Source organism: Ptychodera flava, chromosome 16 (genome assembly GCF_041260155.1).
Source record: "Ptychodera flava strain L36383 chromosome 16, AS_Pfla_20210202, whole genome shotgun sequence".
NCBI lineage: Eukaryota > Metazoa > Hemichordata > Enteropneusta > Ptychoderidae > Ptychodera > Ptychodera flava.
Genome location: NC_091943.1, coordinates 19,724,383 through 19,868,561, shown reverse-complemented (window position 1 = coordinate 19,868,561; position 144,179 = coordinate 19,724,383). Strand labels below are relative to the sequence as shown.

Genomic DNA, 144,179 nt, shown 5'->3' with positions numbered 1-144,179 from the left:
GCTTAAGCTTTGTAACTTTAAAATATGCAACTTTTCCCAATAAAACTATACATGTTTGGAAAGGCCAATTTCAGAGCTTTCAAACAGTATAACATTTATATGGTTTCATAATTCATGGTTCAAGGCAGAACGGGAAACATTACCCCTACCCCTTATATTATAATTTTGTTTAAAAAAATCACTTAAAATTGACACAAACTGAAAGGCATAAGCTTTGTAACTTTAAAATATGGACTTTTCCCAATAAAACTATACATGTTTGGAAAGGCCTATTTCAGAGCTTTCAAACAGTATAACATTTATATGGTTTCATAATTCATGGTTCAAGGCAGAACGGGAAACATTACCCCTACCCCTTATATTATAATTTTGTTTAAAAAAATCACTTAAAATTGACACAAACCGAAAGGTTTAAGCTTTGTAACAAATCACTTAAAATTGACACAAACTGAAAGGTTAAGCTTTGTAACTTTAAAATATGGACTTTTCCAATAAAACTATACATGTTTGGAAAGGCCAATTTCAGAGCTTTTAAACAGTATAACATTTATATGGTTTCATAATTCATGGTTCGAGGCAGAAAGGGAAACATTACCCCTACCCCATATGTTGTAATTTCGTTCTTAAAAAATCACTTAAATTTGACACAAACTGAAAGGCATAAGCTTTGTAACTTTAAAATATGGACTTTTCCCAATAAAACTATACATGTTTGGAAAGGCCAATTTCAGAGCTTTCAAACAGTATAACATTTATATGGTTTCGTAATTCATGGTTCGAGGCAGAAAGGGAAACATTACCCCTACACCATATGTTGTAATTTCGTTCTTAAAAAATCACTTAAAATCGACACAAACCGAAAGGTTTAAGCTTTGTAACTTTTTAATATGCAATTTTTCCCCATAAATCTATATATTTTTAGAAAGGTCTGATGCAGCACTTTCAAAAAATGTAACATTTTTATGGTTTCATCATTCATGATTCGAAACAGAAAGGGAAACATTACCCCTACCCCTTATGTTACACACGGATATATGGCATACCGCGTAATAAGAAAACAAGCTCATGCACCCACTAAATCTCAAGACACATACTTTTAATGTTGTTTTCTTGTTTATTGCACTGAGTTCTTCCAAAAAATATTTAAATACCTTATGAAAAATTGTTTGGAGGAACGGGAACTTAATTATTGCGTGTGAAATTTCGCAAATTTTACGATTTATCGGCCAATGACCGATATAAAGTCTAATTGACGTTCGAATATTAATTAATCCCTATTAAGTTATATATCAATGAAAAGGCCATGATCTTGGCTTTCTAAAAATGTAACGTTTATAGTATTTTATTGTTTCTGTTTCCGTCGAGCGGTAGATACGTGACCCCTACCCCATCGTTGAAATCCAAGATGGCGGCCAAGATGGCGGCAAAGATGGCGCCAAATGAACCCCATGGGACACGATTTGATTTTGGGAACATCAAAATTCATTAAATATAGACCCTAAGGATTACAAAAATGTAGGTTAAAAAATACATCCATGGGGTGCATGGGAACCCTACCTTCCGACCCGACTAATATATTTAATTCGGACGCTTATTTGTGTTCCTACTTTCAGTGTTCGTTATTTATTATTATATTATTATTATTATATTATTATTATTATTATTATTATTATTATTATTTAATTGTATGTAGATATTTTTATATTTATTATATTTCTCAGTTATTCCCTTTCATTTTTCTCTCGTTTAATTCGGAATCTGTTTGCGTTTTTGATATATATTTTCATTTCTGTACAACTTTCTATAGAGCAATAGTGAATAAACAATGGTTTGAAAACTACTACTACTACTACTACTACTACTACTACCAACCTTCATTTATTAATGTCGATAAATCAGTAGGTTTTGAAATCCTCTTTTAATGAAGGTCAAAAAATATAACATCTATCATGACACTCCAGTGAAATAAACAACAGACATAAAAGACATAAAAGCAAGTGGTTGATTTACAACTATGCGATGGGCAAGACTTGTCTGCAGTTTGCTGTGAGTTCGTGTCGTTGCCTTCATTTAAGTTACTCCACTGATATCGTCTCCATGGTGATTTGCCAAAATCTGATCAGGACCGTCACGATCAGCAAGGGGGTAAAGAAAACGGCCTGACGGTATAGGCTCGTTTTGTTATGTGGCAGGGACGCTGGATCTGTTTTTGAAACACTTTGACGACATATTTCATCCATTCCCCAGAGGGAGGCGGTGAGCAGTAATAAACGCCAGTCATGTGTACTTGGAAACTCTTTGACTGTTCACCCTATCGTAAAATACAGTATTATTCAATATCCTGCTCAATGTCGGGGTTTATTCAGTCCATCGTTTGTGTAACATGACCAACGTTTTCACACATAATAGAGGTACAAGGCTCTATACATGTTCACATTTCTTTTACGCTGATGGAATATTAAATCTTTTAATGGGTCGCACTCTGTGTTATTGCTAGTGGAATATTTCCTGCGATAAATTCTCATCTTATATAAGATTGATCTTGTGCATATTGATTACGCTCAAGTACATAGTCGGCCGGCACATGGGAAGGGAAAACCCACTCCCCTAGTGAGAAAAAGTTGAAGATTTAACACGTTTACTGCAAATTCATTCCTTTTTACACAAAAAGTGACAACTGGGGAAGAGAACTTTGTTTGCATGAGATGGTGATAATGTCACAGTAATACAGGCCATGATGATAAACTGAATACGAAACAAGAGCTGAATGATTGATAAACGTACCGTGTGCACTTTTGTCTGGCCGTAACGACGAGGTTTGCAGAATTGCACAATTTTCAAACAAGTTATCATGACTGGAAATAGCTGACAATTTCTTTGTGATTATAGCGGGTCAATTTAGCCAGCGGCAGGCTATAAACGGAACGACATGCAAAACACACTATTCAAAAGTTATATTTGGAACCAAACTTCCCCTTCAAAGTGAACGACCTGTGGATTTTCAGTCTGCGAAATATAACTTCAAGTTGGTTATTATCGTAATTTAATTGAAATGCACCACACAATGTGTCATTTTGTGAAAAGTAAAGCCTTGGGAATGAATAAAATATTTATCTACTGATTGACGCCAGTGGTATTTTACTGCAATACATGACAACACTCAAGCCGACATGTAACGGTCAGCGATGGAATGTCTCACAGTCGCTGGGGAATCTCAGTCGGGTCTCTTCTCAAATCACGGGAACATATAAATTGTGTTCACATCTGAGTTGCATTTCCTTCATGCCCATGTGTTCGTGAATGTTTGACGGCGATTTTGTTCTGCCCCAATCATTGTAGCTTCACCTCCCACAACAGATCACATGTCACAGTGACGACAATGTAAGAAAGCGATATAACGTCCCATGCTAGATGACCGCGCCATACCATACTATGCAGTGCAAAATGAATCACGTTGGACTGCAATTCTATAACTTGTCTTATCCCGTAATTTTATCATGTATACACCTATACACCGTTTTTTATACACACACAGACCCACCGTTCATATATATATATATATATATATATATATATATATATATATATATATATATATATATATATATATATATATATATATATATATAACACAAAATTACTTCAAGTACAAAGTAATGATATATGTTACTTAAGTTTCATGCATCCTGCAATCATCAGACAGAAGAAGAAGTGAAAGGATTCTTAGCTCAACAGTCATATATATGTCAAACAACGACTACTTACCAACATTTGGTTTTACTGTTATTTACATTATTTAAATGCATAATTCATTTGTTGTCAAGATACCAACGATCCTACTGTTATTTAATACAATACTATGGAAAAATTTACTTGAAATTACTGATAGTAAACTAAAAAGTTGGAATTTAGTAATAATTTGTAATGTTGCGAATTTTAATCAAAAACTTCCATTAAAATTCACTTCCTTGGTTTTTTCCACAATTTATTTCAAAGTAAATGCCATGGACTTATTTTTAGTAATTCTTAGGAAGGAATAGTGATAAAAATAGTGAGTCATGCACTATGTTGCATCTATTAACCGATGCGTTTGATTGCCTAATGCGCCAAAGCAAGCAAGGCTATAAGTTACAAATCCGTTGACTTTGTCACCGGATTATCACCGGATAAACTTTGACAAAATCGACAACGAACGCACCAGCAAGGATACACTCGATGGGGTGAGGAGTATTAAACACGCTGGAACATTTAACACATTAAACAAAATATGAGATCAAGACAGCATAAAAAGGTGACTCAAAGTTAGTCAAGTTTGAAGATTTCCTGGTTAGTGGGTGCTGGAACAATTGAAATCATGCGCCTCTAAAAGTCAAACCATCAAAAGTTTTAGTAAACCTTTAAATATCTTTTTTCCTCTTCTCGGTAACTTCGTCTTTTAACGATTTAGAGTCGCGCCAATTTTCCATTTCTCCGTCATGTCACACTATGTGAAAAAGCCAGAATCCATCAAGCATTGTTGTGGATTCCTCCGTGGATTCAATCAGAATCCAAGGGAATCCAGAGATATCCATTGTGGGTACTCAGGGAATCCTAAGGTATCCAATTATGGATTCTTCTATATACGGAACACTTTTAGAATCCACATCAGATCCATTACAGCATTTAATGGATTCCATAAGACAGTCTCCTGAATAATCCTGTGCAGGATTTCAATGGATTCTGCGTGAAATTAGTGATCATGGGAATCCACCCTCTTGCCTTAAATTTTCCCATGGTACCTTGCGTGAAATCGAATAAAATATCACTGCTCTGCTGTCATTCCTTTTAATTTTTTGAATTTCTCATGAATCGATATTTACTTGAAACAGTAACCTGTACCTTTTGCACATTTTGTACTGTTTCATCATTTTATTTTCATAATTGTATACCAAAATAACCTTGTATTCTGCTTCTAAACATGCGCTCTGTATCCTTTATGTTATTTTTGACAGATCCATTTCAAAAGGCCTTACTTCAGTGCAATTATCAACAATTACACTGGTAATGATGCATAGACATGCTTAGAAATAGATATGGGGCAGTTAGTTCTATTATGGGGAAACAAACAGGACCAAGTTGATATATATGTACAGCGCGGATATTTAATATCTTTTCTGCATTCTTCCATTTTGTGTTTACAGAATTATGTGCAGGCATATTGCCATAGGATGGTATGCACAATATCTACCATTATTGATTAAAATGTATTACCGGTATTCTCATGATATACTAGTATTCTTTCATTTTACTCATACTCACATGTTACACTACACACATCAACAATTTAAGTTCATACAACTGTTATGCAATTAAAAAATAATGTCCTTTTTATTCACTGAATAATACTAATCCAATGAAATATTTACAATAATTGACACATGTGTTAAACAAAAGCTGCGGTTTCTGAAAAAAAATCACAAACAATAATATAACCAGACTTTTTGAAACCAATATTTCAAGTCATTTATTGAACGTCTGTACAATTGTAGCAGCGATTTAAAAAAAAAAGACTTGGCAAAAGACAATGGTAAAAATTTTGCCAAATATACAATTATGCAAACTTCACCACAATTTGAAACAGTCTTACTGAGCTGTACCCTAAAAACCTCCACACCAACTTTCAAATCAATTGGAGTTGTGGTCTCAGAGAAGCTTTCTTGACCAAGAATAGAAAAAATTCCCAAAAAATACAATTATACAAATAATCACTGTTTATGACTCGTCGGTGTAATAACATGAGTACAGCCTGTATCTAGTAAATAAAATTCAAAAGTTGAGTGGTCTTTGTTCAAAACTAAAAATGCATCATTGAGCTTTTAGCAGAATCAAGAAAATGCAAAAACATATGCTTATACATTAACATTGTCCTGTATTGAGTTGTCAGCGCTGTTGATATTGTCATTTGTCTGTATAACGGCTCATGGCCCACAGTACAATCAATTACCCACAATGCTGTTCGATTTGTACCAACGACGTTAGTTTTCTTGTAACTTTTTCAGTTCTGCATAAAAGCAATAATGTGAAGTCTCACGATAATTGATTAATTATATTTATTAAAAGTACGTTGAAATATTGCAGTATAAATTTCAAAGAAACCATTAAATAACCACAAAAGTCACATTCTTCAGGTACTACAAATGTCACAGTTTTGGGAAGCAAGTTATTACCAACTGAAGGGGTCATTCTCTGAAAATAGTTAGCATGTAAATTTCTTTTGTCTTTTCTATTTGGAAAAAATCAATATCCTTTCGTTTCATAAAACAGGTGCAACAATTCTCCCTACTTTCCATCACTTTATTCTGTATGGCTGAGGACACAATCAGTGGAAAATTTACAAAAATCCTTTCTCTTCTCTCAATCAAGCACAATTTTCTTAATCCTTTACAATGGGAATTGAGAAGAAAGGTGTTTTATAAAGTACGTTCTCAGAATTTCTACACGTGGTCCAGGAATTTGTCTACACATGGGAGACATGGTAGACTTCACAGGGGAATCTACATTGGTACAAATCATGATGTATTGTGGGAAATCTCTAGTACTGTGTGGCCCACCATCCTCATCTTCAGGCTCTGGTCTGATTGGGGCCACGCCCTCAATGCAAGGTAGCCTCAATATGCATTTCCTTTGATGCAAGTGTTTTTCCATAATGTACGTAGTTTCACTTCTCTCTCTATCCCATGGCAAGTGTCTCCGAATAAAGGCACCACCCTTGCAACTTCTGTCCTGCTCGCTGTCCTCAGAAGAAACACACACAACTACCAAATGTCTTCAGCTTCATGCTAGTCCTTGGATAGCCCCGTTTGCGTCCTTCAATTTCTGTAAATAACGATACACAGAATAAATCATCAGAATTGTACATTATCCATTTAGTTTGTTTTGTTTAAATCTTTGTATTTATAGACCTTTGATAATTCATTTGAAAGTACTTCATTAGACTAGAATGGTTAAAAGTTGATATGTATGCAAGAAATTTGATTTCTGAATCTCACTGAAATGTTGATTCACTATACACTGGAGTCTATGAGAAAACTATGAATAATTTTTTTACAATGCTTAACAAACACATTCTGTGCTTTCTGAGGTGTTTGACAATTGATACAAATGTACTTGATTCAAATAGGGTGTTTGAAGGTTCAGATGTGGACAACAGTAATGATATTGGAATTTCAACTAAACATTTCTATTTTCATGGTACTAGTGGTCAACAGGTCACTGTTAAATATTTCCCTGACAAAACTTGCTATATCTTTAATATGTAAGTAATAGAAATTGTTCATTGCTCTCAGTGAGCTCGATTTACAATAAGACAAGCCTCAGAGTTGCCAAGGCAAGATGTTTAGTGGCAGATAATTATACTTTTGTTCAGATTTACAGTTAAATGACTACCGAGAGTGAAATAATGCAGCGAATCATTTTATCTCCCAAAAAATGTTTTGACACTTAAACTACTTTTTAACAATTTAAAGTGAACCCCAACCCATTCAAATTGTGCTGGCTGTAATAACTGAATGCTCCCTTGATGAATAAACTGGTCATCTATGTACTGTTGCACAACTGACAAGTTTATGCATAATATACAAATATGAAGATAAAAATGTTTTTTCACTGATTCATTGCCTATTTTATTATTTACTAAATATTCCTGTTTTTGTTAGGAGAGACTAACATCAATGTATCTCCAAGACACATGGTGTATGGTCGTGCTTCCACTATTAATTTTGCAAAACATATCATCAATTAATGCTTCAGCAAATGGACCAAGTCTTTGTACGTTGGTCGAGAACTAATACAGTAAGACATATACGTTAGAATATTAAATCTGTCAAATTAGGATGGAATATTGAGGTAGAAATATTTTTGTACCATGCAGCTTGACCTACAGTGCCTTGTAACATTTACATATATTGAACTAAAAAGAGGGCATGTCATGCTGGGGAATCACCCAAATCAAAGACTGAACTGACTGCGTATGGGTGCCAGTATGGATTAAAGGCAGGGGGACTCGGAGCCTATAAATACCCCCTATCTCCCTGGGCATTCATAATCCAACATGAGTGGCACATGGTAACAGCATCAACGAATGCTCCCGAAAATCTGGAGTTTTCAACAACCAAAGAGTAAATTAAAGCATGTTCCAACATATTACTTTTGTGAATACTTGTGGCATCACCTTGTTGGTGAAATTCTCTCATTATATCCATTTTAAGTTGATTTTTGATGCGAAAACTGCTGCGATGCTGTGGACGTGTTCGAAGCATTCAAAGAACAATAGGGGAAAGCTTTCAAACAGCTGCCAATCACGAGGGGATGCACGATCAAACATTTGTTGTGTCAATCAGATCGATACGATGTCAACAATGAATAAACATTTTTACCACTGAGCCTTTTATACCGTCCAGAAATTTCAAAGCTACAATTTTTTTACCCTGACATATAATACAACGACCTTGCACAATAATGATCATTCCACTGCTTCTGTTGGGTTTTGTTGGTTTTTTAAATTCGCTCCGTGGCCCCAGTAGATTTTTTTCAATATGATACACAATTTGAATTTTTTTCAAGGTAAATTTAGTATATTCTCTTGTCCAGTTAGAGTAGACGTCGAGCCCGGCACTGTTGACTGAGATCGGGCTTGGGGTCATTTAATCCTGCAACCTGAAGAGTTCTGTATGATCATCGTTCAGCATTTGGGTGATTTTTGTTTGGTCAAAGTAATCAGTAACAATGTACGCAAGATTCCTTATGTTGTTTTTGTCACCATCATACACGTATACGAACGGTTTTCGATTAAAAATGGTAAAATATCCAGTGCTTGTAAATGCATGCACAGATTCTTCAGTGACTGTTTATGCAGCAGTCGTCGATTCGACAAGGATTTGCCACCATGTAAACTGTAAACACCGCGTCAACAGTCCCAGGTATGTAGGAGTATCTCAAACTATACACTCCGAGTTCCAAAACCCTGTCGGACTTGCAAGTCCGAGTACCCGGACTTGCATACTCCGAGTAAACCTGCTTACTCGGATTTGTATACTCCGAGTACATGGCCTACTCGGACTTGAATACGCCGAGTAATACGTGTTCCTATAAATGCATATTTTGCCATGCCGGACAAGAAACGATCTGTCGAAAAAAGTATTTATTACTCACAGAGTTTACGGCTAGCGCGGATCGATATGTCGAAAATCTGCTCTTTTGAAAAAAAAAATCATTTTCACGATGTCTTGTAATCTGTTGCGCAATGTATATTTAACCACGGTCCCTCCACAAGGAGGGACCGGGACCGTGATTTTACCCTCAGAAGAAAGCTACTGCCACGGCCGGCGGCAAAGTTTTTGAAAGATGACTTAGACGTAACATTTGCATTAAAAACCAATAAATTTCAGGCAAGTCCAGTCAGTTACTCAGTTCGATATCACAATCGGTCCAGCGAACTTAAATCAATGCATGACATCACAGGTCAAGTCAGGTCATTATTTACGACCAAGTGGTCACTCGCACTCGGTTCATACCATAGACGAGCGCACTGTGCTCATTTTATTTTGAAAAATTACTAGTTTAATTATTTTATCAAGATATAATATGCCTAAAATGCTTGGGCAAGTTTATCATGGCCTCGCTACGCCAGCAAACCACGGCCATGACGTCACAGGTCGACAGGTCATTCAATTATGGCGTCCGTGTTCTAATAACTTGCCGCGCTGCATCGCGGTGATCTTGAAACGTTTTTGTGCCCAATTCAAGTCATGTATCAATCAGGATCTGATCCGGTAATGAAACGAAAAGACAAGACAAACTCATAATTTGCGTGACGGTAGCTACACTCGACGATGACTTGAGCGTGTTGTACAAGATACACAGATCGGATCAGAGGTCAGACAGATTGCGTTAACAACTCTTTTCTCTGAGCGACTGGAAATGCACTGCAGTGTATACGCTGTTCCTGTGTTTTTTCCAGCATTGTTTTTTTCTATAAGCAAGTGTAACTCGACGTATTCAAGTCCGAGTAGGTCATGTACTCGGAGTATACAAGTCCGAGTAAGCAGTTTTACTCGGAGTATGCAAGTCCAAGTACTCGGACTTGTAAGTCCGACTCGGTTTTGGAACTCGGAGTATGCTGTTGAAGGCACTCTTACTACATACCTCACAGTCCATAAAAAAATTTCATGCTAAATCGAGTTAGATAACAATTGCCTTGCAGTAGGAAAGGTAAGTCCACCATCCGTAAAAGTTGTTGATCTGAAAAATCTTCACTGTGCACCAACTACATGAGTGGCTGTTATAGTTGTACACGTAGTTCCATGGGCTTTCCATTGTCCTTTGTTACGAGCTATGTTCAAAGTGCGTCAAGGTATGAATATTTTCATTTTGAAGTACCGGGTACATTGATTTTGTTCAAAACCACTGCCTGTTTGTTCCTTGTGTTTTTTTTTGTGTCCCTAACGTTGACTGGCTCTATGTGTGTACGGTACAAACATAGCAGTCGAGATTAAGATTTCCTGGATAAATAGATACACTCATAGTTTATTCCGCCTCTGATGCAAAGATACACACTGTTTTAGATGTGCCACTCCTAGGCCCTGGGATCAAATTCAATACCTTTAAGAGTTAATCTGTTGGTGCTTGAACTAGAAGTCATCGCTGATGACATAGTCTCCACTGGATTGTAGTTTAGGTTTAAGTTTATAGGAAAATAGTTTCATACTATTTTAGTAAAAGATAAAATTATGGTTTTTGAGCATGTCATGAAATCTGGAACATGTTATCAGAACAGAAGCTTGTTTCATCTTTCATTACACAATTTGCAACAAACTCTCTAACGACAGTTTGTCTTGTGATATTGTTTAGATGTTTTGTTTCTCGTACAAAGTTCATAAAGTACACTTCAAGGATTCCTTCAGTAATATTTTGGCAAGTGTTGGGAGACAGAGTTAAAAAGAACATTTCTTAGGTTTGACTATGCAATTATTGTATGTCATGTACATTTGTGTTTGGAACTCATGTACGAGCCCCCTTAAGTTGTTTCAACACTCTGCTTCTTTATATAAAATTGCAGACTTTACACATTTCATTGTGATTTCAAAGTTTGACATGGGCTAAGCTACATCACTATCAATTACATTTGTATCTTCAAAAGAAGATTATAAACGCAGATTTTGTTGCTTATTGCTGTTAGCTAGGTGCTCTGCAAATATAACCAAACATCAACGGTCAACTTATAGTAAAATTGTCTTACTTTGTGTTGTAATGGTTCTGCTTAACCATGTTCATGTACCATAATTCACCAACACTGGTGCTTTGGTTAGCATGTCCTTCAAAGTTCACAACTTTAAACAAAACATAGGGCCAAAGTCCCTGAAGCTACTATAGACATGGATACAAAATTAAGTATCAGTATTTTCATCCTATTAACCAAGCACATTTTAACTTTCAAATTAACATTGTAAGTAAGTTCTGTTGAATAAGTTGAGACTGTACATACTCAGAGAAAGCACACTGAAGAGACAACTGTTTGAAACTTAAGAAGTTCAAGGTCATCAAAAGCATTATAAGGAATCATGTAACTTTCATTGCACTGTTTACACAGATTGCATAATTGCTATAAATAGCACATGAGGAATCTTACAGCCTAGCTTTACCAGAAAAACCCTATCACTTTGACCACTCTTTTAATTGACCACTCTATTTTTTTCCTCAAAAAGTAATTTTATTTTATCCTTACCAAGTCAACCATAAATGGAAATTAGAACTTTCTCTATCTCTATTGACTATTTTGAGCAATTTCTTTTAGATATTAAACATACAGGACACAATATATGACAGTTCAGAATATGTCAAAGTTGGGATTCAGGAAAGTTGCCTTTACATGTTTTAATCCTCCAAGATGGTAAGCATTTCACTATGAACTGTCAAAAAAAGTTGAACTTTCTGATAATTCTACAATAAAATTATTTTGGCTTTGATGATTTCCTAATTATTCAATTATTTAAAATCATATTAATTATTTTTTTCTGGGTGAATTGATAGGGTTTATACAGTACAAGAATTACACACAATGTAAGTCAAATTTTGACCAAAAATGACAAAAAAATTCCTTAAAAATACAGATTTGCATATTTCATCACAACTTGAACAATCTAAGTTGGGTTACCCCTAGGGACCTGTATACCAAATAACAAAGCTGTCTGACCAGTGGTTATGAAGAAGAAGATTTTTTACCAAAAACGCCTTTTTTGGCATTAATTTGCCTATTTTCAAGTATATAAAAAAATTAAAAAAAATAGTTTCTCAAAATCATATTTTTCATCTACACAACAAATATCAAATCAGTAAGTACTGTGGTTCTCAAGATATTTGAGTGGACGGACGCCTCACAAACGGACATACATACATACATACATACATACATACATACATACATACATACATACAGACTGACGACGGACGCCGGACGGATACCCATCCCAATAGCTTCTATAGACTATAGTCTATAGTAGCTAAAAACTTATCAGTGCAGACTTTGTACATGTGTATGAAGTACATACCTCTCATATTCTTCTCAGTTGTTGGCATGCCTTTTCGTGTGACTCTGTCATTCCTTGGGGCACTACACTTTTCTTATTTGTTCAACGCCTAATAAATATCTCCACGGGACCTGCAACTTGCAAGGAAATAAATAAAAAGAGTTAAAAATCCTACTGTGAAAAATTAAATTATCTTAAAACACAGATGATGAATCATCAGATTTCACGTGACAATAATGACGATGAATCACCATATTAATCTGACAGTCCATCAACACATATTTGAATCAGAAATATATCAAGCGTTTTCATTGCCTGAAAAGGCTCAACTTCATTGGATTCACACTGCACTATGCATTCCTGCAGTATCTCAGAGCTGGTAGACTGTCAGACCATTGATGAAAAATTGACTCTTTTTACATCAATGGTCATATCAATATCTAAAATGTGCATGTTGAAAGTAACACCACATTTCATTTTCAGCAGAAACAGAAATAAAATGACATATCATGTTTAGGTAAGATTAAATTAATCTCATGTTAACTTAAGCCCCCACTAGCTGTATCTTCTAGCATTGTTTTTATGATTTTAACGTCAAGCCAAAATAAGTTTGTGAGAATGTTCTAATTTTGGTGATGTATACACTTATTATTAACTAACACTGGGACTGTACATGCAATTTTGGACAAGATAAAGATTGCAATGTGATTAAATATTTGCCAAAACATTAAATCCCATCACAGTGCATACAAGCAAAAACCCTGTATACTGTGCATATCTGCACTGAAATCTTCACACAAACTGCACAAAGCAGTCCAATGTAATGCACAGAGCATTGTGCAATTCATGCGATAAAATGTTGAATGGCCCTTACTTCATCATTTGATGGGCCACTCAGGGCGCAACATTCTCTGAATTGTTTGGTCACACAGAGTTCATGCTAATGCATGTAGTTCATACATTCCCGCAGTGAAGTTGGGCTCACCTCAGTCATACCGGTAGTGTGAAATGTTAAACAAGTTCAATACCCAACACTGTAGCTAACAGAGGTGGAGGTCTGAAGTTTAGTGGAAAGAGATGATTGATTATGTTAACTAAGATTTCTGCTAAAATATCAAGCGACCAGGATGACATTTGACCCAGCCAATATGGCTATAGGTCTGATTTTTGCTGGACGGCCATCATGGGAGGAAAGTGTACAGCAAAAAACATCAAGTAACCAGGATGACCTCTGACCTGAATTTAACTTATTTGCCAGTATTAGTGCAATAGCCTTCATATTTGGTGGGATGAGGCGTCACATCATGAATTACTTAAGATCTGTCAAATAAAATATTATTGACGTTGACTATAGCACGTACAGGGACAGCATAACGATTGGGGAGAGTCACTTTTCTCAGCATCGTTTTGAAAAATTCGCCCTCCCTCCCTATAAATTTTTTTCCAGTCCCTTACCGGCCAGCACAGTTTGAATTCGTGAACACACATATCACAGGTCACCACTTTATGCACATACAAGGCCTCATTAAATGTGATTTAACAGTGAAGATTAATCGATAAAGTGAATTAGAGTGAAAATGCACCTATTTCTACTAGCTTAAAATGCTAATCATGCAAAACTGAACTTTGGCTCGCGGCACGTGAATTAGCCTTATCCGTGGTCGTACAGGTAACTCTCTTGTGCTGCAGTGTATGAGTAATTGTCTATGTTTGCAAAGCAGGGGCACTCTCGGAGAAATCCTACCGGTGCGCACAGTAAAAATCACAGTCCTTAGCAATTTGTAGAGTTGTGCAAGTCCAACATATCAATAATTTGTCACACAAGTTACATAAACGATACTATAGGGCAGAATTCAGAAAACCAGGACAAAATGGGGAGATACATGTATTTTGAGGTAAACAAATTTCAAGACTTACAGCTAGTGGTTCTTTAACCCTTTGAACCCGGCTCAGACATAAATGTCTGATGACGTCATAGAGTACCAGGGGGTCAGGGTGCAATGGGTTAAACATGCTAGTCGTCATGTACATGTAACTTTGCATTATTTATAACCTTCTAAATTAATACTATTATTGTGACAAAGGAAATAAATTGACAACATAAATCATTAAATGTAATGTCTCCTATGACTATAGAAAAAAAAGGTCAAAAAATATCAATGGGCCCTATTCTGTCCTTGAGCCATTGTGCATACATAAATTTGAGCTTGAATAAGTGGACTTGTGGGATTGAATTAAAAAATCGGCCAACATTCAACTGATTACAGTTTCAAAAGAAAATAAAGGATAGCAAATCTTCATTATCTTATTATTAACCTTCATGCACAGCCATTTTGAGTAGAGGTTCAACAAACAATAGAGCGTATAAATCATGTGTTCCTTGGATTACTTTTCATGGAGACTGAACAGAAATTACAGGGGGTAAGGCCTTTTTTGGGGTCCATTTTTTAAAAAAGTATTTTGAATTGTCATGCATGCCTTTGGGGCAGGGTTACCATTTTTTGCGCAACTATTGAAACTATTTGAAAACAGGATGTGGCCAATACAGTGCTTTACTAAAAAAATATCAAATTTAATACATTGGAATCTGTTAGGCAAAATATTGACAGTTTTCCCCTATGCAACATGCATTTTATGTACATTTATCCATGTTTGATAATTTATGTAATTCTAGTAGTTGGAATTTGGATGCAAAATACATCTGTGTACAAAAAATTTGATTTTTGGATTATTCAATATACATTGTAGTCCATGAGGAAACCATGATTTTTTTGCAATAAATCAATAGCTATATCTGTGTGTTTATAGATGCTTAATTATTGATATTAATGCCAGTGTTCGAAATTTGTGGAAAAAATCAACCAGTCACCAGGACTGGTAACTTCAAAAAGTTGCCTGTCCTGCCAAAAACTTACCAGTCCTGATACTGCGATTGCTTTTTGTGCCTAAGTATTTTTGTTATGCGCTGTTGAGTAGGATGAATTTACGGGAAAGAAAACTGTCTTGCCATAAAATTTGAATGGGAGCCCAGAGAAAAAATAGCAGACATATTTTTAAAGAAGACTCCCCACGCTAAAGTCAACCTGTCCGCAAGACTGGTAACCTTTTTATTTTACAAGTCCTGCAGAAAAACAACCAGTCTCGAACTGCCGGACAGGTGTTATTTTGAACACTGTTAATACACTTGATTAGATTGAGCTGGTTACTAGTGAATGTGTGTTCAAGAAATTTGATTTTGGAATTTCACCGGAATGTTGATTCACTAAACATGTACATTCTGGTCTCTGAAGAAAATATGAAAAGGTATTTTGAAATACAACACAAGCTAAATCTGTGCTTATATATATGTTTGGCAATTGAAAATGTGCACAATGAGAATATTGGTTGAAAGAACAGATGTGAACAAAAAATGTGATATTTGTCTTTCACCCTAGTGATTTTTTGTAAAGGTTAAAAGTATTCTTTAACAGTTCAAAGTTAAATGAGAACTTATATGTCAATTATTAAGATATCATTTATACAGACTGTGACTCACAGGGCACATGAAAATTTTGGAGGGACAATCTTTTCCTTGCTAACACTTTTTGAAGGGTCATTATTTTCCATTTTATAAGGCACTTTTGCTGATCCCTGGGATTGCTTTTGTTTAAGTATGTAGGAGGACTACCTTTTGTTTTCCATTGAAACTGTAATCTGGTTGGTAAATTTTCTGGTGAGACAATCTGGTGCCAACACAGGCCTCTAAAAACACCAATCAATCCCCCCACCCGTAATTTTTGTCCAGTCCCTGACAGGTATCAACACTCATTAGCATAAAGTGACCCGGAAATTCGATGTTCATTATTCGTTTGAAATTATCAGGAATATCGATGATTTAAAACAAACAAACGTTCGATACTGTGCCAGATACAGATTTTGCTGGACACGTTTATACCAGAAGGAGTAGACGTATCCCATCCCAGACACTTGGCTGGTCAAGAATAAGTGAATAGCTATACAATACTGTACATACATACCTGGTAAATTGTAAGCTTACACGAGAACCGTTCAGCTCACAGGCTCTAGAGTCAATGCAGGCGAACCGCTAGCCGCCACTGATACAATAAAAATCAAAAGGTGTGTAACAGCGGCAGCCATGCACGGAGCCCGAGTAAATTTCAACAGACGGTTTCGCCCTCTTTTATCTCAAATACAACTTGCTTATTGGGGTTGATCGATGCTCCAGTTCATCAACTTCATGAAAAATCACACCAATATCCAAAATCTCTCTGTTAAGTCCATGAAAAAGCTGTGTTTTCGGAGCAGTGTCAGCTAGGAAACGCTGTTATCATACATGACCCACATTGACCTATCACGAAATGTTCTGATTGGTTGTTACTTTTAAGGGATACGTCATCCGTTTCAGGGGGTGCTACACTCGAGAGATTTAGTTACACGTAATTACGTTCGATCAGTATCCGAAACGTCTTTGTCATGCAGTGTGCGAAACTCATGCAAAATCTCTACTGGCCCAGCGGGCCAGTAACTTTAAAAAATCACTGGCCCTGAAGGAAATCAACTGGTCCGATCATCAGGTCAAATCCAAATATAGTGGAGATATATACCTGCGCTCAGTCTAGGGGCCAAGAATATGATGGGATTGAAAAATAAATAAAGACACCACTTCAAAATCCTAACATCAAACTGTTTTTTTATGCCTTTTAATTCTTTTATTCTTTTTTAATTGTTCAAATGAAGATGACTATCAAAACCGAAAGTTGGGGCAACTGATCTCAGTGTTGAAAAACATGAAATCAGTAAAAGGTTAAGCACTACACATAAACGTTTCCATTTCCTAAAATAGCTTTCACAACAAATATTTCTAACATTGAGAAATAGAGCACAAGCGTGGGCTTGAAACACGTCCCAACACAGAAATGCTAAGCATCCAGAACTCCGATCAGGGATGGGTAAGTTTTGGCAGCACAAACGCCGGATCACACACAAATGGAGTCAATACAACACTTGACTCACGATTCTGACTTCTCCCTTTTGAGGGACTCATCATTAAAGTCAATGAAGGGAATACAAAAATTAGGTCAACTGATAAAGAGAAATAATACTGAAATGTCCAAACCCACGTTAAACATGCCGGAAAATGCCGAGAGAGTTTGACCGGTTAAGAAGGGCTTGACTACGCAGTTTCTGCGTAGTGAAGCTTCATTACGTATTCATGGTGACCCCTGGCCAGCTGTCAATAACTTTGGGGGCTTTTGTCTTTTGGCCTGCTTTGCATATGCGTCGTTGGACACGACCTGCCAATCACCCAGGTAGTCAATTAAACTATTAATTGACTGTTTACCGACCCAATTAACACTATCCAGCAGTATCAGTCATATTTTAATCGCGTGGCCCGGGTGGGCACAACGTAGGAACGCGTGTATTTCTGTGTGTACGTTTCACTTGTGGTGTTGTTTGTACCATCGTGTGTCCTTGTTTCACCTACAGCATTACCTTCAAGGTGACAGGCTTACTATTAATGTTCAGTATCATTGCACCGAGTTCTGCCCACGGTGAAAAACCACCTGTTTTGCCTACTAATTACTGCCCGTCGCTGCCCGTCCTGAGTGTAGCCTATCTATAGCTACAGTAATCACATAAATCATTTATCAGTTTTGATATATACTCCTAAATTGTAAGTTTGATCAAATCGAGACCACATTCAAGGGCTATGCAGACTGTCCATGTAAGCACACACGGTGACAAGAAGGCGGCAAACACCTACTCACCAAGCACATCGAATCGGCGAAAAGAAGCATAAAAAGCTAGGCTTATCGGCAAAACAAACGCGCCAAGCTCTAACAAAAACCCATACCAAGCGGCCCTTTTCAGGGCCACCAAATACTCCAAAAAGGGAACTACCAAAAATACGATAAGATGACATAGAACACACAAACACTTAAAAGAAATAACAAAAATCGTACACATAACAAACAACTGAAACACAACATTAAATACAAAATAAACAATCACAGTAACAGAAAACATGGCCGTGGAAATAAATCAGCTATTTCCAAAGAAAAGCCGACAACAACATGAAATTCAACAACAACCTATCATCGCTCAAACTATGAAACTCCGAAAAATAGTACTAGGCAAAAGCCTTAAAATTCATTCGGACACCAACAAAACCAAACAGAATAAAACCACCTCAGGATTTCAACAAATAAAGTCGTATAATGTGACTACGCTACATCGTGAGACACAAACAATCGCAACAACACCATTCAAAGAAAAGTCAAATTGGACTCACGAACAACAAAAAAACAAAAACTTGAAAGCTATCTGAAGCTGCTAAACTCGCACTTCTAGAGATACCCTTTCAAACAAGGAAACAAAACATGTCGCGTGCCAAAAGAATCGCGATAAACCAGCTTGCAAACATTGGACAAATTTTGGGAAAATAACCCTTCGACAAGGGTCAGTTTTTCGTTATTGTCAACACAAACGATTACGTACTCGAATGCGAAAGGCAATTACGTAACACTCAGTATTATACACAACAAGCCAGAACAAACAGTAAACAAAGTAATGAACTATTAATTAAAATGTACGAGAACAAGCACATCAACCAGGATACTTGTAAGTATCTTGATCCAATAAACATAAAATCCGTACCCGCAGTGGTACTTATTGCCTAAAAATTCACAAACCTCCGCAAAAATCTAAAAGACACATCAGTCAAAACAAATTTACCGAAGTAAAGAAATATAGAAAAACAAACCGAACCACCAAACGGACTCACAACGTGACCAAAATTAATATACTTGCCTCGCTAATCGGAAAGCAAGACCACTAAAATGCATTAAAATAAATTTTCACAAACACAAACTAAGGAAAGAATCTACACTGCGACTGATGAGAAACCACACTCGGGTTTCGAAACGCAAGCGTCAAAGGGCGACTCTATCAACTTTTGTAACAACATAGGTCAGGCTGCGTCTCGCCATAAGCTTTCCCCACACAAACAAAAACATTACCGTACACACTAATCCAAACCTTCTACAAATATCCAAGCGAAACAAACATTTCATTAACACAAACAATCGGATAAGAATGTAGGAACACATTTTCGAAACGAATCAAACACAAACTCGACACAAAAACATTTAGGATAGTTAGGTGGGGAGCTGTTTCACATTTTTTACATCTCGCTATACTGTCTATGATTCTAAAAATAAAGTCATCTGCCACTTTTTCTGTATACGCGGTTTGGCAAAACTCATCTCTTCAATCGAAAGTCGGGCGATTTCATGGTTCTTAAGCGTACGTCGAGCTTAAGGAATGTAGTTACATTCGCGATGTTTTATTCGAAAATTGTTATTCCTTCAAGGGCAAATGCACACAATTTATGCTGTTGGAAATACTGGCCGCTCATAAACAAGACAATAAACTCAATATATGTGCATTTTTACTTATATTGTCAAAGTACCACCGACACCCACAAAAAACCAAATGGTTCAGTCCAGGTATTTGCAACTCTGCCATCCGACTGGTCAACAGGAAATCAACCATAGGTGTCTTTTGGCACGCGTATACGCCAGTCACCTAGGCGACGGTAATCTGCACCACTTATCACCATCGGGAAGGTACTCCTCCCCATATACCACTGGTGATCCCACCCTCAAGGCACTGCGTCATTCGACCAAGCATTGTTATTGTAATTTCCTGCATAAAATTAACAGCGAGGTCAACCGGTCAAACTCTCTCGGCATTTTCTCTCATGAAGACAAATCACAAATTTAAAATGTAAGCGTAATCTTTACAGTGACCAACTTGAGGCAAATGGCCATCAAGGTCAATGAAGACGGTACCATGCACAATGTTTAAATATCGGACATTTACTTTTTACTATCGGCGTTTGACGTCCGACATGTATCCGTCATCGTAACGATCTATATATCTGGTCTAAAATCGATACTAGACAATACAAGAATGACTTGCCTCTTGTCGCTGCACGACGGGTTTGAGAAATTGCCTATATTTTACCCCAGGCTGATACATATCGGCGATTTTAGGACTCTTTATAGCTAGGCAATTCTGGAATGACTGTGAAATCAAAGATGTTTACTCGATATTTATCGGCGATTGGGACCCCAATATCGTCACCAGAATGACTCATCTCGTGTCTCGGGCACGTGTGGTCTATTTAAAATCACCGATGTTTATCGGCGATTTCGGGACAAACGTCCGATATATATGTTGGAGATTTGCATTGCCATCTCACAGATCTTGCCAAGCCCGACTTCATCATTGCGGCATCAACTTCGATACTATACTTGTCAAATCGGGGTAAATAATCGATGTATATCTGGGAGATCAAAACCTTACAGATTTGGCCCAGCGGTCTAGCCAGGCCCGACTTCGATAGTCCGACTTTAATTATACGATATTAGACTGTCTAAAAGGTGGGTAAATATCCAATATATATGGAGGTTTCACCATCTTATAAATCTGACCTTAGTTTTAGTCAAGGGTCTATGATCTGACCAAACAATTCTAATTTCGATATTGTGTTGCCCAGTAGCTGCAAATATCCAATATCATATAAGTTGAAGTGTCATCGAAATCCAGTTTACCTCGACACATGCAACTCGATCGATACGCTAATTATTCTTTTATGATCACGACGAGATCTCCACCCTAACACATGTAACGTCTTTCGCTTTGATGCAGTACCGTATCTTTGAATAATTTTGTCAGGTATTTAGCTTAGCAAAACATTCTGGTAAACTTCTGTACAATAGGAAAAGCTACTGGCCCGTCTTTAGGAACAGCAGGACATATTTCAAGAGTTACTGGTACGTCCGGCATGGAAACTGCTGGTCTCCGACCATCGGGTTAGCGTGAATTCCGCACGCTGTTGTCATGTGATAACCAGACGTTGCGTGCGTGTGGAGCAATAGTTTGTAACGTCGAATGACACTTTTACACGTGGTCATAATTACTAATAGTATTTTTTTTATAGATTTTCTAATGATTTCCGCGAATTTTGACAAGCAACCTCGTAGAGTATCACTGTAAATTGGCAATTATCTTTGAGGCCAAAAAAAGAAAATAAATTGTGCTGTTCTGTTCAGATAACATGGTTTTCAAAAATAAGGTAGGTACGTCGGCAGGATTTTTTTTTTCTTTTTACAAAATATTTTATTTTTAAATATGCATTGTTCAGGGGTTCAGGGCGCTCAAACACTGGCCATAACATTTCCAGATCACAATGTACCATATAGGTATATAAAGGAAAAACATAAGACACCCTCTTTCAAGCAAAAATCAAATGCCAAGTATCGAACGTGTGATTTTACGGATTTTCTTTGTTTTTTTTTAGTTCCTTGTTTACGTAGCTCCAAAAAAATTAGGGTCGGCAGATAAAAAATAGAGTAGGTCGGGTTATCGGAACAGCACAATATTTTTTGTTTGACCTAAGAATACTTCGTATTTGCAACAGTACAAGAAGTTCTTGCTATGAGTTTCCTGATACGAACGAAATGTAGTATTCCACATTATATCTGACGCCGTCACAAAGATTTCTGTAAACCATGTAAATAATTTTATCTAATAAGAGAATCGGCAAGTTTAATTCGAGGGTACGACGAACTAAAGTAGTCCTCGCGTAGAGAAAATAATGTTTCTTAGAGCTTGCACGAATTTCGCTTGTTTCACATTGTACTACACATGATCAAAACGAAAACAAAATACTATAGCAGTAGCCTGTACAATATATGCTTCCACTCCGACTTGCACTAGGTGCAAACCCCCTGTTAGGTATGGCAACAAGTCAGGAATGTTAAAGAAAATTTCATTCAAAGTAAGATAAGAAGTGAAAACATTAATGAGGAAAACTGTAAATCTTACTTACCAGTATGAATACGCTGCCATAGCGAAGCTTGTGGTGCGGACAAGTGAAAGTTAACCGATATTTTGAAATTACGTTCGTAAAACCGTCATCCAATCACAAGCTTCCCCTTGTGGGTCATGACCATTGACCCCAGTCAATGTGGGTCATGTATGATAACAGCGTTTCCTAGCTGACACTGCTCCGAAAACACAGCTTTTTCATGGACTTAACAGAGAGATTTTGGATATTGGTGTGATTTTTCATGAAGTTGATGAACTGGAGCATCGATCGACCCCAATAAGCAAGTTGTATTTGAGATAAAAGAGGGCGAAACCGTCTGTTGAAATTTACTCGGGCTCCGTGCATGGCTGCCGCTGTTACACACCTTTTGATTTTTATTGTATCAGTGGCGGCTAGCGGTTCGCCTGCATTGACTCAAGAGCCTGTGGTTCAGCTGATGCAGGACTCTTTGGCGATCACCACACTGGCACTAGATTCAAACGTACCGCATAGTCGTCGAGACGGTCCAGGATTTCAAGATTAGAGTCTTTAGTGGACATTCCTAGACACCGGCGGGACGTGTCAGTACTAAAATATAGACGAACGCAACGTTGAGAAGGCGACGCGACGCTATCCATAACAATGGCGTCTTCTGAGTATGGCTCCCCAAGTGCTCAAATATTCACGAAACGAACTTTGCAAAGAATTTGATAACTATCACTTTTCACTCAATCTTGAAGAAAATGTTATTTTTTTTGCTCTCGTTGAATAAAAATATTGCTAACTGAACCATATATTCGTTTTCGCCAGCTAAAGCATGGAGGTAGAAAGAAAGAGAGCAGCAGGCTACGAGCTAGCTAGGGGGTCAATTTTCATCAACAGGCTGCCAGCTGTGCAGTTTACCTCTCAGCATGTACACAATGGGATTTCGATTTACGCATTTTTTACCTTCATGAATATTCCGGTGGCGAGATCTTTATCAAGATGGTCAAAATATAGCAGCTATTAGGCCTAATTAAAACTTTGGGAAATATGAACACGGTTTGAAATCAGTCTGATATAATAACTACCAACCTGTACATGTAGGCCTACTGACGGGAAAAGCGAAATTCTAGCACTTTTTTATGAAATCCATCATCGTATATCACGGTCGCAATGTACATGCGGGACTGAGCTCAGAGTTCACTATGACTTGACGTTGGATTTAATGGACCACGAAGGTAAATGCAGAAAGTGGAAAAGACATTTTCTTGAGCAATAGTCGCTACAGTCGCGGTATCTTTTCCCATACACCCGCTTTTCCGGAAAAGTGTTTTTAATATAAAAATGTGTACAATGTAAAACCACGGTCCCTCCACAGGGAGGGACCGTGGTAAAACTTCGAAGTTCATCGTCTAAAAGTTGATTTGATATGCAGCAGTACGGTCTATTTTTTATATCAATGGGTATACTGATATTATAAGTTCTCGAAACTAGTACAAATAATTCCCCTAACTCTGAAATTAATGCGCGTTAGTTCAGAATTCATCACGATAGATCGATGCATCAGAATTTACGGATTCATGTGACTGAACTATCTTGTGATTTGTTTGCTAATTGACGTTTCGGCGGCGAAAGTCCAAGGCCCAAAGAAGAAGTATGCAGTCCAATCACATAATTTCGAAGAAATAACCACAGCTTTCCATATAATGTGCGAAATCCGGCCCTGACCAATGCTGCCGTCCTGTTTCCGAGAATAACTTTCGAGCGGTGAAGCTAACAATAACATTGCCACTGAACAGCCTCGACTCGCCTCCGAGTCGATTTTTGATGTGGTTGAAGCACGGTCCTTTGGTTGAATTAAACCACTGGCGAAGAGTATATTGGCAATATTCAAAAACATACCAGTGTGAAATGTAATGCAGATCTCCTGGTTATGTGTCAAATAAGCAATTTTTGTCGCAAGTCATATCTTGTTTTTCAGAAAGTCGAACTCACAAGAGGGCAGATCGTCTGTGCAGCCGACACGAACACAAACTGTCATGATACCGGCTACCAAATACTATCACAAGATAGGCTGTCGTCTACTGACTCCACACATTTGTCATTTGAATGAACGATGTGTGACGAAAAGGGAAGTATCCCATGTTTAACTGCTGTGGCGATATCGATGACAACCCTAACAAATCGTTATGAGACTGCATGAAGAACGAGCGCATTTTGCGAAAGATTATGATCTTAGTCGTTGTTATAAAACGTGCCTGCCTTTGAGAGTCATAATTGCTAAAGTCAACTAAAGGGACTGGTCAGTTTATTCGGCGGGGGGGGGGGGCAGTGGATTCATAGGGGTCACCCCGTTTTAGACTATGATGATTGGGGGGTCACCATGTTTTTTGAAATCTCCAATTGGGGAGGGGTTCAGTCTGTTTTAGAATTTTGACACGGACTCATACTTGCCTACAATGCATCGTGCAAGCGACAAATTTCATCATTCAGTTGCATTCATGGCGCGCCCTTTAGGCGCTTAACTTTAATATTAATAATACTTTTTCAGAGCCCCCTTCAAGCTAGCACGAAACTTTAATATATCAGACATATATGTCAGAGATATCTGTATGTTTAAAATGTTGTCGGTGCGCCCTTCGAGCGCATTACTTTAAAATATCGAACTTATTTTTCAGCATTCCCTTCAGCCGCATGACTTTCATATATCAGACATATATATCAGTGATATCCAGATGTTAATATTTTTCAGCGGGCGCTCCGGGCGCTGTACTTTAATATATCAGAAATATATAAAAATATTTTGATGTCTGTAAATTGAACGTCTGTTTTGCAAAGTGTGCTAATCATAATGAAACCTGCAGCGCATATGAAAAGCATGACAAGTTCCTGATACTTTTCTGTTTTCTCAATGAGAATTCAGCATTAGAAAGCAACATGCACTAATATTTTACAATCAAGCGTCAAACTTCATGATATCTGATAGGCACATTAGATGCTGTTTTATACTATTAGGAAATTAAATTTTAGCCCAGGATTTATTAACGGAACACAGTCCCAGGTGTAGACTGGCCCCCAGTCGCGCTTTCTCTTCAGTTGAGTTACTTGCTGACCAGGCGGCGTTCACTCCACGATCTGCGCAATAGCCTACCATTAACACAACGGTTTGCCGATGTTTAGTCCTTCAATTTATTATTTTTGATACTTATATGCCCACAGACTTGGAGAAGTCTATCCCTGATACTCTTACACTTACATACCCAATAGACAAACCTGGCGGTCATACCGTTATATGAGATACAACGTTTGCAACTCTAAAATCTGACCAGAAAATACTTGGTACACTAGGAAGCACAAGGAAAAATTTAAAAAAAGGACACATCTTACCTACAAGAGCAAAATAATTTGACCTTACAGCATTGATGTATCTTTTCACATTCATTCTTACGATGCTGGCTGTACCGATTTACTCATACGGAAACTATGACTATAGTAGGTTCCTTTGGGCGTATTTCAAATTACTGATGCCATCAGCTACAGCAAAGTATTTTCAGTATTGTCGATTCTGTGTTCAGCATTTAATTTTACTCATTATTTTAAAACATTCGTTGTTCGATTTTGAAAGGTAGTCGATTCGCCGGATAATTGCTATGCACTCGCCAGGGCACAGGCGATTTGATAGTAACTATGCGAAACCCGCACGATGCAAATGACAAGTTGTATCATAGGGTTTTCGTCAAGCTACAGACCCTCTGCACACAAACGACGATTGAAGCATTCGTGCACCAGAGTGTTCATAACATTATGCCATACACGTAATGTGGGATGACATCAGGCAACCTCTCCACATTCCGACATTAACCACGGTACGGTTTTGTGGAGGGACCGTGACCACGGTAATTAGGGAAGTCCCTGCCCTGACAATGCTTGTTGCACACTCAAACAAATAATTCCCTTTGTCTGTGTTGCACACTTCACCCTGACTGTACTGCTTATGCATTGTGACCACAGAGTGCGTACCGGGGGCCTTGGTTCGATCACTTAATATCGAAAAGGACACTAAATCATCTGGATAAAACGACCGATACATTCACAATTTTCAAATTTGATAATGGCCTTCCCGTCTCAGCAGTCTCCGACTTTTGCCATGGTAGTCAGCTGAGGTCGAGTAAGACAGCAAACAAAGGCTGTCTTAATCACGGCTATATCACGGTCATCTTTATTTCACGCAAAACTACTCAAGTTACTTTTTTTCTGTAGACGTTCTTAAAAGTTGTAGAACGCACTAGAAGTGGAGTCTGTGCAGTCATGAATGTAAGGGTACAGGAGGGCCTGATAATCCCTTTCACACCTATTATTTTATCTTTGTCGACGCTGGCCTTTTCAGCTGTGGCATGATCAGGACGGCCAAGACACTCCATGGACGTATCTGTGGTACGTCCAGGGACACACACACACACACACACACACACACACACACACACACTTCACTCATAATTTTCTATGCATCACAAAAATCTTTCAAATTTATAACATTCCTTTTTTCATCCATAGTGCAGTAGGGCTGACAGCGATCCTGCAAATGTGATTCGGGTGCAACTCAATGACAATGCGTTCAATCAACTTTTAACAAGTTAAGGAAAAGAAAACAAGTTTACAAGAATTTGATGCAAATTTCAGACTTGAACAAAGTCTATTTTCAGTTAAACTTTCTAGCAACAGTGACTGAAGCAAGAAAACCGCTTTTGTTTATACATTCAAGGGGTTCCTCCTGATTGTTGTTAATGACATATGGCTATTTACACCTTGAGACAATGGAGCAATGAATCAGAGCCCTGCATGACTTGCCATTGCCTGACCTATCACTATTTTCTTCATGACATACCGGTGCAAAATGTAATGCAGGTCTCCTGGTTATGTGTCAAATAAGCAATTTTGGTCGCAGGTCATATCTTTTTTTCACAAAGTCGAACTCGCAAGAGGGCAGATCGTCTGTGTAGCCGACACGAACACAAACTGTCATGATACCGGCTACCAAATACTATCACAAGATAGGCTGTCGTCTACTGACTCCACACATTTGTCATTTGAATGAATGATGTGTGACGAAAAGGGAAGTATCCCATGTGTAACTGCTGTGGCGATATCAATGGCAACCTTCCTGATATGTTAATGACATATGGCTATTTACACCTTGAGACAATGGAGCAATGAATCAGAGCCCTGCATGACTTGCCATTGCCTGACCTATCACTATTTTCGTCATGACTGCAGCAACATATACTGTGGTATACAAAACGCAAGCTTTATTTCAGTCGAAAGATAAAAAGACAGTTGCAAAATGATAAGAATTGAAGGAGGGATATGTGTCTACTACAGTGCGGGGACTCCAAAGTGCAAACACTAAGCCCTTCAAGATGGTTTCCAGATGGGTATATAGAGTGAACGTTAGAAATGTGAGCCCAGGGAAGTGATTATATGTTTCTCACTATACATCCAGCTATTCTTTAACACATATAGTCCTTTTCAATTTGTAGAGACTGTAAGTTGTCATCCTCAGTGTTGTTTTACAATCTTTACCTCACACGTAAAATTATGCAACTTTATTGGATTGCATAAAGGTACATAATTTTAGTGAGCCATTAAACCCTTTTATACAAGTGCATAAAGATGCATATAGGCACCACCACTGACACCATGTTTACACACCTTTATGCACTGCATAAAGGTGCGTAAAGGAGCTGACCAACTTTATGCAAATTTATGCAATTGCATAAAGAATGTTAAATTTGGATTTTCATCCAGTGAGCTAGTAAAGGTCACTTCTACATTTCTGCGATTTTCTTAGTTTTTTCGGCAATGTGACGCAAGTTCTTGAGAGTATAGCTCGTCGTCACGATGACATATTTGCTTGGTTTTATTACACAGATGGTAATGAACGATTCCGTCCACTATATACCGTCTCAAATTGTAACGAGCTCGAACAAAACCTGGTATCGATAAACGTAAACTTGCAGCAGGAGAGGGGTCAATTTGATCGGGGAGGGGGTTTCAAGCTGATAAGTATAAACGCAATCCATGTCTTGACTCAAATGATTGATCATGAAAGGCCATAGTCCTCTATCGTTAACGTTGTAGTTCTTGACGTACATTAAGTTTTGGAATTTTGTTTTATTGTATGTGTATAGGATCTTTAGGAAAAAGCGTTTTTGACACTGCCAATGTTGATTGCAAAACGAATTTACAAGTGGTAATATTTTTAGTGTTTCAACTTTTGCAACGCTTTCACTCAGCATAAAAAAGTGTCTGCAGTAGTCATACTTTCCGTTACACTGGCTAGGCTAGTACCATCATAAATACTTTTATGGATTCTCAAAATCTAGCCAGGTCTGTGTTTTTTAGACCCACAATGCATTGTGATACTAGAATCCATTAGTATCCAAAATGGATTTTGGCATGTATTCCCCGCAGCCTTAGTTTTGCTGGATACTGGGGGAATCCATTATGTATTCCGGTGCTGGATTCTCAGTACTGGATAATGATGGATACTCTAATGGATTCTGCTGTATACTGTAAGAATCCATCAAAATGGATATTGCTATAGGTCTGTGGATACGGAACACTTCACATGGTGTCAGTGTAATCTATCGGTCACATTGTTTATCGCTTTGTCTGTCTGCCTCTCCTGTATCCCTACTATTGCCTCGTATCATCTCTTCCCACCTATCTCTAGAAATCTCGACTAAAAGGTTATAGCTGCTTTCACACGGTGTCACATTAATATAATAATTATGGCTAAATTTTACGATAGACATAATTTTCTATTTTATCATATACCTATACCCTGTATTGTGTCTGTACTGAGTTCAGTGACATGATTTATCATGTTGATTTGCATGTCGATAAAGTGATACGCCTTGTTGATTTGCATATGAAAGGAATGATCAGCGCGTCTTTCTTTCATTCAATTGAATATTTGCATATGAAAAAGTGATACGACCTGTTGATTTACATAACAAAGCCTGATACGGCCTGTTGATTTGCATACCGGACTACTTACATGGTGGCGCCCTAATCAAAACAAACCATGGTGCCCGTCTATGATTTTGACTTTGACTACGATATCATGTCCGATCTCCAAAAGTGGCAGGGTTTTGAAGCATAGGGAAATGCGGGGTAACTAAATAAAACACATGTGTCGATATCGGATTAACCTGCTAGTAGTGCTACCAATTTGAACAAATTAAAGAGCAGAGCATCACACCGTACGGGCACTGACAGATCGATGACAGACCAGCTGTTCCGTCCGTGCATAAGCACAGACGCGCAGACGACAAGCAAAAGTGCTATCGGACATGTCGGAGGACCGGCAAATTCAAAAGCACAACTTTCAAAAATATCATGTATTCATGGTAAATGCGTTCTGGAAAATAATACCAAACACAACACTTGCATGTACCGTACCGATTCGGTAGATATCCTACATGTTTGATGACAGAGTTCAAGCATTTCTCTGCTCAACCGTAAAATAATTGTCAATGAGCCAGCTGATAGATTACGTCAGACGCTAGTATATCAATCCGCCTTAGCAAGATGACGCAAACAAATGTAGTCCATCAAGAAAAACCACAGTGAAACGTATCATATTTTAATATACGAGATTTATTCATTCAATAACGTGGGCATAGGTATATGATAAAGAGGTTATCCCTCGATATCACCTCTTGGTAGGGTCGTATTGCTGCTCGTGCGGTTGTGGGCTGCATCACACTCGTCTTCGACTCGTGTGATGCGGCCCACAACCGCACTCGCAGCAATATGACCCCACCAAGAGGTGATATCGAGGGATAACCTCATAGTATCTAACGTATCATATGCGAACACGCATTCAGATCCCTAGAGAGGCGACTGCACAAGAGATCGAAAATTTTTAATAGGCTATAGGAAATTGGCTGCAACCAAACGGTAGGTACTGATATATAGACTCGCTGAGATCAGTATCACAAATTTCTCTCTTGTTAACTGAAGTTGCGTAGAGGGGATGACAATTTCCACCATAAACTTAAGTTCGGTATTACTATTGGTTGTACAACCACTAAGTCATTGGGTACAAGTCTTTGTTATTAATATTGTTTTCAAGCATTTATGTGAATAGTGTTCATTACATGCGTAAGTTTACAGTCGGTCGCCACATTTTCATCTTATTTCCCGCACCCCTGGGATCTTTGAAGCACGGTCCCTCCACAAAAGCCGTGACGCTTGCAAGGAGGGTGAAGACAAACGTACTGTAATTTTTCTTTCAGATTTTTGCGTGATTGTTTCACAAGTCACTATAAATTCTACACGTTCATGCTATTACTGTTTCTATTTCGAACGGCATTGAAATCATAGTACTCAGCCGCCCTCTCTACTGTCGATGTTCAACAGTATTTCCTTAAAACTCGCTTTGTCATTTTATCTTCATCTCATGTCATATTAAATCGCTACTTCACAGATTTTATGTGAGTAGCTGGTTTTTTTTTGCCGTTGAAATATCACAATTTCTGGAGAGGGTCTGGAGGGTCGTTCAGCAGGAGACTGACATACAGGAGAAGTGACAGCGATGCAACCCATATACCCGAGTAGTCCTCTAAAGTTAGCGAGTGTACCTCGTTTCAAAGGATCCATCGATGCCATAATATGACATAGAACGACAATCGAAAGCGGCGTGAAATGATAAAATTGCTGACTTCCGTTCACATGGCAATGGTTTAACCGTATGTCTGCGTATATGTCTGTGTGTGATTGATGTTTACAGTGCATATTTTAGAATTGTTTACTTTTTTCGATTTGACAGTAAGACATTAAGACAAATGCCAAAGCACGATAAAAATGACCATACTTATTCATTAAATTATTTACTTTATTGATGCACTGTAAGATTTGGAAGGAAATATTTTCACACATTGTCAACGCTTCTAGGGGAAAATCTGACTGACTCGTCGCTTGTTATTTACCGTATTGGCAGCAAGCTGGAGTTCCTGGATAGGATCGGTCCAGGCTTGTCTGTAGCCTGCCAGCACTTATCGCTGCCTTTATTACGCTAACATCGTCTTTAGAACGATTTCCTCGAATCCCGGCAAGGCAACGACCAACCTGGTTGTTGTACAGATCCATCAGTCTCTCGTTCAACGGGTTAACATGGGACACTTCGTGAGCGTCTCCGAATTGTTTGGCAATCGATGAACCGTATTTTTTTGTCACTCGATACGAAAACAAGGCGTGTCGAAAGGCATCCCCAACACCATTGTGTAGACCTAGTCAGTGAAAACAAAACAACTCCCGTTATTTGTGGAGAAAACCTTCAAATTATTGAGTAAGTAAAGAAGAATCGCGACACAGTATCAACATTTTCCGCTGTCGAATGTTTTAAATGTAATCATGACACACAAATCTTGCCTACATGGCGTTAGGATTCGCCTCGCTTGAGAGATTGCTCGTTTCAGAGAGTGATCATTTCATTCATTCATTCATTCATTCATTCATTCATTCATTCATTCATTCATTCATTCATTCATTCATTCATTCATTCATTCATTCATTTATTCATTCATTCATTCATTCATTCATTCGTTCTATCATTCGATCACCCATTCATTCATTTTTCCACTTATTCATTCATTCGTCCGTTCGTTCATTCGTGAACATATTAATTGCTTCATTCGTTCGGTTTGTTGGTTCGTCGAGTCAAGTCCGCTAGTTAACAAGTCGTATTGTAAAGTGCAAGACATTTAGTAGGTCTGAGCTGCCAGTGTCCCTACTTAAGAGTCATGAACGAGTTGAGCATTTGTACGCACCATTCTCGATACACGTATGATACATCATTACATATGATTGCTTGCAAACACTCGTTTGAGTCCTGAGAACAGGTGGCCATTATGTGGGTTTGTAATGTGTTGCCAAATTTTAACAGAATGAGCTCAATTCATTCGAGGAAAATGACAGCTAGCTGTGAAGGTAAAAAAATTAAATCATAAAAGTTTTACGTATAACTCACTAAAACACTGAAAGGCACGTGCCAGTTTTCTATCATACTTACTATTGCTGTAATACTTCCTAGCGTCTCTTTTGCTTCTCTCTGCATATAACAGTATGGTTGGCGCCTTGAACAGATGTTTTAAGGCAAGGGCCTTTTCACCAATGCCCCTCTTGTTAAAACTGAGCCACCTATAGGCCGAATCTTCCCTCATTCCTGGTGGTAGCTTCGTACTGCCTGCAATACGATGGATAGATCACAGTCATAGAAACGTGGTAGTGATTTTCTTTAAAACTATCAAAGAAACTAGTCGCTGCTGGTCACATTAGGAATTGACCATCAGATCTGGGATTGGTGGTCATAAGAAAAAATTCAAAGTCAAAAAGTTAGAGAACAAATATCTTCAGACTGGTTTGCAAAAAAAAATCAGTTAAAACTTAGAAAAAAGATAAGCACCTCACAATTCACTGGGAAAAACATTCAAAAATTTACAATTGTAAAAAAATATTCACAATCTGCTTGTGACCACCCCACCTCCCAAGATTTAATTGCCCTTCCCTTAGATAGCTACGTAAGATTTATCCGTTTTGATTTATCATTTCCGATAGAATAGTCCAAAAGATCGCCAACCCATCAAGACATATTCAAATTTGATATGCCCAAATTTGCATGAAAGCGATCATTGCGTACTTACCACAACTCCCATACTGAATCGTCCGTCGCTCGATGTGCTCAATTCCATCATGATCATCATCAAGCGCCCTTTCTTCAACATCGGTAATCTCCTCCGGAACGTCGCCGTCAATGTCTTCATCGACGTCGTCAAGAGCCTATAGTAAGATAGTAAGACATGTTTTGTGTGCGATTAATGTCTGTCTTTAAGAAATTACAGTATACTTAAGGACATAAGCTGTAACATGTGGCAAGTTTTTCAGTATTCTGCTTTTGTATATCAACTACCGTGTGTGACCCTAATCCATTTGTCATGCTGAAATTTCGAGTATTATTTTTGTCAACACAGCTTGTACGTGTGTATTGATCATTGTTTATTGTTTACAAATGAATTCTAGTCCGGACTTAAATACAATTTTCAACAATAACAATGGAGTTTGTACTCAAATAGGTTGTGTTGTTATGCTAAATACTTGGCATTAAATTACAGTTTAGGGATTCAATGCAGAAAGTGTAGGGAAACCACATAACAACAGTTCTAAAAAAATAGCCGAAAGATACAGCTTATGGAGCTTTAATTAAATTAAAAAATATATTATTACCATACATTCTAGTCAGGACTTGTCAATTTGAAACTTCAAGTATTCCGAAGCAGTCAAGTATATTCAACAGACAATCAGTTCCCAGGTCGCACAGTCAAGTCCTCTGAGAGATAACCGCCTTTGTGATCGGAAAATTTATTTTGCCATAGCTAAAACATCTACGCAAGACATTTGGCGTGCTTGCTCTCTCTTGCAAACCCAATTGCAAAATTTTGCTGTACGTTGTCTGATTAATCTAAGAACATGGGGATTTGCTCGATCTTGGGATTTGCTCGATCTTAACCTTACCTGTTACGGGAACGGTGGAATAATTTCGCTGTGTCCTGTCAGTCCTCGTCTAGTAACTGGATTCAAAACGATATCCAAACTGCAGAACGGATGGGGCAAATTTCAAAGGAGCAGCACACATCCCCGACAGATTCGGGCTTGACATATTTTACATGTACACTCACCATCGACAGTCGCTTCAAACCAGCCTGCATGTCGGGCAAAACGTCTTCATATTTCGATAAGAGTTGAAGATATTCCTTCTCAAATTCAGCTTCTCTTTCCTCGCCAGGCAGCGGAGTGGATGAAACACCAACTGCCCACAGTATACCTAATAGGCATAGAGAGATGAGATCTCGTCGACACATGGTGTGAAAACAGCAGTCCTCTTGAAAAGAATGGAGATTTGTCCCAGGAGAAGAGATTTTTAATACCAGTCACCGAACTATGAATGATCGTTGCTGAATTAACGGACTTTTATATAGAATGTATGGCATTGCATCATCTAATGCAATAGTTTATTAGTTTGTTAGATAGAATAGTATACAACCCATGATACCCATAGGTAGGAACCGAACAAACACGTAACCCGTCGACATTATAAGCAAACTGCTTATGATAAATGTTCCGTATTAATTCCCTTTTGATGAAAATTGACAAGCTTTTTAGAATATTGTGAAAACTGAATAAACATTCAGTTGTTGCCAGTAAGCTTGAGAAAATTGACTAGAAATCAAACTTAAAATTTGACGGATACAAATGTTATATTAACGTTGTCTTTGAAATCCATACTGTATTATTTTGTAAATGCATCAGGTGCAATCTCCTTTAATTTTCAGTAGTAATACACTCACAATCCCTGGACACAAAACATATGCAAAGATTTATGTGCATCTACGTACATACACATTGATGTACACTGATGTATGTGACGTTCGGTCCACCGAAAAAATCATGAAAATGACTCTCTAAGAACAATATGATAAGTCTTTATTCGGGTCATAATGCCATTTAAAGCACGATGTAAAATTTGTGAAAAGCTCTCATCAAACAGATCCTCCTGCGCTCTATCTTCGCATTTAATTTCTGCGGGCTATGTAATCATGTAAAGACTATGAGGTCGTCCAGTCCTGCTTATCCCGAATCCGTATGTTTGCACCCAACGACCATGCATCTCCATTTCGTATCACAGAAGGCAACGTTTTTCTCGTCGCTGTTTTGAAGTTCTCGAAAACGTGCCATTTTGTCCGATAAAGTTTCTATCTGCCTACCTCACAGTGTAAAACTGCCTGGCAAGGCACTGAGTGTTTACCATTTAGTAACTAAAGCATGCAGTGCAACCATCGTAGCATGGGACAACTAAAAACTGACAACCTTTCACAAAGTGTCGCTCGAAATAATTTTCACGCCGACCTCCCGCATTCAATTTTAATTAGACTTGCGGAAAATCTATTGCTTTGTTGACTCTTGAAATGTTAATAGTCTTACAGTGTTTGGTCTTACGCATTGAAAATGTTATCATTAGGTGAAATTTATTACTTTTTGATGGAAAATGACAGGTGTCGTGCCAACGCAGTGTAACGAATGGGTCAGGAGTCGGTGCTGCAACTGGTTAACCGGATCCATGAGAAATATTAGAACTGCAAGGTCGAGTACCGGCTTAATCGTCTCAATTCTGTCTTCCTGATATCGTCAATTACGGAGACACTTTGAAAAACGTTATTCAGGAGAACGTAAAATGATTTTAAGAAAAGTGAGGTGTCTGATGTTAAACATGACTGTATGTATGTGTTAAGTCACCCTCTTAAGGATGGACCATTAGATCTTGGGAGGGGTGGTCAAAAACAGAAAAAAAATTCAAAGCAAAAAAATTTGAAAAAATATCTTCAGACTAGTTTGCAAAAAGTAAAAAGATCAGAAATCAGAACGCAACAAAATGATAAATCTCACAGTTTCTTAGAAAAAAATACACTATGACTCACTTTGAATTGTTTTCAAAATTTACAGTTGTAAAAAAAGATTCACAATCTGCTTGTGACCACCTCTACCTCCGAAGATCTAATGATCCATCCCTTAACAGTATTATTCCGAGCTATTAAAATCAATGGCGCTAAACACGATAGAGTACTTTAACAGCTCAGTTGTATAAACTAAAGAGCTATAGAGATCAATGATAATACCTATGGTGGACATAAATTTTTCACCTGTATTCGATATCTTTCTATATATCCTTAATGTAGTACGCACCTTGAAGGTGACAAGACTTAAGACTTCAACATTTGTTCAAACTCTCCTCAAGGAAACTTTCAATGATTCCCTCACCAAATCAAGAATAAAAGTAAGGGATCAAAATGTAAAGTTTAGTACTAGAGGAGCAAATACCTAACATTTACCAATATATGAAATTCAAAATGGCCGCCATCCCTGTGTTAACTCTATTGGGAAAAATAAAATTTTCGATTTTTCGAAAAACTGAGAAGGTGAAAATGTTTCTTACTCCATGAGCTTTAAAATACATCACCAAACGTAGTAGATCTGAAAAGAACTGTGAAAGTTTGAGAGTTCTAATATCCCCGAGGCGTATTCTACCTTAAAATCTACAGACACGCGCTTTGTCTACAATTACACAACATATATTATATGTTTACAAAGACCGTATAGACTAACATCTTTAATTCTCTCCAACTGAAACATGAAGAATTTACGGTAAATTTTGACGATGAATTTATAAACACATTACGTATTTGGTTATCCTTTGTCCGATCAGTGTGACAAGTGTGACAGTAATTCATTTAGGTAGAATGCACTTCTTGGACAGATATTAGAATTCTCATTTTTATTTTTATAATACTTTGCTGATACGCAGATTGTGAGGATTAATTTTAAATTTTGTCCAATATTGAAGTTTTTCGCCGGCATTTTATTATTGTGAAAATTAAAAATTTAACTTTCCCACAGAACTAACATAGGAACGACGGCCATTTTGAACTTTAAAAAATCATAAAATTTGTATTAACTTGTATTTGCGATGAAAGCATCTGCTCGGTGACCGTGATATTTATTCTCGATTTTGTAAGATAACGGCTCAACTTTTCCTAGAGGAAAGCTTATGCAAATTTTAAGTCTTCAGTTTTAAGGCGTGCAATACTAGTTTAATGAGAAATGACTCACAAGGCAAGATAAGAGAACAGTGTGAGAATTTACAAAGGAAGATTAATGGTTCGTGCTCCTTTTGACCTGGTATTGCAGGAGTAGAGCTTGGTCTCCGACTACACAGTTCATAGCCTGCAGAGTGACTTTTCGCTCAGAACTACTGTATCAAGCCATCTCGTCGAGGCGATCTACGAGTAATCTGTAATATCTTACAATGTAATTCCCTTTCTCAAATGAATTTATGCTGTGGCCTGTCGTGGCAGGTCACACAGATAGTGACCTGCTATGGCATGTAGTATTGTTGGGTTTGCAAGGCCGTTGTGGTCTAGTACGGGAGGTGATTAGTTCAGGGTGACGGCATGTGTTACGTTGTATCATATGTAACCAAATGATCACGTTCCAATGCACAAGGATTAATTTTCATAATTGTTTTTGTTTCACCAAGCCAATTCTACTTACATTGGTACAAGTCTGCCTGGAAACGATATAGCCTATTTTTGAATCATGAACAGAAATTTGGCAGTGAGGAGCCGTAGGCGCCGATGTTCAGGGAGCCTTCAGTAATACAGAGGAGGGTTGAGCCGGGGAAATCGGAAGGAGGGTCACTTAGAAAACTGTCCAAGGGGAGGGTCATTTTTTATAACCTATCGGGGGCACTTTTAACAGAAGCAATTTTTTAGCATCTACAGGTTTATGCTCATTCCGATGATGCCATATATGATGCCATATATCTTATGCAGCAGATTAATTAGCTCATTATTATCAACCAAATTATGACAGCTTGGCCATAATTGGCCGCCTTGGGCGGCAGCTTCAGAGAATACTAAAGACAGTCCACTGTTTCAGGTAACCGGAAGCAAATCGTTTTGTACAGCTTTAAAGCAATTTTCCCCATTTCCGCTGGGTAGACAATTCCCCTATAAATGGCCAGCAACAATTTTTTTGGAAAATTCTTGTGCCCCCACCCCTCAGAAATCAAATTGTCCACTCATTATTGAGTCGCTAGCCTGTAGTGGCAGGACGCTATGTTGAATTTTGAACGATGTCCTGTTAGGTTTCAAAACAATCTTGTCGATAAATATGTTTGTTTTTGAAGCAACATGTCAATAACAATGGTGGGTGTGACGTGGTTCTAAAAAGGGTATCCAGGGCAAAGTTGACGGACTTTGGAACAGTGATGAAAGCTGACATACCAAACTATGTAAAGATACTTTAATATCACAGATCAGCTATTATTATATTGCAAATTAAATATATATGTTACATTTTTGTCAATGTGATGATTTTGTAAATACACGTTCTAATGATTAAGTAATGCTTTTCTGGTAGAAAATGTTTTCTCAACTTTCTCATTAGTTGAAAATGAGCAGCCATGATTAACTACGAGGCCATTTCTTCAAGTATGTCATCTGAAATAATGTTCAATCTCTATGGAAAGCCGTTGGGGACCCCTCGGCGAAAACTCTTTCCCCATTGAAAATGCATAGGTAGAAAACAAAAAAGTTTTCCGTCGAAATATACAAAAAAATACCACCCGGCTACAACATAACTTTTAGCGGCGCCGTCAACTTCAAATGCGACAACAACAACTCAAACCACATTATGTTGCGACCACAAAATATCAGTCAGCGTCAACATTGCTAACACTATGTAACTTGACCTTGGATGAACACTGGCCGCAGCGGTAACAATCTATGAGGCACTTAGTGAGATGTCAAATGATAACGTTGGCGGCGAATGCCTAACTGCGATTGCGGAAAAAAACAAAGCTCGTGCGGACGCGAAATCTCTTGCTGCTCATAATCAACATACGGACACAGAAACTCTATGATAACGATTCCGCACTGAACTGCCATCGCGAAATCTTATCGTCTTTTGAGGCCGCAAAATCTCTACTCGCTCATTACCAAACGTAGACGCTGTTAATATGAAACCTATAGAAACCGATACAGAAACTTCATATACTCGCATTGCGGTGTGACAAAACTTACAACGTACAGACGTTGCGGAAAAAACTACAAGTTGAAGCTACGACAAACTCTACTCTGGTTGCACACAGTCTGTTGCAAACACGGATGATGCGGAAAAATATCATATGCAGTGAGCATTGTTATGGTGCGGAAAAAACAATTACTGAGTATACCTGCGGTGCGTCAAACTAGTTCGTTCTGGTGCGACAAAACAGTAAGCTTGCCAGCGATCGTTGTGCGGAAAAAAAGTAGTATGCAAATGAGGAGTCAGTTCTGGAGCGGAAAAAAAAAACGATATGCAAATAATAAGGAGTCAGTTCTGGTGCGGAAAAAAAACTATATGCAAATGAGGAGTATGTGCAGTGCGGAAAAAACTAGTTTGTTCTGGTGCGACAAAGAGTAAGCTTGCCAGCGATCGTTGTGCGGAAAAAAAGTAGTATGCAAATGAGGAGTCAGTTCTGGTTCGGAAAAAAAACTAAGATGCAAATGAGGAGTATGTTCTGGTGCGGAAAAAAAAGAATATGCAAATGAGGAGTCAGTTCTGGTTCGGAAAAAAACTAAGATGCAATGAGGAGTATGTTCTGTGCGGAAAAAAAGTAGTATGCAAATGAGGAGTCAGTTCTGGTTCGGAAAAAAACTAAGATGCAAATGAGGAGTATGTTCTGGTGCGAAAAAAAAAGAATATGCAAATGGGGAGTACGTTCGGTGCGACGACAAACTAAGTTAGTACGTTCTTCTTTATAAATAGTAGTGTAGGACCTATAAACCCGGCCTTTTCTATGGTCACAGTTGCTTGCAGTTGCTATAGATTTTGTGCAAGAAAAGATAGACTGGCCACCGTCGCTTGGCTTTTCAGTTACCTTTCGCCCTTGAATGTACTGTTGTTTTTATATAAATGCCCACAAATTTGGAGCATTTGAGCCCATTAAAAAGAGTATTTATATTACTTTACACTGAACACGTACTTCATGCACTTGTGTCCTCTGTTACGGTGTATGCTATGTTAAGTGTGACCGAGGAGAGTCACTACACTGATGGAAGCTGTCAAGTTTGTCAAACTCAAATAATTTTATGAAGCCTCTGCAGTTTAGCATCAAACAGCTAGGGCAGGGTGACATGACAGATTTTTTCAGCAGCACACCGACGCCCACAGACATTCGTGAATGATTATAATCTGTGAACACTGTCTGACAATTATGTAATATAGGGATCACTTGAACCATGGAGGTAGCTACCTCCATGCTTGAACGCATATCCACTATTACAAATGTATATGTGAAAACCATATGAGTGATTACATGAAATGTTTTTGGTTATACGAAACATCAGGTACTGTGAACTATACTCAAGGTAAAACAATTTCCAGAGCAGGCATAAATTTGAAGAAAAGCCCCAATTCAATTATTTGGGCTATTCTCAGTGATTTATGGTTGACTCCGTGAACTTTGACTATGTGACATGCGAATTGGAGAAGGGACCATGATATCGCGGCCCTTGCTGTTCAAAGGTCAGACTATGATGGAGACGCAACCTTTCTGAATGGATTACGCAATATATTGATCTTAAGGTAGTATGCACTTCGAAAGTGATAGACTGAAACTTTCGCTCAAACTTCCTCAATGAATCTTTCCACCATACTCTTTCAAAATCAAGAATAAAAATCGGGGGTTCCAGTGCTAATTTTGGTTGCAGAGAAACCAATTACCAAAAATTTACCGATATTCGAAATGCAAAATGGCCGCCATCCCTGTGTTAACTCTATGGAGTAAAAAAATATTTTCGATTTTCGAAAAAACTAAGCCTGTGAAAAGTTTTCCTACTCTAACAGCCTTAAAATGAGCCCCCCACAAGTTGTAGTTCAGAAAAGAATTGCGAGTCTCACTCGCTGTCCTCGAGGCGCATTTTACCTTAACAGATTGTCATTGTATGCAGACGACTCAAAATTGTATAGGCAAATTTCTAACAACTCGGACTGCAGTTCTCTCCAACAAGACCTTAACCACATTGAGAGATGGTGCACGACATGGAAACTAAAACTGAATTTTAACAAATGTATGGTTATTTCCTTTACGAACAAGAAAACTCACATTATGTATGATTATAGTATTAATGGTGACAATTTATGCAGAGTAACATCAGTTAAAGACCTGGGTGTTCTTCTCACTCAAAATCTAACTACTCTGCGCACATTAATACAATTACTGTAAAAGCTTTCAAGCTGCTAGGTTTTATAAAACGTAACTCACGTAATTTTAGCAATGTCAACACTCTCAAAACCCTGTATATAACACTTGTCCGGAGCCAGCTTGAGTATGCCAGTCAAGTATGGTCTCCACACACCAGCTGTATCTCATTCACCGTCTCGAAAGAGTTCAGGGTAAATTTCTCAATACTTGTGCGGTAAAACTGGCATAACCTACTCATCTGGCTACTACAACCAACTCTGTACCTTCTTCAAAATCCCATCTCTACAAGAGCGTAGGAGTTTTATGGATGCCACCTTCTTTTACAAATGTATGTTCTCTTTTTATAACAGCTCCGAAATTCTAGAGCGTATCTGTCTGCATGTGCCTTCTCGCACTCTGCGCTCAAAACAACATTTTAAACCTAATGTATCAAGAGTCATTGCTCATTCCTCAGCATTTTTACAGAGAACTATGAAAAATTTGAATAGTATTTTAAACAATGAGACTTTTGATATTTTTAATTGTAACTATGGGCAATTTCGCAGATTTTTATTTAATAATGTTTATTCTTTTTAGATCTGTATTTTTTACCAATTATTGTTTTTTTAACTGTGTTGTTACTGTCTTTGTTTCATTGTTGTGCTCTTTGTTAGTTTCTTTTTCTTTTGCTGGAACTGTAATTGGGCGAAAGCCCGTTGTTCCCAGCCAGTAAATAAATAGATTTGAAATTGCTTGGTTCATCCACATTGAACTTAACCCACTCTCTATAAAACTATCTTTAACATTACCTCTCGTTAATAACTGCTATGGAATAAGTAAGATGACAGAGTTTCTTAATTCCGTGGAATTAATATTAATTTTGCAGAACATTAGTTCCATCTCTAAAGTTGACCTTTGAACGGCAAGTGCGATTATGGTATCAAAGTCCCTTCTCCAATTCGCGTGACGCACACTTGTTTACGGGGTCAACTAACCACTGAGAATAGCCCAAATGATTGAATTCGGGACTTTTCTTCAAATTTGGGCCGTGCTCTGGAAATTTTTATACCTTGGATATCGTTCACAGTATCTAAAATTTCATATTACCCAAAACCATTCATGTAATCACTCAGAATCCGTGATTTTTTTCACATACATATTTGTATTAATAGTGTACATGCGTTCGAGTGATCCTTATATTACATAATAGTGAGACAGTGTTTACAGATTCTCCTCATTCACGAATGTCAGTGGGCGTCGATGCGTTGAAAAAATATGTCATGTCACCCTGTACTAGATGTTTGAAGTTATTAGCAGAGGCTTCATAAAATTATTTCAGTTTGACAACTTGACCACTTCCATCAGTGTAGGGACTCTCCTCGGTCACACTTAACATAACATACACCGTAACAGAGGACACAAGTGCATGGAGTACGTGTTCAGTGTAAAGTAATATAAATACTCTTTTTACTGGGCTCAATGCTCCAAATTTGTGGGCATATAAATATAAAAACAACAGTACATTCAAGGGGGAAGGTAACTGAAAAGCCAAGCGACGGTGGCCAGTCTATCTTTTCTTGCACAAAATCTATAGCAACTGCAAGCAACTGTGACCGTAGAAAAGGCCGGGTTTATAGGTCGTACACTACTATTTATAAAAGAAGAACGTACTAACTTAGTTTGTCGTCGCACCGAACGTACTCCCCATTTGCATATTCTTTTTTTTCCGCACCAGAACATACTCCTCATTTGCATCTTAGTTTTTTTCCGCACCAGAACTGACTCCTCATTTGCATACTACTTTTTTTCCGCACAACGATCGCTGGCAAGCTTACTGTTTTGTCGCACCAGAACAAACTAGTTTTTTCCGCACTGCACATACTCCTCATTTGCATATAGTTTTTTTTCCGCACCAGAACTGACTCCTTATTTGCATATCGTTTTTTTTCCGCTCCAGAACTGACTCCTCATTTGCATACTACTTTTTTTCCGCACAACAATCGCTGGCAAGCTTACTGTTTTGTCGCACCAGAACGAACTAGTTTGACGCACCGCAGGTATACTCAGTAATTGTTTTTCCGCACCATAACAATGCTCATTGCATATGATATTTTTCCGCATCATCCGTGTTTGCAACAGACTGTGTGCAACCAGAGTAGAGTTTGTCGTAGCTTCAACTTGTACTAGTAGTTTTTTCCGCAACGTCTGTACGTTGTAAGTTTTGTCACACCGCAATGCGAGTATATGAAGTTTCCGTACCGGTTTCTATAGGTTTCATATTAACAGCGTCTACGTTTGGTAATGAGCGAGTAGAGATTTTGCGGCCTCAAAAGACGATAAGATTTCGCGATGGCAGTTCAGTGCGGAATCGTTATCATAGAGTTTCTGTGTCCGTATGTTGATTATGAGCAGCAAGAGATTTCGCGTCCGCACGAGCTTTTGTTTTTTCCGCAATCGCAGTTAGGCATTCGCCGCCAACGTTATCATTTGACATCTCACTAAGTGCCTCATAGATTGTTACCGCTGCGGCCAGTGTTCATCCAAGGTCAAGTTACATAGTGTTAGCAATGTTGACGCTGACTTATATTTTGTGGTCGCAACATAATGTGGTTTGAGTTGTTGTTGTCGCATTTGAAGTTGACGGCGCCGCTAAAAGTTATGTTGTAGCCGGGTGGTATTTTTTGTATATTTCGACGGAAAACTTTTTTGTTTTCTACCTATGCATTTTCAATGGGGAAAGAGTTTCCGCCGAGGGGTCCCCAACGGCTTTCCATATTTCAATGGGGAAAGAGTTTCCGCCGAGGGGTCCCCAACGGCTTTCCATAAATCTCACTTACAATACTTCCATGTATTATATCGACCATAGACAGTCACATTTATTCTTCAGCATCTGAAAATTGTTACTGACCCCTAACTATACAGAGTCTAACCTCCACAGGAAAATTTCGAACGCTTTATTTTGTTTTGTCACTCACTGATGCAATATGGATGCTAACCTGTAGGCCCTGTCCAAGGCATAATGATCGACCTTTAACAAAGACATCATATGTAAATCGAAAGTGCTGTTTTCCATATGCACCAATACATAACCAATTTAAAATATATCAATATTTGTTTACACTGATTGCTTAATTTAGACGGGTATTATTCAGAACGGGTTTTTACAGGTAGGATTTTTGTAAAGGCAGGTTAACTTGATATATTTATCTGGAATAGCCGATTACTGTGCCGGCGCTCCTGTTTTGCCCATCCTCAACCAAAATTTCCACCGCTTTCGATGTGTCTTTCGCTCCTGATAAACATGCTGTTGATGTGAAGAAATGGTCAAAGATACAGGCTACTTAATTTTCTTGCTCGCATAGTCACATTGCGTGGTTTTTATTCAAGCAGCCGAGTACTAACCTCATCAGTCAGTATATCATATGTCATTGATAATACAAGAGCACAGATTTATCATTATGGGGGCTTGCATCAAGATGGAATGCTTGTAATAGAAGGTTTCATATTGTCAGTGTTTGTACTCTTATAATCATTAGTGTGCCTCATATTATAACTGTATCATTGCATCATATAAGTATGTCACAATAAAAATGAAGCAGAGAGAATTCCCAATTCAATCATATCATTACCGCACTACAGCATTGCATAGGCGAACTGCAGTATTGCATAGGCGGATTTTGGCAGGCATCTTTTCTGGTATACAATGTTATACCAACTTTCCCATTAGTTTAAAGTGTTCAAGCATGATTACGACATGGCCGTTCTCCAGGAACGTAATCAGAGATGGTCTTCACATTTGTGAACGAAATCATCCATAGGTATTATTAGGTAAGGACCTGTTTCAGGACGGTAGGTTTTACGTAATGAAATGTAAATTTACAATTGACTGTCATCCTTGCCGCCGCCCTTCCCTTGTCGTAAAGATGTTAATGCTTGTCGCAGAGGGCTTTCTCATGGTGCATATACTATTCGCAGAGTAAGATCGATCGATTTTTGTCTTCTGTGTCAGCGTTCATCACTCCGTCTGGTGCTTGTGCGAACGTAAAAGGACAAACACAGCGCATGCGCGTTGCAATTGAAATTAAGGTTCCGCATTGTAGGTGAGGAGATTACAAAAACCTACCCCTATCCGATGACAGAAACGCTCGATATAGTGTGAAACACTGAATGTTCAAGAAAAACAACCGTAGCTGTGCACCTTATCTCCATCATGTGGATTGTAGCTCGGTATCCTAATTCAAGGTTCAGAGCATGTATTATATTTCATTGTGTATTAACAGCCTCAGCGATAGCTGTGGAAACGCAGCTATCTGTTGGCGGGGTTGCGTGCGTCTTTATGTGGGTCAAAGGTCAACCCCGCCACGGATAGCTGCGGGCCAACTGCGAGCGAAAGTGGGTCTATTACGACGACACAACATGTATCGGAACTTTGAACGGGGAAAATAAACCAAAGTGAGCGTAATTCAATAAAATGACCTATACCTGCCTGAACTCTGATTATTGCTCATTCCCTAACTCCTTTTGTGAACAAAATTCTGGTTCGTTTACGTAATTCGGCTGATTTTCCAAGGAGTACTCAAGATTTTCACTCCAGCAGCGAACTTTGACTTCTATTGATATGCTAATAGAGACGTCGCTCGTTCGGTCAGATCCTTATTAGCATATCAATAGAAGTCAAAGTTCGCTGCTGGAGTGAAAATCTTGAGTACTCCTTGGAAAATCAGCCGAATTACGTAAACGAACCAGAAATTTTGTTCACAAAAGGAGTTAGGGAATGAGCAATAATCAGAGTTCAGGCAGGTATAGGTCATTTTATTGAATTACGCTCACTTTGGTTTATTTTCCCCGTTCAAAGTTCCGATACATGTTGTGTCGTCGTAATAGACCCACTTTCGCTCGCAGTTGGCCCGCAGCTATCCGTGGCGGGGTTGACCTTTGACCCACATAAAGACGCACGCAACCCCGCCAACAGATAGCTGCGTTTCCACAGCTACCTCAGCGACATCGACATTTCACTCAAAAATGCTGTATCAAGGTAACATTAGTACAAGTCGTAGCCACGTCATTGCGGCGATCTACATGTTCACTGCAATCTCAGTTTCCTTGGTGAGTTTTGTACTATTTCATTCTAAGTATCCTTGGATGTCAGTGAAAATTCGTACTCTAACCCTAAGCCTGAAATGATCACCTCCCATGCAAGACCACAATGGCCTCGCACATCCATAATACATGCCAAATCAGGTCACTATGCCATGTGAGACCTGCCATCACAGGCTACAACATTTGTTATGTTGTATCATATGTAACGATAATCACGTACCCACAAAGATCCAGTTTCACAATTCGTTTTGTTTGAAGAATGCCAATTTTACTTACAATGGTACTAGTTTGTCTGCAAATGATAGAACCTTTTGTTAATTGACAACATTTCCGGAGGGAAATTAATTCAAACTGACACAAGTATACCACCTATGCCTCAACAGAATGCACATCCTGGAGTCATTGAACGCTGTGTGACTTTCGTAGTTACCATATGACCAAGAAATGCAAACAATGCCGTGGTTAGATAGGCAGGACTCAATCCTTAATTTTCGCAATATTGAGTTCCCCTCCCATTCAAACATTAGCTCGGTCTCAATGCTTGATTTACCGTACCGCTAGCAATACACATCAATCGCAACCGCTTGATGCTATAATCACAGCTGTTATAGATAACCGGTAGCACACCCCACAGTCGCCCGACCCAGTTACAGAAGGGAATTGTGTTCAATGATATGTTACCATGATATGCCAGAGTATGTCATCTGAACTGCAAGGCCTCTCAAATTGATCATAGTAACCATTGGCAAGCTTTTGAGTAGAATTGTTTTCAAATGGGGAAATGTACACAGTAAGCGGAGAAAACTGCGAACCAATGGCCTGCCGGGAGCGTATAAGTAAGAGTGATCCCGAGTCGTATGAAAATTTTGAACAATACATCAAAGTTTTATGCCGTTCAGTGGAATTTAGGAAAGGCAATTGCTGAAATGTTCTCTTTTCAAAGACAAGTATACGTGTACTTAGTAAGAGGAGAGTATATACAAGAGGGATACACCTCTTGTGTGACGATATTGAGTACTGTTGCAATTTGACGCTACCTGAGAAAGACATGTGCTGTGTTCTGTTTTCAGACACAAAAACAAAAACAAGGGTACAAAAAGGGGAGTATGAGAGGGTCGGAGGTGTTACTCTCACTCGTAAGGCAATTTTGTAAAAATTCAACCAATTTTATGTTCTTGGGCGCAATCTGAGAAAGGACAACTGCTGACAAATATGTTCTGTGTTCAAGGCTAAAGACAAAACAACCCTTTTCAAAGAGTTATACTGATACTTGCTCGTAAAATGAATCATGATGCAAACAGGTAAAGCAATATGGTGACTATTTATTTAAAAGTACATGTTTAGTGAGAGCCGATACAGGATAACGGAAACAACGATGTTGACAGGTTTACAAAAACAAATTACAGTTTTGGCTGTATGTCTTGGTGACTCTATGTCGAACAAGAAATTACTATTGACTCCGACACATGTAAATATCGATTTGTAAATATCACAAAGCAGGAAACCCAGCCCTACCGCCTTTACTTCATTGAACCAATGTTTGGGTAACGTCAAAATTAAAACTTAAAATCAGCATACCTGTGAAGTGCATAAATTACTTTGAGTTTCTTGTAAAAAATGCTCTGATTACAATACATACAAGTAAATACACCTTTTCAACTTTGCTGTACACAGTCGATAAGAACTTAATAGTCCTGACTTTTTCTCGAAGTCCTACTGATTTACGTAAAAGTGATATTTAGTCAAATAAGTCGACTGTACTCGGTGCATCCTACCATCAAAACATAAAAAAATAATCCTTAACCACTTGTCTTTCATGTCTCCGTACTATATTATGAAATATACCGACTGATATCGTAACTTACATAATACTAATTATCTCCAAAATAATTGAAAATCATGTGCATATTCAGTTCTACAAGCATACCAAGCCGATGTTGAACAATTCTCCATCAGTATTTAGAGAGCATCATTCGTGCGAAACAGCCCTGGTTAAACTTAGCAGTATGTGGCCACGTGGCTCAAATATATGGATAATTGAGATATTAACGGAGTAGTGTGTCTGGATCTTAACAGGGCTTTTTGATTTGGTTGATCATCGTGCATTGATAGAAAAAAAATACCAATTTATAGGTACTTCTTCAGTGGTTTAAATCTTTCCTCCAATATCGCATGCAGCTGGTTCAATTTACAAGTTTTTACTCTCAAAAGCAATTTATTTTGACTGGTGTTACCCAAGGTTGCAATACTTGGACCTTTATTGATCATTATATACACACACGATTTACCACTTCATGTTGATAATAACGTAGTATACTGTTGTCACATGGAGCTACGCTTTCTACTATAACTCAATAACGGATTGCCGTGTTATTCGAGTATACGAACATCCGCCTTGTGAGTTTACTGTTTGATTGTCTTGAATAATCGCTTTTCTATTCAGGGTTTCGCTTATTTAATCTTTGCAGAGTCATTTACTGTAAAAACGACGAGAAGAAAAGAAATGTTGAATAATAATTTAGTGGTACTTTTTATTTATTCTGTGATCAATGAAGTGCTTTAAACAAACTTCAACCTTGGTGACTTTGCAAAAATTAAGTGAGAGAAATCGAAAATAGATGAGGCCTTGTTGCTGTGAGAAGATTTCATCAACACTTATGTCATTCAATATATTTTTCTCAAATTACGGCATGCGATAATGCTATTAAAGCTGTCCAATTTCGCCGAATATCCATTCCATTATGGAAACAATGAATTTACATCGTGTATAATACCTTTGACCATAAAGTCGACAAGTGTCTATTCTGACCCAGAAACGAGAGACGACAAAGAATTGCAACAGACCGATGATAACACCTCCGACTACATCCGCCACGTGGTGGCGCCCAAGCATTAATCTCGACAGGATGATGGTAGCGAAGACCAAAGTCAGCGCAACTGACGCGTATGCATTCATCTCCAACTTCGTCACCAGGATGCATCCAACAAGCGTCGATCTGGTGCTGTGTCCAGACGGAAATGAGAGTCCAACAGAGTTCGCAGCGATGGTTCCAAACATTTTGTCGCCACCGTTTTGCTTGGGACGGGGTCGTCTTACAAGAAACTTGAGGATGATAACAATGACGATATCCATAATAATTGCTGTGCAGTCAAAAAATAAAAAATAAAAACAAAACAAGAGATTGATCATAACGGTAATTCTTTTTTTTCTTTTCGATTGAAAATTTTACTATGTCCGATGTATGTATGTATGTATGTATGTATGTATGTATGTATGTATGTATGTATGTGTATGTATGTATGTATGTATGTCTGTATGTCTGTCTGTCTGTATGTTTTCGTGTGTGTATGTATGCAGGCAGGCAGGCAGGCAGACAGGCAGGCAGGTAGGTAGGTAGGTAGGTAGGCAGGTAGGAAGCCCTTCATTTGTATCTTTGCTTGTTTCCGCTATTGTACTAATTAGTGCTGCCTTGTAAGCGGCATATTCCGCTGCATATTTTTATCCTGTGATCACAATACCAAATGGCAGAAAAATATTTGATGATGCCGACGCAAATGATGAATAGGTGTTTTGTGTGTATTATTTACAAGAGACATTGACAAATAAAAAGATGATCTTTGCCGAAGTCACTTTTATAATATATTGTTGAAGGTGATTATATTTTACAGTTTATAATTTTTCCAGTATTACTATATGGTTATGTGGTCTGTCGTGAAAGTGTTTAGAAGATTTGAAAACTTCTGAGACACAATTTGGAAGATCTTTAGGACAGCGTGCACTCACACAAATTTCAGCCTTATATATCAAAGCATTGAGACAAAACATAGGAAAAAACGATTTTTAAAGATTATGCATATTACCTGTCACGTGATTGTTGTGTAAACAATGGTGACACTATGGTAACCCAAGTGTTTCCCTATATCTAGGCTTTCCGAAAATATATAATTTATGGGGGTTATGAGCTTATTAACCACTAGAGCATTGATTTGTTAGCTTTAAAAAGGTCAATTTCTTGTCTTGGAACCTTAAGGTGTTATAGATTATGATAGAAATTGAACTTTTGATGATGATTTCTACTTTTAATCCAGATATTAGATATGTGAAATATGTCTAGAACTGACACAATCGAAGCTGGTAAAGCATGTCCTTAAGGTCATATGTTTAACTTAACCATCCCCTACATTCTATCACTTGATTGAACTATTTCTCATCACTATCGACACTCATTGATACTGTTGAGTAATTCGACAAATATTTGCAAAAGAGGGACATATAATAATTTACATAGACATGAGATCGCATTAAGAAAATTAAATTTTGTTATTTTTCCCTGGGTTTGGCAGAGCGTTTACTCTCTAATTAAATTTGAAATCATTTTGAAGAGACACCATTGGTTATTTGTTTATAGTCTGCAGCTAAAGCTGAATAAACTGTGCATCAACCAAATATTATTTAAATCAGATTAGGCAATTCGGTCGACGCAATAATGTTAGAGTTTTGTCATTGGTGCGTCAACAAGGTAGTACCCTTTTTGTCCTACACAAGTTTCAGAGACGTAAAACGTTCAGCTCGCCGCCACCATGGCGCCTACTGTACTGAAGCGGTGTTGTTTCTTTCAATAAAATGTGACGTCATTGCATTTCTCTTCCGACAAAGTTCTACGGAACGGCTGTCGATTCTCGGGGCGATGTACAACGCAAATATGTCGTTCATGAGTAAAGCTGCCTACTTCTTTAAGGCAGAATGCGCCTCATCGACAGATATTCTGGCCCTCAAACTTTTTTCAATAGTTTTCGGATCTTTCACTTAATGGAGGCCATTTTAAAGCTCTTGTAGTAAGAATACTAACTGACCTCTTAGTATTTCGAAATCGAAAATCTGATTTTCCCCAAAGAGTTAACACAGGGAAGGCAGCCATTTTGAATTTCAAATATCTTTAAAGACTGGGTAAGTTGTTTCTCTAGTACCAAACTTTGCATGATGACCCCTGGTTTTTATTCTTAATTTGGCGAGAGAGTGGTTAATAGTTCATTGAGGGGCATTTGATCAAAAGTTTCCGTCTTTCACTTTCGAGGCATATGCTACCTTAAAGCAAAAGAGTCAACCTGACGTATTTTACAGTTTGACATCAAACTCAGGCTTTAATTTAGGGAATCAATAATTATATAACAAGTTGATTTGTTCATGATAATACCGTGTATGATGACAAAGAAAAGGTTTCGAAGAGTATTAAAATGGCGGTAGCATGCATCTCGATTCGTACAATTTAGCTTTGTGATAGCATACAAAGACTTGATATATTCTTACCAATAAAACTAGCATTGTTGTGTTTCTTTCTGAATAAAATTTGTTCAACTAGTTGAGTGTCAAATTTCAAGTGACTGATGCTATTCAAATATTCATTTATCAGCGATTTTTTGTCAACAGTGACTCGCAATCAGAATGAAACTTGTGACAATATCATATTATGAATTGGTGATGTTTGGTGTAGTCTGTATGTATGGTGGGCCTATAAATGTTTTTGTAAAGTGAAAGTGTTCTTATGGGTGCATATAAAATAAATGCTGCATAAATAACGTTCGTTTTTAAATTTCAAGTTGTACCAAACCATTTCTTCGCAGAAAATCAGCCAATTAGTTTTCGTGTATGAAAATGTTTCTGCATTGATCCATGGATTTGCAACCTATGAATATATCTGAATGGCAATAATATAGACCATTTGCCCAATGCTGGGGCTCTGCACCACGCTCAGCAATCTGCTAGTCGTTGACCAAATTAGTCTGTGTCAAGGTGACAATGACAATACTTTTCGACAAAGGTAAAATTAGACGTAGGTCGAGTTGACCCGTGTGGCCAAGGTGATGTTGAGCCAAGCAGGTATAATGTTTGGCTGGATGTGCGTTTGACTTGGTTTGGTTTTGGCCGATTGATTTAGACCGAGCTGGACTTTTAGCCAAGTCGCGTCAGGCAGCATTAGTTTCGGTTTCGGCCAAGTTGACCAAGTTAAGAACCCTTTGACCACTAACGGTGTAGTTTTAACCTCAGGTGTAATTTTCTGATTAATTGACCTCAAAGGAACTGAATTGTCCCAGCGAAATCTTCCCACCGAACGGTTGGGTGTTACTTTTCAAATACGCTTTTAGTTCACGATAATTTCAACAGCAATAGCCCAGGCTTTGATTCTGGTATTTGAGTTGCTGGATCCAAAGTGTACACTGTATTTTCACGAAAACACGCAAGATCGTGACATAAGAGTTTATAGGTTTATTTTAGACAGTCCGTGGCAAAGTTCGGATGTTATTGTCTTGCGACAAGAATACACGATACGACTGTAGATATCAAATTGAAAGTACTCATTTGAAAATTCAGAGTACTCATTTGCTATCATTGGTCCAAAAGTATTTGTCATATAATCACAATCATGGCACACGAGAAAAAAATCATATAAATTATATGAGGTATATGATATTCCTTTGCATATATTTGGTGCTTTCATAATATTTATGCACGTGTGTGCTGTGGATCGGTCCATGCCATCCGGTTTACCTTTCGGGCATGTAGCATTTGATACATAGCGAACGTGGTATTTTTATGTACAATGTTCGTGCTTCCATTTAGCATGTGGAGGAAAAACTCGAGCAAAACTTCAAACGCATCCGTGTGCAAGTCTCTGTCCAGTATTGAATGATGCGTTTGTCATCTAACACTACGGTTAGCAACTGTACACCCTTTGTATAATTTATTCATAGCTGTAATACTTTCACATGCATGCGTTTGCGCAGCTGCAACTTACAGAGGGCGGTTTTGAATAGCGGTTTTTGTAGAAGTGACTGCCATGTTTGTGAAAATGACTGGACGATCACATTTCACAATTGACGTTTATTTACTAAGACTGCTTTTGTTTACATTTTCAGCAGCAGAGGCTCTGAGGTGAGCTGCGAACATATGTTGCAGACAATTTAGACAGAGAGAGAGAGAGAGAGAGAGAGAGAGAGAGAGAGAGAGAGAGAGAGAGAGAGAGAGAGAGAGAGAGCTGCGATCATTCATCAGTTTCTCAATTCCTTTCTCAGACTCCTTTTATGTTAGTATATATATATATATATATATATATATATATATATATATATATATATATATATATATATATATATATAAGCATACATACATAGTGATTCACACGGATGCACGAATGCAAAAACATGCATAGATACCTAAACAGATAGATAGATACATAGATAGATAGATAGATAGATAGATAGATAGATAGATAGATAGATAGATAGATAGATAGATAGATAGATATACATACGTACGTACGTATACGTACATACATACACATACATACATACATACATACATACATACATACATACATACATACATACATACATACATACATACATACATACATACATACATACATACATATACGCATTTTGAAATTGATGAGAATGTTGAAATAGCGTTTTCTCATTATTTCAACGATCCTGCTGCCAAAATACACTATTTGCGCGATCGTAATCTGTGTAATACTAATTTTACTCTTTTTTGAATCGATGTTTATGTAGACATTCGGTTTTCTACAAATTACGAAACATCAAAGCAGAGTCAGAACACGTTAGGTACCGTTCAGCTTTTACGGCCGGGGGGGGGGCCGGCAAAATCCAGGGGGGGGGGGTCATCATAATTTTGGAATCCACGAAGGGGGGGTCATCACTTTTTCACTGGTAGGAAAGGGGGGGGTCACCACATTTTCAAAAACTAATACCTACAATAAGTTCACTTTATGCCTTGGCCATGATCGACCCTCTTTACCGGCGGGCCGCCTTTGGCGGCCCACTACAATAAATATATACTTTATGTATTACCCATGACCCTCTTAACGGGCAGACGCCTTTGGCGGCCCACTCCAATTTGGTTTACTTCATGCAATGGCCATGATCGACCCTCTTTACCGGCGGGCCGCCTGCGGCGGCCCACTACAATAAATTGACTTTATTGTAATACCGCATGACCATCTTAACGGCCGGACGCCTTCAGCGGCCATGGTCAGTAAAGTTTACTTCGTGCAATGGCCATGATCGACCCTCTTTTTACCAGCGGGCCACCTTTGGTTGCCAACTAGAATAAAGTTGACTTTACGTAATGGCCCATGACCCTCTTAACCGGAGGGCTGCCTTTGGCGAACCACTCAAATAAAGTTTACTTTGTACAATGTCCATGGACATAAGTTGTCCATGGAAATGAAGTTCAAAATTGCCTTACAGTCGTCCTAATTAACAGACGTTTGCATGGATGTGGCTGAGAAGTTTGTGCACTTCATCTCTGCTACACGAATAAAGTGCGCCGCGTACCGGAGTTCAAATCCAAACCGTGCGGGTAAATTTGACATATAGGTTTTGGTTGTTTTTCCGGGGGGGGGGGGGTCATCAAATTTTTTCGTCTGACAAAGGTGGGGGGGGTCATCATTTTTTCGCGAAAAATTCAGGGGGGGGTCATCATTTTTTTGAACACCGGCGACAAGATTTTGCCGGCCCCCCCCCCCGGCCGTAAAAACTGAACGGTCCCTTAGAAGGGTATTAATACGTGATTAGTGCCAGACCTGCAAGTACAATGAACAAAAATGCTCAATGCTGACTTGCAATGGAACAAATGTCGAAAATTCACGATTTCTGATTGGAACATTTCCAAATCAATGACCATGATGTCAACATCAAAACATGTTTTATTGTTATTTTCGAATACCGAAGTACATGATACGACTAATGTTTTTACGCAGCTCTGAATGAAAATTTTGAACTCTTACTAAACATTTATTTGATTAGAGTAACGTTACGCTATTCTTATTAGTGATCAAAAAGCAAAGTTTACTTCTGCAGTGTTTGTGATTTTTTATAGAATTAAAGAAGAAAATTTACTGAATAGATATTTGAATTCAAGAACGACGCAATCGTTTGTTCAACATTAATGGGGAAGTTTGATTTTTGATTTAAAGATTAGCAAGGAATGTAAATTTAATGGTTCTATCAAGTATTAAAATGAGCTCATAGCATCTGTCGACCAGAAAGATGCTGTGAACGTTGCAATCTGGATGCATTTTACCAAATGACAACATCGCACAGATACTCACCTATTAGCATATTAACCATGACTTGTCTGAATTTGGCGTCATTTGCTAGCACAACTGAAATCGCTGTGAGAAACAACCAGAGCAAACCGTGACCGCACACTTCCATGGTCTTCATCAGTGGTCTCAAAGTTCCCAGCACCGAGTCACTGTTTGCGCACACGCTAAAACGTTCGGTCAGCCTGACATCCAAATCGACCAGCTTTTGCAAGACACTTCTCCTCCTCCCAGGGGCGTCGCTTTCCACCGGCACACCGACAGCGACGCTAGCGCTAACATCACTGTGGTCAGTTGACTGGAGAGCCGTTTGGTGATTCAGCATGCCCGCGTGCTCATGCGACTTATCTGCTCGACAGAGATTATCAGCGAATTGGCTATTGCCCTTACTTGCGACCCCCGTGTCTAGGGACGAAGTAAGATACGTGTGTGCTTTTGGCGAAGTAACATTTTCTACTGAACGAGTACCACGTCTACGACATTTGAAAGAATTCTCAAATCGCCCAACTGAACCATCCGAACGAGATAAGGACGCTTTTCGCCTCACGCCCATTTTGGTCGACTTATTGAGAGAAAGTTTTTTTTTCAAACCTAAGTACTATAGTATTATGCGATGGACTTACGTCATCAGGTATGTTGATCAGCTAGAGTTACAAATAACCTGCTGAATCATGGGAGTTACGCACACTGCGAATGAAGTGACAGTAGACAATAATAAAGATGTAGAGCTTATTACCCCGTACTGCCTGCTCTTGTGGTCGTAACAGCATGAGTGGCACTGGTCCTGCGTCAGACATGTGATGAAGTGGAGTGTCTGACGCAGCACAAGTGACGCGAATGCTGATACGACACAAGGAAAACACGATATCATCGAGACGTAACATAATTTGTAAGATCTTGTTATTCCCTCGGAGATACGACTCTTTGCACATTAAAAAAACGTGTTTCTCCAGTATCAATATCATTTCAGAGGCAAAGGTTTTGCTGTAATTTAAAACGTTTCAAAACAACGAGCAAAAGTATTATTAAGATGGAGGACTATCCAAATGATGAAAATATTTTCATCGTCTTTAACATTGGCAATCACAGGTAGGAAATGATACACAAGAATGGAAATAAGCCAATATATCTTACTCTTTGATTGGCAGCCAGTGTCAATTTTTGTCAGAGTCAGCCTTCGAAGAAGATGTAGGGAGTTGAATAAAGTGAATCTCGGTGTAGATCTCTGAAAAGTTCAAATACAAACGTATTTCAACTGTACGAAGATGCCACAAGATGGTTGAAAATCCTCCAACTGACTGCGACTTTCACTGAGAACGGCTAGAAATATAGAATTTGCGAACTCTGAGAACGGAAAGATCACTCGTACACAAAATGCATTATTTTGAACTGTAGTTATACCCATAGAAATCAAAAATGAAATTACAAACTAACATTATTTCAATAAATTTACCATACTTAGTCTATCACTACAACTGAACACATCAGCGGGTTGCTGGTGAGTAAAGACGATGCATATTGATATATTTATCTAAATCATCATAAAACTTATGAATCAGCATCTTTTGAGGGATCGTTTGTAAGTAAAGAGGTGATCTTCCATTTTATTTTAAAATCTAGCTAGATGCGCACACGCTGTCTGTCTGCCGCAATCTGATATTACTTTTTGCAAACTTAATTCGGGGTTCCTTCTTCATACCCCATATAGGGGTAGCCAACCCACCTGTTATACCAAGCGTATTCTCCCAATGACGTCCCTAGGTAACGACGCCATATTCAAATAGCGTGAAATGAACTTCGGAATTTCGACTTTCTAAGACCTATATAGACGTCTCGAAACTTCAGAACACATATTTGCCTAGCGACATAAATACGACACATTTTTAATATGCGCATAACCCGTGGTTAGTTACTACTCTTCTATCGAGACTGCCAAATGACAGACATCGTTGCGCATCGTTGCGAATGATGCGCACGCGCATGATGCGCAGAAGTGTATACCACCCTATGAGCACAACTTTTCCACTCGAAGGTGATGTAGGGCACTGTGCACTGATGTGATGTAGCTTCGATGCCAGAGATTTCATCGTGCATTAATGCTGACAAGTGCTGTCATCGGACAGTAGTTTTGGTTGAAACACAATCCCTCCACTCACTGTGCTTGAGATTTAAGCTTATTCGTGTTGGCGGACATCGATCCTTGCAAGCGCTCGTGACCGAAGCTACGACTTTCAAAATACTAAGATAATTTTATTAACTTTGCCTGCGCTGATCATGGCAGAGTCTTAATTAGACCTATTGAACAGCCTTCGTTAGCTTTCCAATGCGACCGATAGATATCGACTGTATATTTTTAAGCTGACGATTAGACAGGTAGTATTCATGACAAATACAAATCCCGTATATGTCTTTGATGCACCAGACTAATTTTACATCCAATGCAGACAACGCGTGTTCTTGCTGTCTCGCAGAGCAGTGCCGGCACCGAGACGACGATCGAACACCGGCACCATTTGACAAATACCCCGCGGGATGACAAGAGTCTCCTTTGTATTCAGCGAACGTCGTGACCCGGATTTCTTTCAAAGTGCGCACTGGGAGGCTATTCGGTAAACCACTTTAAAATCATTCATATGGCAACCGCTTGTAATTCCGTATATCGAATATGCATCCATGCAAATTGACGAGTTTGTCTACTTTGGACAAGCATGTTTTATTGTGAAGACACTGTCTCAGTGTATACTTAAAAATTTAGGGAACTCATCACAGCCGTTCGACGTTGGTTGGACGTATTTTTGCATGGCGAGGCTTTAAAAGCCTTTTACTTTTAATAATCTGATCAGAAGAAGAAACTGACAATGAAGGATGGGCCATTAGATCTGGAGAGGGGCGGTCAGGATGCCAAGATATTATTTCATAACACGCGACATGCTCATTCCGTGTCGCGATTCGCCAGAATACGTCACGTGGCTAGAAAATAGATACGTCTAGTCCCCACTGAATCGAAAAAAGTGGCGTCAGGGGATATTTTTGAAATACTTTTTTCCTGGGGAAATAGTTGTTGCATGAATTGGGGGAAATGCTTGGTCACGTGACCGTGAGCGTAATGTCGTCTGCAGCTTTGAAACAATAGCGGTGACAAGAACGTGATGACCGACAAGCCTCTCTCTACAACAGATAAATTTTCCATTCCAACAGCGTAGGAACTTGAACAGTTCATTAACGAAAAAGATTCAAGTGCAACCAAGGATGTTGCTAGGTATGCTTATTTTTGGAAGAAAGTGGTACCAAACCATAACCGCTGTGGAAATATCACGAAGTAAACTTGTCACAACTGATTGTTGCGGTGCAAAATACAAAAACACATTAAAAACTATAACATAATACAACATGAGCATGTGGCGTGTTATAAAACACCTATAACCTGGTCTGTATTCAGGTTATTAAGCCCTTTTAGTACCCCTAGGGGTTTTGGGCTCGCATACGAAATATAGAAATGTACGCAGTTCACCGGTAAGACAAGTGGAAAGTTTTAAAGTTTACTTGAAGCTCTCTTACAATCGCAACAATTATTTGGTAAGTTCCAGCTTGGCAGAGACTTACATCCGCCATGAAAACACGTGCACCCTGTACAGCAGGGCTTACATGCAGACTATTCAATGTGACTGTGCGCCAGGATCAGAGGAAAGCAAAATTATTGTTCGTCGTAGCTTGTTACTTTCATACAATATTGTTTGTTTGTACATTTGCATTTTTTGTATCTTATTTATCCATATGCCATCACTTTTAAAGGAGACTGTGAGTGAAACTCCTTTTTCCCGCAGGTTACACTAAATCAATCAATCAATCAATCAGTTAATCAATCAATTAATGCTTGAGCAGTATGCAATGAATAGATAAGTTATTAATATGATATCTCACTTCTTCGTTGCAAATGATGGGCACATATTTGCTTCATTTATTCAGTATCTGTGATGATACGCCGCACGCCGCAGGTGAATTTGAAGTAGCCATCAACTATTCCAAGTTCTCGGAGAAGTCAAAATACCAACAAATTATCATCCTGACAACCTGTTTTAATTATAATTGTCACTTTTATCTAACCCTTTTCATAAAAGATTCTCATGAAAGTATATCTGAATAGGGTATAGCCTTGATCAGAGTTGCCATGGTTGTGTGGCGTTGGAATGAGTCACTTTTAGACACTGATTCAGTTATTACTGCAATCTGATGGACGTGAAGTGAGGCTACCATATGCCTGTGCACTTGCTAACATTTTGTGGATTGTGTGCGAAACTTAACTTTGGCATCGTGTTACGTGTCTGTACCTCAGGGTATCATAGATTTCTGTTCTGTGAAAGCCTTCAAAAACAACTAAATTCTCTCTGATTGGCGCTATCCTATGTAAACACAACTGGAACTAATTTGGGATAATTGGATAGTTAAGTCATCTTGATTTAATCATACCCCCCTCTACTGTCTATGATTTCATCTGCAAATATCAGCTCCTCTGCTTTTCTTTTTTCGCTATACATTTGTCTTTATGAGTAATTTGAAATGTCGCAATTTTCAGCTATAGGGCACCTAATAGGCTTGAGAAATTTGAATTATATAAAGATCCAATTCTCCCAAATTAGTTCCAATCGTGTTTACAGTAATAGTTGGTGAGATAACCGTTTCAAAAATATCACCATGGTGAGACCTCACCTTATGTTTTGTATAGCCCCTATAGGCCTACAGCCATGATAAAAGGTCTGAGGATCAACCAAATTGCCATCGCCGTGTGCTTGTGGTAAACATCGGCGTTTTATACCTTTATACGCTTTCAAATATATCAAATGAAAAGCTTGATTTTGTTCTTCTGCCGCCACAGAGGGATATTTTCCAGTAATTGACTGACACTTACTGCTATTTTTTTAATTTTGTAACGTCCTACCGTAGAATTACCGGTAAAGGTTTACTCAAGCTCTAACCACCTACCATAAAGATCTTGCTCTTTCAAGATCTGTGGAGTACTGACAATTATCTGTTTCTGTTTTGCATTTCAGATGTTTCTATGGTACCTGTCCCTTTCCTCTTTTGGATCTTTCTTATGGCCTTTTACTACTGCTACTTCTACTACTGCCGTTACCACAATGCGTACGATATTACTGGTGCTGATGATGATGATGATGGTGATGGGCAAACACCATTAAGGTAAATTGTGCCTAGGGGACAGATATTCGGACACACAGAACTTTCACAAAATTATTCCGGCCTACCACTTGTGGGGGCTCATTTTGAAGCTTATGGGGTGAATAACGTTTTCACCGGCTTAGTTTTGTGAAAATCTCCAATTTTATTTCCCAACCAAAGAGACGACACAGGGATGGCGGCCATTTTGAATTTAAAATATCGGTAATTATTTGGTATTTTGTCTCTACGATATCAAAATTTGCACTGTGACCCCGATTTTTATTCTTGATTTTGAAAGAGAATGGTTGAAAGTTCGAGTTTGAGCAGCAGTTTAAATCTTTCATAATTGAGACACAAACGTTCGACACAAACTAATTTAAACACTTCATCGGAATACACCTCAATGCGATTAACATATTGCAATGCGCCGATCCACAGCAACTTTTTGATGAACATGACGATGGCAAACTTGAAATCAAGCAAAAACTGCAGCATGATATAGATTAAACAAACTGGGCCCTGTGAATTGGCCTAGCCATACCACTGTGGATCTACCTCGGTTGACAAATACCGCGAGGCCAAACTGACAGACAAAAATCATAAGATGTCTCACCTCTTAAGCCATAATCACGTTACAAGTCACTGTTGAGCTCTCTATGAGCTCCTATCTTACAAGAAGTCACACGGAACAAATGATCATATACATGTTCAAGGAGATTTTATTGTTAATTCTTTATCAGAAATTTCGCACAGACTAAAATTAACACAAGACGTGTGTCGAGGAATTGTTGAGAATTCCATCGGGCCAATAATACACAGCTTTCCCGCAAAAGATTGGTGAGTTTTCACATAAAAGAAGATGAACAAGTCAGTGTGATTCCAACCTGATAAAGAGCATTCGTTTCCTTTAACGTTTTGCTCCGGCAGAATAAGGCAGCAGCATTATATATGATGCTCTTTGTATGATGTTAACAAAGCTCTCCAATCGATTGAAAAACTGTGTATTTGGACACATCAATGTACAAACAACATGATCAAAAAGACTATACTTTTCTAAAATATCTCTCATAAAACACAAACTCGGGTTCATTGCAATCTGACCCCACAGTCCGTGTACCTGTCATAGAAATTATCAAAAAGGATGGGTTGAACGTGGATGTAACTTCAGCTGTTGATTAGACTTGATCCATACAAGACTTCATGTAAACATTGTTTTTGTGTCAAATTAAAACTGACATCCTTGGTGAGCACATTGGGTTTTACAAGCATATCATTGGCTCAAAGGCTGACAAGGAAAAGCTTTACATTCGACATGGGAGTTTTTGGGCGCAGTTTATAATCTAGGTTTCAATGCCCGACTTTCTCAGAGGGCATAATAAAATACCGAGTGTGTGAACTATAAAAGCGTAACATTTCAAAAGCAACACCAAGGGACCACACAGATTTGCAGGAAACCCAGTATGGTGTTACCACAAATTCAGTGACTAGAGTTCAAAGGTGTTACACTAACTGCATGCAGTTTTTGTGAAATTTTAAAGTTTACAGAGCTTACAAGGGCACAACTCAGAACGGTTTGTGCCTTTGTTACCATGCAAGGGAATGAACTTTTGCCACCAGATGACCAGTTGGACCGATGGATGACGCATGTGGGAAAAGGATGCAGAAACACAGCTATTTAATTCCAGTACAGATTTACTATTTCTACTATACACTAAAGGTTTGTTTTTTAAACACAAAAGATGAAAGGTTTAGGGATGAAATTACATGGCCCTCTCTAAAAAATAGGATTGCTCCGCTTGCACCGCTATCCAATATCCAACAAAATTGGCAAAAACACAAACGGTGTTTAGTTTACTTTGACTTTCTCTTGTTAATGTTATGTAGCAAGACAAATATTTAATGTCAGGTTCCTGAAGTTGAGACCCTGTTCTTTACCAGCATGTTTTTTCCATCAAACAGATGAATTAACACTTTGAAATTCCCTTCCATTTGATAAAAATTGACGTCAATGACACTGTAGCTCCCATCCTGGACTATTTAGTGTTTGTTCTCTGGTCAGATATTTCAACATGTGTGAAAGGGATAAAGTGCATGAAGTGAAAATACTTAAATGAAATGTACTGAGACAGTGAAATATGTTTAATGTAATTATTCAGAATATAAAAAGGGAAAAAATACAGAATTAGATATATCGAATACTGTGATACAACCATTATCTCAACAAGTCATTTACAATGACATAGTCCCCACTTGTAATAGGAGTATTAGTCTTGATGGGGCAGGAAAATGTGGTCATTAAGAAGTATCACTGGAGTGTATATGTTGAGATCTATGGGCACATAGGTCTATGTCGTTGTTCCCAATTTGAAACACATGAGGCATGTCTAAGTTATGGTTCTAAATCGGGAAAAAAGATCAGACCTCCAGCAGTAATGGCCAGCCAAGAAATACATATGCGCATTATAAATGAGGTACAAGATGTGACATCTTAAGGTCTAATATCCTATCAAAATTGGAGGGTATAGAACTTGTGGTTACTGAAATATGCAAATATGTATAATCAAGGTCAAAGGTCATCGAGGTCACATGACATTTTGAATAAAAAATTATATTGCTAATTAATCCCTATATGCCAAAAAATCAGATCTCTAGCTCTATTCGCTTGCCCAGAATTAGATGTGTACATAATTAATGAGGTAAAGCGTGTGTTGTCATAAGGTCTCCCATCCTACTAAATACAAAGGACATAGAACTTGTGGTTACTTATTTATTGACATAAACATATATTTTAGGTAAAAGGTCATCGAGGTCACATGACATTTGGTCAAAAAATTCTCTCGTATAGTTATCCCTATATACCAAAAATCAGACATCCAGCTCTATTGGCTCGCTCAGAATGAGATATGCGCATAATTATTGAGGTACAGTATGTGGCGTCATAAGGTGTCCAATCATACCAAACATGAAGGCTGTAGCACTTGTGGTTACCTAGTTATGGACAAATATGTATATTTGAGGTCAAAGGTCACCGAGGTCACTTGACATTTTGTCAAAAAAATTGTTTTGCTAAGTTATCCCTATATACCAAAAATCAGACCTCTAGCTCTATTGGCTCGCTCAAAATTAGATATGCGCATAATTAATGAGATACAATATGTGGTGTCATAAGGTGTCCATCATACCACACATGAAGGCTGTAGCACTTGTGGTTACTGAGTTATGGACAAATATGTATATTTGAGGTCAAAGGTCACCGAGGTCACGTGACATTTTGTCAAAAAAATTGTTTTGTTAAGTTATCCCTATATACCAAAAATCAGACCTCTAGCTCTATTGGCTCGCTCAAAATTAGATATGTGCATAATTAATGAGGTACAATATGTGGCGTCATAAGCTGTCCCATCATACCATATATGAAGGGTGGTAGCACTTGTGGTTACTGAGTTATGGACAAATATGTATATTTGAGATCAAAGGTCATCAAGGTCACATGACATTTTGTCAAAATATCCGAGATATCTGCGTGAACGGATGGACTCACGGATGGACGAACAGTATACACATATTGACTGGCCATGAGGGCAACAGCATACGTCTGTACCCCGAGGGACTGTGAGTCACCCCCAAAAACAGACTGTTTCCCGAGGCCGTAGGCCGAGGGAAACAGTCTGTTTTTGGGGTGACTCACAGGCCCGAGGGGTTAAAGACGTATGCTGTTGCCCTAATGGCCAGTCAATATGTGTTTTGTAACACACCTCATCCGTAGTCATACATAAGAACGTACCATACACAAAAGTTGTCGCATGTAAGCTATATGATGTAATATGTTGGAGTGGTTCAGCAAGAAAAAGTTTTTGCCGACAGGGTCGCAATACTTCTGCAAAACGTTCAATGCACCTTTGATTATCGTCTTCGTTCGTCTCGAGTCCTTGTTTGAAACCAGAGCATTCAGTTCTTCTCAGAAAGTAGGATAAACCGAGAAATTTCTCGACTATCGTTTCGCTCGTCCGCAGACAGCATCTTTGTTTACATTCCAGTTCGCGCATGCGCCAATGTTTTTTTGACGTCAGCGGGCATCATTTTTCGGAACTGATGCCTGGCAGGCAACAGTTCCGGCAAATGATGCCTGATGACGTCGTTTACGTGGATCAGCACAAAAAGAACGCATCCCACGTGACTGTCAATTGGCGAATTAGAACACAGACTGCGGATGAGGTGTGTTACAAAAGGACATGTCTAATCTATAAGCTCACTGGACTTCATCCGTGGGGACTAAAATTGTGTCACTGCATCGTTTTTGCAATATGAATATGATGAGAAACTAAATTTTTATTTTTCGTGGCCTTATACATGGGAGTCTATGGAGATCTGCCTTATACATGGGAGTCTATGGACGTGTAAACTAAAAATATGCAAATTTCACCACGATTTGCCCAAATTTGGGAAAGGTCACTCCTATGCACTTCCATACCAAGTTTCAAATCAATCGGACTTGTGGTTTCAGAGCAGGAGATTTTTGACCAAAATGGGAGAAAATTACAAAAACATAGGGCCAAAGTCCCTGAAGCTACTATAGACATGGATACAAAATTAAGTATTTCCTGACTGTATGAAACTATCTCACTAAGGTCATCCTAGGGACTTGTAAACCAGTAAGTTCTGTTGAATAAGTTGAGACTGTACGTACTCAGAGAAAGCACACTGAAGACAAATGTTTGAAACTTAAGAAGTTCAAGTCATCAAACGCATTATAAGGAATCATGTTACACTTTCATTGCACTGTTTACACAGATTGCATAATTGCTATAAATAGCACATGAGGAATCTTACAGCCAAGCTTTACCATAAAAACCCTATCACTTTGACCACTCTTTTAATTGACCACTCTATTTTTTCCTCAAAAAGTAATCTTTTTTATCCTTACCAAGTCAACCATAAATGGAAATTAGAACTTTCTCATCTCTATTTATTTGACCACCCTATCATGACAAACTATTATGAGCAATTTCTTTTAGATAACATAAATGGTGGTTCAGAATATCAAAGTTGGGATTCAGGAAAGTTGCCTTTACATGTTTTAATCCTCCAAGATGGTAAGCATTCACTATGAACTGTCAAAAAAAGTTGAACTTTCTGATAATTCCACACTAAAATTATTTTGGCTTTGATGATTTCCTAATTAATTCAATTATTTAAAATCTTATTAATTATTTTTTTCTGGGTGAATTGATAGGGTTTATACAGTACAAGAATTACATACAATGTAAGTCAAATTTTGACCAAAAATGACAAAAAAATTCCTTAAAAATACACATTTGCATATTTCATCACAATTTGAACAAATCTAAGTTGGGTTATCCCTAGGGACCTGTATACCAAATAACAAAGCTGTCTGACCAGCGGTTATGAAGAAGAAGATTTTTTACCCAAAACACCTTTTTTGGCATTAATTTGCCTATTTTCACCAATATCAAAAATTAAACAAAATAGTTTCTCAAAATCATATTTTTCATCTACACAACAAATATCAAATCAGTAAGTACTGCGGTTCTCAAGATATTTGAGTGGACGGACGCCTCACAAACGGACATACATACATACATACATACATACAGACTGACGACGGACGCCGGACGGATACCCATCCCAATAGCTTCTATAGACTATAGTCTATAGTAGCTAAAAATTCATGAAAATAACAAGTCCAAGATACTGACCCAAGATGTGCACAATCATTTCATGTCAGCCCAAAGTACTTACATGCTAATTTTTCATGTAATCTGCTCAGTGGTTATTGAGTTTTTTCAATTTTGACTGTTTTTACATTTTTTCACTTAATTTGCATATTTTTGGCAATGACAACTTCATTTGAACAAAATCTCATCTACAGCCCATCATCCATGTACACACCAAATATCAAGATGAAATGTACAGCGGTTTTGGAGTTTTTGATGTTGACGGACAGACATACAGACATACAGACATACAGACATACAGACATACATACATACAGACATTTCCCTAGCCTATAAGAATAGCTTCCATTGCCATATATACATATGGCTATGGGAGCTAAAAATTGACCTACAGTACTGTCAACAAAGGTTTCACTGAAAATTTTTTTCCTGGATAAATTGTATATGATTACTGACAGCACAATCGATATTTCGCCTTGAAAGTGAAAGACTTTAACTTTCTCTCAGATTTTCCTCAAGAAAAATTTCAACCATCCACTTTCAAAATCAAGAATAAAAATCAGGGGAAGTTGCTGCTGGAGAAACAAATTACCTGACATTTATTGATATTTGAAATAAAAAATGGCCGCCATCACTGGGTTAACTCTACACAGAAAAAGAAAATTTTAAATTTTCAAAAAGCTAAGACGGTGAAAGTTTTTCTTTCTGAAAGAGCTTCAAAATGAGCCCCCACAAGTGATAGACCAGAAAAGAACCAAAGAATTTGAAAAAGTTTGAGAGACTGAATATCTATCCCAGAGGAACATTCAACCTTAAGCTGTTTTTGTCTCCAACAGCAAAACTTTTCAACAAAAAACTAAACATACGGGAACAATTGCAGAGAGCCATTCCTGGTATGTCAACAGGTGACATCGGCCGAACTACTGTATGACTTCTGCTGTCTTGCGACTGAAAAAATCACCTTTCATACGAAATCTGCCAGTGAAGTGACATCTTTGGACTTGCCATGAAAATCTTGACAGAAGACTTCAAGCATTAAATTTTATACCCAGGCAAGACTTTAAGGCCTAAGTGGCAAAACTTTCAGCATTTCCACATTTCAAAAGGCATCGTCTAGTTTTCCTGTCGCTTTATTTAAATTACATCATTGAATGATATAAGACACCCGCTGTTGACATTTCTGGGACTCAGTGACCTTGGCCAAACTACATTTACAGTAAATGATCTCTGGCTGCCTTGTGATTTTATACCCTGTCTACAAGGTACACATGAGGTACAATTACATTTAACCCTTTGACTGCTGTAATTTTTCTCACCAAAATTTTAGTGCAAAATTTTACCAATTTTCATGTATTTTTAGGTGAGTCTTTTAATAATTTTGGACCAAATGGACATCATATTTCATTGGCTACAGTTTCAGTAAAAATTTGAAAAAAATTGACTGGGATAAATGTTATAAAGGCGACAAAAATTGACAGTGGCACTCAAAGTGTAAAACACCAGTTTTCCAAAAGCTGTCTCTACAGCTACCATGTGATAACATAATTGTGTAAGACCAGAATTTTGATTACACCTACAAATGTCTTTTTATCACACAGCTTTTGTAACATTTTCAATGACAGTGTGGAAACCCTGAAGCGGTCTTATTTTGGGGTTAAATTTATCCAGACCTCACTTTCACAATTTGCTCAGAGATAAAGTTGATAAAAAACCTACCCCTCTAAGTGAGCGTTCATGTTGTTCTGCTCGCAGCAACATGCTAAATTGCCAGTTGTCAGATCTCTACTCCCACCGAGCTTGTGGATATCACAATGCATGCTTTGGTGATATAATTTATGGTACAATACCAGAAATTTTGTCATCAGCATATCTACATGGTATATGTAAACATAAGGTGTGAGCAGAGCTCTGATAATTGATAACTGAACACGTTTCAGTGGGCAGAACATAAATAATTACTCACATGAAACAAAAATAACCAAATTAATCCTCTGTCTACCAGGCTCCATTGACAAACCACAGAAATAACTACAACTTGGGACAAAGAGGATTAATTTGAAAAGATAGCAACTTCGTTCCTTTTAAGGATGCAATATATCAATGATTTGCTAACGCCTTACATGGTTAGAGAAAAGAAATTATGTGCAATCGAACAACCAAGAATAGTCGACAGTTTTTGTTACTTGACCCTGCAGGAAATAGGCAGCAAATTTCAATCCTTTTTGTAACTATTTTTTTGTTTCGTGTTCCCTTTGTTACAGGTGCTATCATAGGCCTCTGTAAAGCATGCAGAGAAAAACTTCACAATGTTCTAGTTTGTGAAATCACAGTTCCTTCATCAAATTGAGGGAATGCTATACAATGAATGACTGTAAATACAAGGGATGGCTGTAAACACGGTGGATTGGACATAAGTTGAGCATGGAACTGATCAATCTGAATTCCAATTTCTGATGCTGTGGAACTTACGGGATTTGACAATAAACACTTCAGAAGGAATGGTCAGAATTTCTCCCATAAAAGTTTTTTTGGGCATTCCACAAATTGGCAAAGTCATTTTTTGACAATTTTACATGGCATGCATATTTTTGTCCAGTATTGCATTTTTTCCCCGACAGATGTTGAGATGGATACTTTTAGCAAGGCCGGACGAATACAAAACTCCATAAAACACTTTCTGATTCGCAGACTTCTCATTTGTGTTCACCCTGTGTTATGAGCTTCGTCCCCTGGTCTCCCATGTCCCAACTACATTTACGTGTAAGCTCGGAAATAATGACTGCAGTGCAACAGACTTTTCAACCAATCCTGGACCCCTTTCACCACAATGGTTTGGCCCAAACCCATTGTTATAAACCTTGGTGGTGGATCCATTTACAAGCGATGGGGGTTAAACAGAGTACTGGCATGGTAAAGTCACATTGACTACATTCATAATATGCACACACCTTTTTCAATTTAAAAAAATGGCCGCCTTTCCTGTTCGGCTGGCAGCTTCAGATCTTTGCTCTGATGAAAAATAACATGCCGGGCAAAATGGTATGACACATTGAAAACAAATTAAGAAATACCCAAACTTTAAGAAACATGATAACAAGATATTAAAAACAAGACTGAATAATTAAAAGTTCAAAAAGACAGCTGATACAATGATGTATGTAAAACACGAACAATTAAAAAGTTTTTTTTTCTCAAATATCAAAACCTTCATGTTATCCTATAAGTTTTCCAAAAATGGAAGAAACAGTATGAAACATCCATCCATCAATCTAAAAAAAGAAAGGCTCACCAACATAATGAATTTCATACAGGTTAAAATAAATACAACAGTGAACATGACCAAATAATCTTGACAATTCTAGACGAGAAAAAGAAAGAAACATTTACTATTTTACAGATTTTTTTTTCGCTGAAAAATTACTATGATAAGCGGACTGCCGTATCCGCAACAAAACTGGTACATCACATGCCGTACATACAAACATGTGGATTTGCAATCTCTAGGTTACTACAAACGTTCACAGAACATGTAAAGTTTATTTCAGTATTTTTTTCTCCCCAACATCTGGACTTCATATTACTTTGCTACCTATTCTCTCGTGAGATTGTTAACAGAAAGTTTCCTTTCAGTCTCATCGACGCAACGTCAGCACTGACTATGAAAACTCATGGAATGCACAAATGCACAATGGAATCCATATTAGTAACTATGACACATACATGTATATACTCTGATGATACAATTAACATTTCAAAAGAAAAACAAAACTTCATCCGCTACACTCTGAATTTCAGGACTGATTTTTAGGATTTTTGAAAAAAATTTACTCACAGATGGAATGAGTATTTTGATGATAACCTGAGAAAAAACAACCTTGCATAATTCCAGTGCTACTCGGTTCTTGCTATGCAATCAAGTACGTTATCAAATATTTGTCTGAAACATATATCAAAATGTATTTATTTTCTCTGTCAGTAAATTTGATGTCATAACAAGTTTTCTTTGTCAGGTTTTAAAATGCAATAAAGTTAAGACCAATCTGTTGCCAGATTCGCTGCCATGAGCTGGATTTCCCTCCAAGTTCTTTCTCCTGACGTTGACATTTCCTTCCCAACAGCATTATCAACTGTTTCCGCCTCTGCCGGAATGTTTGCAGGATTCCGATCCACACTGGCATGAGAAGTACTTGCGCTTAACTCCCCAGAATTTATCTCCATAATCAAATCTGCAACGGTAAATAGTAACGTTGTGTCAGTCTATAAATTTTCTCATAGATCAGGAAGTGTTTTAGCAATGTCCATTCTACATTATTCATTCTGTATCGCGAATATGAATATCCGTTTTTTTTTTCGTTTACCCTTATTTTCATGCATATCTGGGCAGAGAAAAAAAAATAAGCCAAAGCGACAAAAAAAGCTGCAATATACCTTTCTATGTTGTTCTTGGTGATAGGGGCATACAAGGGAATGCAATGGGTGCTTGGTCATCACCAATCAGAAGAGCGCCCTCTATACTATAAACTGTGACAGGGATGCTGCTCTGACATTAACCCCAATTGAATACCTTGGCTCCCACCGAGTGAATCAGTTTCTCAACTACCATCAGATGATTTTTCCAAACAAAGTAACAAGACATAAAGTCTATCGGTATGTATGAAGTAATGAAGTATCTATTAGGGTATCTGTAACTCAAGACATATAGTCCGTGGGCTGGAGGGGCCCACCGATTGAATGAGTGTTACTTGCATGTTTTGAAGGGTACCGTGAAGTCAGAGTATTACCGACTCGCATATGTTTTTGTTAAATGTGTCGTCTTGTAAGTCATCTGCTGACCTTACTTTTTACCATAGCATAGCTTATGGGCTGCCATTAGAAAGACAATTTATTTGGCTTTAAAATGACATATTGTAATATACAATATCTTCTATAGTTTTCATGAAATAGGACCAAACCTTACCCCATACCCAAGTTTTTATGTCGTAAATTACTGTCAAAACTAGCATTTATTTTCGATAAATTCTTATAAAACATAGGGCCAAAGTCCCTGAAGCTACTATAGACATGGATACAAAATTAAGTATTTCCTGACTGTATGAAATTATCTCACTAAGGTCATCCTAGGGACCTGTAAACCAAATATTAAAGCTGTCTGACCAGCGGTTTTGAAAAAACAAGCGACTAAACAGTTGACAGAGCTCTGCTGTGTTATGTAGAGAATAACCTTTTGTGACACATGTATTGATGAAGAAGGTGGATATCTTTGATAGCTCATTTCAGGATGACCTGACCAAAAATGGAAAAAAAAATTCTGTAAAAATACAGATTTGCATATTTCATCACAATTTTAACAAATCTAAGTTGGGTTATCCCTAGGGACCTGTATACCAAATAACAAAGCTGTCTGACCAGTGGTTATGAAGAAGATTTTTTACCAAAAACGCCTTTTTTGGTGCTAATTTGCATATTTTCAACAATATCAAAAATTAATAAAAAGAGTTTCTCAAAATCATATATTTTATTCACACAACAAATATCAAATCAGTAAGTACTGCAGTTCTCAAGATATTTGAGTGGACGGATGCCTCACAAACGGACATACATACATACATACATACATACATACATACATACATACTGACAGTGCACGCCGGACAGATACCCATCCCAATAGCTTCTATAGACTATATTAGTCTATAGTAGCTAATAAACGAGAGTTAATTACATTCTAATTAAAGTAAACAAGACTTGCTTAAATCAAGATTTACGTCATAAAAAACAGCATATCTGTCAGGTTATAAAGAATCTTAAGCTGGTTACCTTTATTAGTATTTTCATCCTATTAACAAAGCACATTTTAACTTTCAAATTAACATTGTAAGTAAGTTCTGTTGAATAAGTTGAGACTGTACGTACTCAGAGAAAGCACACTGAAGAGACAAATGTTTGAAACTCAAGAAGTTCAAGGTCATCAAAAGCATCATGTAACACTTTCATTGCACTGTTTACACAGATTGCATAATTGCTATAAATAGCACATGAGGAATCTTACAGCCCAGCTTTACCATAAAAACCCTATCACTTTGACCACTCTTTTAATTGACCACTCTATTTTTTTCCTCAAAAAGTAATTTTATTTTATCCTTACCAAGTCAACCATAAATGGAAATTAGAACTTTCTCTATCTCTATTTATTTGACCACCCTATCATGACAAACTATTTTGAGCAATTTCTTTTAGATAACATACAGGGCACAATAAATGATGGTTCAGAATATGTCAAAGTTGCATGCCGGAAAATGCCGAGAGAGTTTGACCGGTTAAGAAGGGCTTGACTACGCAGTTTCTGCGTAGTGAAGCTTCATTACGTATTCATGGTGACCCCTGGCCAGCTGTCAATAACTTTGGGGGCTTTTGTCTTTTGGCCTGCTTTGCATATGCGTCGTTGGACACGACCTGCCAATCACCCAGGTAGTCAATTAAACTATTAGTTGACTGTTTACCGACCCAATTAACACTATCCAGCAGTATCAGTCATATTTTAATCGCGTGGCCCGGGTGGGCACAACGTAGGAACGCGTGTATTTCTATGTGTACGTTTCACTTGTGGTGTTGCTTGTACCATGGAGGTAGGAATGTTTGTACCATCGTGCGTTTGAAGTAAGCTTACTTGTTTCACCTACAGCATTACCTTCAAGGTGACAGGCTAACTATTAATGTTCAGTATCATTGCACCGAGTTCTGCCCACAGTGAAAACCACCTGTTTTACCACGGTCCCTCTGTGGAGGGACCGTGGTTTTGCCTACTAATTACTGCCCGTCGCTGCCCGTCCTGAATGTAGCCTATCTATAGCTACAGTAATCAGTCAATACATAATACCCCGCGCCTTATAATTTTTATATAAACCACAGTCTCTCTATCCACGAGGGACTGTGTATAAACTTATAAAATCATAGTCCGTGCCATAAAATTGTTGACTTTCGATGCGATATAGAGGTTGATCGTTGAATCGCACCGGCGCATCCATATTTACTTGCCCCATAAGCTTACTACTCTGTAAAGGGTGGGTAGATGGAATTCCTGGGCCAAAAATGAACACCGGGGCGAAACTTTTTGTGAACCCATGTGAAAACATAAATCATTTATCAGTTTTGATATATACTCCTAAATTGTAAGTTTGATCATGGAGGTACCTCCATGGTTTGATCAAAATCGAGACCACATTCAAGGGCTATGCAGACTGTCCATGTACGCACACACAGTGACAAGAAGGCGGCAAACACCTACTTACCAAGCACATCGAATCGGCGAAAAGAAGCATAAAAAAGCTATAGGCTCATCGCCAAAACAAACGCGCCAAGCGCTAACAAAAACCCATACCAAGTGGTGCCTTTTCAGGGCCACCAAACACTCCAAAAAGAGAACTACCCAAAAAAAAACAAACCATAAAATGACATAGAACACACAAACACTTAAAAGAAATAACAAAAATCGTACACATAAAAATAACGTGACAGAAAAATGGCCGTGGAAACTATTTCCAAAGAAAAGCCGACAACAACATGAAATTCAACAACAACCTATCATCGCTCAAACTATGAAACTCTGAAAAATAGTACTAGGCAAAGGCCTTAAAATTAATTCGGACGCCAACAAAACCAAACAGAATAAAACCACCTCAGGATTGCAACAAATAAAGTCGTAAAATGTGACTACGCTACATCGCGAGACACAAACAATCGCAACAACACAAATTCAAAGAAAAGTCAAATTGGGCTCCACAAACAACAAACACCAAAAACTTGAAAGCTATCTGAAGCTGCTAAACTCGCACTTCTAGAGATACCCTTTCAAACAAGGAAACAAAACATGTCTCGTGCTAAAAGAATCGCGATAAACCAGCTTGCAAACAATAGACAAATTTCGGGAAAAAAAACCCTCGACAAGGGTCGGGTTTTCGTCATTGTCAACACAAACGATTACGTACTCGAATGCGAAAGGCAATTACGCAACACTCAGTATTATACACAACAAGCCAGAACAAACAGTAAACAAAGTAAACGAACTATGAATCAAAATGTACGAGAACAAGCACATCAACCAGGATACTTGTGAGTATCTTGATCCAATAAACATAAAATCCGTACCCCCAGTGGTACTTATTGCCTAAAAATTCACAAACCTCTGCAAAAATCTAAAAGACACACCAGTCAAAACAAAATTTACCGAAGTAAAGAAACATAGAACAAACAAACCGAACCACCAAACGGACTCACAACGTGACCAAAAATTAATATACTTGCCTCGCTAATCGAAAAGCAAGACCACTAAAATGCATTAAAATAAATTTTCACAAACACAAACTAAGGAAAGAATCTACACCGCGACTGATGAGAAACCACAACCGGGTTTCGAAACGCAAGCGTCAAAGGGCGACTCTATCAACTTTTGTAACAACATAGGTCCGGCTGCGTCTCGCCATAAGCTTTCCCCACACAAACAAAACATTACCATACACACTAATCCAAACTTCTCTACAAATATCCAAAGCGAAACAAACATTTTTATTAACACACACAATCGGATAAGAATGTAGGAACACATTTTCGAAACGAATCAAACACAAACTCGACACAAAAACATTTAGGATAGTTAGATGGGGAGCCTCTTTCACATTTTTTACATCTCGCTATACTGTCTATGATTCTAAAAATAAAGTCATCTGCCACTTTTTCTGTATACGCGGTTTGGCAAAACCCATCTCTTCAATCGAAAGTCGGGCGATTTCATGGTTCTTTGGGGTACGTCGAGCTTAAGGAATGTGGTTATATTCGCGATGTTTTATTCGAAATTATTTATTTCTTCTAGGGCAAATGCACGTAATTCATGCTGTTGGAAATACTGGCCACTCATAAACAAGACAATAAACTCGATATCTGTGCATCTTTACTTTTATTGTCAAAGTACCATCGACACCCAAAAAAAACCAAATGGTTCAGTCCACGCCTGGGTTCAGTCCAGGTATTTGCAACGCCAGTCACCTAGGCGACGGTAATCCGCACCACTTATCACCATCGGGAAGGTACTCCTCCCCCTATACCACTGGCGATCCCACCCTCAAGGCACTGCGTCATTCGACCAAGCATTGTTATTGTAATTTCCTGCATAAAATTAACAGCGAGGTCAACCGGTCAAACTCTCTCGGCATTTTCTCTCATGTGGGATTCAGGAAAGTTGCCTTTACATATTTTAATCCTCCCAGCTGGTAAGCATTTCACTATGAACTGTCAAAAAAAGTTGAACTTTCTGATAACTCTACACTAAAATTATTTTGGCTTTGATGATTTCCTAATTAATTCAATTATTTAAAATCATATCAATTATTTTTTTCTGGGTGAATTGATAGGGTTTATACAGTACAAGAATTACATACAATGTAAGTCAAATTTTGATCAAAAATGACAAAAAAATTCCTTAAAAATACACATTTGCATATTTCATCACAATTTGAACAAATCTAAGTTGGGTTGTCCCTAGGGACCTGTATACCAATTAACAAAGCTGTCTGACCAGCGGTTATGAAGAAGAAGATTTTTTACCAAAAACGCCTTTTTTGGCACTAATTTGCATATTTTCAACAATATCAAAAAATTAATAAAAACAGTTTCTCAAAATCATGTATTTTATCCACACAACAAATATCAAATCAGTAAGTACTGCAGTTTTCAAGATATTTGAGTGGACGGACGCCTCACAAACGGACATACATACATACATACATACATACCGTACTCGTCCGAGTATAAGCCCCTGCTCGTGTATAAGCCCCCCTACTGATTTCAGAGGATTTTAGAAAATACATTACATCCGTGTATAAGCCCCTACCCTAGTGTAACTCAAATACAGAAAGGTTAGGAGAGTATATTTGGTCATTTAACTTGGTAAAATTACTTTTAGATAATAAAGAAACTATTAACAGATGTTAAAACAATGGGAAACTGGAGTTCCCTTGACAGCATCGTAAGGAAAATGACACGTTTTCCCAGTACTATCTTGATTCTTTGACCCTGCTCACCCCCGTCGCCTAAATAGAAAAGTCCCACTCACGTCTGCCATTGTTTATTTTCATTCACGGCTACGATGTTTTCATGCTTGAAACATGCAGTTTCTTTTGTTTGAAGCAATTATCCTTTCATTTGTGAAGACTTTTCCTGGTGACTATAACAATTTTCACTGCTATGTTGTTGTTTTCACAAGATGTAGACAGTTTGATACTGGAATATTGAGGTGCCTTTCCGTGTAGGCAATGCATGCCTGTTCACATTACTGTTGATCAGCTGCATACACAACGTCTTTGTTTCAAGTTTGGGTTTTTTTCCGACGCTGAAATTTCATCAAAATGTCTCTTCTGTATTCAGAGATTGTACAATCAATTTCTTTGGATGTGTAAGTCGATTTTGAAAGCGATAGAAAGATCGAGTGGTGTTGAAAAAAATCGTGCATAAAATTAGCATAAATTAAGCGTCCATGCCAGATAACATGGGGTTGCTCGAGTATAAGCCCCTCCCCTAGTTTTGCCGTCGTTTTGTGTTGCCGAACCGGGGGCTTATACTCGGACGAGTACGGTATACACAGACTGACGCCGGACGCCGGACGGATACCCATCCCAATAGCTTCTATAGACTATAGTCTATAGTAGCTAAAAAACAAACTTTGTATGAAACCTATTTTATTTGTTACAGAGACATTTCCAACTATGAAAGATACCATTAACAGGATAATTATTGGGATTTAATAGCTGTTAGCATCATGGTTTGAAGGATAGCAGGATATGTTGCTGAAACCCATGAAATGTTATTAAACAGGTTTCCATGAAATTTATCGGCCAACCTTTATTTTATCCGTAACCCAGATTGTAGGGTATCATACAAAGATTTTATCACTCTTATTTTTAGCATATCATAAAGTGCATTTTCATCTTAAGTTGTAATGAAGTAGCAAAAAACTCATCACCCCAGCCCTTAGTTTGATTTGCAAACTACATCTGTTCTAAAACTTTGCAGTTTGCGAATTTGGGATATGGGGTAAGTTTTGGTCCTATTTCATGTAAACTATTGAAGATATTGCATATTACAATATGTCGGTCGCTTTTAGGCAAAATTTTCTTTCCAATGATAGCCCATAAGATAGGTCAGAGTAAACAATAAGCTCAGCAGATGACTTACAATAAGACAGTTTAACAAAAACGTATGCAAGTTGGCAATACCGTGATTTTGTGGTACCCTTCAAAATATTACTGTTACAGCTACAGCATCACAATATTTTTTCTGTTAAAAGTTCGTTTCAAGATTCTAACATGCACCTGTAGCAAATAAACTAAATCTAATACAAATCATTGCCCTTTGTATTATGTCCCGGTAAATAGTTGGCAGAATTTGAGATTAGTTTTGACTGTAATTTCGAACATAAAACTTTGGGGTATGGGGTAAGTTTTGGTCCTATTTCATGAAAACTATAGAAGATATTGCATATTGCAATATAGTATTTTAAAGAAGAGTAAATTAACTTTCTAATGATACCCAACTTGCCACGTTATGTTAAAAAGTAAGCTCAGTAGGCGACTTACAAGAAGACAGGTCTAACGAAAATGTGTGCGAGTTGGCAATACTGTGATTTTGCAGTACCATTCAAAATATGACTGTTACAGCTACAGCATCCGGATATTTTTGTGTTAAAAATTTATTTCAAGTTTCTAACATGTACCTGTATCAAATAAAATAAATTTGATACAAAGCATTGCCTTTTGTATAATGTCTAGGTAAATAATTGGTAGAATTTAAGATTAGTTGTGACAGTAATTTACGACATAAAACTTTGGGGTATGGGGTAAGGTTTGGTCCTATTTCATGAAAACTATAGAAGATATTGTATATTACAATATGTCATTTTAAAGCCAAATAAATTGTCTTTCCAATGGCAGCCCATAAGCTAGGCTATGGTAAAAAGTAAGGTCAGCAGATGACTTACAAGACGACACATTTAACAAAAACATATGCGAGTCGGTAATACTCTGACTTCACGGTACCCTTCAAAACATGCAAGTAACAGTCATTCAATCCCAATATTTTGTCTGTTAAAAGTCTAACTCATATTTTTGACATGTCCCTGTACCAAATCAAATATATTTTATACAAAGCATCCCTTTTGTAAAGTGTCTAGGAAAATAATTGGTAGAATTTGAGATTAGTTTTGACTGTAACTTGCGACATAAAATTTTGGGGTATAGGGTAAGTTTTGGTCTCATTTCATGAAAAGTATAGAAGATATTGCATATTGCAATATATCATTTTAAAGAAAAGTAAATTAACTTTCTAATGATACCGCATATGCCTCGTTATGTTCAAAATAAGCTCAGCAGAAGACTTACAAGAAGACAGGTTTAACAAAAACGAATGTGATTCAGTAATACTGTGATTTTGCGGGACCCTTCAAAATATGACTGTTACAGCTAAAGGATCCCAATATTTTTTCTGTCAAAAGTTTATTTCAGGTTTCTAACATGTACCTGTAGCAAATAACACAAAGTTAATACACAGCATTGCCCTTTTTATTATGTCTAGGTAAATAATTGGTAGAATTTAGATTAGTTTTGACAGTAATTTGCGACATAAACTTTGGGGTATGGGGTAAATTATGGCCCTATTTCATGAAAACTATAGAAGATATTGCATATTACTATACACCATTTTCAAGAAGAATAAATCACCTTTCTAATGATACCCCATAAGCCAGGTCATGTTAAACAGTAAGCTCAGCAGATGACGTACATGAAGACAGGTTCGACAAAAATCCATGTGGGTCACAACATCATGATTTTGCGGTACCCTTCAAAACATGACCGTGACAGCTATTCAGTCCCTATATGTTGTCTGTTAAAATCCTATTTCTTATTCTAGGGATCCCAAGGCTTCTGAAAAAATACAGGTTTGTTATCCTGTGGGTTGGGGGGGGAAGGTGCACGTAGACGCCCTCTCTCCAGCCCACGGCCTAATAGATTGTTAGTAATGCTTAAGGTATAAGTAAGACAAGGAGGCATATATACAATTTCCAAATACGTCTTATCAAAATTATTTTATAAAAAAATATTTAAAAAGTAAATTATAAAAATAGACAGTCATCAACAATCTATTTACTTTAAGGAGAAAATGGCAATATGACTATGTGTGTGCATTTTAAAGTCTTCTTTTTAAGGCTGTGCATTAGTTCATTGCATAACAATAAAATGCCCATTCACGATATACCAATGTAGCAAAACTTGCAATTTTAGTGAGTAGAGACAATAATGCATTGTAAATACCCAATTTTGACATTTATTTTCTTCTTCAGCACATTGCAATAGTAAATAACATCCATAAATCTGTTTGATTTGCTTCATTGGGAGGAAACAATAGTTATCGTATTTTCTTCCGGTTAAAAATACTGAATTACCAGAAAAAATCGATTTAAAGTTATCCAATTCTATGACGTCATATTTTTTTACTAAAACCTTATGCATTTTTGAAAGACCAGTATCTCAGCTTTCTAAAACTATAAGGTATATGGCATTTCAAGCCAGTTTACTTCATCAAGGAAAGAATGTTGTACCCCTACCCCCAGCTTTTGCACATCCCATACAGATACACGCAATTCAAAATTGACTCCAGAGAAGTAGTGTAGAGTTAAATATCTGATGTTAACACTTTTTTCTTGTTTAATATGTTGGAATAAATAATTTAAACACAAAAAGTTGTGAAAATTTTGCTTAATAAAAAGTAAATCACAATTGTTACATGGTATTTTGGGTAAAAAATTTCAAAATTGTCAAAAAATTCATTTTAAAGTCGTCCTATTCTATGTACACAAATCAATTTTGCTTAAGTTGGTATTCCTCAGAAAGAGCAGTATCTGAGCTTTCCAAAAATGTAAGGTTTGTGCTATTTCATGCTGGTTTACTCAATTTAGGGGAGGATATAGTACCCCCTACCCCTACCCATTTTTCGCCATTTTTTTGCGGTACATACAAATCAAAAACCAGTGCAGACAGGTAGTGCATCCCAAAATATCCAATGTTAACATCTTTTTTCTAGTTCAGCAGATCCCAAAGAACAAAAAAATACCCATGTAGTAGGTTTATGGGGGGGGGGGTGCACGGTGGGCCCCTCCAGCCCACGGACTAATACAAACACACGAATGTACAGCACATGACCACGTAACATAGGCACCCTGGGGTGCACGTTGTAACACTTGGATACCAAAAGGTTTCCACATACCCAAGTTCTTCATTGGCCTTGACTTCCCTGGCAGTGAAGAATGCAATCCTTGGAAATCTCAAATCTTGATGGTCGACAAAGAAACGGACAGGAACGAGGTTCGGATCGCACAGATGGTTGATGAAGCGGCTGACGTTACCATAGTGACGTGCATCAAGACAGAAGATGTCTCCCTCCTGAAAATGTGAAGTAAAAAATCTTTATCACTGATTCAAAGGCCATTAAAAATATTGCGAATTCAGCTGAATCAAAGTTAAAGATGTTACATCAACTCAACAGCATGGATGAAACACCATATTATTAAACAATGGCACTAAAACAGAGCCTTCACTGGAAAGGTTAGGGGTTGGGATGCCTATGAAATCAAGGAATTAAGTTCAAAGTTCACTCATGAGGTCAAAGGTTTGAATTCATGTACATGTTGGCACTGCAATTTGATTCATCATTTATATTTCCTAAGAGTGTTCAGAAGCCTTGGAAGTTGACTCTTAGAATAATATTTTCTGTCTACGACACAGTTAAGATCCCATACATACGATAGGCAATGGCGGACATGCAACTAAAATTTTAACAAATAAAATTTCTCACAGTTGCAGCTGAGGAATGCTACATCCAAATTAATGTGACACTGATACCAAATTTCTGCAAAAGCATTGTTACGTAATTACATAGGTTAGGAAGTCAGCATCAATTTACTAAGTTTACAATGACAACTCCCACAGATCGACGACAATCAGTTGAGTTCTGTATGTATGTATGTCTACCCTGTGACTTCATTTACTTGTCAAACTTACCCTGTTTTCCAAGTCAAATAAATATGAGTCATCAGGCCTGCGGTCAGCCTCTTCGTCTGAAATGATTTCCCCTACATATCTGAAAGGAGACAGATGAAGGATTTTGTGGTAAGGGACTTTCTGTTCCTGTTTTCTTGCATGTACAAAAAACATACAATTAGCAGCAAACATGACTGTAGAAGCATACATGTAATTTGTCTTGGGAGATTTTGAATTCTTACAAATCTTTTCTGGTTTGGAGTCTGTAAGGAATCATTTGGAAACCTGTACAGAAAATAAATTTTTAAACCGTCAAAATATCAATATTATTCTCTGTTGATGCTGTGCACACAGAGTGGCTGCCACTCTGAATTTCAAACTCAAATAAATCTGTATAATGAAAAGTATTTACAATGACTCTTGATTATTATATATTTACAAAGAATCGGTATTCCCTAGTTTGGTTTAAGTGAGTGCAAGTGACAAATGTTTGATCTTCAGAACTCAAAATTCTGTAGGCTATCAAAATGCACAATTCTTCGAAAAACGTCACGATATTTTTACAGCTTTTGTGAGATTTGCACATACCGTATGTGTATGTTCAAACAGGTCTGGCTACCCATGGAAGTTTACTTTAACTATTCCAGATCAAATTTTAAGCTCAGCCGTGTTGCTTTTCTGCAGTAACGTTGGACTTCAAAAGAGTTTTACAGTATCAGTGTTTCCGTTAATGCAAAATCCTGCGTATTTTACACAAAATTGTCCTGAAATACGCAAAATCACGACTGTGTAAACTAATACATCCCATCCCATGACACGGATGTACTTGGCCCGCACTACATTGCCTGAACGTGGTTCAATGCAAGACAAAAACAGAACGTGCACCTGCTTGCAAGTGACATCTATAATACTAAATAAGGAGACTTCGTTTTGCGTACCAATGTTTCTCCGAATTGAGGCAATGGAGCACCAATCTGATGGCATAGTTATGCTCACCTACCAGCTTTGTCTGACATCTCCCCAAATCATCATCGTTTATTGCGTGGATCGACCGCTACACATAGATAAGTTTTCACATGTGCCGTCGCCGAACACTGCTCGCTTTTGAAAATGGCGGCTGTGAGTGTAAACAATACGCAAACAATATATACAAACGTACACTCACGGCCGAAACAAAGGCGATGATCGGCCATCGTTCGGCCAACATCCGAAAGTTACCGACATAGTACGCATGCGCATGCGCAGACTGTATTTCTGAACTATAAAGCCTGCCGCACTGCATTTGACCGGACAGTATTTCCAGACTCCTCGGAGGAATATGCAACGTGTCAAGATAGTGGTCCCGGTACGGCCGTTCATACAGCGAGCAGTTTTCGCGGAACTCATTGACGGGGAATGGGGGGATTTGCTACGGCGATAAGTTATGTTGTTTAGTTTAATGGAGAAGATTTCGTTTATTGTGAGCAAAACTATCAGGTAAGCCAACCATTGCAACGTGTAATTTCTGCGTGCACCATGGCATGTGACTTCACTGTGTCTGTGGTTTTATATTTCGTTTTTGACTAAGACTTCACAGTGACTCGGGTGTTGAATTTTGTTTTTGACTAAGTAACGCCTATCCTTATTCTTCTTTTCACAACAACACTCTATGCGGTGACTACAATTTTGAGTTTGTTTGATTTGCCGACTTTTGAAATCATTTTAAAGTTTACTTTTGCAGCCATGCAGCATGACATGAGGTCATTCATTTCAACCGTCAACTTGCACACCTGTACAAAAGCGGCCTTGCCAAATTCCATCGACCGCACCTGCTTTGCATTCTCTATTGAATGACATTTTTGAACGGAGACTCAACTTCAAGAAAAGGAAAGTTTCGTTTTTAAATTTAACAGTTTTTGACGCCTCACACATAATTTTGTAATATTTATCGTGAAATTTATCGACAAATTCCCAGTCATGTAAGTCATGGTATGCGCAGCAGCGACTGCGAGAACTATGAGAGAACGAGTGACAGAGGGTTTGATATCGTGTCAGTTCTATGGATTAAAAAGCCGACGACATTAAAACACTACACAGCGTGGTTCCTCTAAAACCATGAGTACAGTAACGTTTACTTTGACTTGAGGCAGTGTTTTTGTGAATGATATTTTTTTATTACTTTCCATGTATCTATGTCAGCCCTATTAGAAATATTTATGATAGGGGCGTATAGCGAACATGTTATATCCATGATGTACCCATGACTTTAACGTCATTTTTATGTCGCGCTGAAGTGAAACAAACTTTCAACGTACTCGAGCTTGAGATATCAGTGGTAAACTATGTAAGCCGAGTGCATATACATGTACCCTCTCCTGAAGTGCTTAACATATGAATTATCAACTTCTTATCTCTACTTTAATTGCCCAACTTTCCTTATAATAAAGAAAGACAAATGTAACTCAAAACAATAATTGTGTTATTATTATAGTTGACAGTACTGAGTTGTCTTTAATGCAAAATACCTATCATCTTTGTTCACATTCTCCTTTCTGTAGACATGCCAAAACGCAAGAATATTACCACAACCATAGCAGAACTTCAGACCTCGCAATCATCATTTGGTAAGTACATGTACATTACCAATGTAACTGCTTAGTATCCACTTTGGCACAGCAAAGTGTACGGACATATAAATGTGGATGATGGTAATTGAAGTATGCTGAAACAGGACTAATGTAGACATTCATAAGGGATCCTTTTGTTTTCCACTGAACATGCAACGTGCTGTCAAAATTTTTTCCTCCTTTGTGAGATAAACAGACGCAGCTTTATTTCACACCACTGTATCAATGAAACGAAGGCATGATAACATGATGGGACAGGAAAGGAAAACAGAACAATTAAGTTATAACTCTGTATTAACTGAACAAATCTTTTTGTGTGGCAGTTACAACACAGACACTGGATCAGAAACTGACCAGAAAAGAGTCGCCATTGAAGAGCTTGAAGACTCCAACCGTAATATCAAAAGTCTTTGCAGGTGAGTCTTGCATATCTACAACTTCTACATTTTTGCTTCTGTTTGCCACATGGATATATTGCGGAGGAATCAGTATTGGCAGTATTTATCTGTTGTACATAATCCTTATGTTTCTAAGTCAATCTGTCTATTGCTATAGTAGTCAGTCACCTGTCTGTATGTATGCATGTCTGTACGTTTGTCAGTTTCCTCAGAAATGGCAGCATCTGTCAGCTTACTATTTGGTGTGTGTGTGTGTGTGTGTGTGTGTGTGTGTGTTATAGGTGAAGGATTGGATTCTGTCAAAGAAAACGTAATAGTTCTGAAAATATGCAAAGGAGCTGATCATTTTTTGTTGATAAATAGTGTATTTGAAAGATTTTTTTCAATTTCTGATCAAAAATGCTATTCAAAGGTTCCTAATGTTTAACTGTATTCGACATTGTTCGGTTTGTGTTCATATCTACATATTTTATTTTAAGGAATTTTTTGTCAGTTTAATTTTCATTTCTGCTTGCAGATTGCCTTGATATTGATAATAAATTTCCCTTACGTGAACCTCATTCGGATGTATTCAGTTTGTGTCAATATATGTAGTTTTCTGTCGTTAGTGAATATATTAAGCTTTTTTTGGTTCTATGACCTTAAATATTCTGTACTAACTCAAAATATGCATAACAAGGCATTCTTGAAGACTGAACAGGGCAGTCATATTTAGTGTCAAATTGTAAAATATATGCTGCAGATAACAATTTGTGGGGTTATTTTTGATAAATGGCACAAACAATTTCAATTTCAAATGCTTACAGTAATACCTGTCCAATTTCTTAAGGACTTGGGTACCTTTACTGCCAAAACCACTATTGATGTTCCTAAGCAAAATGAATGTGATAACAATACAAAATTCAAACATAAGTACCAAGCCGTAATCTACATCATTGTCAAAATTCAAATTGACAAACTAAAAAAAAACAGAACAAGATATGAACAGCACAGTAAACAAACAAGTTATACACTAAAAGCACACTACTATTTAATTTTGGCATTTTTTGTAATTTAAGGTTATTCCAAATTTTGTATTTGATCTGAGAGATGCGCACGTCTGATTGTAATAACATGTGTATGCATGATATGAAACAAAAACTTTGAAGTCCATAGCCAACAATTTTCTTAATAGTATAACTTTGCCTTATGTTTGCAAATGAAATATCAAATAATATGTATAACTGTAATCAGAAGCTAATATAGTGTCTCTTTACTACTTTCACTAGGTATGTATCTGCAACAGAAGCATGTTGGCGGATATTTCACTATGATTTACATGACAGATCTCCAGCAATACAAAGACTAGCTGTTCATCTTCCTGGTAAAGAGAAAGTGTTTTATCGTGAAGGCCGTGCTGCAGAAGCTATCCAGCATTCTAAAGTTACAACATTGACAGCTTGGTTCAAAGCCAACAGTGAAATATCCGATGCAAGACTCATTCCTTATCATAATTTCCCAGAGCACTTTACCTGGAATGCAACTACATGTGAGTGGAAACCAAGAAAGAAAGGACTTGCTATTGGGAGACTATATCAAGCTAACCCTGTAGAAGGAGAATGGTTCTATCTTAGACTTTTACTGCATCATGTACCAGGAAGCATATCATTTGAAGACATTCGAACATTACCAGATGGTACAATTTGTTCAACCTTTAAAGAAGCAGCACTGAAGAGAGGGCTATTACAGGATGATGAAGAATGGATTGAATGCCTCAGAGAAGCTTCTGTTTATGCAAGTCCAAATCAAATTCGTCAGTTATTTGTAACAATTTTACTTTTTTGTGAACCTGCAGAACCTCTTAATATTTGGAATAAATTCACAAGGGAGATGTCTTAGGATATACAGTTCACAATGAGACACAGATGACATCATAAATTGTACACTTCGTCATATTGAAGATTTACTCAACAAGCATGGGAAATCATTGAAAGACTTTCCAGGGATGCCTGAAGCACAACAGCAACTGAAAGCTACTAGCTGTCTTATCGAAGATGAAACTTGCTATTCTGTTGAAGAACAATCATTAAAAGCAGACAAAAATGAAAAGATGATTAATCAAGATCAACTTAATGTTTACAATGCTGTCTTACAAGCCATCGAATCCCCTGATGCATCATCTCTGTTCTTTCTTGATAGACCTGGTGGAACAGGGAAAACATTTTTGTATAACACTATATTAGCCCGTGTTCGCTCAAAACAGCGCATTGCATTAGCTGTAGCATCATCAGGTATAGCAGCTGAACTGCTTGACGGTGGAAGAACAGCTCACTCTAGATTTAAAATTCCAATACCAATACTTCAAAACAGCACATGCAACATTTCAAGACAAAGTACTCTTGCTAAGTTAATTTCTAATACATCTATTGTCATCTGGGATGAAGCACCGATGATCCACAAATATGTGATGGAGTGTGTCCACAAAACATTTTGTGACATCATGCATTCAGATATGCCATTTGGTGGAAAAGTAGTTCTGATGGGGGGGACTTTAGGCAGGTTCTGCCTGTCGTTCGCAATGGATCCCAAGCAGACATTGTTGATAGTTGTATCCAAAAGTCATTTCTGTGGACCCATTTCCGCATCTTTAATTTGCAAATCAATATGCGTATTCGTAGTCAATCACACGATTCTGAACGAGATTTTGAAGAGTTTCTTCTTCGTGTTGGAGATGGTACTGAGACTGAATATCTTCATGATGACAAACCAAAAATTAAGTTACCCAAAAATATTTGCATAGAGAAAAAACAAGATGTAAATGATACTGTTTGCACTTTGATACATAACGTCTTTCCAAACTTGAGACATTCAACAGATTTGGGTCATAGTGCCCTTAACCGAGCTATTTTAGCACCAACTAATGCAACTGTGGACAGTATAAATTCCAAAGTCATGGATATATTTCCTTCAACTTTCTGTAAAACTTATAGTGCAGACTCAGTATCTGATACCAATCATGCCAGACTTTACCCAGTAGAATTTCTTAATTCACTTACACCATCTGGACTCCCCCCTCATCAGTTATGTTTGAAAAAAACTGTCCCATTATGCTTATAAGAAATTTGAGTCCTTCACAAGGCCTTCTAAATGGAACAAGGCTAAAAATTGCTAATCTTGGTAAGCGCATTATTGAAGCCATTATTACCACAGGAAAACATGCAGGACAGTCAGTATTTTTACCTAGAATTACAATTACGCCTTCAGATTCTGGCTTGCCATTTGATTTAAGGAGGCAACAATTTCCGATTCGTCCAGCCTTTGCTATTACAATAATAAGTCTCGGGGACAAACATTGGACTTTATCACTTTCGAGAGTTTGTCATTTTCTAATATACGAGTCATGTCTGATAGTTTTGAGGGTGAGGATTGCTTTACTGAGAATGTTGTTTATAAGCAAGTATTATTTTCTATCAAATAATGATTAACTGTCCCATTATGCTTATAAGAAATTTGAGTCCTTCACAAGGCCTTCTAAATGGAACAAGGCTAAAAATTGCTAATCTTGGTAAGCGCATTATTGAAGCCATTATTACCACAGGAAAACATGCGGGACAGTCAGTATTTTTAACCTGGAATTACAATTACGCCTTCAGATTCTGGCTTGCCATTTGATTTAAGGAGGCAACAATTTCCGATTCGTCCAGCCTTTGCTATTACAATTAATAAGTCTCAGGGACAAACATTGGACTTTATCACTTTCGAGAGTTTGTCATTTTCTAATATACGAGTCATGTCTGATAGTTTTGAGGGTGAGGATTGCTTTACTGAGAATGTTGTTTATAAGTAAGTATTGTTTTCTATGAAATAAAGTAATGATTAAAAAAATTACATAGTCATTCCTGCCATATGGCATTGTTTCTATAGATAAGATATCCCCATGTTGTCTAATGATGATTCGATTCAATATTTGACCCGTGCAAAGCACGGGTATCTGTCTAGTTTATCATGATATTGCAACATTTTAGACTTTAGCGACCATAACTCTTTATGCAACATTGTATTTCATAATCACAAAGCATCATGTCAATCAGTTCTGTGCAGACAATGACACTACAGAGGCAAAAATTCACGAATCAATCAAGTCTACATTGGTAAAATAATACAGTTAATGGTCATTACGTTGCATGTTATTTGGACAGTGTTTACAGGTGATGATTTAGACTCTGTCGGGTGGCATTCTTGAGGTCCCACTGGACTTTTGACCATCATCTGCTTTTTTTTGGCCCTTTAAAAAAACACTAAATCCGTTGTCAGAAAGTATTTTGTGAACATGAAATCATTAGTGAAGTGATTAGGCTGCTCAACAAACATATACAAGACATGTATCATGGCATGGAAAGCATTCAGCGACATTTACATCGAAGCCCCAGGCTATTGTTTTGTGTTAATAGAGCATGCACATTAAAGGAAAATCCCCAAACCCTAGTTCTACAGAAAAGATTGCCCAACTCACTTCAGATACAGATTCCTAGGTACTTCATAGTAACATACGCATTTTAGATACATTTTACGCATTACAACCCATGCGTAAAATCATATGCAAGTTTTGAAATCGTAACAGAGATGTTGCTTTAGAATGACAGGTGGGGAGGATCTGATTAAAATTTGAACTTACTCGCAGACAAAAGTACCCTGAGGAATGTCCTTGATTGTGCGTACACCCCATCCCATCCTCTCTGTCCTGTACAACTGTAGATGGCAGCGACCACCGTCCTGAATCACACGATTGTGGCAGGTGTTCCAACACTTGCAGGCACGATTGCACTCAAACAGAAGTGGTGGCTCCAGAGTGTTGAAATCGTCCGTCAGTCTGCCCTCCTGAGGAGGACAGAAAATGTTTGGGGTTACTATGAGATGTGAAGTGTGGACATCATGATTATGTGTTAAGATAAATCACCATTTGTTCACAAACAATATAATTACAGGATATTCATATGGGAAAATATTGTGAATAACAATGTTGCTTAATTTAGGTAGTATGCACCTCAAAATTGAAACACTTGAATTTTGCTAAAACTTTGCCCTCTGAAACTTTCATCCATTCTCTTAAGAAATCAAGAATAAAAATCAGGGGTCACAGTGCAAATTTTGGTACTATGGAAACAAATTACCTAAGATTTACCGATATTTGAAATTCAAAATGACTGTGATCAACTTGGTGTCAACTCTATAGGGAAAAATTAAGTTTTTGTTTTTGAAAAATTAAGATGGTGACAATTTTTCCTACTCTTTCAGCTTTAAAATAAGCGCCTACAAGAGGTAGATCAGAAAAGTATTGAGGGTCTGAATATCTCTCCTCGGGAAGCATTCTACCTGTACAGTTCACTGAAATGGTGTGCTTTTCTTCCCTTCTTGGTACACGTTCTAACAATGCAAATAAACTGCATCTCAAATCTGAATCACAGATAAGCATTCATCTTAATCCTCTTTTGGAATAACACAATTGTATTGGACACTTGTCTTCTGCCCAAGACACACATTTCTTATTCAAGTTTAAATAACGATTACAATATTGAGTGACATTTAATTACACACAAGAAGATCATAAAACACATTTCTATTCTGACAACTTACAGGTACTGAATAAATGCCACATCAAATCGAATCAAATGGCAATTGTAAGAGGACGTTTTGAAAGCAAGTTAACCAAAATGTACCATCCCTCCCCCCCAAGAGCATGAGTTACACCTCTTGTAATATTCAGTAACGTGCAAAGTTACTCTATCTTATTAAAGCTGAAAAACAAATCATATGATCAAAAGAGTGGGCTGTTATAGTGGGTTTCACTTTGGTGCCACAATTCTGTATGTCAGACAGACGCAAAGTATGTAAAATATAAATGACTAGATTGGGTGTCACCACACATTTCAAAGTCACAAGCTCATTGATTAGTTACAGTAAACCAGAAGATTGCACTTGATCTACAATGTAACTGTTTTCAGTAACAATCACAGCTGAAAGTTAGAAGATGTGTGCGGAAGCTAAAACTGTCTCATACACAGAGCTGTGGCACTGAATTGAAACCCACTGTAATATGATGAATTATCGATGATACTAAGCTACCCTTTGAATTGAGCATTCTACATCCTCATTGGTTGCATGACTGGCTTCCAATCAGCTTTGCATAACACTGGCTGTGCAACACTGAAAACCAAGGGGCTCATAACCTTACCTTATCATACCAGCACTGCACACTGCTAATTGCACAAATACAAGACGAGGTCAGGCAATCATCCTCACAGCTGCAACCCTGTACGTGCTGTATGTTCATGTCTATGTTCAGAGGTTCTGTCTCACAGCACTGTGTGATGAACAGGAAGTCGTCAGGAGGTCCTGAGTCGTCAACGCCATTAACAACAGGGATTGGAAGGTTTTCTCGTCCACGAGATATGTCCCTGTCAAAAAAATTAGCATAATATTCGAAATCACAATGGCTTTGTAAAACAACAAAAAATGTGGAGATTTGCTCCTATGAAGTCAACACATCAGAGGAGTGTTGAAAATGGCCAGACTGCAATCGCACAGTTAAGTGCCCATTCTATACAAACAAGAGTCAACCAGGTGTTGTTTTAACGACCATAAAAATATTGGGTCCAGAAAAAGACTGCACACAAAACAGAATGAGTAATGCACAAATCTGAGTCTCAAATACAACCAGCGAAGCTACTGCAGTGGACTGCAATAAAACTGCTTAAACTAATTAGTTTCAGCTGTAGCCAGCTGGCAGATTGGTGTGTAGCGTGTTATAACTTGGCAGTTTCTGTTACACCCGTGGCCACTTTAGTGTTGATCAAGGCTACTTGATACAGACAAAAATTCTGCTTGTCCAAAGGCAAAAGTAGCTCTGTCTGGGGTTGTAAATGAGAGTTTACGATTGGCAACCTGTGTTCAAGATTAAGATACAATGTAACATTACCATGCACTGGTCCATGTACAAATCTTGTTTATTTCAACTTCCCCAGACAAACTGTCTGTGTGAGACATACAATGTTGTCAATTTGCCAGCTGGCTACAGCTGAAACTAATTAGTGTGAGCAGTTTTATTGCAGTTCACTCCAGTGGCTTCGCTGTCTAATACTAAAAATGGTTGTAAGTTATACTATACTAGTAGTCAGAACCATGACACACTGTGAACTGGAAATCCTATTGCCAGGATTTTGTTTCCTGCCTTTTCCATGAAACCCTGTACTTCACCTGTGTATGATTTTCTCAGTACGCTTCCTCCTGTTGTCCGCTGCCTCTTTCATCTTCTTGTTGACTTGCAACGCCATCCACACTCTAGAGTTTTGCTGAGCACACTGTAGAGGGCTCTCCCCTTCATTGTTAGTCACATCAACGTTAGCACCTCTCGACAGCAACAGCCTGAAAGAGACGAAAGACATACAGCGCAGTGAACAAATCAATTCAGTATTTGGTTGCCATCCAAGTCAATCTCAGCCATGTTCCCTCTGCAATTAGATTATCCAATCAGTGACTAGTTTAACTTAATGCTGCATTGTCGCAGAGGGATTTGTCGATATAAAGTTTTGACATCTTAATTCGCAACTGTCAGAGAGTATCATGTGCTGATACATTTTGATGCTTTTATCAACAACTGTAATGTTTTTTCTCATAATAGAGGTATCTTGTGGTACCTGGGCCCTCTTCATCATTAATTTTGTGATACGTTCTTTTGAGTGATGTTGTACGTTATTAATTCCTGTGTCTGCGTTCCTTGGTTTTTGTTGGCGTAATAAAAAAAGTTTTCGAGTATTGATAATAAAGGATGATAATACTCTGCATCCACATCATGGTCAAATCAGTTGTCCTTTAGCCTAGCTTGGTAATCCCACCAATTGACAATGTGGTAAAGTCAGATGTCCTGCAGTAAAGTTTGGTAGTCCCATAGGTATCTTATTTCTTTATTATAGAAAGCTTCTTCCAGACAATGGTTCACTTTTTTGCACCATTTATTTCTTTTGTACTGACTGATATTACCGCCAAGACGATAATTATGCCTGATAGTGTTGGCAACTCCTGAATTAAAACAATATGTCTAGTTTGGTACCGCCAACAGTTCGATGAAAATCACTGTTAGATAAACACCCCTCTTCCTAATCATACTTTTGAGTCAAGATTAAAAGCAAAACAGTAGCTGGCATAAACTATTTACAACCTTTGTTCAAATTCTGAAAGTCAATGTATTGCCCTGGCTTCTACTTACACCACACACTGATAGTGATCCTCCCTTGCAGCGATGTGCCTGGTAATGAAAATAGAGAAAGTCAAAATTATTATATGTGAGTACACTGAAGTTTTCAAATGAACTGTGTTATGTGATTCTTTAAATTGAATAACTTGGTTTCCAAGCTTCTCAGATACCTAGATAAGCAATCTGAAAAGAAATAACAAGCTTAATCCCCTTTCTCCCAAGTAGTAGTTATTTCTATGGTTTGTCTATGGAGCCCGGTAGAAAGAGGATTAAACAGGCCCAGTATATTAGAGGGTCTGTACATGTTCATTCAAAAGTCAATTAAAATTCACGGAATTTCAAGGACTTTTCAAGTGATATTCAAGGACTTTTTTGAGGCCCAAAATACAATTTCAAGCTATCACTTTTACAAAATATCATTTTCGTATACCAATTGAATCAGTTTCACAAATCACGACTTGTCATCTTGTCAGTTTTTAAATGTTTGGGTGGATTATCAATTTTCCAGGCCTTTCCAGGACTCAATTTCATTTTCTAGGATTCTTCTAGGATTTTCCAGGAGGCTTAAAAATTCAAGGACTTTTAAGGACAGACCCTGATATTACTGAATACAGACTCTAACATTACCTTTCAAATGGCGTTCACACTATACAGTGAGCCAGGAAACCACCACAAGAGTCAATTTTATGAGAAATGTAATATTGGTTTACAGGAAGCAATCTTGATTTTGCAACTGTGAGTGTGTAATAAATATGCCATCTACAAATACATCTGCTTGAATTTGACAAGATACATGCATGTTGAATGCAATTTACAATTAATTTAGAAATGAACAATACAACCTCCATTTCAAATCAAAGTCCATCCACTTCACAACAGTTACTCTCCTAATGTTATTTACATTGTGACATTATTTGAGAAGAGTACTTTCATGTTGGTTTATACAGTTCACAATCAAGATCACAGGACTCTTCTGTATAATTACAAACATACCTTCACAAACACTGTTTGTTATAATGCATCAGACAGACAATATTTGCTGACCAATGATACTTCTGTTAACACTTTTTCACTTTCAGCAAAGTTATGAGGCATACCACCAGTGCAACATACATGTACCATAGGGTACAATGCTATACAGCCACTCATACAGAAGGTACATGTGTACAACCTTGATCAAGTGCTAAAAAAGAATATGCTGAATCCATGCAGCTAAAGTCGTCACGCCATTTGCTAGGTCAATCGTGCAAAACTTACAGTGGTGTATCTCCATGCATGTTTATGGCCTGTATGCTACACTTAGCATTGAGAAAGATTTCAGCGATGTCTTCACAGCCACCGTACACAGCCCAGTGTAAACTGGTGTTTTCCTCCTGTGAACATAACAAACACAAGTATAAAAGTCTACTATCGAGAACAACAGGCTACAAAAGGCGTACCAACTACCCTCTCAGGAGCATGGTTTACAGGCTCTCACTATGCACATCGCCTTTTGCATTTACATGTACATGTACTGAGTAAAGTTTGAGCAAAAGTTCAAGTTTTTTGCTTTCAAGGCCCTGACTCCCTTAATCAAAAAAACTTTTGATAAACAAGATTATTAGACATTACTATTTTGCTCTAGTACTTACATTGTCCCTGATGTTGGGGTCTGCACCATGATCAAGCAAATACTGGACAATCTCTTTCTGTTTATGCTCTGCTGCCCAGATGAGAGGGCTCCAGCCACCCTCATCCTGCAATGTCACAAAAACCACACATGAGTGTCATGTAATTTCACTTCCTTATATTTGACATGTGAATATTGTGTGCACGTTTATGTTTTTTTCATTTGTTGGTATCTTGTAAAACCAGCTTTCAGTAAAGAGAGTGCTACATAACATCATCAAAGATAAATCTTTCTCAATTCAAAGTGAGTTTATTAAAATTTAAGGACTTCCAAGGACTTTTCCAGCAACTTTCAAGGAACTTTGAAGGCTAAAATACCTTTTTCCAGATATCAATTTTAGAATATATCATTTTTATATATCATCTTACACATGATGGTTACAACATTGTGACCGATCGTCTCGTCACTTTTGAATATTGTGGTCAGATTATCATGTCAAATCTTTGAATAATATGTGATGCAGGTTTCTGCCAACTTTTATGTCAACATATTGGCTGTGTGCTTTGTGAATAAAAGATGACAGACTCAATGGATCAAATTGTGGCCCAAAGTTAATACAAATAACAGAAAGTTTTCACAGAAGTTCTCATCATACCTGAATGTTAACCTCTATTCTATGTGTGGACAGCAGCACCTTGATGACTTCCAGGTGTCCAAGTTTAGCAGCCAGGTGAAGACAGCTCATTCCATCGTCCTCCTTCAGTTGCATGGAAGTACAATAAAAATAGTGAAAAATGTCACTGGGTTAACCATGCTTGCAATAGCCGAACTTAAAAATTATAAGAGAGAGTGTTGGCAACTGCTCAATTTAGAAGGTATATCAAGTTCCATACAGCCATTCAATGCAAACTTCTGTAATGTAAATGAGTGAATTGAAGACAGTTCGTTCCCTGTTCAGAGAGTGAATTTTACCAACAGGAATTCTTACCTGTGCTGAGACATTTGCACCAGCTTTGATGAGATACTTGATACACTCTATCTGATTATTACCAGTGGACTCCATCTGGAAGTCAAAAACAAACCGGAGAGTTGAAAGCATGGAGGAACAGAGTAATACGTTGAGAACACAAAGGAACTAATCATGTGCATGTCTTCTGCAGACATACAGAGTTAAATATGCCTTAAGTATACATGCAACAGATAAATTTACCATCAGTTCAACTTCCCCATCAAGTGATAAGGCAAACAGTGAAGATACAACCAAAGATCAGACATCCCATCAGGGCAGTGGAAGTTTTTCTGGCAAGGATCACTGGATCATGACTTCCTGAAGATGCTAGGATGATTTAGTGTCAATCAACACAACTTTAACACTTACTATTGTTACGGTACCATTTGTAAAGAGATTTTTAAGCGGGCTGAGAGCTTCTATAGCCATCACACTGTCTTGGGTTACAGGTGTGAATTGGCATAAGACAAAAGATTGGCTACTCTTTGATTTATTCACTTAAACAGTCAATGCTACTGTTGCAAGTTTAAAATGCTAAAGTGCCATGATGTGGAAAATAATAGATGTAGGATTCCTAACCATTGTTGACAGTTTATAATGTCGTGTTCTTTAAGGAAGAATGTGCCTCGGGGACAGACATTCAGACTCTCAAACTTTCACACTTGTTTCTGATCTACCACTTGTAGGGGGTTCATTTTAAAGCTGTCAGTGTAAGAAAACTTTTCACCATCTTAGTTTTTAGAACATCGAAAATTTTTTTTCCCATAGGGTCAACATAGGAAAGGCAGCCATTTTGAATTTCAAATATCGGAAAATCTTAGGTAATTTGTTTCTCTAGTACCAAATTTTGCCCAAAATTTTTGACCCCTGATTTTTAATCTTGATTTCTTAAAGGTATACAGTCACCTGTAATCTAAATATGCCATTATATGGTCAAAGGGGCGTTCCTTGGTATTAAAATAGCCATGTGAGGGCGCTGTTTTTAAAAAGCAGCCACCCGCTTAAAATCTGTTATTGGTTAGATTTTCTCTTTCCATGGTAACTGTGGCAAAATTGGAACAGGTGACAGTATACCTTTAAGCGGATGGTCAAATGTTTCATGAGGAAAGTCTGAGCAAAAGTTTAAGTCTTCACTTTCGAGGCGCATACTACAATAATGCTTCACAAAGAGTCAATAAACGTATAGACTTCAGCAGTTGCTATGATACATGAGTATATCAGTCTATTAGAAAAGCAAGTCTGTTTTTTGACTTTCACTTGTGTGAGTAATCACTACAACTTTCCTACCTGTATAAGGCACTGTGAAAGACCTACTGAGATAGAAGAAAAGTGGAACAATTTGGAAATGAAATCTACATCTGGTAAAGGTAATAAACATCCGTTTTCACTCACCAAGGGTGTTTGGCCGTTGTCGTTGATGGCGTCGATGTTGCCTCCAGCTTGAATTAAAACTGACAGGATTTCCACATGTCCCTTGGCAGCAGCACCGTGTAAAGCAGTGTTACCCTGGGTGTTAGCAAACTTGCAGTTTGGATCATAACCATCCGCTGAAAGAAATAAAAGAACTTTGTTGGAAACTTAGATCCTACACAAGAATTGACTTTTAACCTTTGCAGAGGGGGCCTTCTATGGTGTCCTTTGATGCCTAAAGCACAACATCATTAATAGTATTCATATGCAAATTGTATTCATGAGAACGTGTTCAATATGCAAATCTAGTACTAATTATCTATGGTCAATATTCACAGTCACTGATCATGCTACAAAACTATCATAAATAATGCAAATACACAAAGCTTTGAGGGAATAGATTTCTATTAAATCACATACTCTGTTATGCTGTGTCCACATCATGTTCATACACTTACAGAAAGATATACCATGTTAATTTTCCCTGATGGAGCCATTATTTGCAATTCAAATAACAACGGACACAACTGACACAGCTGACACAACTGTCCATGACAATAAAAATTACTGACACATACAGTACAAAGATTTGTTTACTTTCTGGCAAAGCAACATGGATGACAGAGACTAAATTATCATTCAGAAAATATCAGTCTAGACAAAAATGCAATAGCTCTATCTACATCTCTAGAGATGTAGTCCATTTGGAATTTCTTTTGTCAATTGCTTTTGTCATAATTGTAGTCCTCATATGTGTCCAGGTAACTTTATAATTATTGTATACTGTATTGTACTATAGGCCGGAGGCCAAAGTACTGAAATAAACATAAACAATAGCTCTATCTAATTATGTAATGTACATGTCGTACACACTGAAAATTTTAATACACCAGAAAAGTACAATCTTTCCAATGCAAATAAACACATTATGAATAAAAAAGTTTTAAGAACATCATGCTTACCTAGCATAAAGAGGACTTTTTCCAGATCTCCATCGTTTGACGAGAGGTACAGATTCTTAGGAGTGAACTTCAGTTTCTTGGGTCTACGTGAAATAGCAAAGTCAATGTTAACATCCTGAGACAAAGAAATGGCCATATGGTCAAAATGACAGGCAACATAATTTTGTCCAGTTTCTCCATTTGCTTTTTAAATATCCTGCAATGCCATTGGAATATTCAGGAATATTTCCTGTACAGTCTGCTGACGTAATGGGATACTTGACAGGCAAACAAAGTATTGCATTTTCCTTGCACTTACTTTTCATTTTCCAGAACTCTCAAGGCTTGCTCCAGGACCTCCCTGGATGTGCCACTTGACAGAGGCGCTACAGAAAAAAACAGGTTTTTAAAAGTTTGAGAAGGACATATCTATGTCTCAAACCTTGGATATGTACAAGTATTAGCGTTATTATCATTTTATAATAGTCTATACAGTGTCTTTAACTTTAGGACATGTATAAAAGCAACTGCAAACATCAGGGAGTATGCTTTATGCATTATTGAATGTACCATATCTGAACAGTGTTTTTGTCCAGGTTTTGATGTAAATGAGTCCGTGGTTTGGGAACACCATACCTATTAATATGCACTGTCAGAGTGAGCCAAGTAAATACAATTTTGACAATGTTCAAAATACTGAATATAACTTGGTGTCAGGCAACACATATTTTCTAATTCTAACAATGAAAGTATCTTCACGACTCTTGTACTAACCAAGAGTGTATATGGTATACAGAGAAATATTTTATCATTTGAGACATAAATATTTCATTATTTGACAGACATAAATACTTTATCATTTGAGTTCAAACTGTTCAGTAGCACTGTACTTTTTTGATAGTTTTTTCACTATTGTTTTCAATGTCAACTATAGTTCTCATTTTTCACCTGCTCAAAGCATGTTGTGATACATAGTGTTGGGTTTGTCAACTAAGCCTCTGTATGTGTAGATTGTATTGTTATTATTGAAAAGCGAATTCCGGTCTTAACTAATAATCAAGTGTAAACAAAAATAATGCATACTACATGTATAGATGCTACTGGCCTTTAAATCTTTGAGGTAGAATGGTTTACATCCTCTATAACATGAAAGAGGAAAGTTTTTATCCTGTATGTTTGCTTGGCAAATGTGTAAAAGACCAACTGGATAGGGTATGTACATAATATCTCAAAGTTTTGACACTGCATAGATTTATCAGGACTCTCTGGAATACTTTATTTTATTCTTTCACTACTTTCAGAAAGATTTGAAATTCAAAAAGTGTCAAGAAGAAAAAAGCACATCCACAATCCAACATACTTTAGTAAATGGATATTTTAAGGATTTTTCACTTTCGCCACTAGGGCCCTGTGTTGACCCTCGCTCCTACTTGAAGGCTACATATACTTCACTTCAAAGAAAGACTAAAAGTCATAAAAAATGTAAGTGCATGCAACTCTTTCACTCTCTAATCTCCTCAATTCAGGTCAAACTTTCCCCAAAGAACACAAATCACAAATGAAATGTTAGAGACGTACAAGTAGAGATCACTGTTCCATTGGGTAATGTTGAGCTTGTCGATGGTAATATTTCAGGATCAAGGGGTGTGGTGGGAATATTTGGTGAAACTGACATTCTTGCCTTGTTCCTGAAAGGAAATCATAAATCACGTGTTAGATTTCTTGCTGAATCTTGTATTTGTCTAAATAGTGTAACTGTATAATTCTTCAAAGTTAAAAAGAAACGCAAGTGTGACACCGAAAGTACTACTTGCTGCCTTTCCTTGCCCTATCATGCTGACATTTTCTCATTTGACTTAGTTGAAAAATAGTGCTGTTGCTGTAGACTTGACCACACCAAGGACCCTTTCTATAAATGTCTTCTGCAGTTTTGTAAATAACGGTTACATGGGTGCAAATATTCAAACATCAGTAAGTAAAGTCTAGTTTTACAGCGGTTGCTTTATCGGGCAAAAACATCAATAAATCATGATTCAGCAGTAGGACTAGTTGTTTTGTCAGTCAGTTTGCAATAAAGCCATCCATTTAATTCTTGCAGATCCAATTCTATCACTGGATTTCAAACTTGGTGAATTTGACTTCAATCAACAGAGAAAAAAATAATCAATAATTTAGAATACCAGATATTCTGAAGATGAACAAAAATGTAAATTACAGACAGATTTGGTAAGTAAACCCTTTCCACATGTTGGTTAGGAATTCAGAGAAAACATGCAAATGATAAGCAAAATGATGAAAATATCAAAACAGACAATTGCATATACCAAATACATTAATTAAAATCAAAATGAATGTCAATCATAGAAACAGGAGAATTTGAATCTCACAGACATCACTCAACAAAATTTGCATATTCTCTGAACACTATCACTTGTTGGAATTATAATCAAGGAAATTATTGACGTTTTCAAAAAATATGTTGAATATATCAAAGTTAATGGTTAGTTGTTGTACACAGCAGCTGAACAAATCACAGTTACCAATCTCAGACATGTGGGTGTCACATTAAACATTAGTAAAACTGTTAGCGTAGACGGTCACTTTACCTAGAGGTGGAATATCTCGTCCTAGGTGGGGTTACGCACTTGGGAGTTGCGCATTTCGCATCGGTTGGCAGACTACTGGATGTGTTACTACGCCGGGTGCCGGGTTTACTACTTTTAGTACTACTGGTGGTGGAGGTCAAGCTGGGTGTTTGACATTTCGGAGAGCTACATGTAAGTTTACTACTGCGGACAGGAAGACACACGACATACAAGACAAACAGACAGAAAATTTCACCAAAGTGCGGACGCAGTAATACCAAGGAGAGATGCAAACTAAATTTAATCTAAAACACTTGATGTTTATGTTATTACCAATAACTTAAGAAAAGCAAGTTTTAAATCATCACCATCTGTCCAGATTGAAATGGGTTACCACAGAGTGCTCATTGCAGTTCTCATCTGTACAACATACAACGTGGATGAATCCTATTGTTTAATTTGGATTGTTGGAGCTGAGTATAAAGATGCAGGGTGTGCAAGCACAGGCACAGTGAGTTGTTATTCTGTACGCAAAATGACTAATAGAGTCTATATGTTAAGGGTTACTCGAAATTCAAACACTTTGAAGGACTTTCTTTGCAACTTTCAAGGACTTATTGAGATCCAAACTACCATTTCCAAGATATAATTTTTAAAACTATATCAATTTTATATATCACTTTACATATCATTTTTTCATATCACAATTGATCATTATGTCAGTTTTGAAAATTGAGGACAGCTTATCAATTTTCCAGAACTCAATTTATTTTGAGGATTTACAAGGACTTTTCAGGATCATGTACAATTGCTTAGCAAACATTTATTTAATATAATATATTTGGGGTCCCATCTTTTTTGCCTTTATTGTTTCGTCGTTTTGAACAAAATTCTGTATAATTTCAGCGTCTTTGTGGGTACTAAACATTATCCATGACACGTAAGGCATGTCAAACGAGTTTGAGAAGAATTCCACTTCTCATTTTGATATTTTTTCAAAGTTTTCAAACAAGTATTTTTTTTCTGAACCTAAATCAGGAGAATGATTTTCCCCTGACAACGCCGAACGAAAATTCTTCAATCAACCCATTCCATCGGGAATCAGATGGTGAGATCTGTGATTATTAAGAGAACGATTACGGGAAAAACAAGTTGGTTATAACACACAAAGTGCAGAAATGCATGCAGAAAAAGGCAAATGTGCTATGTGTCAGATGATGCAGTGCAATGGAAAATACAGCAGAATGATATCTAATCTAGTGAATGTATCTAACCAGATACTGAGAACTATATGTAAACTGTAATTGATAGAGGCATTTATCAACTTTTGGAAATTTTTTTAAACCTTTGATTACCATTGTTTATGTTTCATATCCTATGTGCTATTGTCCCTTTTGCTATGCTTCATTATCATGAAAACATGCACAGTAAAAATAAGTGAACAAAATAAAACAGAAACAAGTTTTAAAACACATGCAAAACTAAAAACTTGCACATGATATTCTTATGACCAGCCACATCATATGAGTGTTTGATTTGAATGTGTCGTGGAAGAGATGACATAAATTGGAATGGGCAACTTAGGAGTGGAAGTTTTTTACCGCAAAGTTGAGATTTTTACTTCCCGGTGCACTGCTTGGGAATTACCATCAAAGTCTCATGCCATTCTGTAATTTGTATCAACAATGTAAAGATTTACAAATGTATAATTTAGTGACTTCAGAGGACGATATGCAGTGCTACTGATAAATCAGTCAGGAACAGTGTAAGTTTCACAATGTTGACCAGGCTGTTCCCAACAAACAGAAATAATATTGACTGATATTTACAGTCATGAGCAAGTAGTTTACAATGTGACTGATGAACAGGTCATTTGAATTCTGTGAGTGGCTTCATTTTTTTTTCTTATAAAAACAGCTGTTACATAAAAATACTTCCTGTGAACATATCTTAGGACTAATGAAAACTAAAAAAACTGAAAACTAAATATGAATTTAAGCATGCAGAATAAAAAAAATAACATTGGAACACCATTATCATATAATTACAAATACCTGACCAGTTCTCTGTGGTATGGTACATCCAAACAGTGACTACAAATTCTGTAAAATGTACTTTGGGTTTTGGCAAATTTCACTCATTAATTTTGGTACTTTCCTATTTATAGTTGTAAAGCAAAGATGGACCTATTAACCTGAAGATAGGGGATTTAAGGGTTTAAGATTTTGCAAGTTAATTTTCACATTTTTTACAAATTTTTCAAATTTTTGCTTTAGAAAACATGGCACTTATCAATTGATGGTTTTTAGCCTCTCATTGTAATCTGGATTTGGAAAACCATGCCACAGGGAGTATGATGCAGCAGCCTGTTGGCCAGGGACTGGTGTTATACCTAGTGCTGGGATTCTCTGTGTCACTGTCAAGGTGAGGCAATTTATTTCTATTCAAAGCCCCACTCTCCCATGCTCTTTCCAGCCTCACTTTATTGAATTCACTCTGTGATCTAGTGGTCATTCTGGCACTGTGACCCCGGGGTCGTGCAGAGGTGGAAGGGGGAGCGCTCTTTCTTGCCATCTGCTTCCTACGGTGGACGGTTGGCACGGTGTTGACATCTTTGCCGGTATTTCTCTCCTCCAGTGATACTCCCTCTGAAACAGCATGGAGACTATCTTGGGAAGGCTGATCTGCAGTAAGCTTTTCTACTTCTGATGCAAGTGTATGATTTTCTAAAGCGGATTTCTCAGCTACGTCAGTGGCATGCTCTGTCATACACTGTGGGGTGCTGCCAGTCTCCGTGTGCAGCACCGCATCATAAGTTTCTACAACAAATTTTTGGCTTTCGTCGTCTTCTGTAGCAGTGTCAGTGGACGAATTGTCGTGACAGTCCACACGATTCTGTGGCTGACTCACGCCACTAATCTGAGACTGAGAGGTATGGGAACACCTTTCTAAACGTACTTCAAGGACCCTGATAGTCGCAGCATCTTGACAGGCATTTCCTCCCGGGTCTATCAGTATCCCAGAAGACACCGCTGAGGGACTTTCTGCACGGGTATACCATTCTACTGGACTTTGAGGATCTTCATCTGGCAGCAGTTGTGGAGGCTCCAGGTAAATATCCTCCAAAAAACCTGATTCGTCATCAAAAACTTCCAGATTCATGCCAGTTTTGGCCGCAGAAGGGGCATATGTTTGATTGCCCATGAGTTCAGGGTGGCTTTCTCTTTCTTTGATGACAGTTAGTGGCCCGTCCAGGTCTGTCTGGCCACTGTCTCCTCTGCCGACATGGAAGCGATACTGTTTTTGAATTGCCTCCGCTATAGCATGGACACGTTCATCTGGATTGCTGTGAGCGGGACTCAGTTCAGCGCTGAAGCTCTCCTGAACAGAATCTTCCCAGTCACCGTTACCAGCTCTACTCTGGTGTGTGCTCCGTCCACTGAAGTCCAGATTTTCTGAACTTTCATTTCCAGAGACATGCAGTCCCATATTTGCAGTCTTGGGACTGGTCAAAAAGGCAGGCGACCATCCACCACTATTTGAACAGGATAGTCTGGGTTCTACAACTCTGCTTTTCCTACCTACTGGATCACAAAGTAGATTTTGTGACAGTTCTTGGTCTTGGCCTTCTGACTGTTTTTGTTGCCTATTTACTCTCAACTTTAGTGCGGCACAAGAAGCGAACATCTTTGCCGACTTCTTAGCTACCTGAGCTCTACCCTTGGACAACCAAGCATATCCACTCTGTGCAGGGATGTAACACTCTGTAATTTCACTGAGTCAAAAAATAAAAGTTTATGAAAACTTCACAATGATCAATGTACCCTCTAACCATAAATATTTTGTATGTCCATATTGCTGTTTATGGGGCAGGCCGAACCATCATACAGGATAAATCAACTTACAAGGTTTGTCTAAACTGATTACACAACTATTTAATATATATAAATTCAAAAAAGAGTGAATATGGGCAAAAATTTACACTGTACTTGATGAAGTAGAAATCAATCATTTCTGCTTGTATTTAGGTAGTAAACATAACTTTTCAGCTGTTCCCTTTCAAATAAAAGACAAAGTGTTACAAGTCTTCTAAAAAATGATTAAAACAGAAATAAAGTTATCTGAAATTTGCTTACATCTATTAACATTTGAAATTCAAAATAGCTATCAGTCAAAACAGAATCTCAACTGCAACAATGTACGAATTCGCGAAGATGAAATGGAGTTTAACCCTTTGCACCCTGACCCCCTGGTGACCTATGACATGAGGACATTTTTTGTCTGAGCAGGGTTCAAGGGGTTAAAATCCACCTGTTATGATTATGCATCACAGAATGGTCAGCTTTCCAGAACTTCATGTCTTTTCATTCTGAAAATGTTACCCAATGTAATTTCTCCTTGAAACTGCAGAGCATTGATCAGTATAGTGTAATTTCAACATGTTCAAGATTCTTTGCTATTGATGTTTTGTTTTACTTCAAACATTCTTTTATAGTTGCATACAGTAGAAATGTATTGTTTTGAATAAAATTAGAAAAGTTTTGCCACTTCTATATCAGCTTAAGGTAGAATGCGCCTCGAGAACACATAATCAGACTCTCAAACTTTTACATTATTTATTTGGTCTACCACTCGTAGGGCCTCATTTTGAAGTTTATGGAGTAAATAAAGTTTTTACCAGCTTTGTTCTGTGAAAATCAGGAATTGTGATATGTCACTAAATACTGGGTAACCTGTTTCTCAAGTACCAAAATTTGCAAGGTGACCCCTGATATTCTTGATTTTGAAAGAGAATGGTTGAACTTTGTTTGAGGAAAGTAAGAGAATGCAGAAATTTAAGTCTTTCATTTTTGAGGCGTGAACTACCTTAACGTGACTTGAAAGTTCAACCTACAATTGTATGCTGCAAAGAGAAGGCTCCAACAAAGTTGTAGCAACATTTGAAATAGAGACATCTCTGTTTTGCAACATCTCTTGACTATGTCATAGTTGTTCTACAAGTAAAATTGTTCTGCATTTGAAAAAGCATAACTATTCTTTTGCCATATAGATACTGTTTACACCAAAATTGTGGTGAATTGGTGATTTTGATAGAAAAAATGAAAAATGTGATTATCTTACCACTTGTAACATGAACCTTCATAGTTGCAGCCTACCGCTTTATGAAAACTATGTTTTATTTTGAGTCTACTTTATGATTAGGAGAGGGGATAAGGACGTTTTCAATTTTTCAGACAAGGTAGCACATTGACAGGGTGTTTCTTAACATCTGTCTGACATGAAAGAATAGAGTAATGTCAAATGGATGAAGGATGTTGTAGGGTGCAGAGACCAGAAACCATATAGCTTGATGAAAACAAACAGCAAAAGGAGTTCAAGGTTAAAGTGTTAACAGCAACAAATGCAGCTCAGCACATTTCAGCTTACATGAAGGGACATGACATTTGCAAATGCAGTTTTGTTAAATTCAAATAACGTTTAAGGGGGAGACCCACATTCGCAGACACTTTTCTTTAACCTGATTTTTCACCATTAAAATGAATCTTTAACCCAACATGTAGTATATGTTTGGGTAGGTCGACAGTTGAAGATTATAAAAATTGTGAGAATATTTCAAAACCTGTTTGCGTGTGTTTGTTTTGCTCAAAAATGTGTGTTTTTGAGTTTTTTCACTTAAAAAAGTGTAAGTACGAGAGGGTGATGGCCATTGGTGAGCCGTTTACTGCAATCGATAGCAGGGTAAGGTGTGTAAAAAACCGTGTCTTGGATTTTGATACTCCGCTTTGTTTTTGCACAATTAGCCTTGAAAGTGAGAAGTGGTGGATTCTGAATAAATTAACGGCTTTTGTCCACGTTTGTCACGATATCTTTTGTTTTCGGATCATTATCGGAATTCTGAGACACGTTTTGTAGAAACAGTCACTAACTACAACCTATGCAAAGATAAGGCTAATCCGTCCACGCGGCGCCAAGTTACACTCTCCAGAAGTTGCGATACATTGCCAAAAACGGAACGGAGTAAATCGCAGAAATGTGTATGCGACCCTTGGAGTCACACAAAGTCAGCTAAAATTCCGGTTCGCTCACATTTTCGGTGGAAATTCCCAGCCCATAATGAAGTACAGGACTTTTTACACAATTGTCTGAATTTGTGGTATGAATGAAATTATACATGACGTGAAAATTGGAAGAAAATGAACACTGAAACGGCCAGTTCGCGGCGTAAGCGTTAGGCTTTATTTACACAACTGTCATTCCGAGCTAAATCTGGGGATAATCTTCTTGCTAAATACAAACTAGCGTATTAACTGTGCACTGTAGTGTACCAGTTAAAATTTGATTATCAAGCGAAGAAATGGCTGGCTGCATATATTCTTCGTAAAATTATGTGAGTTTGCATGCCAAGTCCGATGACATTGTGTTTTCCTCTCTTTTGGTTGCGCAATCGTCACCGCGTTTTCAGCTTCCTGCCTGGAGAGAGACACGTGACAGTGAATTTACAATGTGGTACATACCGACAAAGACGAATTCATTCAGACGCCGTTTTGCGTACGTTAGCTTTTACGTTCCGTACTGCATATTGAAGTACGACCACAGTCCGCCTTGAACATGGCATGGAGCTAAAAACGGACAGCTACATGAACGCGGTTTCCGACCTCAGAAGCACCAGTGCCGGGCTAACTTTGTGTTGTGCCATGTTAGAACCCATCGTTAGGCTAAACTAAATATAACACCTGACAATATCTGGTATCTAAAGCGATTTCCTAATAGAAAGATAAAAGTTGGCGAAAAACTGAAATAAATCGTTCTGACGCGAAACTTGAACAATTCTAAAAGCGACTTGTTTTGGCTTCGCGAGTGCCATGGAGGCGAGTACCTAAAACAGATGTGAATCTGTGACCACGCTGATATTAAACTGAATGCGTTGTTCTAAAATCGCGAGGTCGAATTTTGTACAAGTAATGAAATGCGTGAACTTCAATCAAACAGTTGAATATCGCGTTGGCTGATGTGTGGAAACGAGCATTCGTCGTTCTCCGGTGGCGACTGTCCGTTGACTATAATAGCGACGATAGACAGGCCAGCAGCACGCTGTTTTTCAGCGTGATTGAGTTTATCCACAGGAAAAAGTAGTTGCTGATTCGAAAAAAGCACATTCATGGTTGTTTAATTTTTTTCAAGTTCATGGAAATTATTCTCTCATTTTCAATTTTGGCTTCTTTAAATTTATTGCATAAGTTTATAATTACCTAATAACAATTCAATCGCAATGATTTTAAAGCTATACCGACATGAATTTGTGCTGTGAAATATCGCATACTTTTCAATCGAGATTGATTTCGACCCTGGACTTCGACTCACTTCATGAGCAGTCCGCCAATAAAAGTTCAGTTGATCGAGACAAATTATGCTCTATGATTAGCTCCGGTACTGATTGAAAACAAATGCTGGGTCAACATTGTGTTTACATTGTAAATCACGGCATCATTCTAAACTGTACGTGCATTACCCGCATCACGTTCCCTCTGTGTTGGCATAGAATTTACAAAACAATAAGCTTGTAACCTCCACAAATGTAATAATCTCCACAAATGTAATATCAACCACAATTGTAATAAAATGCACCCATAAATGTAATATCACCCATAAATGTAACAAAAATCAACCATAAATGTAATAAAAACACCAACCACAAATGTAATAAATGGTAACCATAAATGTAATAAAAAAATCACCCATAAATGTAATACTTATCAACCATAAATGTAATAAATCTATTTTGTCGTTGCAATTGAGGAATTAGCCCTTAAATATTGATCTATGTAATAAGGAAAGCAACTCCACACATTATTCATTTCTTAATTGTTTGTGTTTAGTGTGTTTTGCATATTTGAAAGTGTATTTTACGTTTCCCTGTTTTGTGTACAGAACTGATTGGCCATGGCTACACACAGCTGTAATCTGAATGTCAGTGCAGTCTCTACTCCAGAGTGGGGAAGACTGTATAACACTACGATCCTTTAACGCCGTTTTTTTTCGAAAATTGCCGTACTTTCTTAATCAATCGCCTCAAATTCGTCTTCAGAGGATAAATTGTGTTGAATAATCAATAGATTGTCTGTATTCCTATGTTGTCCCACTTTAAGTTTGTTCCTTCACTAGGGATGCCAGGATGTCTAATTTTGTTCTACTGTGTTCAAGGTAGTGTTCGTATTGTTATTTACTAGATTGAAATATATGTTCTCGTCAACATGTTTTGTGTCGTAAGTTTCTGTTATAAGGTTTTATATTTCTCTGTTATTTGTTCTGAGTCATCTGTCATAAACTTTGTGTGGTATCACTGGTTGACGAGTTATTTTGACGCTTCCTTATTATGTAATTATCAGTGTCGAGAACTGCTGTTCCACAACCATTACCTAACGGTTTGATCAGTACCTCGCCGTTTTCTAATAGCGTTCTCAAAGTATTCTATTCTGTGTTTCGGAAAGGAAACCTAGTTTCAGGAAAGTATGCAATAACATTACACTAGTCTTATTAAAGTTATTATTTACTCAGGGCATTGATAAACAAATGATCACATATGCAAGTTCAAGTTTATTTTGTTGTTACATTAATGGTTGACTATTTTATTACATTTGTGGTTGATTTTATTACAATTGTGGTTGATATTACATTTGTGGAGATTATTACATTTGTGGAGGTTACAAAGCTCACGTTTCCAAACCGGGCACAGCAGACACCGGCGCGATTTTCTCGTTATAAAATTTCGAACTATTGGCATATTTCTAATTTCTACTGAGAGGAATGTTGCTCGCCCAACTGTCGAAACAAAAAGACGTCGCAACCAGTTTCACAAAAAAAGATAGAAAACTTGTGGTGACGTACAGGAACGTAATCTTCATTGCATGCTTTACGTGTAAACCGTAACGTAGCGGTAACAATTTTGGTTGCCGGACTTCACTGGGCATTTGCAGACGTTAAAAAATCATCTGACATTTTTAACATCAGTCGCAATTAGTTCGGAGCGGGATTAGTTTTGAATGTCGGCCTTCATAAGGTGCAGACAAACATGTAAACTGTTATCAGAAAAAGACGTAATTTTTGGATTTTCGGAGTAGCCTAGTTTGATTAGGGCGGGGTCAGTTTTGAATGTCAGACTATACTTTTCATTGAGTCCACGTCATTTGTTAGCGGACACAAATGTACGTTTTTGTTTTCGGCGGCGATTAATTTTGAATGCTGGACTTTATTTAGCAAACATGTAGAGCCAAAGACTTAGTACTATTTGGATTTTCGGCCGTTATTTGTTTTGTACGGGAACAGTTTTATTAAATACGTGTTATAGAAAACGAGGTAAAAATTACGTAAACAACAATGAGCAGCCTCCCTGTTGTGCGCAAGATGTATCACCGGTTTTTGTTCGAAGCTCAGTTTAGTGTTGAATGAGTAAGCGTTCTGCGTTACATTCCTCGCTTGCGACCATTTCCAGTTTACACCTTTTCAACGCATCGGAAACTGGAGTTTTAAGCCTGACTGTAACTCTGACAATTTTAACTGTTCTCTCATTCCCGGCCATATGCTTGATATTTCGCTTTTGTGGACCATGCTTTTGCAATCGACGGCTACCTTCAGCATGTTCAGTAGCCACGACATACTTCCTGCCGGCAGCTGGGAAGAAGACAGACGCATGCGCACTCCTCCGGACGGAATTAGCGTAATCTACTTACGCTCTTGAGATAGCATTGACTAATCTGGAAACCGTTAAGACACAAGAAAAACACGGCACGCGAACTGGCCTACAATGTTCATTTTTGTTAAAATCTAACTCATTTCCGAGTATGTTATGGTAGCAAACTTATCGTCCACTCAAAGGCCATATTAGACAGATGCAAAATTTACCATAAAACAAAAAATGACCAAAATCATTCAAGGAAGGTGGGTCTACCCCTTAAGCAAGCCACACAGTGTTATATTTTCAGTGCAAGGACTGACAGTCCAAATATTTCCTACCTTCGCCTGGACCGCTTGCCGCCAATTACTTCATACTCCATGCCTGGGTCCCCATCCATGGCTGGACCAGGCAAGCCAACTGGTGGCGACGCCAGAGCTGGACGAACCGATCCTGGGGAACCCGGAAGTGAAGGTGTCGGCGCGGATGAGGGTACAACAGACGTGGCATAGAGAGCAGCGGTGTGACTGGGCACCACTCGGATGTCCTGGGCGGAATGGGTGTCCTTACCACAGTGTGGACAGTAAAGTGTGCCTTCTATTTCTGTTATACATGATCTGTGGAAATGGTGATGGGTATCTTCTCCAGTGCATACTGTGAACGTACCCTAAAGGAAGCAAAACCTTTTTTTGTCAAGAAAGTGCTATCTCTAGTTCAAAGAGGGCAAATAATAGTCAGCCCTAGTGCACAGAAATGAGATGAGACCTGTGTTCTGATGACCCTTTTCCCGATTGGCAAGTTTCTTAGTCTCACTTTACACAAAGATGCATGGCAGATACAAACCTCACTTTCAGAAACTACACTTCATTGTTTTATTTGCAATGATAGTCCTTTGATCTGTGCTGAAGTGGCGCGAATGTCGAACTGATTACTCTAACAATGAGTAGAATCAATAGGATCGTTGTATTAAAGCTTTATACAACAGAGGAATCATTATCTGGTCGGAAAACAAAACTTGCAAAGTTGCAGTTGGTCAAAAGGTTCTCATGTAATCTCTCACTTCATTTCTAGTCAAAGGAATCTGATACAGTATTTGCTCATTTTTGACTTCATATTAAAGTTAATGCTGCAACACCAATATGCAGCACTGCAATTTTTATACTGCATTTTAACTATGCTCAGTGACTTAACAGTCACATAAAAATGTTATTCTCCAAATGTAGACAAACAATTTAGAAATCTTAAAAAAACACATATTACTTGCAATTTCTTCAAACAGCAAATTCATCTAAAATCTTTATGCTCTTTATACAATTCTATAATCTTTTATCAGTAAGTTAGGGAGTACCTTCCTTAAATTTCACTTCAGGGGCCTTCATCTGGACACTGATATCCAAAACAGCAGTATCATTATAACCATCAAATTACACCTATGTAGTCATGGTATAATAACCTACTAATTACACAGTTACAAGATATCTTCTGTGAAAGTTAAATAACATTATCTATCACGGTCTCACATGTAAAACTTGTTACATTACATGTTTCTGATGTGCAGCAGACATTCATTTGCATAGAGCCCCTAAGCTCGCATTTGTGATGGCGGGATCATGGGTATCAATTTGCATAGAGCCCCTAAGCTCTTATCTTTGATAATCTAGTTCTTGATATAAGAATCCAGACTGAATTTCTTCTTTCACTGTTTGTGAAAACTACTCACCAGGGTACAGAATATGCCACATCCTGGACAACACTGATGTCTGGCCATCTTCAGACGATGCTCATTGCACAGCATCAGGAACTTGACTCTGGACGAAGGCCGCACCTGTTGTTTTGCTGTGACACTATTCTCACAGCGTTTCAGCTTTGAAACAACACAGGAAGAAATAAGCATATCTCATTTTTTGTAAAGGAAAGAAAAGTCAACTAATGCATCAATTGAACGTGTACAACAATACTTACTTCAAACTTGGTGAGAAGAACACCAAAAGTGATCCTTTTTTAGCCTTACCTTGAGACTATATGGAAACTCAACACAGGTTTTGTTTACTCATATGGCAAAATGCTCAATGGGGACAGAATTTGCCTGTACGAAACTTCATGATTAACATGACAGTGCACCCAATAATGAGATACTAATGATGCAAAGTTGCAGTGTGCTCAAATCTACAATGTAGCAATATCACAAGTAACTTCTCTTGCAAGCAGCCTTAGGTACATGTTTTACTTTACCAACTTCATGACATGCAGTCTTAAGCAAATTAAGAAGAGGTTATTGTTTTTGCATATTATTTTAGAATAATTAATATGTCAAATAACAAGATTTTTATTTACCAGAACCACTCTCTTACTCATGTTAATGTTGATCATAATTCATATCATACCTGTCCATCTACCAGTTCCACAGCTCTACACATTGCAGCCACACCGTCAAGAACACTTATTGTGAATTCCATCTTGCAACTGCATAAAGGGGGCTCAAGCTGCGAATAGAAATATTTATCACCGATTCAATATCGGTGATACGCACTGCAATTGATCTTTGTCTCAAAGCGCTGTCAATATGGACTGACAACTTGTGTGAAGGAATAAACTTTAAGATGATACATATCCTATTGATACATGTATGTTATAACATTTGCCATCTTGTTCATTCAATCAAGTCTCATTGACTGTGATTTTTCATATTTGCTCACAAAAAAAAATCCCATCTAATGTTCAGAGAGATGTTTTTGATTCAAGTTATTTAGCCATTATTATAGTAACATTTTCAAACAAAAGATGATATATGTTGGAAAGTGTGATTAATTTCCATCTTTGGTGGTGGATTTGATCAACTGTTCAGTTTTTGTGTTCTTGTTTGCTGCGGCCATACAATGTATGTGAATTAACAATAAAAAATTATTTAGTTGTTAAAATCTAACATGTACATGTAAGTTCATTGCCACCGAGAAAAATGTTCTGTTGGCAGACTTCAGTAAGCATTCTTACAGAAGGACCTTTTGATATCAAATCATCTTGTTGGGGATAAAAGCAAAATGATACAGCATATAAGGCTTTCATAAACAGTGCAACCAATTAACAATAGATATTTGTAATCTATGGCTACAGGGTAAACAAAGTATTTATAAATGGAGATAATTCAGTGTTTCTCCCATTCTGACACCAATTATATCACAATATAAAACCACTGCAACTTTAAAATGCAATGTAGCCCTTTAACCACCATGGCTTGGTCCAAACCCATTGTTACCAATGGTGATTTTGGACCTGTCTACAGGGAATTGGGATGAACAGGTTAAAGGATTATGACATGATAACCAAACAACTTACATTACCACTTGTTCTGAGATCTTCATATGAAACTGCTGTTTTCTTCTTCTTTTTTACAACTTAAAAGAAAAACATGAATGCAAGTCAGCAACTAAATCTGTTTATCTCAAGTCATCAAATGATTTTTATTTCTTACAAATGTTGTCACTGAGTTGCAAGTTGCCTTCATCAGGGTTACAAAGTCCCAGCCAGAGTTGCCTTGAAGGTAACTTGTGTGTTGCAGGATATGTTGAAACAGAGATGCCTTGAAGGTAACTTGTGTGTTGCAGGATATGTTGAAACAGAGATCATTTGGAGGTTGGGAATAGATCAAACTTTCAGTTTTTTTTCTGACATTTATAATTATAGGCCTTCTGGATTGAACATCGCATAACAAAATGGTAATTTGTGGATGAAGTAGTCGGCCGTAGAGTTATCACTTTTTCAAAACTGCCTTTGAACGATTTTAAACTTCAGATACAGGGTTACGTGGAGGGAAAAAACTTTTGATTACCAAAGCAGGCAGAAGGATAACCAAACATACCCGGATACTGGTCCAAGAACTGTGAAAACCTGAATTCATGGATTTTCTAAATATATATCATAAATCACACTGCAAAGAATATCTTAGAGGTATGATAATCTGGGCAATATGCAGCGTTCTCCACAGCTTGGAGAGACAGAGGGACACTTAATTTACATAATAATGTATAATTTGCATATTCTGTTGTGAAAACATATTATTTTGTATGATTATTAACTTTTGAATAGATTGCTGAAAAAAAGAGAGGGATAGCCTGCCATATCCCCTTGTGGAAAATTCCAAAAGAGACACTTGCAAAAGCCAGTATACACCAACAAATAAATATGAAGATATTGAAAAATTACAAGTAGATTCACTCACCTCTCTTTGGACTGTTGCCGGGATCATGTATGTTATCCTGACTTTGGGTTTGGAGCAGTGTCTGAGTGGCAAGTTGCTCTGGTACATCCAGGCTGAGTTTTCTCTTTTTGGAGTGTTCTTGCCACTGATGCACTAACTGTGCTATCTGAATCTGTGAAAAAAGAAGGTGATTGCAAAACAAAATACCACTTTTTGTGGTTTGGTCAAAAGGTTATTTGTCTAAAATTTTACTAACAATGCTTCTAATTTCAGTTTCATTTCCATGTTTTGAAAGATTTTCAATAGAAATTTTCAAGACTTGGCAAATTTCACAATATCCGTGAAATATTTTCACAAAACCAATACAATACATTAGGTACAATACCACAGTACTCTATATTGAAGTAACATGTTTGCGGTTCACATTCTCTTATTCATTTTCTCATCATCAGTACTGGCACATATGATTCTACTCTCATAATGTGATTTGATTTTAAAGTGAAAAATGCTGAAACACCTGTGAAAAAGTTGTTCTAAAATCGCTTTACATATGACCTAGATATCATTGGTGACCTAATCTACTAGTCCCCTGCGCTAAGCGTGGGGACTAAAAAGAGCTTTACATTGTATTGTATTGTACAGCATACCTGTTTCACTACCAAACTTTCTCCTCACCCTAACTCTTGACAACGATGCAGCTCTTTTGTTTTTACCAACGTTTGAGACTTTTTTCTTATGCGCCCTGCTCAACTGCAGCACTTCCACATTATTGTTTGGGGGTGACCCGTTTTGAGGTATATCCAGTGCAAGTGCTTGACTCTCTCGCTCTTTCCTGAGGTTTGCTAGCATTTCAGAGACCGTGAGGCACCTCGTCGGTATTTTACTAGATGGCTTGACAGTTGTGCTGATCACATTATTGCTCGGTTTGGAATCATTCTCACGAGAGGCTGGTATTTTGACAGCAAGACTTGAGCTCCGGTTTGTCTTGGCAGTGCTTCTCCTCCTTCGCCTAGGCAGACTGAACTCCACTGGACTGGTAGATATGACAGAATTTCTCGCTCTGAGTCGTCTCTGTGGCAGCAGCGGTCCATCATCAGGCTTTGATTTGTTCTCCTCATCTTCTTTTGGAGTGACACCTTTCTCTGGGACGTCACCATCAACTTTGGAAATGTCATCTGATGCTAGGTCAGACCGACTATTACTAGTCGGCATGTGTACAGGCCCCGGGCCGTCAATTACATCCTCACCACCAGAACCACTTTTCCCATCTGTCAAATCTTTATCCTTCTCCTGGTCTACTTTTCCAAGGGTCTCCTCTATGTGATTAGTGATAACTTCAAGTGTTCCATTCTGACCGGATATTGGGACCTCGCCATTCTCCTGGCATTCGGCTGGAAATATCTTCCGGGACACACTTTCGGACACCGAGTTAACAAGTTTCTCCAAGGAGGCCTGGTTCTTGAAGGTCTTGAAGGGAGACATGCGAGCGGTCACAGGGTGTCGTCCATCTCTGACAACATTCTTACTGCCCGCGACAGTGTTGCCATCAGAGCTCATATGATTCTGTATACTGATCTCATTGTCTATGGCAATGTATTGATCACACTCTGTGCTGTCACCGTTCACCACCTCGGTTTTAGCAGTATTAGCTACACCATTAGGACTCGAACTGACTGTTTCTCCATCGACCTGTGACACTGGTAACGTCTGGAAAATACCAATATAATACAATATGACTTAATGTACTTTTATCAATCTGAGATTGTAACCTTAGCACCTTGTAGTTACAGTTAGGCGTTTTACCCTACGGGTGTACATGAACACGTTCCCTCCAAACTAAGTCCTCACTTAAATCCACAAGTGCAAATCCATGCTTTCAAAGGAAATCAGAGGTTTACTTACAAAAACACTATTCATATGCTTTATACTTAGAATACATCCATAACAAACAACAAACGACACTGCCAACATGTTAATTTGCATATTATGTAAAAATAATATGCAAATATCATGTAACATTCAATTTCCCACATAATTGTATTTATTTATGCAAAGTGTATTGAAAACATTCCTTGAGTATGCAAATTGACTTATAAAGAGTCGTTGTAATTGGAGAATATTTATTTACTTAAAATTGAGCATTATGAAGTGCATATCTTGAAAGTTATGTTCTGACTCTGACTGGTCAGAATACAGAGTATCGTAAAATCTGGAGAATCTCTAGTAGCTCTTGGAGGTCTGAACAGCTTGCCTGTGACAAGTAAATGTTTTTATTTAATCCCAGCTAATGGGTACTTAATGTTTGATTCTGCCTTTTTCTATTTTTGGTGCTCATACTACAAAGGAAACAACATTTAACGTCAGTCGATATAATATAATAGCAATAACCCTCTTCGCAGGCAGTGGTACACTCAATGTGGATACAATATGCTCCATATGGCACTTGCCTCACAGTTCATGCTAAATCTCATGCCAAGTTATACCCAAATATCATTATTACTGGTCTTCGACGGACACTGTTGTTAAAGTTTACACTCTAACTGAGCTATTCTTTTTAAGTCAGTAAATATTTAGAACAAAATTAATTTATTCTTTTACACACTGAATGAGCCAGGCTTATCATACTTTTTAAGACAGACTACTGTTGGGCAATATGGACAATCAGCCCACTGACACTGTGATTCCAGATGTTTTAATTACCCTTTGCCTAGGAATTACAGAAATCAAATATCAGGAGTGTAGCTTCAACCTGTTCACCCCCAATTCCCTGTAAACAGATCCACAATCACCATTGCTAACAATGGGTTTGGGCTAAACCATGATGGTGAAAGGGTTAAGGTAGAATGTGCCTTCGGTCAGATGTTCTGACTCTCAAATTTTTATAGTACTTTTTGGATCAACACTTGTGGAAGCTCATTCTATACTTTGTGGAATAAAGAAAGTTGTTACCTTGTTACAATTTTGACAACTGAAATTCATGTTTTCCAAAGTAGAGGTAAGGCTGGGATGGTAGCAATTTGGTATTTCAAATGTCAGGAAATGTTATGTAAATTGTTTCTTTTGTAGCCAAATTTGCATAGTGACCCCTGATTTTTAACTTTGATTTTGAAAGAGAATGGCGTGAAGTTTTCTCATGAATAATTTAAGCAAAAGTTTAAGTCTGTAAATTTATTTACATCTCCTGGGTCGGCACATTGATATATGAGATAACCTTTGTTGGAAGATAAGGCCCTGAAAATAATGTCAAACACAGCTGTCGAACAGCCAGTTGACTTGCACAACAAATGATGGATTAAATACGATAGGTAGACAGGTTGCAAAATAAATTTGTTTGAGTGTTCACCACAGCCATGGAAAGAAGATGGGTGGTCAATTTACATGACAATAAATTGACATATTCTTTTGTTATGGAAATGAATTATTTTGTTTGGTTATAAACAAATGTTTAGGTTGCTCAAAAAACCTAGAGGTGCCCACCCCCTCAAATCCCATTGAGGAAGACCCTGGGTTTAATAGTTATTACTATGGAGGTTGATTAATACTATTTAGTCTTGACCTCCCTTTAATAACAGTACCAGCAGTAATTTTAGGTGAAGGATATTTCATTAGTTCATTGTGTTGTTATACTTGATGATAGCAAAATCCCTCAGGTCCTGTGAGATGCTTTCATAAATAGCTCGGCACATAGCCATTTTTAGTCAGAGGTGATTTTCAGTGAGCATTTTTATTACAACAGCCATTGTGAGGAACTTGCTTTGGGCTTTTATCAAACAAACATGACCTTTCGTTGCCAGCACCAGCAAAAATGTATGGCAACATGAAACTTAAACTGAAGGAGTTAATGAACAAAACAATGCAAACACACATCCACAAAGTCTATTAAGTCATTTTAACATGTTAGCCTCCGGCCATGAACGCATTCCTTCAGGAAAGCCATTTTCTTGAGACCACACAATGGTGGTTTCCAAATAAGATTTTGAAAGAAGCAAATTATTTCTGTGGATTAGTTAACATGCTATCTTAAACTCACTGAATCAACAAAATTATGAATTTTTAAAATTGAACAAATTAATTACATCAATATTCTGGAATAATCAGATTTTCCTAACACAACATCTATTTAGTCATTGCATTTCCTGGATATTGCTAGGTCAAACAATATGGTTTTTGGTACATTTTCTGCAAGAAGAAAAAAGCAAAAAAGGCAAGTTTCTTCATATTGAAACTATACCGGTATACTCAGTAAAAGAATGTTGTGGTAGGAGGTTATGAGAGTGATATACAATACAATGAGCTTTGCAGTTTGCCAGAACAGGTACTTGAACTTGACCATCAAATTTTCATACCAGAGAGAACATCACCACTTTAATTCTGTCTGTCAGCATGACAGAAGCATGTTTGACTGACCGGGCACTGAAAACTGTAACTGACTGGCACCTGATCGCCAACATGCAAATAATGTAAAAATAACGCAATTATACGGTGTCGCTCACATTTGATCAAATTTGGTACATACCAGTATGGGTACCAAAGATCAACAATAAATGCTGTTTCTATCTGTTCAGTGCAGGAAAATACTACGTTGATGTTATGACAATAATTTCTGCAAAGCACAACCAGTTAATCAACAAGAATGACAGAAGTTTGACATACTGCTACAGAGAAATTGATGTTTTGATCAAAAAAAGGGCAAATATTGTCCTAAAAACACAAATATTGAAATTTCACCACATTTTTTGCAAACAGCTTCTCAGCTTGTCAAAAGATGATCTGCAACATTTCGCGAAATCTATCAGCAATATAAATCACTGGGCCATAAGTAGTTACAGCACGCAATCTTATTTGCGCTAGTGATATGGATGTACATTGTATCTCAGACAGCGTCTAACTAAAAAAAATTATAAATCTGAAAATTTACTTAGTAAAAAATATTAGCACAGCTTTTCTCATTTGGAAAATTTTTTTTTAGAAATTTACAGTTGTAAAAAAAATGTTCACAATTTCATTGTGACCACCCCCTCCCAAGATCTAATGGTCCGTCCCTTAGTTTGAGCAGGTCTGTTAATATGTAACAGTTCATAAACAATGACAGGAAATGACTACAGGTCAGTGGAGTATCCTGTTTCAGCCATTGGTATGCGACCACTCATGAACATTTGCAGAATTTCCCTTTTCTTACCTCATTTGCACATTTTTGACACTGATGTGTTCATTTGAACAAATTCACATCTCAACCCTTACATCTACCTGTACACCAAATACTGAGACGGTAGCTTTGGCGGTATGGGAGCCTTTGTGTGTGACGGACATACATCCGCACATACCCACAAATATACAGACATGCAAATCAATTCAGCTTATACGATAACCTCACATTGGTATACCAAATGTGAGTAAAAATTGACAAACGACAAAGACTTTGTCATTCTAATCCCAACTTAATCCCAACTGGAGTTATCAAACTCCAAATTATCCTCCGCAGGTAGGAAGGGAACAATAGATATATCCACTTGCTCAGTATTCTTCCCAGAAATTTTTATGCAAATGAAATTGCTATGCTAATGATTTGGCTTTCCTATGCTTTCCTGGCTCTGAGGAGAACACTGCCATTGTGAAATTTCATTACCTGAAGCTAAAAAATGGACTGACAAATTGTCTTGCCAACCAACAGTGTCAATCTGCACACACCTTTTGTCTGAGACTTTTACTACTGAAACCATTGAGTCGCAAGAAAAGTTCATATTTACAGAATATGGAATGCATGTATAAATGTATGTATGACTGTGTACATACGTAATTTTTCAAATTATGTATTTCCAGTGCCTGTATTTATGCACATATGCATACACGTTATTGTACCATGTTTGTTTGTATGTATGTATTTATGTATGTATGTAATTAAATATGTACATACGTACTTTGGTATATGTGTATGTATAATGTATGTTCACATCCACAAACATACAAAAAATATATATTACTATGTTCATGTACTCCTTCATGATATTACACAGTCTATGTTTTTTTTAAGGGCAGTACCTAGGTAAATGTTACCAGGGTTCCACAGTCATTTTACTAGAGCTACCCTTGGTATATCAGTGCAGTCATACTAGGCTGGCGGACATAAGAAATTTTACAAGGGTTCCAAAACCATTTACCAATGTTCCTCAAACCTAGCAAACACACTGACAATAAAAACCATTGAACTGTAGTACAATTATTTGAACACACAGCACTTCCCCTTTTGATGTGCTCGGTGAAGACTGCAAGCCATTTATGGGTCACCGCATGCGTATATGTACATGTGTATTTATCAATGTAGCTATTTGGCATCCTACTTGTCATAGTGCATGGGACAGAGTAAACAATGGTTTTTTTATGGTTGACCGTTCCTCCTTCTTTTCTTGAAGGGCGGTATGGATGTTGGCTCTTTTGTCAATAAAACCATCAAATACTGTTACTTTGTTTTGATCGATGCTATTCTATGACATTTTCAAAAAGTGACCTGTCTTTAGTTTTTTTTTTGAAGAGCTTAAAGAAAGGGTTCACAAAATATAATGGTAATGTGAGACTTGTAAGCATGTTTATGAAAATGGTCTTTGCTTTGCTTTGTCTTTTTTTCTGGGCAGATAGTATGAAGTCAAGTACGTAGATGATGAAGCTTAAAAGACTAGCCATTTCTGATTCTCACATAGTCCCATCAGCCTAAGGAACTTCAAACAGAAATATCTTTGTATGACATTTTATTCAAAGACTCACACAGTACCTGACTACCAGCTCAGAGAAACCATGGACATTAGTTGCTATAAAATTCTTCAGACAGGTCAGCTGGATAATATTTGCTGAAACCAGCAGATTTTAGTGTTACTGAGGGCAGTATAATGACATTTATTTAACACTTTCACCGCGGGAGGGCGCATTCTGCGCCAACGGCTAGACTGCGGGAGGCGCGTAAACGCGCCAAGAACGTACGCGTTTATATGCGTTCGATATACGTTGGCTTTGTTTGATCTACATTATGTTTGTTGACTATTTCCTCAAGCCTAGCGTAGTATACGAGGCAGAGGTCAAACCTAAATGAGCATGCGCGCCAAATTTGTAAAAATGCCGCCATATTCGGTCATTTCTCGGCCGTGATTTGTAAGGATCGTGTGATCGGTTGTTGTTTTTCTCTCAGAGGGTATTTAAAAATGGCGATGCGGGCACAGTTTAACACCGACAAAGCCCTTGAGCATGTTTTTTCTAGACACTAATAGTGGAATTGTCACTGATCTTGAAACTGAACTCGACGAGATGGCGGAAGTCAAATTTCAAATTACAACTCTAATACAGAACTTGAATATGTTACCAAACAAGTTGAGCAAACACAGAGATCGCAAGCAAGACACTGACAGGAAGGTAGGCAATCTGAGCATGCGACAAAGTGCGACAAAGGACCGGTGACTGACATCACAAACGTTGATGGGGTATCCTGTGGATGTTGTACGACATCAATCTATCAATGACAATTAGGCCTACACATCGGACTGGCAACCAGTATATAAGCTTACATAGAACATAGCTCTCTTTTGAATGTCAGATGATACCTGCAGTGTTGTCCTTATATCCAAAAGTAGCCGGGTAATTTAAGAAAGTAGACGGGTGGAGTCTGCGAGGGAGCGAAGCGACCGAGTGGCGAGTGAGTGTAGCGAACGAGGGGGGGGGGGGAGCGCGAGAGGGGGGTATCCCCCCTCTCGCAAGGCGAAAATGAAATTTTGGAGTGGAAATGGTGTTCTCTGGTGGCATCTGAGGTGACATTTAGCTGAGACTGAAACAGTACTTTTGTTGTGTGTCTTAGACGTGGTTCAAATACAACAAAACAAACAAACATGATTTTGTTTTGTTTTTATTATTTATGACACACTTATGGTTTTATTTGCAGTGAAGATTTAACATTTAATCTTAAATCACCTGCAGTCTGCTCATTTCATTGCACATTTCCCATTCTTCATTACCACATAGTTTCTGAAACTTCTGACACAAAGTGAGTGATTGACAGAAATGTTGCAACAAATTACTAATAAATGCCAACCGTGCACGATCATCGCATCTCACTGTCCCCAAATTTGATCAAAGCAGATATGCAGTATGGCGTCAGAAGGAAACAGCAACATTTTCTTTCGAATTTGCTCCACGAGTCCGTGAAAAAAATGATTCAGAGGGTCCATCGAAGGATACTACGGGTAACCCAACATAGAGAACATGGAGAAGCGCAGTGAAATTGAACCTATGCCGGAATCCACGACGTATTATCCTGTTGTCTTAAACAACGGGGGATCAGCGCTACGGTGAAGCTGTGAGCCGTGACGATGATGCGCCGGTCGGCAACGGTCGGCAACATGCCTGTGACCGTGGATTCTAGTACGTAAAAATAATCGATGAAAATAAAATACCCATTCAAATAAACAGTTGGTTCTAAATAAAAATCAGTTCTAGCTCATTTTTTTAAAAACTAATCTAGAAAATGCGTCGGTATTGCTCTGAAAATAACTTGATTTGTTGAGAAGATCATACTCGTAGTGACGTTGGCAGCCAGCGCGGAAAACTAGCTTGCCAGTCTCATGCACTTCGAACCGTCGATCAAAATCACATCTTTTCGGCGCTTTTCTCTCACAAATTCAGCGAAATTGAAGTTTTTCATACATAAACTAAATGTATCGTTGGAATCAAGTATACCTTTCGAACGGGCTTTCTTCGGGAAAAAATATTCCATCGGCAAGGTGCCAGTGGCTGACGTCACATTTCTTTTGACGGCACGGTTAAAAACGACCTAAGATGACCTTCATACTAATCGAACCAATTACACTGCTCGTAACAAAGGCAACACCGTAGGCGCGTCCATCAGCCAATAACACTATTTGACAAATAAAAGATCGGGCTAAAAAAAGCCACAAATTGGCATTTAGAAACTGTTATATGTGTGTGCAGTTCCATGCGTGGGAAAGGGTCGCGAAACTGCTAATCGTACGTGTGCCGTCTAACCATGCTAACAGCTGGCGGTGCAATACAGTGCAGTGCAGTGCAGTGGCAGTGCAGTGAAATTAATAGGTCTAGAAAAATAATCTAATGACGTTAAAAGTAGCCGGGAAAAAGTGCAAAACAGCCGGGTTATTTACCCGGCACCCGGCTTCTAAGGACAACACTGTACCTGTTGTTCGAAGACTAACTTGTAATAAATATGAATATTAATCTCATTTACGTGGAATATGTTTTAGCGTATGTGTTCCTCCTACTGAATTTGAGTTGATAAAACGTAAGTGGTAATTTTTAAAGTGTTACGCTGAGAAAAATACATTTATATTTGAAATAACAAAAAATGCAACATTTTTTGATTTTTTTTTGTAAAATCCAATATGGCCACCATGATCACGTGATCTTCAAGGCGTGTCACATGACCTTTTGTGCATTTTTATGATGCTCTGTCATATTGCAATACTCACTGAAAAAATTGTCCCGAATACTCAAATAATTACAAAGATATAGCACATGCATGTAAATCAATATTTATAAGGCCATATACCCATAGAAAACTACGCACAGGAATGCACGTATAAAAATTAATTACGCAGTGAAAGTGTTAAACCAATTGAGCGCCAAAGTCAATTTACGGTCACCTTCATAAAATATACCCAAGTCATTTTTTGCAGATTTTTGCCAAAATTTTGATTAAAAACCGTAGCTAATAAATTGTGATGTCCATTTGGTCCAAAATCTTCACAACAGCATGGAAAAATTCACAAAAATTAGAAACATGTTGCACTAAAATTTAGATGGAAAAAATTACATCACTCAAAGGGTTAACTAATTTATAAAACAATAATTTCAATACCATGCGTTTTCTTCAGGCATGTCACAAGTTTACCTTTTTATTTGTACATGTCTACATTATTTATATTTTGAGGATATTTTACATGCATCACCTGTTCAAGGAAAATCTGAAGACCTGCTTAATACACTGAAAGTGCTGACCCCTACCATAAAATATAGGTTTCAACCTCAACAGCCCATATGTAATCTAATTTGCATAATTTATGCAAATTTTGAAATTCGCTTTTTCTGCAGTTTTCTGACATTAAAATGACAAAGTAAGTTAAGATGCTGCCAACTTATTGAGTTCTGATGCTTTCTATTAAACTTGTTTACTCATCTAATGATCTGCCACAATAAGAATCATTACATCAAGAAATAACCTTTGACCTACATATAGACCCAACATGGTCTTTTTTTTAATCCATTCCTGGTCGTTCCTCATGACCACTCAAGACAATTTCAGACATGTTTAGCCAATAATTCCCTGACAGATACTGAAATAGCCATCACGGAAACTGAAATGATTGGAAAACCTTTCACTACGAAAACCATCATGGCTTCCATGGAAAGGTCTCCGTCTGAACTTTGGGCCTTAAATCTCGTACAAAACACCTGCATCTTCATAGGAAATGGCAATACCTTGACCATAAACAAAAAATGCATATAGGGCTATCTATCACATCATTGTGTGTGTAATAAGTAAGAACAGCACAAAAATGTTGCTTGAGCTCATTATGCAAATTAGGTAGCAGCCATATTGACATCACTTCTAGATTCAGATTGTCTACTCTCTGTAGGGAAATACAGGATTCTATTGTTAATAAAATAATATATCAAGGCCATGAATTTTTTTAATTTTTGTAAATAAAATATTAGAATTATTCATTTTTCTTAAATCAAAAGACAAGCAAAACAGTACATTGAACAAATACAAATGAACTGTTAAAATTGCTGATCAAATTGAAAATTCAAATTCCCATCTTCTTATGTTCTCATGTATCCTGACAAAGTTAATACATCATTGAAACAATTAATCGAAAGATAACTGAACTACGAGTTCAAGTTTGATCAAAGGTCACTCATATTTAAAAAAGCATGTCATCTTGACCAAATGTATGCATAATTTTCTATCCTTAAAATTACATATGAAAACGAAATATAAACCGCATTGACAAATTTGGACCGTAAACAATAGGGCAACTGGGCACATCTTTGTGCTACTAATTCCAAGCGGCAGATTACAGAGCGAGAGTTCCATTAACAATCGTCCTGGCGACACTGACATTTTCATTGGTCCATGCTACACTTTGGCATTTTGACAATTGTGAGGCGGCAGCTGTCATTGATACTTTTCAGTCGAATCTTTAATTTACAGTTTTCATCGTTTTTATAGTTCCCAGTCGAAAATTTCAAAATTCCGAGAGGAAACGAAGATTACTTGATAAAAACAAACGGCGATAAACTTTGTTCGTATCGAGATACTCCTAGTCTACTGTTATCACATTGAATGAGAATATGAGATTGGGCTGATCTGGCGACATTTCCGCATTTTGGGCGATTCCACCTTCGGAAGCTCAGAACGTTCGCCGCCGACGTTATCGCCACAACGTACACCTAACAAGCTAGGAACACAACGAAGTGGTCTTTCAGTATTTTCACCGATCTCGGCTGTGGTGGCGATCTGCCGATCTTTTGAAACCCCCAGACGACATTGCCGACTTCAGTATGGGTATGTCCCTTGTCCATGTGACTCGAGTGTGTGTACACTCAATGAAAGAGATATGTATTGTGTGGAGTGGGCAGATTAACCGGGTACAACACCCAGTCAGCAAGAACATCGGAGTGTTACATGTGGATTTCCTTCAAACCTGTGCCAATATATCACCACACTTTTAGATCCGCCAAGGCGTAAGCTACGATACCCGACCACAAACACAACATACCGCGATAAAAAATATCGCGGTGCCCCTTTATGCTTACCTCGACTTCCATTTCGACGACGCTCAAGGGTCGAGCATGCGCAGTGAAGCCCACAATGCACCGCGATTCCCGCCAGAAACTTCCAATTTAATATGGTTGTCAAGGTTACACTGGCCGCTTATTATGTCGATCGTCACTGTCATTAACTTTTATATGTGACTATTACTTGCTGTGTTCATATTATGCCTTGACTCTCTCTATAGACATCTTGATTTTTTTTCTCGCCTTAAAACCAACATTTCTAATACCGTCGTTGGTTTTGTCCTAGTATAACTACATCCCCTCCCCCGCATATTTCTAAGCTTATTCTTCTCTTAAAATATATAATTTTTAAAAATAAATATTGGGAATGCAGACATGAAACATTAATTTAAATTTATTACACAATGAGTATCGCCAGGAAGTAGCGGCAACTATTTTCCCTTCAATCATTTAGCCATGCCTAAACGCAGGGCATAAGCTGATTCAGGATTCTGTAGGATAGGAAGCTGGCCAGTTATATTTTTCATAGTTGCTCACAATGATGGAGAAATCACAATCTTGTAGACTATAAAACCGACAATCTAGGGAGTGCAATTCAACTGCGGTAAAGTATAAGCTTATGAGTGTGGTAGGCCCATCGGTCATCAATGTCTGACACGTTCTTGTGATTTGTCTGCATTAGGCCTAAAGTTTAATGTTTTCAACAGTAGGCTAAGCTAAAAGTTCTTGGACGAACTCCTTGTAACGACATTGCTTCAAAACGTGAATTACGACCATATCCCCCCCCCCCCCTCCGAAAGACAGAGGCCTTTCGTGAAAGGTCAGCCAATAATTTGTCCAAACGAAAAAAGGTATTGGGGGTTCTCCAAACAAGACTAGCCTACCACAAACCAGTCACCTGCCGTTTTCTGTATTTGTCTTGTTCTTGCGTAAGTCAACTTTGTGGTTCGCCGCTGGAGTTCTCGATCACGTCACAGCTGCAAATTAACCCCACTAACATAAACTGAAGAGAACAGACTTAGCTGAAATTCGTCGTATTAATTTGTTCATTTTAAGGGGCATATAGGCCAATATGTCTCCAAACTTGGAGCAATCTCACAAACTCCGAGCAAAAAAAAAACCTTTAGTTTCCCTAAAATTGATGGAAGTTATGGTTTAACAGTATATGTTTTCTTCAGTCAAAATCAGACAAAGAATATTTATAAATACTTTTGTCCCCACCAACAAACGATAATCTCTTTTCCACCTCTACCGCACGGACGACCATCATGTAGTTCATGTGGAAAAGTTAATGCCAAACTTTTATCACCGTACATCTTTTCACCGCCAACTTTCTTTTGAAGTTGATCTATTTTGCGTAATGTTGGGGTTTTAAGTACTATGAATATGAATATAGCGGGAATCCAACCCTACTATCTTGCTTTTACATCCATGATGGTCTCGGGCTCACCAACCGCTTATAAAACTTTTCGGAGCTCATTATTGCATGATGTCTGTGGCTGGACTACCTAGTTCTTAGAATGCTAAAGCATACATTCCATGACTTTGTGGTATAAAAACTTCTGAGTCAACAACTACAAAACCGACTGATGGTCATAAAAAGCAAGAAGCATTCAAAGTCTTGCATGTATAATATGAATTATGTAAATCTGTATACCACGTGCTTGCTGGTGGCTATTATGTAAATTTGATATCACGTGATGCTTCTGTCCACTGGACACGTGTCGAGCACGAATCACTCCCCCTCTGCGCAGATATGCAAATTAGCTTGGATTTCCATAGACTTTTACAGGAACGCAAGAGGAAGTCAAATAGTGCTATACTATCATCCCTTTGTATTTGAAAGGTAATATATAGATATAGTTTCTTTTCCGTTATGACTCTATCAGACATATTTGAAACATTTGCAAATTTTCAGATTTGAGAAATTGCATGAGCTAAGGCTTGGCGGAACGGACAGACAGGTTCCCTGTCAATTGTTGGGTTCTATTTTGCTGAAAAGGAAGCATTAAGCTTATGATACTAACTTTTAGCAACGACGGTGGCACCAAAAATAATGTTGAATACTTTTGCATTATTTCTTAAGAGTACCCCTTATTCATCGGAGATTTGCTCATTCGTGATAAAAATTTAATTGTAATCAACTCAGTACCCAAGGTTCTTAATTTTACGGAATGCTGTATAAAGTGCCAACGGGTACTTACGTTGAAAGGAAGCACCATTCTTCAGGCCACTCGTTGATTTACTAGGATGCAGGATTAGCCTTAACTACACTGCACTATAAAGCAGTTTTCACAATCAGAGTGATATTTTTATAGCTTTGACCTTCTACAATCAGCGAATCTCTTGGTAATAATTCTGACAAGTTTGGCTGTACTTGTCGACCTCTGACAAAATGATGATAATTTGTCCCGATGTGATCAGTTGCAAACACAGGTGCGAAGACTGACACCATATCTTGTACCTGAACGGGAAAGGCGCGCATTCCAACACTGCGTGGGAAGGCCCCACAATCTGACAAACTCGTTAGAGCTTAGGCAAAACTTGGAATAGTACATTATGTTGCAAATGTCTTGAGAGTGCATTCAATGAATGATAGTAGGCCTATACGGTGAAGTAACTCCATCGACATCATCGTGTTTCTTTTGCTCGTCAAGAAACGACCACTGAAATTACACTATCAAACAATGGTCCAAAAGAGTTGACTTTCATGATTTACTTTACAGTTCATCGCATGAGCAGTACTAAGCTATAAATTCGTGACTACTGTACTGAGCGGGTTAGCCTCAGTTAATGCATGCAGTATATAAACAACTATGATAATTTTGAGAAGAAACTTTAATTTTTTCGAATCATAGATTTAATAATGGCTAAAATTATTACTCTGTACACATACACAACAATGTGCATTCCAATGAGCGATACAGACCAATGACGTCATAGCAAGTCAATATTTAGGCTTGAGGTGGAATGCGCCTCCGGGACAGATATGATATGATGTACCGCTTAAGCTTATGTTGGTCATTTTGAAACTCTTTGAGTAAATATGGTTCACTATCTTATTTTTGTGAAAATCGAAAATTTAATTTTTCCCATAGAGTTAACACAGGAATTGTAGCTATAGTCGTATATTAAGGCATAGTATTTCTCTGGTACCAAAGTTGCATGGTGACCCCTGATTTTCATTCTTAGGGTTTCCCTGAAGAAGTTTTGGTGAAAGTTTTAATCTTTCACTTTCGAGGCGAGTACTACTTCAACGCCTTGCTGTGTTTTGTGATAAGAAGGTCAACTGCAGCTAATGGACTATTTTAACAGGACGTGGAAAGGGAGATCATGACAAAGACATTTTAATGCTGCTTAATGGAGGTCGCAGACGATTTCTAAATTTCCGTGCAACTCCATGCCACGTGGTAAATATCCCCTCAGAATAGCAGCAAAATGACACCCTTTGCTTCGGTTGCTAAGGACAAAATCATTCCTTGATAAATGGCCAGAGAAGAGCTGTCAGATCATGTTTGTACTGTACGTAGCAAGGAAACAACAGTCCACTGTGTAAAAAATAAACTGACAACAAATGTCCCCTCGCAGTCTGGCACGGATACAGTCACTCTGATATACAAACATATATATTTTGTTCGATGACCCGGCATAGGTGACGACCGTAAGATATTTTGAATTTTCCCCATGTTCAGAATGTATATCGACGCTAGTTTCAGATCGGTCAACGACTACTCTTTGACAAGGCACATGTGTGAGCACAAGTATTGTCTTCTGTGTTATCTTTGCTATGACAATGGCACATTTTATCGTTCAGTTGAGAGCCGCAAGCTCCATACAAGTCACTCACACGATCCATAAACCAGGAGCGGCGTTCCAGCTCATATGGATTGGCACGTCACGTGAGTTTTATTCATCCCGAGAGACCTTGACACATGCATTAAGTCTCACGGTGTTCGTCGTTGGACGTGCAAAAGCCCCTAGTGAACAACGGGAAAACCCAATCCCATTCTAGATCTAATACAAGGAGGTAGTCCTAACCCAGTGTTTATACCCACTTACAGGGTACATATAGAGGTCTGGTAAACTGCTGACTTGACCGATGTGCCAATATGTAAATATCCAAGAAGACACCTTTGCGCCCTATTGTTGAAAGACATTCGTCGGACAAGAAAAGAAAAGATTAGAGTCTAGTCCAAAACTGTAATATATACCACTGGTGGTATACCTAGAATATAATTTTCATCTCTTGACAAAATCATGGAAAGAACCCCCAGGCATTAACACATACAATTGTCGCATGGAGGGCCAGTGAAAGCCCTCGAATATTTCAACAATTGGGTTAAGAGTAATGAGATACTCGTACGATATTTTTTGTTGTCATACAACGTGACGCTGCAAAGAGATCAAATTGACACCTACTAGTAAGCTATCCGAAACCAGATGTAAACGCGGGGACACATACAAACAAGTCTCGGTTCCGCTATGGACAGTAGAGTACAGAAAGAGAGTCGTGCAAACGGCGCCACAGTATGAGAGAGAGAGAGGGAGAGACAGACAGACAGACAGACAGACAGACAAAGACAGAGACAGATAGACAGAAAGAGAGTTGTCGAGGATTCTGAATCTTTTAATTTAGGATTTAAAATATTCTATTCAATAGCAAAGGCTACACAAAATCAATCTCATTGTACTGAAATACTGACAACCTATACTGACAAGAATGTCTACTATGGTTTACAGGAATGACCCTTTATTTCTAAACGTCTCGTATTTCGATGCCCATAACATCTTGCTGAACAGAATTCTGTAATGTTTCACTCCCGTTTCCATCAAAAGCCGACTTCCCTTTTCCTGGATGTCCTTCCATAATGCAATATAGACACGTCGATCCGCACACTTTATCCTTGAATGCTGCATATCATGGCATCGATCATTGAAGTTCTCGAGGGGGTTATATCATATTTCTGTCAATTATGTCATCTTTTGTGATCACGTATAAGGCTTAGACATTTAGGGTCAAAAAAAGTATACGTTCTGACACCAGTCTTACGCCATTTAAGACCGCAGAAGCCAAAACTATTTTTCACACTTAAAATTAATATGCGATTTTACCGCTTTTCCGTATTCTTCCGGATGCACCTTAAGAGCATCTAAAACTTTTCGATCCGGTCTAGCCAATGTGCTGGAGATGCGATAGATACCACTCGCACTTTTAAAAAATTCGGCCCAAGCCATGCTCTTGTTTAATTCAGTTCTTTACAATTCCACAATTTTTGGACGTTGCAAAGTGATTTACCTTGCACAGAGGCTACACTAGTCAGAATGTTACACAGAAAGCTTTCGGAGACATGACGGTGTATGGTTTTTGTCTATTTTGTTAAATGCACTTGTCATGAGTTACATTTCTCAATTATTCTCAGCTTTGAACACGCTGACGTGGTGGCAAGTCTTGGAGCCTTCCCTGTATGTATTAAGAGGGAGATATACATGTAAGCAAACCTCAATGTTTATTTGGGTTTCACCGCGAAACCCGTACGACATTTTGAATGTGCGGGTCCTTTGGCAATATTCCGCTTACAGAAAGTTTTACTCACAATTCAGCATTTAGTACACTGTATATTTTCTACTTTGTTTACCACCAAAATGAGGACTTCGCCCACCCGTATATAATCATTTTAAAACAAAATTCATCACCATTTTTCATAAATATCTGTGAATTACTATAGCTCTTTCTACAGTTTAGACTTAAAGATGTTCACATATAAGAACGCAAAATCGACAACTAAACCTGAAAATGTGTTGATAATATAATTGACCAGGGTATATGTTTGACAGCGCGCCTTTAGATTTACGACGCACATGCGCGCAATAGGTCATTAACACGAAATGTGGTATCAGATAAAACAAGTCCCATGGTGGAAGGAATTTTTGACAACACATCGTACAACGCCGATAGCTATTCGCCCACACCATGTGCACTCCCCTTTGAAGGCGCCTCTGAGTCATGGTACAAAGTAAGCTATTGGTGCGTCCTTTCCACATTTGATTTTTGCCACGTTTTACATTCATAGTACTGTATGTTAGAGTCCATACAAATCGAACTACCAAATGAAGAACATGTTTTATTGTCTGCGGAGCGAAAATGGTATAAATAGAAAGAATGCCATGTTTCCGGCTATGCCACAGATATAAGAGTTTGGCTATATTCTTATTTCAGGGTATATATGCTTATTCAGGTTCTTAGCTACTACTGGATAAATATTGAAGGCTCCCCTTGCATTGTCTAAAGTAAAGACATATTATCACCAAGAGGGACCGAGGCGAAGTAAACGGAATCGCTGTCCAGAGTCTGCATATCACGGCATGGTTTAAGGGACTGGACGTTAATTACCAGGGGGAGGGCCAAGGGGATTGGCAGTCGGTCGCAAATTTTCATACCCATGTTTGGGGAAGGACCGTGTTTTTTCAACCTCACTACATTTGGGGAGGGTCAAAAGTTTTTCAGCAGGGAATATTCACAAATATATAAAGGCCTCATGTGGTTAGGTACTGAAAATATCATATTGTAACCACGCATGTATGGCATTGAGACATCAATTCTCTGTAATAATACATTTATAATTTATTGTAGTAAAACTGCAGTAAATGACGTTCACTCATGTTCATTTATATCTCTTCTGCTGTGATTTCAGAACATGTTGTACTTTCATTTTCTTAGACTGGCAAACAAGTGTATGTTGGTATGTACAGTTACTGTGTCAGGCACAGAGTGACAAATTTCCCAAACAAAATGATATCCACAAATGAGCCTTAACAGGTGTTCAGTGTAAATTGGATATTACAGTGAATCAGACAGAAAATATTCGTACGAACCTTCAAGCAATGTTTAAGAGGAAAGTAGAATTTGAGTAAGTATTTCTTACCAAAAAAAATTTAAAAATTTCTTCAAACTTTAAGTCTGATTATTTTTATCAAATGGGTGACATAGGATCAATAATAGAAACTTGCATACTAAATTTCAGAGTATTCAAATTACATATGTCAGTCTTTTGACATTCTTGTCGCATACATGAAAGGTATCAGGTATATGAAATCAAGTTATGTGCTTTCTACATGCCCTGAAAATAATAATAATGTCAACAAAAATTTTCAGTACATCATTCAGTTTTTGTTGTGACTTTTATCTTCATTCGTTTCATTATCATTTAATTTATCATAGATTTTGTCATAATCGTTTTCTACTTCCTCCTCCTCCTCCTCCTCCTTCTCCTCATCATCATCATCATCATCATCATCATCACATCATCATCATCACCATCGTCATCTTTTTCATCATCTGTAATGTGATGTGGCAAATGATCAATAATTTCTGATCTTTCTTGCTCATCTACCAGCTTTTTCTCAAAGACTCTTTTCCGGTAACGCGTGTCAGCCTATGGCATTGCCGATACACTTTCAATGTCAATGCCACATTCTTCTGCTGGGTCCGGTTTACCATGGCTAATGTGAAGAGGAGCAATGTTCCGAAGTGTACGGACACAACTGCTATCACGTCTATTGGTTTTCCGTTTTTTCTTAGCTTTTCGGTATAGACAAGTATACCCAGAACACAGCAACAGGAACTGCACAGAAATTTATTCGTGTTTTGAGAACTTTCAGTCAAATGTATTAAATCGAGAAAGTATGAATAAGATGAGGAACATGTAATTGCTAAAATTACAGATTCAGAATCAACATCTGAGACTAATGAAACTGTTCAAAGTGACTCTGATGAAACTCATCAACCTTTAATTGTAACACAGGCAGGTCTGAAGCAGACTGTTTTTATTGATGTGTAGATTTATACATCACTGATGATCATTCTCCCGACGTTGACAGTTCTCCTCATCTGTTAAAGGGATAGTAGGTGTAACTTTTGATGATTTTTTCTTTGTTTCTTTTTTTGCTCTGTGTATTTACTTCAATATCTTGTTTGACTCCCAAAAGCATGTTTGTGAATACAGACTATGTGTGTAATGTGCAATATTAGTTTACATTAGATTTTGGTCCGGACTAAAATTCATTTGTCAACAATAACAATCTTCATTATAAATGTACAAGCTATGTTGATAAGCCGACTTCTAGACATTTCAACATGTTTAGAGAATTGAACGAGAAACTGAATTAAATATCACAGAACAAAAGCACTTAAAGGTATACAGTCGCCTGTAATCTAAAAATGCCCATATATGAAAAGGGGCGTTCCTTAGTATTCAAAATGCCCATGCGAGGGCGCTGTTTTTAAAAAGTGACCATCCGCTTAAAATCTGTGATTGGTTAGATTTTCTCTTTCCATGGTAACTGTGGCAAAATTGGAACAGGTGATAGTATACCTTTAAACGTTACAGTTACTGTCCCTTTAATTCACCAATGCTGACAACAAGGAATACTTCACCAGAGCAAAAAAACACAATGTGGGAATCCTTCATACATGTAATCAAAAAAGGGCCAGTTGTTTTCAAGTATCATACGTACTTTTCTGAAGCTGGTTATTCTATGGAAGACAGACAGCAGTAATTGATTGATAACAGCACCTTCCTCAGCAGTTGCTGTAAGCAGTGAAATCAGACAGACAGCTACTTGATATCTCATTTCAAAGTTATATACTCCCATAGTCTGATTTTGAAGGGTGAGCTAGCATTTTACATCCACCAACATTTAATTGTGTTATTATGACTTTGTTTACAGTACGCTGTATAAATCACTTAACAACATTGCTAATGTGATTGTCTTTTCTGAGTGAACAGAAGACCAATACATCTTTATTGTTAGGGGAGGGTCATAATTTTTTAAGCGTAGCCGTTGGGGAGGGTCAAAACCTTTTTGAGCAGTTGATGTTGGGAGGGTCATTAATTTCTGGCGAGCATTTTCCTCAATCCCCGGCCCTCCCCCTGGTTATTTACGTCCAGTCCCCTAACTACTATTTCGACAAACATGATATGATAAGTTTACTGCGCTAATTGACAGTGCAAGGATAGTTGGGACCTTGCTTCAGCTTGAAAAGTTACAACTGTGCTGCATATACCGCCCTGAAACAAAAACTCGGCAGATATTAGTAAAATTGCGTATCTGTTATTATGCCTTATGGTTTTACTGCGACTCATAACTGTGATGTTACAAATAAAAGAATTGTGAAGTGGTACGGGATCCTTGTTAGCATTGTTTCAGCAGCTCCCTTTATTTCGTTTATACTCAAAAATTGATATCTTAAAAACGTTTTGCGACGCAACGTTTTGTGCATCAGCACGGTATGCTCAAATAGAAGAGCGCGTCTGCGTGTCCGTACGCGCTGCCCTCGCCTATATGTGCCATTCTTTTTTACGCCATACCTAAGAAGTCTGATGTTGTCTCGTCCGTCTTTACGTAGTAGCAAGAACACTCGATGAAAACCGCTACCAATACAACTGCCATCACGAGGTCATACACAAGCTGTTTAAAGAAAAAGTACAAATGTATCATGCAGAAGCTGAAGATGAATAAGGAAAATTAGGCTACCCCTCGGTGTCCTGTGATATTGTTTCATTTGGGATCTTAAAGATAGAATCTTTGATAGTCTATCTCTAAATAGTTACTTAAAGATCTGGCTGTACATAACATGATGTGATCAAAGTAAAGTGTGACGTCAACAGAGAAAGTTGTACTGCTCGAAATCTCCCACAGGGCGGACAATGATATCCTTGGGCCTGGAAATTTTTGGGGAAAAGGTTTACATAAGGTTGCTATTGAAAAAAATCCTTTCACGGATGGCGGGGAGAATAAAAACGATTACAAGCAGACATAAAGCAAACAATAATGTACCTACAGTTACTTTCATCATTGCATTTCATTTTGAGCGCCCCTTAGCATCAAATATTCATAACATCTGATTTTATCACATTTTCACCAAATCTTAACGCCCTTTTATGATTAATATTCTGACTCGTATACTTTTCCTGTTGTTTCACGTGCATCCAGTTTTCCAATCTGACAAACTTAGTGGACTAAGTGTTTTTTTATTTGTTGTGCTTCTACTGTTTCTCTTGTTTGCCAATGAACATTGAATACTCAATTGTGCTTGTCCACGTAGCCTGCACTCGATATATCATCTCAATTGTTGTTGGTACAATTATGGGTTAGGCTTATCATGACTTGCCAACAAAAGTCTTTGTTGTACGTGAAAGTTCAAAAACCCATCGTATCCCCGAGAGTTTGTACCCGGAATCCCTCTTATTCAATTTAAAACAACTTCAAACACAACACTTGCAATGCCATTTGACAAAGGTCAGACAGAGGCACATACATGTGTCTTCAAATAAACTTATTTGTGTCTTCACATCCTTAGGTCCTGATTGATTTTGCGTTTCAAAACATGTTATATGATACACCTGTTAAAATCCAAATATAAGCTGCATTCCAAAGTGATAGCCGTAGCCTGAAGTTGGGTCCATGCATCACATAGAAATCTGAAACTTGAGTCGTTGTGAAACTTGCATAGTTAAAACACTTCGAATGACCACCAAATGACTCCACTTTAATTTGTAATATTCAAAATGTTCTATGTCAGGAGGGGAAACCCCTCCTAACCCCTGCCCCCAAGTAATTCAATTGATTGGATTGTCACGGTCCCTTGGACCGTGCTTCAGTGTATATAATTCCTCACCCCTCTATGTATTGTACAGTCTTTCAAATCCGTATTTTCTTTGTTCTGGATGCTTTTAGCTACAATCTAGAACAAACTTAATCAATAACTTAACGGTGTTAGCGATTTTTTATAGACTGGGTCCACAGTGACTTCTTTTGCAGTCACTTTGTCCTCCAGTGACTTCTTTTGCAGTCACTTTGTCCTCCATCGGTAATTTTGTTGCATTACACGTAGTTTCTATTTTTTCCAAATTTTCAGCTTCTTGAAGCTGTTGCTGTATGCAGTATAGTTACATGTCAACTAGTCTTTACATGTCTTTCTCAAGCTACTTTTGTCATGCCATGTAAAGGAAAGCATCTCAACTAAAAGAACAGGAAAGTTGACATTTAGGCACGCGTGCACGCGTGAAACAAATACATAATTCCTTTGAGAGGGAAAGTAAAACAAAAAGTCGCAAGAATAGGCTCAGTTGAAAAAATAATTCAAAGTGAAGCAGGGACAAATGGCTCCCAGTCAATCTTCCAGAACCCCCCCCCCAAAATTATCAAATGGTCCATCCCTTACTTAGGCAGACTTAGTTGCAATTGTTCCTTGAATTCAGCTTTTGAAACCCGGAGTATGTTAATAAATTTTTCGGAGGATACATGTTGTACGGGTACCTTCACATGTCGTAATTTACGACACAATCCCTACAAACCTTGACCTAGGTCAGAGGTCATACGACCCATTCAAGATGTCCTTTGGTGTATTATGAACGACCTTAACGATATGTGATATGTATTCACAACATGGGCATAAGCAGTGAAGGGCAACGTTATCCCGAAGACAGGCCTGTCTGACGCCACCTAATGCCAACAACTCGTGCATACCGTATGCCTCTGCGTATTTGTTAAAAAGTGATTTGCATGCGAGTTGCAATGTGACCGCACTCATCCGACCTACATACGTGAGTCGGTTAATCAGTTTCACCATCGACGAAGAAACTTTAATCATTGATAACACATTAACATATTGTTTTGACAGACGTAATCACACACTGATATTTTGCAACCCTAACCACACTACTGCCCAGATGTTACGAAGCTGCTACTAAACGTTGTTGTACACAAAATAATTGAATATGTTTAATGTCAAAAGAAAGATATTGTAGATAAACTTTCCTTCATTCATTAAGGCACCAACATGAAATTCACGCAAATGTATTTATATGGGAGGAGACGGAGAAGAGTAGAAATAGGTTCTCTCTCTCTCCCCCCCCCCTCTCTCTCTCTCTCTCTCTCTCTCTCTCTCTCTCTCTCTCTCTCTCTCTGGGAATCATTTTCCTGTCATCTTGGATGGCCATAATTATTTTTTTATGAAAAACACGTGTATCTGGCAATTCATTTGGCTTATTGTAAATCTAAACACTCCTTATATCGATATGATAATTTCACAGGCAAACATGAGATGACACTTTTTTATTTGAAACTTTGCATTGTTTAACGCACTTTTGAAGATGTGTTCGTACACTAGCTTTATTGCTTTTATTTCTAGAACAAGTATCATATTCTTGTCCATTTCCTCAAAGTATATTAAGAGACAAAATATTAGTCTTGCAACAAACGTATACTATTATGTATGTACAAAATGCAACATCACAGTATGCAAATATAAGACCGGGCTCAAACGGCCAGGTTTGTATAAGCTTTATCCCTGAACGAACTGATTACTTGAACACACTTTCAGAGGAGCGAGAACAAAAGATATCGTCCTAATACACAAAACGTATATAGTCAAGTCAACAAGCACTAATGAGAGAACCGAGTGTTGGGGACTTGTGCTTTAAATTCAGACAAGTACTATAGCATTGATCATTACACTTATACAGACTGTCCATTGATACCACATAGAGTAAGACAGGTTGTCACAAACAGAAATTTTTCATATGCTGAAGATCAATGAAGAACAACGATGATCAAGCTGGTAAAATTTTGCAATTTATTCTGGTCACCAGCGGCCAATAGACAGGTAGCACCGTTGTATTACCGTGCTCTCACTCAGACGTTGTCGGGCCGTAGGCAATATTTTGATGCACCCGATCTCAACCTTGACTACGGTCGTCGAGATCAAAAGGTCATTTACTACAGTACTCTAAAGCTATTGACTTTGTTCTTGTTTGGCACGAACTTTGATTGAATCAACTGGATCGGTAGTTGCAATACAGGTGTACGTCCTAGATCATTATAAACTGGCTCAGGACATATCTGATGATTATTGGGCACATTTGTGCAGCAATCTCTCCTAATGAGATCAGAGTTCATTTTTTCAAGTTGGCCGTGATCGTTAGTTTTTACAAAATTTAAAACGCCTCAAATCTTCTCACCAGCTCGTACGTTACCCTATGAGCTGCGAACGAGAATTTAGAGCGATAATCCTCCAGTCATCCGTAGAAATAACTTATGGAAGGAATTAGAGTTAGCAATTATGAGATATAAGCTGTTTTCTTGAAATACCACACAGAGATAGTGAGGGGCCTATAGTATGCACACACTGACACAGTTCAAGAGAAATGTTTAATATTTAATTGATAAATAATTTATTGCTTGCTTGCTATCCCCTGCGTAAACATTCGTGGAATCATCAGACGTACTCCCGTCCTAAAATGTGAGAGAGAATTTAATAATGCCGATTGATAAAGATTATACATTATTTGGTATAACATAAACATCTTGGATGTCGGAATGGCAAGAAAAAACAATGCGCGTTGTAAACTTCAATTCTATTGCATAATGTCTTACCTAAAATTATGTAGCTAAACCACCATATTCATCTTCCCGCGACTTGCTATGTAGTTTGCATCAAAACTTAAAGCAGGCGAATGCAAAGTGACGTTCAAGGATCATTAATGTTAACTTTTGTTGATTGTTTTCATTATTTCTATTTTGTATGGCAACTGCACGTTCTTATTCTACTCCCACAGAATGTTGAAACACGCACTGTTTAGCTTTTCAACTTAGCGTCAGCATGTGTAAAATACACTTACATTTGAATTCTAGTCCGGACCAGAATTCACTCGTCAACAACAACAATGCAGTTTACACATGTAAAGGCTGAGGTGACAAGATGAATACTGTGTTTCTCAACATGCTTTGGGGAGTGTATCAAGAAATTATGGTTGGCATTAAAAAACAAAATAGCAAAAAGATGATAAAAAGTAAAACATTAATGGCCTTTTAATATATTGTTTAATGTTAACTTGTATAGTATTTTTGGTGATTTTGCTGGCTATCACTTCTTAAAAGTTACCATCTCCTTGGATGATTATTAAGGATGGATGATTATTAAGGAACAGCATAATGCCGTTGGAAATTAAGAGTTTTTAACAGTTAGCTGAAAGTTAATAATCTCCTTGATATGTTATGCCATCATCTTTGTTTCCTGATCAGTGAGTAGACATTTTGATATCATTCAGTTTTTTATCATATTTAACAAGCTGTGTACACTGCAGTAAAATGTAATTTCATGGCAAAAATTCATTTGAGTAATATGAGATCATCGCCTCTTTCCTTTTGGCTTTAAAAACACTTTTACAAAAACTATATACAATTTTTCTATGTGTCTAGAATTAAAAGTCAATAGAGAACGGATGATATAAATGATTGAGAAATACAATATTCGTTTCTCTTGCCATGGCATGACCTTGACTTATATTGCAAAAGTCGATAAAATTGATTTGACAAGTGGGAAGGTGGACTTTATTTCTGAACGATGTCTGTGGGGTATGTTGAAGCAGACTCTTTGATGACAGCCACGAGTCTCAGACACCAGCAGTTGAAGTAAAGCATATACAACACTTGTGGTTTTATCGCATTAAACATAAGTTTTACACTCATGTCGAGCCATTTATCCGCAGAACAACACGGTTTGTAATTTACGACCGCTCCAACTTCACCTCCTAAACAGCTCACGACGCCATTGATTAAAAAGCACACAACTAAACGTCGACTTAATGGACATTAATGTTCTCGTTTCATATGGTTGGCCATGCTCCCTTACTTTAAAAGAACGGCAGTTTGGTATCTAATTACTTTACGATGTTAAAGATTGATTGTAAAATTTTCTGTCCAGCAGAAAAAAAACACGTCCTGCTGGGTTGTTCAATAGGACCACCATGATATTGTTTTCCATACATGGCTTTGCATGTATGACGTATGTATAACTCAAAACTATCTCCATTTTAGACAATTTAATGATGAATGAATGATTTATTTATTTCACCAGAAAGAATGAGTAAAACATTACTGGTTGGGACCAGAGAAGTAGTTCTAGTGGAACTAATCAAGCTTCTGGTCCTTGATTATTACAAATCATGAAAATCAAAGTGATACAGTTTGCCATTTTTTCAAGAAGCACATTTTAAATTTCAACCTCGAAGTGTAATTACATAGAAAGAAACAAAAGTACAGAGACTTCACTATTCTGTGTTCAAAAAGAAACCTTTTAAGTGAAGTTTTAAGTAACTTTCTTGATTGTACAGATTTAATCTTCGTGGAAATTTCGTTCAAATACTTAGCAATCGAGTAATATAAATTATCGTGAGTTTATCTTTCATGTACCTTTGGAATAACAAAATTGTCGCCAGTCGCTAAACGTATCTTATATTAATGATCATTTTATAAGTCAAGAGCAAATACACAGGTCTCGAACTTACAAAGTTCATAAACATATTCAAATATCAGGTGTGTCAATCATGTAGCGTGGTAAAAGTCTTCAATCACTGATAATTGCACACGAGTGCAAATTACATTAAAATAAAAAGGAAAGCGATTTTAATCGTGCCATTTGTATCGGATAAAGTTTCTCTTGTAAGAAATGTCGAGTGTTATTTTAGTCTTCCCAAAGTCTCCTTTATTAATGACTGTGATTCTGTTGCAGGATAGGATGACCGCACATTAGAGTTACACAAACGTAATTTCAAGTCCTTTCATGCGTTAGAACACGATGCAGGGCAATCATTTTCCATCTATGAGGGTCAGGCCAATCGCACTTAATCAGTATACAGAAATATTGTCTCGTGTATTTGCACGTCAAACAGGGATTTCGTTTGAAAGTTTCCTTTGATGAAACTTAAACGTTGTATTTATTACCAACTTATGTCATAATCAACTCTTGATCTTAAGCAGAACATTTATGTATGTTTGTAATCTATGTATATGCGTATGCGTGTATGTGTCTGTGCGTGTGTCTGTCCATCTGTCAGTGTCTATCTTTGTATTTCTGACCCCTTCTTCTCCACATTTTGCGAAGGACAACACAGTCTGCGGGTACCTTGGTTTTCTACTTGGATCACTTTTGAATGCATACACACGGCACGGTGGCTGGGTGTTATTCCAAATAGACTTATTGCTACAGCATGGTAAAGCGCTATCGACCGGAATAAACAAATATATTGACAAATAGACAGAAAGACAGATATTAAGATAGATAGATAGAAATATAAACAAATAAATAAACTAAACGAATAAATGAATAATTAGATGAATAAATAAATAAATAAATAAATAAATAAATAAATAAATAAATAAATAAATAAATAAATTATAAATTGATAAATAAATAAAGAAATAAAGTATTATCGTGTCAAGTCTTCAATGTTAAACTTTTCAGAATAAGGAATTCGACATTCGCTGGATGGCGGAATAGCATGTTCAGCTTCTATCTTGAATCTCTAAGGGCTTATAAAGGACCTACGATTTCACAGACCAAAGCCGATTCCTCTAACACAAAGTAAAATAGGCTTGTATTATGTATAGTAATTAAAGAAAGGAAATGCACAACTTTAGATACTTGCAGAGACTGCAAAGTGTTAATTAAAATGTATGAACAATTAAAGTTACTACCGTATGAGACAACTCAATCCAACAATAAGCTTATGTCTGGGTATTTCTGAACTTGAAGTGACAACACATTAAGAGAAGTAGCAATCATTACATAACTGTAGCTCTGACGGATCTCTTAATGCATGTAGCTCCAGTTGAACTTTTTGTTTCAAGTGTTTAAATCAATACAGTCCTTAGGGTGGCGTATCTAACCATTAATGTCTTTCCAATACATGGCATATTTTAGGTTTTGGGGGAAAATGCTACTTGCACATTTTTCTAAGTGAAAATAATGGCGAGAAATGGTCTAATGTTGCCCCGGTGGTAGTCTTTATTACTGAGTACAAAATGTTGTCATTGTGCAGATCTGTAAACGGAAAGACAAGGAAGTTACCTTTATGTTACTTTCTTTTTTCAAGTGTTAGACGATTGCCAGTAAATTTGTTTCTTAGACGTGTTCAATCCCTTCAATGAAGAGCTGCCGCTTTAATATAATCTGTATCTCTCTATGTTATTTACTTTGGACCATAGGCAACTTTGTACTGTCTCTTACTTTAGTTACAGAATTGCGCATATAGACTTCATATTCTCAGTTTTCCATTGATAGTTCAAGGTTGCAAATATGGCATGTTAAAGCTTGAGCGACATGGAAAGTTGGATTAGCAGTTATTGTACAAGTATGTGCCAAGCATTCATGTAATTTCTAACACTGCCAGGGTATCATACTGATAATCAGCGGATGATGAGTGTGTGACTGAAGCATGACCTGGGTGTCGTGCCTTCAAGCAAGGCGATTTCAATTACTTCTTAATGCCACCCCTTCCCAAGGACAAATGGGACCCCATCCTGTTATTGATAGGATTCCGCCTGTTGGAAACGGGAAGAAATAAAGAAGTGCATATATAATTAAATAGATGTTAAAAATTATCTTCTACATATTTGTCTTATGCCCAAAGCAAGAAATCCAATTGTACAGCTGTAAATTCAGCCTACAGCTGTTGCAAGGACGACCTTCGTCTTCTCAGTCTCATTGCTTAAGATTCTTGGGTGACCTCGGCCTAAAGACAGAGGCGAGATCCTAGACAAGGCATGACCCTGAGAATTCATGACCCTGCTACTGTACAGAAACTTTAATCGAGAAAACTATTTACATTAAGTCGAGTCCGGCAGGTCCGTCATTATGAACGGGCGGCCCTCATGAACACCGCTACTGAAAGTGGTGATTCCTGAAAGAGCAAAGGCCTTCGATGCACAATTGGACTTCTAGCAGAATTTCTTTCAGTGAAAATGTTAGCAAAGCCCCTGCTGTACACAATTCATATTGTGCCCTTTAGCTTGTAATCACAGCCATAGTTGATACCATACTAACAGGGCACTGTTTATCGTTTTCAGGGTAGTTTTGTTTCGTATATTTGTGACCGATACAATGGCATTAGGCATAAACCTAGTCATTGGCAAATTTGAATACATGTACCTGTTCACATATGTTCTATGTGCCCCTCTAAGTGTCATCTTCAAAAGCTATATATTCTTGTTGACATTAAACAGATGTACACACCATCCTTCATGAAATGCATTTACTTGACAAGATTACAGCTTTTCTACAATTTTGTAACTTGAAACATTCGCGTCCGTTTTTCAAACAAGTGTTACAGGCTTTTGTGGGCCTTAAATTTTCCGTTTATTTCGACTAATCTTTATCTCGCGGTTAAGATTAACGGTACTTTTGTGGGTAAATGTGCAGACGGATTAAAC

General features: G+C 37.8%; 3 protein-coding genes and 1 long non-coding RNA gene across 7 annotated transcripts; 1 reads left to right on the top strand and 3 right to left on the bottom strand.

The window, feature by feature from the left end:
• Positions 1 to 5,349: 5,349 nt before the first annotated feature.
• Positions 5,350 to 23,099, bottom strand: LOC139114232 (uncharacterized). 4 transcript variants are annotated; one of them, XR_011547834.1, is made up of 3 exons: positions 22,462 to 23,099; positions 12,585 to 12,694; positions 5,350 to 6,855 (listed from the first exon to the last, which is right to left on the bottom strand). It is a non-coding gene; the product is annotated as an uncharacterized lncRNA (long non-coding RNA). The 4 variants fall into 4 exon arrangements; XR_011547833.1 differs by having other exon boundaries at positions 12,585 to 12,700; positions 22,462 to 22,476; XR_011547831.1 differs by lacking the exon at positions 22,462 to 23,099 and adding an exon at positions 16,580 to 16,917.
• Positions 23,100 to 31,362: 8,263 nt separating this feature from the next.
• LOC139114928 (uncharacterized) lies at positions 31,363 to 34,345 on the bottom strand. Its single transcript, XM_070676848.1, has 4 exons — positions 34,164 to 34,345; positions 33,132 to 33,267; positions 32,501 to 32,674; positions 31,363 to 31,718 (listed from the first exon to the last, which is right to left on the bottom strand). Exons 1-4 carry the CDS (start codon positions 34,191 to 34,193, stop codon positions 31,411 to 31,413), a joined length of 648 nt encoding a protein of 215 aa, XP_070532949.1. The 5' UTR covers positions 34,194 to 34,345; the 3' UTR covers positions 31,363 to 31,410.
• Positions 34,346 to 61,367: 27,022 nt separating this feature from the next.
• On the bottom strand, positions 61,368 to 125,936 carry LOC139152842 (uncharacterized). Its single transcript, XM_070726195.1, has 24 exons — positions 125,925 to 125,936; positions 114,771 to 115,802; positions 114,117 to 114,267; positions 113,234 to 113,292; positions 112,285 to 112,383; positions 111,621 to 111,764; positions 110,242 to 110,567; positions 102,623 to 104,005; positions 100,252 to 100,434; positions 99,224 to 99,333; positions 97,965 to 98,031; positions 97,667 to 97,749; positions 96,687 to 96,841; positions 95,274 to 95,348; positions 94,941 to 95,042; positions 94,308 to 94,412; positions 93,934 to 94,049; positions 92,689 to 92,727; positions 91,680 to 91,847; positions 90,658 to 90,880; positions 89,101 to 89,303; positions 81,464 to 81,542; positions 80,670 to 80,845; positions 61,368 to 70,588 (listed from the first exon to the last, which is right to left on the bottom strand). The coding sequence occupies exons 1-24, from the start codon at positions 125,934 to 125,936 to the stop codon at positions 70,486 to 70,488; spliced, it is 5,193 nt and encodes a 1,730-aa protein (XP_070582296.1). The 3' UTR covers positions 61,368 to 70,485.
• LOC139114228 (uncharacterized) lies at positions 82,683 to 87,494 on the top strand. The gene is made up of 4 exons (XM_070675805.1): positions 82,683 to 82,918; positions 83,980 to 84,045; positions 84,372 to 84,464; positions 85,715 to 87,494. The coding sequence occupies exons 1-4, from the start codon at positions 82,866 to 82,868 to the stop codon at positions 86,322 to 86,324; spliced, it is 822 nt and encodes a 273-aa protein (XP_070531906.1). The 5' UTR covers positions 82,683 to 82,865; the 3' UTR covers positions 86,325 to 87,494.
• Positions 125,937 to 144,179: the final 18,243 nt, after the last annotated feature.

Coding starts and splice junctions, on each gene's coding strand:
- LOC139114928 (XM_070676848.1), bottom strand. CDS start 34,193: ATGCAGGCTGGTTTGAAGCGACTGTCGATG. Junction 32,675..33,131: donor GATTCAGTATGGGAGTTGTG/GTAAGTACGCAA, acceptor ATCGTATTGCAG/GCAGTACGAAGCTACCACCA. Junction 31,719..32,500: donor TAGGAAGTATTACAGCAATA/GTAAGTATGATA, acceptor TTCACTGACTAG/GTCTACACAATGGTGTTGGG.
- LOC139114228 (XM_070675805.1), top strand. CDS start 82,866: ATGTTGTTTAGTTTAATGGAGAAGATTTCGTTTATTGTGAGCAAAACT. Junction 82,919..83,979: donor ATTGTGAGCAAAACTATCAG/GTAAGCCAACCA, acceptor TCCTTTCTGTAG/ACATGCCAAAACGCAAGAAT. Junction 84,046..84,371: donor GACCTCGCAATCATCATTTG/GTAAGTACATGT, acceptor TTTGTGTGGCAG/TTACAACACAGACACTGGAT.
- LOC139152842 (XM_070726195.1), bottom strand. Junction 114,268..114,770: donor CATCGTTGTCAAGAGTTAGG/GTGAGGAGAAAG, acceptor CTTTTTTCACAG/ATTCAGATAGCACAGTTAGT. Junction 95,043..95,273: donor GTGCAAATGTCTCAGCACAG/GTAAGAATTCCT, acceptor ATGCAACTGAAG/GAGGACGATGGAATGAGCTG.